Genomic DNA, 144,179 nt, shown 5'->3' with positions numbered 1-144,179 from the left:
TTAGAGGAGTATGCCCATCTCTTGGGAACACCCATTTTTGACAAGGAACCCTTTAGTGGATTGGAGGAGATTCCCAGATCTCATATTATGGTTGAAGCTCTTCATCTGAAGAAGTATGAGATTAAGGCTCATTGGGTGAAGAAATGAGGAATGATTGGGTTGACTTCTGAGTTCCTCATATGGAAAGATATTGTCTTTGCTCAAGCCGATGGTATGGATGCTTTTGAAGCCATCTTTGTGTTACTCATCTATGGTTTGGATTTGTTCCCTAACATTGACGGTTTTGTTGATGTTAACGCCATTAGAATCTTCTTGATTGGAAATCATGTTCCTACTCTGTTGGGTGATTTGCATTTATCTTTGCATTTAAGGAATTCTAAAGGTGGTAGGACTATTGTGTGTTGTATTCCTCTTTTGTATAAGTGGTTTATTTCTCACTTGCCTCAGACACCTGATTTCTTGGAGAACAAACATTGTCTACGGTGGTCCCCGAGACTTATGTCTCTCACTAATGATGATAATATTTGGTATGATTCTGCATTGAGTAGTGTGGATATTATTGATAGTTGTGGTGAATTCTCTAACGTGCCCCTCATTGGTACACAAGGAGGAATCAACTACAACCCTGCTTTGGCTCGTCGCCAACTTGGGTTCCCCTTGAGAGACAGACCTAATAACACTCAGTTAGAAGGTCTTTTCTATAAAGAGGGTAAAAATCCCCAACATTTGAAGTAGAAGATGATGCATTCTTGGCATAATATGCATAGGAAAGGAAGATCCGAGCTTGTCCCATGCAATTGTGTAACTTTAGAAGCTTACACTACTTGGGTGAAGAAGAGAGCTTTGGAGTTAAAGATGTCATATGCTTGTGAAAGACCTATGTTTATGGTTGTGGCTGAGCCATCAACTCTCCCTAAGCAAGATGTAGAAGAGTTGGAAGACGCACTCGCTAAGATGAAGCAAGAGAGAGATATGTGGGAAGAGAGGTTCCATGCTTTGAGCCAAAAGCATAAGGAGTTGCAGCTTGAGTTGAAGCACAAAGATGCGCTTATTGAACTTCTTGAAGACCGAGAAGTGAAGAGATAGAGAGAGCAAGGGGGTTCATCTTCCTCTAGTATGCCTCAACCTTTCGGTGCTTGGAGGAAGATTGTTGATCAGCTTGTCCTCGAGAAGGCTTAGATGAAGACATCTTTTGAGTCCGAGATCCGACGCATCTGAAGGAAGTACGCTCCCGCAGCTAGATCAACTGATATTGTTGCTAAGGGATCCTTAGGATGATTAGTTTCCTTTTCTCTTGTATTTGTATTTTGGTTTCTGAAATTGTACTCAATGTAATCCTTCCAAATTTTATGAATAAAAAGATATTTTTATGGTCAATAAAATTGTTATTATTTTTATCATTTAATACTTGCAAATAAAACAGTATGTTCCTTGAAATTAAAAACAATCAAAAACATTGCATTTCATGCATCATTTGCATAACACGTTTTCTTCTGCCAGATGTTTTATCAATTATTCTTCTGTACTTTAGCCAAGATGACTCATCAATACAACACTCGCTCCAATCAACCCAGAATCATGGAACATTTGGAACAAGAGAACAAAGAGCTGAAGGATGAGATTGCACGATTGACTGCCATGATGGAGTCTGTTCTTGCTACGCAAAATCAGTCTTCATCAACTCCTACAACCCCCCTAAAGGATTGTCATTTTCGAGGTTGCTACCTCGACTATTCCCATTGCTGCTAGCCAATCTGATCCATCTATTCCTGGTGGATTCCCGTGGGGAATGCCACCAAACTTTGTGCCTGAAGGGTTTGCACCTACCTTTGCTTCCATGCCGACATCTAGCTCGATCATGATTGTGCCTCCTCCCATTGTTCATACTTTGCCTCGTGTTGAGGACACCATCTACCATTCTGATCCATCTGAGGGCCCAGATGTTTATGAGAAGATGGATGAGATGAAGGATCAGTTTCTTGAGCTGTGAAAGGAATTGAAAACATTGAGAGGAAAAAACCTGTTTGGGAAGAGTGCTGTTGAGCTCTGCCTATTTCCAAATGTGTAGATCCCGATGAAGTTCAAAGTCCCTGACTTTGAAAGGTATAAGGGAAATACTTGTGCACTTAGACACCTTGTTATGTACGCCAGAGAAATGTCAACTCAGACTGATAATGATTAGTTGCTGATTCACTATTTCCAAGAGAGTTTAACTGGTGCTGCTCTGAGATGGTATATGGGGTTGGATATTGCAAGTGTCCGTACTTTCAATGATTTGGGTGAAGCTTTTGTCAAGCAGTACAAGTATAATATGGATATGGCACCGGATATAGACCAACTGAGGACTATGTCTCAGAAGGAGAAAGAGACGTTTAAAGAGTATGCTCAAAGGTGGAGGGAACTTGCTGCTTAGATTAATCCTCCATTGGAAGAGAAGGAGATGACGAAGATTTTCCTGAAGACCCTGAGTTTGTTTTATTACGAACGTATGATTGCTAGTGCCCCTAGTGATTTTATCGAGATGGTAAACATGAGGATGAGGTTAAAAGAGGGAGTTCGTGAAGGACGTCTACCTAAGGAGGAAGCATCGTCCAATAAGAAGTACAATAGTAGTTTTGCCAAGAGAAATGAGGGGGAAACCAATTCAGTATCTGCAGGGAGGCAGAGAAGGCCTCATGTCAGAAGGAGTTCTCAACCGTGTCAGCATCAACATTAAGTTTCTTCAGTAATTCCCGTGTTTTCCAATAATTCCAACAACCAATTTGTTCCGATTCAACAACAAAAACGTCAACAACAACCGCAACAGTGAACCAACTTCAACAACAACAACAATAATCAACAACAAAACTTTGAGAGGAAGAAAGTCTCTTTTAAACCTTATCCTATATCATACGCCGAATTATACCCATCCTTGGTTCTCAAGAACCTACTTCAACCCAGAAATCCCCCTCAAATTTCCGAGCCACTTCCTTGGTGGTTCAAACTCAAACTCCGTTGTGCTTTTCACCAGGGATCCCCTGGCCATGACATTGAGAATTGCTACCCATTGAAGTATGAGGTACAAAAGCTTGTGAAGAGTGGGATGGTGTCCTTTGAGGACCGTGCACCTAATGTGAAAGCTAATCATTTTCCTGCTCATGGTACTGCTTCAGTAAACATGGTAGATGGTTATCTTGGGGAGTTCAAGATTTATGATGTCCATTTTATCAGAAGATCCTTAGTAAGAATGAATAAGGATATTTGTATGGTTAGTGAATGTGAGCATGACTATGATGGTTGTGCAATCTGCAGTGTGAACCCTCGAGGATGTATTATTGTTAAGAGAGATATTCAAAGGTTAATGGATGAAGGTCTTATCCAAATTTTCCAGTCCCGTCACTCGGGAGATGATGTGAATGTAATTGTTCCTGTTTTCAAGACCCCTGAGCAGGTAGTAATTCAGTTTGATAACAGCAGCACAACAATGTTAATAAATCGGTATCACTGTTGGTAATACGGTTAGCGGGCCCTATCCCATATGCATTCGATAAAGTTGTGCCTTATCAGTATAACACCACAATGATGGAGAATGGTCAAGAGGTTCCGATACTTGTAACAAATTCTATGGTGAATATAGCTGATATTGCAAAGATGACCCGTAGTGTCGTGTCTTTGGTTCGGTCTTTTCGAGGGAAGTAGAGGATGTTTTAGCCAGTAAGAAGGTGGATGTGTTTGTGATGAATCTAGTTAGTGCTCCAGTGTGTTAGTCCAGTGAATCCAGCAAGCTGAAGCCTAATGAAGATGATGAGGTATTACGATTGATTAAGAGGAGTGAATTTAACGTGGTGGAGCAGCTGCTTCAAACCCCGTCAAAGATTTTAGTGCTGTCTCTGTTGATGAATTCTGAAGCACACAAAGAAGAGTTGTAGGAAGTACTAGAGCAAGCCTATGTCGAGCACGATGTTACAGTGGATAAGTTTAACCACATTATGGCTAACACCACTTCTTACAATAATCTGAGCTTTTGTGATGAAGAGCTTCCCGAGGAAGGCAGAAATCACAACCTAGCACTCCATATTTCGATGAATTGTAAGAAGGACGCTCTATCCAATGTGTTGGTGGATACTTGTTCTCCTTTGAATGTGCTTCCAAAATCAACTCTTTCTATACTCTCTTATCAAGGAACCCCTATGAGGTATAATGGCATGATCGTCAAGGTGTTCAACGGTTCTCGAAAAACTATCATTGGTGAAGTGGACCTTCCAGTCAAGATAGGTCCGAGTGATTTCTAGATTACTTTTCAAGTAATGGATATCCACCCGACCTATAGTTGTTTATTAGGAAGGCCATGGATTCATGAAGTAGGAGCTGTGACATCTACTATGCACTAGAAGCTTAAATTTGTGAAGAACGACAATCCTGTCGTTGTTGGTGGAGAGAAGGCATTTTTAGTGAGCCATCTGTCATCCTTTACGTATGTTGAAGCTGAGGAGGAGGTTGGAACTCCGTTCTAAGCCTTGTCTATTACTGAAGTGAAGAAAATTGGGGCATCCATGTCTTCCTTGAAGGATGCCTAGAAAGCTATTGAAACTGTCAGCGTGGATCAGTGGGGTCGTGTGATAGAGACTGCTGAGAATAAGAATAGGGCCGAATTGGGATTTCAACTAGGGTCGTTCAACGTCAAAGCTGAAGATGTGCAACCGAGTTTCCGTCGTGGAGGGTTCATTCATGGTAATGATCAACACTCAGCTGCTGTGATCGAGGATGATGAAGACAAAGATTGCGCCAACTTTGTGACGCATGACCAGACTTGCATCAATTGGGTTGCTGTTGATATTCCTATTGTTGTTCACCACTCTAAGTAATTTGTTTTCATTTTTTAAGAAAAAATCCTTCTCCTATGCCTAAGGAAGAAGTGAACATTGTTAGGCGTTTCAATCATCATTAATAAAATACAATTTTATTCATCCACATCTATGATGTTTTATTTTTACTTTTTGCTTTTTTGAAAATGGTAATCACAAAAAAACATAAATGAATAAATAATAATCATCCATCTGCATAATATTTGGTCACAATTCACTTCTCTAAAATCAAAATATCAAATCATTATGCAGGTTGGTTCCCAAACCCATTGAATACAATGATCTTACTCCCTCTCCAAACTTTGATTTCCCTGTGTTTGAGGCTGAGGAAGAAATGGATGATGAAGAAGTATCTAATGAATTATATCATCTACTTGAGCATGAGGAAAAAGTCATTCATCCATTTGAAGAGCAGATTGAATTAGTCAACTTGGGTTCCGAAGATGATGTGAAAGAAGTCAAGATCGGGTCTCAACTGTGTCCAGAGGCTAAGAAGGGGTTGATTGATCTTCTTCGAGAAAATTCAGATATGTTTGCTTGGTCCTACCAAGACATGCCTGGTTTGGACTCTGATATTGTGGAGCATAGATTGTCGTTGAATCCAGAATGCCCGCTAGTCAAGCAGAAGTTAAGGAGGACTCATCCTGATATGGTAGTGAAGATCAAAGAAGAAGTGCAGAAACAAATTAATGCTGATTTTCTTGTTACCTCCGAATATCTGCAGTGGGTGGCAAATATTGTGCTTGTCCCTAGGAAGGATGGAAAAGTCCGTATGTGTGTTGATTATAGAGATTTGGATAAAGCTAGTCCGAAAGATGATTTCCCTCTGTCACGCATTAATATGTTGGTAGATAATACAACTAAATTCAAAGTCTTTTCATTTATGGATGGATTTTCCGGTTATAATCAAATCAAGATGGCACCCGAAGATATGGAGAAGACCATATTCATTACCCCCTGGGGAACATTCTGTTATATAGTGATCTCTTCGGGTTAAAGAATGCTGGTGCAACGTACCAGAGAGCTATGACCACTTTTTTTCATGATATGATGCATAAAGAGATTGAAGTTTATATTGATGACATGATTGCCAAATCAAGTGATGAAGAAGAACATGTTGAGCATTTGTTGAAGTTATTCCAGCATTTGAGGAAATACAAACTCCGCTTGAATCCCAATAAGTGTACTTTTAGTGTTTGTTCTAGTAAGTTGTTGGGCTCTATTGTCAGTGAGAAGGGTATTGAAGTTGATCCTGCCAAGGTCAAAGTAATACAAGAAATGTTTGCACCCAAAACTGAGAAGAAAGTCAGAGGTTTTCTCGGCCGCTTGAATTATATTTCGAGATTTATATCGCATATGACTGCCACATGTGCACCTATATTCAAGCTTCTTCGAAAGATCAATCTTGTGATTGGACCGAGGATTGCCAGAAAGCTTTTGATACTATCAAAGAGTACCTGCTTAAGCCTATGATTCTGTCTCCGCTTGTTGAAGGAATACCTTTGATAATGTATTTGACTGTGCTTGAAGAGAGTATGGGATGTGAGACTCGGTATTCTATGCTAGAAAGACTTGTTGCGCATTGGCTTGGGTTGCTAAGCGTCTGCGCCGGTATATGTTGAATTATACTACTTGGTTGATATCCAAAATGGATCCAATCAAGTATATTTTTGAGAAGCCCACTTTAACTAGGAGGATCGCCCATTGGAAGATGTTGTTATCAAAGTATGATATTAAATATCGATCTCAAAAAGCGATTAAAGGTAGTGTCTTGGCTGACCATTTAGCTCACCAACCGATTGAAGATTACCAGTCACGGCAGTACGATTTTCCCGATGAAGAAATTTTGTACTTAAAAATGAAAGATTGTGATGAACCATTGCTTAAAGAAGGGCCAGAACCTGGTTCCCGTTGGGGCATGGTATTTGATGGAGCTGTTAATCAGTATGGTAATGGCATTAGGGCAGTGATTATTACTCCTCAAGGCACTCATTTTCCGTTTATAACTAGATTAACTTTCAAGTGTACAAACAACATGGTTGAGTATGAAGCTTGCATTATGAGGCTTGAAGAGGCCATTGATCTCAGAATCAAATATTTAGACGTCTATGGAGATTCAGCTTTGGTGGTGAATCAGATCAAAGGTGAATGGGAGACGAATCAACCCGGTTTGATACCATATAAAGACTATGCGAGAAGGATTTCAACATTCTTTATAAAGTTTGAATTTCATCATATCCCTCGAGATGAAAACTGGATGGCAGATGCTCTTGCAATGTTGACTTCAATGATCATGGTGAAATTTTGGAATGAAGTTCCCAATTTGACTGTGATGCGTCTTGATAGGCCTGCTCATGTGTTTGTTGTTGAAGAGGTCAAAGATGAAAAGCCGTGGTATTTTTATATTAAGTGTTTCCTCTAAAGTCAGATGTACCCATCTGGGGCATCTTTGAAAGATAAGAATACTTTGAGAAGATTAGTTGGCAATTTCTACCTGAATGGTGATGTGATTTATAAGAGAAACTTCGATATGGTTCTACTCAGATGCATGGATAAACACAAAGTAAACTTATTGATGACTGAAGTCCATGAAGGTTCCTTTGGTACTCATTCCAATGGACATGTTATGGCTAAGAAGATGTTGAGAGCAGGTTACTATTGGCTGACAATGGAATCCGACTGTTGCAAGTTTGTGAAGAAATGCCACAAGTGTCAAATTTATGCAGATAAGATTCATGTTCCTCCGACACTTTTGAATGTCATTTCCTCTCCATGGCCCTTCTCCACGTGGGGAATTGATATGATTGGCATGATTGATCCTAAAGCTTTGAATGTACATCATTTCGTTTTGGTGGCTATTGATTACTTTGCAAAGTGGGTTGAAGCAACATTGTATGCAAATGTAACCAAGAAAGTTATTGTGAGGTTTATCAAGAATCAGATTATATGCCATTATGGTGTGCCAAGTAAGATCATTACTGACAATGGATCGAACTTGAACAATAATATGGTAGAAGCTCTTTGTAAAGACTTCAATATTGCATATCATAATTCTTTTCCCTACAGACCTAAGATGAATGGGGCTGTTGAAGTTGCGAATAAGAACATCAAGAAGATCATTCAAAAGATGGTTGTAACATATAAAGATTGGCAGGAGATGCTCCCATTTGCTTTGCATGGGTACCATACATCCATCCATACTTCAACAGGGGCAACCCCTTTCTCACTTGTTTATGGTATGGAAACTGTACTCCCCATGGAGGTTGAGATCCCATCACTACGTGTTTTGATGGAAGCCAAGTTAATAGAAGCTGAATGGTGTTAAACCAGGTATGACCAATTGAATTTGATTGAAGAAAAGAGGTTGACTGCCATGTGTCATGGTTAGTTGTACTAGCAGAGAATGAAGAAAGCTTTTGACAAGAAGGTCAGGCCTCGTGTGTTCTGAGAAGGTGACCTTGTGCTCACTAAGATTTTATCTTTTAAACCTGATGCTAGAGGCAAATGGACTCCTAATTATGAAGGTCCATATGTTGTTAAGAGAGCCTTTTCAGGCAGTGCTTTGATTCTTACAACTATGGATGATGAAGAATTCACACGTCCCATGAATGCCGATACACTCAAGAAATACTTTGCCTAAAAAGAAAAGAGCAACTCGTTAGGTTGAAAACCCGAAAGGGTGGCTTAGGTAAAAATGAGCGTCTCGGTGGATTGAAAACCCGAAAGGGCGATCCAGGCAAAAATTACAGACATAAAACAAAAAATTTGTCCCGATAGATTGAGTACCCCATCTTGGGGAAATCTATGCGAAAATTAGGGATTATGGCAAGTAACTACATTTAGTTGATCTCCAGTCATGTGAGCAGTTTTTGAGCAAGTCAGTCGATTCTGATTCATCTTTCTCAACCAAAGCCAAGAGCATAGTGGATATTGAATTTGGTAGAAGGATTAGTGATCATTGTATTCAATATTGCCCTTTTCCATGTAAATTACCATTTTTCAATCTTTGTAAGGATCTATGGAGTCTTGTCATTTACAGACTACCATTCTATTAAATAAAGTTGAGCTTTTTATCCAATTGTTTTTACTCTTATTTATTTTTTAGCTAAATAGAATTGAATTTTATGATGATAATTTTGAAATTGAATTAATAAACAAAAATCATTTTTCTTAAATAATAAAAGCAATCACTTTAAAGGCAATTGATTATAGTAAGGAATATCAATAAAAATCTGAGAACAGGTAAGCCCTAAAGTGCGAAGCATTGTTGGTCTTCCCCAAGCAGTTGGTTTGATAACCTTTTCCTCCCCTACGACAAGTCAGTTTCCCCAATTGAGTTTGTAATCACATCCCCAACTGAGTTGTAGGCTCATGTTCTCATTGATTTTCACGAACCCAATAGAGTTTTATCTCCTATAACCCCAATGGAGTTCACTTCTGATCCCCGACAATGTTGATTCTCGAGCAGTATTTGATATGGTCACCTGCGATTTTGTCTCCCATTTGATGTGATGATTAACCTAAAATTCCCTGCATAGTTGAAAATTTAGGTCCTCAACAAATCTTTTCTCTTTCCCCAACCAGGGTTGAATTATTCAGAGTTGAATGACTTATGTTCATCCTCAGCATTTTCTTCTCCAATTGGCCTTTTCATCTCGTTGAGATTAGCCGAGTGTTATAGAGATGATTCGAATTAGTGAAATTTGCATCCTTTGTGATTGTTTTGTTAGCATAATCATCAATCATATACATATACATTCATACATAAGATATTTCATTATGCATTTGATTCCTTATTTTCTGATCCTCTACTATGGTGATATTTTTCCCCATGCAGATTTGGTACGTTTGTCCTCTTTCAATGGCAGAGTGTCATCCCCTTAAGCAAAAAGAATATAACTCTTCTCATTCCCCACTGAGTTATTTCCTCGTGGATGATTATTCTTTCAGTTTCCTCACCAGTTAATTATCTGGATAGAATCATCCCCCTCTGAGTTATATCCTCATCGGGTTGAGTCTTTGTTTGACTGTTTCTTTCTAGCTCTTACCTAGACAAATATTTTTGGTCCCCCGAAAGTCTATTACCCACTAACTGGTAATATTCTTTTTGATTTGTGAGTACTTTACTTTTTCCCAATACCCGATAAAAGTAATTTACCTCCTTTATTTTCCCCAGTGGATTCATTTTCACGTTTCATCAGGTAGTCTATCCTTCATATGTTCATCCTAACCAATGACCGATATTCTCCCCTTTGTGGTTTTCTACCCAGTAAAAAGGTAGTTGTAATCCCTATTTCATTCCCTAGAGAGTCAATCCTGATATGTTCATCCTAATCAATGACATATTTTCTCCTCTTTTTGGTCTTCTGCACAGTAACCAATAGTTGTAGACCCTACTTTCCCCTCTGAGTCTATCCTTGATATGTTCATCCTAACCGTTGACAGATATTCTCTCTTTGGTATTCTATCCAGTAACCGATAGATATAATTCCTATTTTTACCCAGGTGGTCTATCCTTGATATGTTCATCTTAACCGATGACAAATATTCTTCCCTTGAGTCTATCCTTGATATGTTCATCTTAACCGATGACGAATATTCTCTCTTTGGTCTTCTGCCTAGTAACCGGTAGTTATAAATCCTATTTTCCCCAATAGGCTATTCTTACCCAATAACCAATGACAAATACACCTCCTGTTTCCGTCAGCGAGCATCCTTGATATGTTTACCCTAACCAGTAACGGATGCCTCCCTGTCAGATTATGTTATACTCCTACCCAGTAACCGGTGATAAATAATATAATTCTAGTACTCCTGTGTTGAAGTTCATTCTTTCCCAATTGAATGTGAGTGCATATTTCCTTAGTGAAGTCGCCAATTCCCGGGGATTATGACCAGTACCATAAGAGACAATTTCTTTGTGTGAGATGAGGAAGCCATTGTGAAATAAAGCAAAGGTTTGAAGGTTTTGAAATACTGTGTGAGAAAGTGCAATGTAGAAATACGTCTAAGGTTTAAGAAAGAGAATACGTGAGTATGGAAGTAGAAGAATGTGTAAAGAATGAGAAGAGACTATTTATAAGCCAATGAGGTGAACAGTCAAGCAGTAGGTGATTGATAAGTGGATGGCTAGGAAGTAATCAAAAGAATTACTGGGTTTCGGTTGAGATCCCACGGCCTAGGGATAACTTCTAATGATGGTTGAGTGTCTTTGAAATCGTGCGGCCAAAAAAAGTCATCATCACATATGAAGTTGTGAGTAATCACAAGACAACTAGCCGAAATATGGAACGTCAAAAGGCTAACTTCTCGATCGACTCATTCATGTCGAAGCCAACCTTTTCAGGGGAAATTTTTTAGTTGACCAATTTCGGCTAAGGGAAAAGTCCAATTTCGACCAGGGGACCTGTCGGAGGCTCCCAGACAGGAGGGTGGACGAGTCTGCAGGTCGACCCATGCAAGCCTCGGTCGAAGTCGAAGGTTTTGAGTGGAGAATGGTAACGTGGGCACGCAAAGAAATCGTGGGTAGTTATTCGCCAAGATGGGGGAAGTGGACCGACACTTGGCACCACGAGAAGGTTTTGTAACCTCCAGACGGTTATTTTCAACTAGTATTTAAGCCAATGTTAGGTGAAATTATGGAGGTGGCAACTTGGACATTTGCAGTAGGGGTAAAGCTTGAAGTACCAAAGCGTTTACGAGAAAAAAGTCACTCTCCTCACAAAAATATTTTTTGTCTCCACTTTATAATTACAAGTTATTTAATCTCGCAAAGTTTACCTTTTCTTGCTTTATCATTTATACTTTTTTTCCAGTGCTTTATCGTTTCTATTTTCCATTCCCATTTTACCTTTATTACCTCCATAACTCATCAAGGGCTGCATTTACACCCTTTAAACCTATCAAGAACACTGTTTACTAAAACATATACACCCAAAACACTAAGTCCAGGACTTTGTAGTCGGTCCTGCAAGTAACCCTCTTATAGGAAGGCAAAAGATTATTGAGCCAACAACAGGCGGATGACGAAGACTCAGTTGGGAGTGTGCACTCTTACATTTTCTCTCCATTAAAAGCACCTCCCATAACACCACCTACCCCAATGTGGAGGAAGAAGGCTCCGACCCAGAAGACTCCGACAAAGGTTGCTCCTGTGGCTTCCCCGACCGTCCAAGAAAATTTCGAAGAGGTTCCTACCCCCTCGGATTTAGAAAGGACTCCCACTACTTTGCCTCCTGTCGATCTCCAGGTATTTACCCATACTCCTCCCCTTTTGCATGTGTTTCTTCTTACTACGTGATCTAACACTTGTATTTTTCAGGGACCAGTGGGCTCCCCGATTGAGGTCGAAGTCTAAGTCAAAGATTCGACCGAACATCCTCCTGCTGATGTTGCCTTAAGCCCCCAATAACAGGCCAAGTTTAAAAATGATTCCCCAGTGACCTTTGAACCTCCTACCTCTCCACTACCTTTTGATGTGAACGTGGTTGACGAAAATGCATCGGCCAACATTCTGACCCCGAATGACATAAGGCTAATCAAATACATGAATCCTGTAGAGGCCTTAAGAAAATTGCAACAAATTTGTCGTTTGTCGACTGACGGACCACCTCCATCAACTACTTTCGGTGATTCCTTAGAGCTTCATGTCGAGGTTATCCTTATCCTTCAGCAACTGAAAGCGTCACTCTTCGATGATGGATTTTTAAGTACTCTTGGAAAAGATGGGGAGGTTGTTCGTGATGTTTTCAAATTTCTCGACTCTCTGGCCCTCCGCGACCTTCCAGCCTCAATGGAGAAGTACTTTGTTGAGTTTGAGGATTTCTTTACCCAATACACCAAGGACTTAAACCTCCGACAAAATGCTGACTTTCAGATAAACACGAAACTCAATGAGGCGAAGATCGAATGGGATTCCAGTGAGGCTTGTGAGCGGGAACTCGATGAGTTTGAACACAAGAAGGAAGAACGTCTTCATTAGCGGGAAGTCTTAGATCAACAACTCTCTGATTACCAAGCTCAGATTGTTGAACTCCATAAAAAGATTGCTGAAGTGGAAGCGCAAAAGGCTTCTTTGGAGATAGTTGAGGGGATCCCTAAGTAGGAGGCGATCGACAGTGAGGTCATGAGGGGAATATCTCATGGGGAAAGAGCCCTCAAAATCGAGGTTGACATCAAGTATTTATGTGGGAAGAAAATCTCTCTGGATAATAGGATTAGGCATGTGATGATAGCGTTTAAGGATTTTAAATCTAGGTTCTACATTTAAATATTTCTTCATCTTATTGTAGGTTTGTTGACCATATTTGTAAATCCCTCTTGGAATAATTTTCTAAAGAATCAATGAAACTTATGTTTGGATCTGGATCTCTTGTAACATAGGTTTATATTTCTTCAAGTATTTTCCATTTACTCTCAAGACCCTTTGATCCCTACCAAGTTCTTTGATTTCATATGCATTGTTACTGTACGTTCAAGTTACTTGAAATGGTCCTTCCCACTTTGGTGACCATTTACCTAGGGTTCGATCTCGACGATCCATATGCAATATTACTTTCCAAACGTAATCATTATCATCAAAGATTTTTTCCCTTACCTTCTTATTGTATACCTTCGCTACGCGCTTCTTTTGTCGGATCAACATTTCGACAATGACCAATCTTTCTTCATCTAAATCAACCAACTCGTCGAACATCATATTCCAGTATTGCTCTGACTGAAGGTCATTCTTCTGGACTTTGACGGACTATAAGCATATCTCCATCAGCAATATGGAAGTGTGACCAAATGTTAGTCGAAAAGGCGTCGAGTTCGTCGCCTATTTGGGGGACGTTCGACATGCCCATCGAATTTTGTCCAAAGTCATGTGCCAATTCTTTGGTTTTTTAGGAACATGCTTCTTAATCAAACTTATTATTACTTTTTTGGCCGTTTCTACTTGGCCATTTGCTTGTGTATAGTAGGGTGTAGAGGTAACCAACCTAAAACCTGTCTCGCTGGAAAATTCCTGCATCTTTTGTCCTACAAACACTGACCCTTGATCCGTGGTAATGGTCTCTGGGATACCAAACCTATAAATGATATGTTTTTGAATGAATTCAATCACCTCCTCTTGATCCACCTTCACCATAGGGATAACTTTGACCCATTTAGTGAAGTAATCTATCCTGACTAGGATAAACTCTTGTTGCTTCGATGAGGCCGGTCGAATTTATCCAATGATGTCTAAAGCCTACCCCCTAAAAGGCCATGGTTTGATGATAGCATGTAACTCACTTGCCGGCATGTGTTGAATACCCGCGTGTCTTTGACATTCCTGGCATCCTTTGGCAAACTCGATGCAATCTTTCAACATGTTGGGCCAGTAAACCCCTTGTCAAAACAACAACCATTTCATCTTATGGCCTGCCTGGTGGGCACTACAGGCTTCACTGTGTACTTCGTATATGGATAAGTATGCTTCGGTATCTCCCAGGCATTTGAGTAGTAACCCTTCTAGTGTCTTCTTTAGCAATTCGTTTCCTGCCCACACGTAGCTCAAAGCCCTGTATTTGGTTTTCCTGTCAGTACTTCTGATTGGATTCTCCAAATATTCGATAGTTGGATTTCTCGAGTCTGTTGGCGATGAACTATTGATAGAAAAAACTCCATGTTCCCAGGCCTCTTCGACTCCACTGGTTTCCTGTCACTCTTTATCGAGCTCTCTATCACGACTGACATTCTCGTCGAGGATGTCTTTTGTTGGGGGCGTACTTGACACCATTTTTTCTCGAACCTCGATCATATTTTGTAACTTCGACTTAAATATCTTATATCCTTAAGCGATTTGGGCTAGCTCGTTGGCCTTTTGGTTCTCGTTTTTAGGCACATGTCTTATGTCTATAACTTCAAAATGTTTTTGTAGTAGTGTTGCAGTCACAAAATATTTCAATAGACTCCCCTTGATGCACTTATATTCGCGTGTGACTTGCTTTACTATCAGCTCCGAGTCTCCCCTCACTTTAATTTGACTGACTACCAATTCTTTCAAAAGTCGAAGACCAACTATCAAAGCCTCATATTCGGCTTCATTATTGGAACACTTTTCGCTGATCCTATACTTAAACCTCGTCGGACCACCTCGAGGGGATAATATCAAAATACCCCGACTCCTGTTCCATCTTTGTGACTCGACCCGTCGAAATATAGGTTCCATGGTTTGGTGTCGACCATGTTCAGAGGTGGTTCGACCATGGCATGATCTACTATGAAATCTGCCACGATCTGGCCTTTCATGGCCTTTAAAGGTTTGAATGTTAGCGAGAACTTCGTTAACACTAATGCCCATTTCCCAATTCTACTATGCAGAATAGGTTTAAACAACATATGTTTAATAATATCGTAATGGGACGAAACATAAACATCAACATGTTTAATATATTGCTTTAACTTCATACAGGCAAAGTACAAACATAGACATAATTTTTCTATGAGGTTGTACCTAGTTTCAGCATCTACCAACATTCTACTAAGGTAATATATGGGCCTTTCGACACCATTACAATCCTCTTGGGCCAACATACTCCATATAGTCGTATCAAATGCATCAATATATAAACTCATACTTTTATTTCTATTGGGAGGTAACAAAATATGAGGCTTGGTAAGGTACCCCTTGATTACGTCGAAAGCCTCTTGTTGTTCAGGGCCCTAGAGAAAATCACTTTCCTTCTTAATTTTAAGCAGCGGCGAGAATACCTTCGTTTTACCACTTAGATTCGAAATGAATCTTCTTAAGAAGCTTATTTCCCCAACAAAGACTGGAGTTGTTTCTTTGTAGATGGGCTTTTGAGATCTAAGATCACCTTCGTCTTGTTTTGATTCTCTATACCTCGTTTGTGTTCCAAAAATCTCAGGAAGTCACCTGCAGTGCACCCTAAAAGCACACTTTAATGGATTCATTTCCAATCCATATTTCCTCATTCTATCAAACGAGCGTCGAAGATGATCCAGGTGCCCTTCTTGAGATGACGACTTCACAGGGATGTCGTTGATATATACCTGTATGAAATTCTCAATGAAGTCATGAAAGATGGCATTCATGGCCCTTTAGTAAGTTGCTTCTGCGTTTTTTAAACCAAATGGCATGACGAACCACTTGTATGTCCCCAATGCACCAGGGCATCGAAACACTGTTTTGGGGACATCTTCTTCGACAATGAGAATTTGATTGTAGCAAGAGTATCCATCAAGTAGGCTCAGATACTCAAAACCTGCGGCCGAATCGACCAACATTTCCGCCACGGGCATCGAATACTCGTCCTTTGGCGTGGTGTTGTTTAGATCTCTGAAATCTATATAAATCCTAAGAGTTCCATTTTTCTTGATGACAGGCACTATGTTGGCCATCCATTCGACGTACCTTGTCGTTCTTATGAACGACTTTTTAGGAGTCTTTCGACTTCTTGATTGATCTTCAAAGTAATGTTTGGAGCAAACCGTCGAGGGTGTTGCTTCACTGGCTTCTTCCCATATTGGATAGGAAGTCGATGCTCTACGACGCTTTGATTTAAACCTGGCATTTTTCGTCATAATCCCAGGCAAAGTAGTCCTTGTATTCGGTCAATACCTCGACTAGTTTCGCCTTCATTTCTGACCCCACCTTAATACTTATGTAGGTTGGTCTTTTTGTGGTTCCATATCCCAGATCGATCTCTTCGAGGGAATCTTACGCTCGCATCTTCTGGGACTCGTTTTGTGGGTTCTTCTCGAACCCCAAAGGCTCATTGTCATAGATACAATCAGGCCTTCGGCTTTCTAAAGCTATTTTCTGGTCTAGTCGACCATCTTCTAGACCTTCGGCCTCAAAGGCCAAATTCTGAAGTCTCTTCCTTTCCAAAATTGACTTCCTCTTGTTTTCAGCCAAATAGGCCGAAATTTGAGTCAGGCTTTCTGACTCAGCAGTCATCCTCGTCGACTGTTGGCCACCCCGTAGGTGGAATTCCCGTCCCTGATGTTGTATCTTCCTCATTACCCTAAATGAAACCATGATCAAGGTCTAAGTTTAGAACTCGACCAATATTAACAGAAGTGTAGGATCCCGATTCGTCATCACATGCCGCCATGTTCGCCAAGTGTTTGTCAAAATACCCCTTGGAACCTCTATCATCGACCCGATAATAACTTTGGTCGGCCTCAATATTCTCTATGATGCCATCCTTTCACCAGATTATAAGCCTTTGGTGGACCGTTGAGGGAACAACCCCTATCCCCTGGATCCATTCTCGACCCAGAAGTAAGTTAAAATTGGCCTTTGAGTCTATTACCATGAATAGTGTTGAACGTGTTACCGTGCCCACCGCGAGGTCGACCTGAACAACCCCGAGTGTATTGCTGGTTTTCCCTTCATAATTTGAAAGGACCATATTATGTTATCGGAGATCTTCGTCACCCTTTCCCATTTTCTTGAATAGAGTATAGGGTATCAGACTGATTGCAGCACCCCCGTTGACGAACACCTTATTCACTGCCATTCCATCAACCTTAGCTCTGATGAACAATGGTTTTAAATGGTATATCATCCCAGGACTAGGCCTTTCAAACAAAGATTTCTGTTCTTCCACCATGCCGCTATTCATGACATAGTAGCATAAAGGTTTTCCCCCATTTATTTTGTCTGGTATAAAGTCTCCCTCTATTTTAGAAACTTCAGATACCATGTCGTATTCAGTTGGTAGCACCAACGCAATGCCATAGTTTACGATGAAATCATCACCATAGATATCATCGTTATTTTTGTCGTACATGTCCTCGTCAAATTCCTCATCATATTGAGGGGAATATTCAAGTTCTTCCTCATCTAGTTGGGGATAATACTCTGGTACCTCCTCCTTCGACTTGCCCTCTCTTTGTGATTGTCTCTCGATCTATGACAAACATTCCATATTTTGGGTAGCTATCACTGCCTTTTTTCCCGTCGAGTCGACGGTCATGGCCACTATCTGATTGACCACCATTTTCCTTGTCCTTTGACCTTTGACATCTGTTCCTTTTGTCCAGCTGCTTCCGAAGTCTTCGACTATGGAGTGGTAACGGCTTTCCCAACTTTTTTGTTTCGCTGGTGGCGTCTCCATTGTGTCCTAGTCATTGGATTCTTTCCCTTGTAGTTAGGGGAGATTGTGTAGCCTCTTTTCTTCACTGGATATGTTGTCTCTTTCTCCAACACCCTCCATTTTGGAATTTTGCCCCCTTTCTGATTGACGGATTCTATCCATTTCTCTTGTGGAACATCAGTTGGAGGAATGAAAGTCTTTGGTCGGGAATGCTGAAACTATCTTCTATAATCTTCGTTCCGTTGAGGTGCTCCATGTCTGTCAAACACGAATCGTGGGACAACAGGCTTTTCCTCTTTCACGACCTTATTATTGGCTTCTAGTCTTTCGGCAGTTTTCTCGTCGAGCACCGCGCTGCACTTCAAGCACAAGAAAGCTTTTGATCAATTTTCCTTGAACTTCTCCTGGAAGTATGATAAGCTTTCTCCAGGCTGGGGATAGGCCAACTCGGGCCTCCTTTCGTCTTTATTTATGAAACCTTCAGTAATTTCGACCATCATCACTTCAAATGATTCAGCTAACGAGGTTGCTTTGAAAACCTCAATGAGACCATCAATAGTCTCTACCATCATGCATTATAGAGGCTCTACATAGAAAGCTTCTTCCACATTCAGAGGGTCAGAATCCACCTGTATTTTTGGCCTTTCGCCAAACTGGAGCCTTCCTTCTTTCAAAGCTTTTTGCACCAAATCTCTAAAAAGAACACATTGGTGAGTTTTGCGACCAAGGAAGTTATGAAATTTATAGAATCGTCTTTTCTTCTTTTGTTCTAGGGGAGAGTCTTTTAAACCATGAGGGACGATAATCTGACCAACTTTTACTAATAGATCAAATATTTCGTGGCACTTAGACACGTCGAACATATATGTCCTAGCTACGTATTTGCCTGTTCTCTCTAGTTCGACAGGGTTTTTTCCATTCGATGGCTTCAAAACCTTGCACGCATATGCAGGTCCGGAATTAAGTTCTGCCATATTAACCTCACTCATGTTGACTATATCTTCATCGTCGAAAGAGACTCCTTTGACTGCAATATAGGACACCTTTTCTTTCTTATGATATCGACCGACCTTAGAATTCTCGGCTTTCAAGCATTCGATACGTCAAACCCTATCGGCCAATTGGGCCATACCCCTAAGATACTGAGTATCCGGCTTTTTCCTTATAGAATAATCTAGACCCCTAGCAACCATCTCGATTAGTTCATGTTCAGGGACTTGATTAAAGCATCAAGCCTTCAGTAATCTAAACCTATTCAGGTACTGATCAATTGACTCAACAACCTTTTGCTTAACGCTAACTAGTTCTTTAAGGCCGATCTTTGATTGTCCGATGTAGATTTGTTCATGGAACAACCTCCCCAATAATGTCCATGTTTGAATCGACCGTGGAGGTAGCATCGTGAACCATGTGAAAGCATTTTTTGTCAAAGAACTTGGGAAGTATTTTAACTTTAAATCCTCATTGTTTGCTATGTCACCAGCCTCGATCTGGTACCTGGCCACGTGCTCGACGGTGGATTCTTCAGTATCCTCAGCGAACTTAGTAAATTTAGGGACTTTCCATCCCCTTGGAAATTTTGTCTGTAAGACAAAATCTATAGAGGCGAGGAGTACGTCGGCCGCTGGAGGCAAGGACTTACTCTATTTTGCACTATGATCCGTTTGATGATAGCCTCTAGGTTTTGTTCCCCTATGGCTGCATCACGTTGAACTTGTCGAACCACCTAGTCTGGATCCTGGTTACGGTTAACCAGTACCATGGGGGGCCTTCGTGCCACCCTTGGGATGTGTTCGAATTCCTGATATTCTTGTTAGAAAGTATCATGTGTCATCTCCTCTTGTCAAACCAATGTTTCTGGTCGAGGAGGAGGCGTGGGATTTCGACGAACTTGAGCCCTTATCAGTTAGGTTGCCAACTGCTGATAGCTCTGCACCGAATCCTGGATCAATGGCCTTAAAATAGTAACCATTTGCTGAGTTAGCATGTGTACCATTTCATGGTTACTTTCGTCCATCAGTTGTCGCATAACGACAACAAAGCTTAACATAAAAGTTAGGAATGATTGAGACGTCAATCTGAAACCTGGGGGTCGACCAAATGGGGTTGCCAAAGGTCAAATCCCCTGGTAATGAGATAATGAAGATGATAAGGTATCGTTGTAAGTTGAACCGAGGTTATGCATATTTGCCATAAACTCTGCCAGCATTCCCAACGTTCTGTGCATGGGAGCCGTGTAGTTGGGCATATGTTGCCCCATGGTTCCCATGGTTGTCAGTGTCGGTGTTTGTGGCTGACACGATGTCAGAATTGGTTCTACAAACGCATTTGAAACCGTCATTGCCATACTAGAGCCGGTGTCGTTGGTCTGGGGTGTCGTTGTGTCTCCCGCCGAAGACGTTTCTTCGTGGGGTCTAGGAGACGTTATTTTTCCATTGCACAATCGCATATAACTTACAATGTTGGGGTCCCACTAGGTGTGCCAATTTGTTGTTTACTCAACAATCTCTAGCCTTCCTATAAGAGGGTTACTTGCAGGACTGACTACAAAGTCCTGGACTTAGTGTTATTGGTGTATGATTTTTTAGTAAACAATGTTCTTGACAGGTTTAAAAGGTGTAAATGCAACTCTTGATGAGTTAGGGAGGTAATAAAGGTAAAGTGGGAATGGAAAATAGAAATGATAAAGTACTGAAACAAAAGTATAAACAATAAAGCAAGAAAAGGTAAACTTTGCGAGATTAAATGACTTGTAATTATAAAGTGGAGGCAAAATACGTTTTTGTGAGGAGAATGACTTTTTTCTCGTAAACGCTTTGGTACTTCAAGTTTTACCCCTACTACAAATATTCAAGTTGTCACCTCCATAATTTCACCTAAAATTGTCTTAAATACTAGTTGAAAATAATCGCCTGGAGGTTACAAAACCTTCTCATGGTGCCACGTGTCGGTCCACTCCCCCACCTTGGCGAATAACTACCCATGATCTCTTTACGTGCCCACGTTACCATTCTCCGCTCAAAACCTTCGACTTCGACCGAGGCTTGCATGGGTCGACCTGAAGACTCGTCCACCGTCCTGTCGAGGAGCCTCCGACAGGTCCCCTGGTCGAAATTGGCCTTTTCCTTTAGCCTAGATTGGTCAGCTAACACTTGCATGCTCACGGTGGAGACTTAAGCGCTAGTTTGTATATGCATTAGAAAGTAGTTTTGTTATCGATCGCACGGAGGTGAGAAATTAGGTTTAATATGTTTGGTATTTTGAAGAAGAACGACAAAATATTAAGCAATATGGTGCACACCAATCGTTCAATTATTCGAGGAATAACAAGGCGAACGCCTCCTATTTCCTTTTTCATTGAAATTATATTAAAACTTATTTGCAGAAATCGAATATGCGCGGTAGTGAGGCGAACACCTCCTACTTGCTTACTCGAGGATTAATGAGGCGTGCACCACCTATTCTTTTATCCAAGTTTACTTAGAGTGTTTTAATCGGAAGATGGAAGTTTGAGCAATATGGCGAGCGTCAATCATTCAAATATTCGAGAGATAGTGAAGCGAACGCCTTCCATTCTCCTTTTCATCTGAAGTTTTAAGTTATAAAAGAAATTTCTTCAAAGTTATATTAATTTGAAAAATAATTTGAATTATAGTTGTGAATTAATCAGATTGGAAAATAATACTTGGCTTTGAACCAAAGTTTTTTGTTTATGAATGAGATTGAAATAGTTTAGTTTAAAAATGATTAGGAATTCGCTATAAATCTATCCATATGCAATTAACAAGAATTTATTGATTAAAATTTAATTAAACCATTTGATTAATATAATCAAAATGAATTATCAAGATTATCTGATAAAATCAAACACTCGATATAATTATAATTAATTATCAAAATTAACTAATTTAAATAAATTTTTAATTAATAAATTAGTTTAATTAGAAAAAGATTGAAGTGAATAAATCACAATGTGCTCCAAACCAGTTTGTTCATAACGACAATGGAATCGAAGTGTTGTATGTAAGGATCGAAACATGGAGAAATATCATATTGATGTATTGTAATTTTAGTGGCATATCAACATAAAATCAATGTTGAAACCGCTAATTTAATCTGACACAACGCAATGCAAATATACGATATCAACTCGATATTATATACAAAGACTAATTTATTACAAAGTTCATTACAGTATACAAGGTATAATGGCTAATTGGCCAAAGTTCAATCAGTAATATGATATTAATAGCTCAATCAAAGCCCATCTTCAAAATATTAAAAATGAAATTTAAAGTCAATAAAGAGTAACTATTAAAGAAAATAGAAATTGAAGTAGATTGATTTATCCAATAGCCAAAAATGTGAAATGAGTAAAGTAACATATCCTTGACTTTTCGAACATAAAATTTTAGAATAAAAAAATGGGTACTTGGCCATCTCTATCTGGAACGGTAATAATAACCCAAAGATTAAGATCAAAAGAAGAAAAAAGAACAACTTGACATGCCAAAACAACATTCATCACTTATTCCTTACTGAAATTCTGGCGTAGTCAGATTTGAGATGTTCTACTCCAAGTCATGACATCTGATCCAACATTGTAACTAATACAGCAAGACAGTTATACAAATTAAACCCTGTACTAATATGCACACGTTCACAGATGTCACGACATCTGCTTCTATATCACCCTAGAATGGAAGAACACCTAGTTCTGTGCATCTGGTAGAAAGACTCAACAGAGATCAACCATAACACTAACTTCTGTTATTTTCCTACACAGTCATCAGCAAGATGTCTCAATAGTGATTTGAACATCATCTGTTACATTATTCCAGTTTGCTGGCCTTGTACTTGTATTTCCTAAAATAAAGGTTGAACAAGTTAATCTAATTTCCACTTATTAGGGTGCTAACAAATAGGCTATTTGTTAGGTTCATTAAATGTAGTTCAGTTGTTAGTTTCCTGGATTTTAGCTCAGCTGTTGGATTCCTGAAGAATAGCCTGAAAAAATTACTGAAACAGAAAAACTAATCACCCTACAATTCAACACATGATGTCAGGAATGAATGTCACAACATTCAGTTTGACAGCCAGAACATATACCTCATGCTGATTCAGTTATGTTCCTGAAAACAGACTGTGCTAAATTTGATGTACTGTAAAAGAACACCAGTCTCTACTTCAGTATCAGCATACATGACTAACTGTCAAGGCATCCAGTTTGACAGTTTCACAATGATCCTTTGGCCAGGTCTGTTATCCTCTTGAAGACCAGACTGGAATAAATAATGAACTGAAGCAGAAAAACCAACCTGCCTATTATTCAGTATATGCTGTTAATGATGAATGTCAAAACATTCTGATTGACATTCAAACAGAAGGCTATGTACCAGGTCTGTTATTATCTTGATAAGCAGACTGAAATCCAAGCTAAGTTATGGCAGACAGGACTATAACATGCAGAAGGAAAACAAACACAGGAAATTGTTAACCCAGTTCGGTGCAACATCACCTACTCTGGGGTCATACCAAGCCAGGAAGAAGATCCACTATCAGCAGTATTAATTCAGAGTTAAACTCCCCCTTTTACAACTCTTCACTTAATCCCTACCCAATGCAATCTATACCTAGGAACTCCTAGATAGAAACCTCCAGTTTCCATTCCTATCACTACAAAAACAATGTAATGTTAAACAACTTGAACTTGCTTCACAGCTTCGTTCAAGACCATAACAACTCTTACCTACAGGCTTAGAGATACAAATACTCTCAGCTTTGAGCACTGAGAAACACATGGTAACCTTCCCACAGGTTGGGAGGTTTACCTCACACACACCCCTAATTTTTCATTCTATGAGGCTTACAAAAACTAGGTTACAATATGCTATTTATAACCTAATCACCCAACTGGATTTGGGCCTTCAGAAATCGCAGCAAACTTCTTCTTTGCTGTTACAAAGTCAGCAGAAAATTTCTGCTACAAATAAGGTCTTCAATCTTTTAGTTCCTAAAATCTCTCCATATATATCTCCATATTTAGAGCCTATATATTCTGATTGAGTCTTTAAGACCTCCACAAGGAAGTTAGAATATTCACCAAATATCCTCACTAATCCCAGAATATATACTGAATTAATTAATTCAGTTTTCTACACATGTGCGATGTCACAGGAATGATGTCGTGACATCGTACATGACATGTTGGTCCAGATGTTGAACTTCTTCAACCCAACATATTAAAACAACAGAGATGATTACATTATTTGTTAGCTAAAATTAATGCCAATCATAAGGTATTAACAATCTCCCCCTTTGGCAAATTTTAGCTAAAACAAATAAGCCTCTGTCATTATCTCCACCACCACAAACACCAAAGTTGGTGTACATGAGGAAGTAGAGGTACAAGACGCAGTTGCATCACAACCCTTCCCCTCAACAGGAGGGCTTCCTGAAGAATATGTAATGCTGAGTACATAGATAATGTTACTCAGATCACAAGACACAACTGTCCTCTTAACTCAGATCACAAGACACAAGTGATATACACAGTTAGTGACTTTGGTGCCTGAAGCCAGCTTCTGCTTGCTACCACATTTTGCTTGCTTCTGGTACATTCTCAGGACAATATTTCTCTCCCCCTTTTTAGCTAAACATTTGTAAATGAACCCTTCATAAAACCAGATCCAGGCACATTTTGCCCAAACCTTAACAAACCCCATGGTTTAGAGGAAATGGAATGTTTCTCTTGTGAGCAGAGGAGTGCTGTAACATCCTTTAAATAGTCCAACCCGTGCTTAGGAATTAACGGAAGGAATAAATGCTTGGTCAAGATTCATTAATGTTTGTTGAGAAACAGTCAGAGAATCACTAACAAAATCTCAGACTATCTTTGAATACCTTTTATAGCTCTTGACTGTTTCTTTTCCAAAACAACTGTTCCAGTGCATGGAGACTATTCCATATATGCAGTCAGACACGTTGCACGCGATGTCTGAACATTCAACGCGGCTTTTGCCTGCATTCTTCATGTATTCTTCCTATCAACATTTCCTAAGACCACTTTCGTACCTCCAGTAGAAACTTGACATCTGGCGTCACTAAAGCCAAAATCACAAACATCAGTAGGTGGTTACTCCCCCTGTACCACACAACTGTAACACTTTGGCTTATCATAATTAGACACATCACATCCATATTCCCTCAAGACTGTAATATTTAGAAGGAAATAACAGTATTGTCGAAGGCAATGTCATGACATCCGGTCAGACATTCTTCTGCTCACTCAGCCTTGACACACACCACATCATCTCAGCAACTAACAAGGTGCCATACCCAGGTATCTGAGAACACACAAACCACAAGCTTGATGATTACTTGCAGCGCAAAGACAGAACTCCCCCTGTCATGAACAACCAACTCTCCTCCTGAAACATGGAGATCACATATGAACATATCCAACACCCCAAAGTTGGACCTTTACAAACTTCCTGATTCAAGGAGAACCCAAACCACTTGATGAATGGAAAACATAAGACGCATCTTCATGTCTTCAAGAGCACACCCTCTGTTCAACCCTCTTGGCTGAACACATCCATACTCTGTGTCAATCTCTCTTCTAGCCATAACAGAAAACCACATTACAAAATGTTCTAACATGAGTTAGGACACCCTTCACAACATAACTCCATCTGATAATCTTCAGATATCACTGAGTTATTGGCTTGATCCACAAGAGCCCAGACAGAACTTGGGACATATACATTCTCATCCCATTACAAGAGATAATCTTCCATAGATAGCTCAGAACTCCTACCACAAGCTCCAAGAGATGAATAGAAAACACCTCCTTTTGTCTTCAACTTACTACTTTTCTGCTCAAAAGTAATTTGTCTCAGACTTTCCTCAAGAATAATCAGTTGCCATATGTTGATCATCTTGATTCTTCGAACTCACTTCTGAGATAGACCAAATGCCACTGGTTGATTACCTCCTTCATGAATCCTCATATGAAAAAGTCAAATGTCACTTATTGACCTCTCCACGTTTATCAGACTTCTCCCAAAGATATTCTGACCTTCCAAGTGAGACTTGAACTTCAAGCTACATGTTAAACAAAACATGTAACATCTTCTCCATCCAGCAACTCCAAAAAACTGCAATGAGAACGATCTTTTTGAAGTACCCAATCTACGACTCTGTAGACCCTTCTATCTTAAGTTGATGTGCCACTTCACCAACTAAGATTCTGATGTTGAACCAAATGTCACAACATTGTGTTTTAACATCTAGCTGTTGAATTCAGCTCCTTCTTCTGCCACTTGAAAGAACTTCCTCCCTACACAGAACAAGAGTTCAACGCTCTCATAGACTTAATTGTGGAACCAAGTTTGAGTAAACAACCTCCATCATGCAGGTTTGTAGTTAAGTCATCCAAGCTCACACCTTGATGAATTCCTGCTTCTTCTCCAAAGACATCAGACACTCTGATGCATGAGTCTTCAGAAGGACCAGTTAGAGACCAACCCTTCAGCTATACCAAGGATTCCACTTCCTAAGGCAAGGCTGTTTCCATGATGTCAAGAATGTTGCCACTTGTTCTTAACTTCCTTACCTAGATCAGAAATAAACTTATCCAAGTAACCACCATCAAGACTATGATGTCTTCTTCTTCTTGTACTCACCAAGGCTGAACATGTTTCTTGCCAGGAAACCTTTTCAGAGATCATATGCTCTTGCTGCCACCAAAGAGATAGATCATAAACCAATGTACTATCCTTCCTGTGATTCTGCACAGGATCTTGAAGATGAGATGTTCCAACATCTTTAAGAACATCAGTTATCTAGAGCTCCAAGGATAATCAATTAAATACTTGTACTTGGCACAAGTAGACATTGATCTTAAATCCTTTCCCAATTATCCTTTCAGATACTTCCACCATAAGAATAGTTTGAAAATACTCTTCTTGTGTCAACATCTTCTGCTTGCAAGCACCTCAATAGTTTTGAGAATCTTTCCAGATTAGATTCACCCTTAGGAATGAGAGAGATGAATCCTTCCTTGCAAATGTGTCACACAACAACCAGAACCCATGTGACACAGGTCAACAACCAACCAGACCCTAGGCTGACCAAACGTGAGGAGGTTAACCAAAACTCCCCCTCAAATTAACAATCATGGACACTCCACACCAATATCCATGCATTGTACACAAATGTCTCAACATGACATACACCATCCCTAACAGTGGCAACTAACTCTATGAGTTATACCTATACATACTTCAATCACACCAATCAGACTCCAGCTGACCATAAGTACTAGTGACAACAAAACAACACCAGTTAATAGTAGATATGCATTGCCAGAGCATAGTACCTCAACCAACCACTGAATCTTCATATTCTCACTCCTTGAAAGAACTGACACTTCTGAGCGTGGTGTTTGAATAACAAGATTCATGGTTCCAATCCTCTTAAATGAAATAGCAGTCAGGTTACCCCATTATTGACTTCTAACCTCCAGGGGACTTGTCTTCCAACACAACATAGTACTTCAGGGAACAACTATCTAACCCTGATCAATCTACAGGAATAAGGCACACAACAGGGATAACACAATGTCACATCTCAACTAGCTCCACTTCTAGAGATCAGACTCCTAAAAGTGACCTTCTTGAGCATACACACAGTTGACCCTACCCTTGTCAACTTAGCACACACATATGTCTCCTCTTCCAGGTCAGGAGTAGGTTCCAAACAAAAGTATCTCTTTGTTTGACGCCTAAAAACATCTGCTCTTCAACCAGTAGGTGCATACTTGTTGAACAACATGTTCTAACATCACATAGAACATTAGTTCCACCTGCTTGGAACAAACCCTCCTTGAAAGTCTTCAAGGTCTTCATATGCACTACCCAAGAGAGTAAAAGAATCAGTGATCAGGTGATTCTTACCATGATGAGTGGACTTGAGGAGACTCAAGTATCTTTGACATCTTTAGTAGATTATGATGAAATCTTGAATACAGCAGCCTTTCATCCACATGAGGGGAAACTAAATCAGAGTTTGAGTTTTGCCAGGTATTATGCAGCGGAAATCATAATACAACTCAACCTACAAACACACACTTCACCAGATCAGCCTTCAAGAACACACAAGGTTTAATATGATTCAATACTAGCACAACTGTCCCACACACGGGCCAATTGCCAACTTCCAGAGACAGGTACACACAGTTCTTGTCATGAATAGTCCATCCACCTACTTCAGGGGACCATTCAGGGAACTCACAGAGCCTTCACAAATTCCAACATCAGTACTAACATACCTCCTTGCAAGATACCAGAAAGTATCACCCATGGATCTCATCCAGAAACAGAACAGGATGCCTGCTCTGATACCATTTGAAATTCTGGCGTAGTCAGATTTGAGATGTTCTACTCCAAGTCATGACATCTGATCCAACATTGTAACTAATACAACAAGACAGTTATAGAAATTAAACCCTGTACTAATATGCACACGTTCACAGGTGTCACGACATCTGCTTCTATATCACCCTAGAATGGAAGAACACCTAGTTCTGTGCATCTTGTAGAAAGACTCAGCAGAGATCAACCATAGCACTAACTTCTGTTATTTTCCTACACAGTCATCAACAAGATGTCTCAATAGTGATTTGAACATCATCTGTTACATTATTCCAGTTTGCTGGCCTTGTACTTGTATTTCCTAAATCAAAGGTTGAACAAGTTAATCTAATTTCCACTTATTAGGGTGCTAACAAATAGGCTATTTGTTAGGTTCATTAAATGTAGTTCAGTTGTTAGTTTCCTGGATTTTAGCTCAGCTGTTGGATTCCTGAAGAATAGCCTGAGAAAATTACTGAAACAGAAAAACTAATCACCCTACAATTCAGCACATGCTGTCAGGAATGAATGTCACAACATTCAGTTTGACATCCAGAACATATACCTCATGTTCCTGAAAACAGACTGTGCTAAATTTTCTGTACTGTAAAAGACTAACCAGTCTCTACTTCAGTATCAGCATACATGACTAATTGTCAAGGCATCCAGTTTGACAGTTTCACAATGATCCTTTGGCCAGGTCTGTTATCCTCTTGAAGACCAGACTGAAATAAATACTGAACTGAAGCAGAAAAACTAACCTGCCTATTATTCAGTATATGCTGTTAATGATGAATGTCAAAACATTCTGATTGACATTCAAACAGAAGGCTATGTACCAGGTCTGTTATTATCTTGACAAGCAGACTGAAATACAAGCTAAGTTATGGCAGACAGGACTATAACATGCAGAAGGAAAACAAACACAGGAAATTGTTAACCCAGTTCAGTGCAACATCACCTATTCTGGGGGCATACCAAGCCAGGAAGAAGATCCACTATCAGCAGTATTAATTCAGAGTTAAACTCCCCCGTTTACAACTCTTCACTTAATCCCTACCCAATGCAATCTATACCTAGGAACTCCTAGATAGAAACCTCCGGTTTCCATTCCTATCACTACAAAAACAATGTAATGTTAAACAACTCGAACTTGCTTCACAACTTCGTTCAAGACCATAACAACTCTTACCTACAGGCTTAGAGATACAAATACTCTCAGCTTTGAACATTGAGAAACACATGGTAACCTTCCCACAGGTTGGGAGGTTTACCTCACACACACCCCTAATTTTTCATTCTATGAGGCTTACAAAAACTAGGTTACAATATGCTATTTATAACCTAATCACCCAACTGGATTTGGGCCTTCAGAAATCGCAGCAAACTTCTTCTTTGCTGTTACAAAGTCAGCAGAAAATTTCTGCTACAAATAAGGTCTTCAATCTTTTAGTTCCTAAAATCTCTCCATATATATCTCCATATTTAGAGCCTATATATTCTGATTGAGTCTTTAAGACCTCCACAAGGAAGTTAGGATATTCACCAAATATCCTCACTAATCCCAGAATATATACTGAATTAATTAATTCAGTTTTCTACACATGTGCGATGTCACAGGAATGATGTCGTGACATCGTACATGACATGTTGGTCAATATGTTGAACTTCTTCAACCCAACATATTAAAACAACAGAGATGATTACATTATTTGTTAGCTAAAATTAATGCCAATCCTAAGGTATTAACACTTACTTTCTTCTAAATTCTGACATTCATTCCACAAATTCATGTATGAATAAATTCCAAACTCAGACTAACTCAAAAAACTACCATTAACTTTAAGCTCAACTCAATGTAAAATGAACAAAAAAACATGAAGTGAAGCAGTTACCCATTCGCGGAGGACAGATAGATGATATGGATCCCAACTATATTATTGTTGAGGTTCAACTTTACAGTTGAAGTGTTGTTGCATATCACTTTGTGGTCGTCCGAATAATGTAGTGAAGGCTTGAATGATGAGGGATCAATGCCGAAGTCGATGAAAAGAGGTCGTACATCGGTTGCAAGTGCGGATTAACGAATCCAGCGATGTCGTAATCATATCTTAAGCTAAAATTAGATGTTTAACCTGTACATAAACAGACTGTGACCCAAACAGAACAAAAAAAGCAAGTATCACATATCTGAAATCAAAAAAATAGAATTAGGTGGGAGATTGAGATTCCAAATGCTTCTGGGTGAATCCGTGTTCTTTGATCTTTCCGCAAATGCACGCACGATGATGATGAATTCTGAAACAAGAGAGAAGCTTCAAAGGCGGTGCATGAGGGTGTTCTGCCTTCGATGAAGGATGATGAAGATGACTCACGGTGGGAGAGTTTGCTGGATGTGTGAGGGAGTATGGTGATTTGGAAAGGGTGAATTGCGGCGGATGGTGTGGTGCGTTATTGTGGTTGCGGGTGGTTTGGTTGAGAGATTCACGGCGAGGATGAGGATGGCGGAAAGGTCTGGCAACGACTGAAGGAAGAAGAAGGGTTTATTGGCTTTTCAGTGGGTTTTTTTTCCAAAAAACTTCAAGAGAGAGGAGAGAATTTTTTCTGTCACGCAGAGAGAGTATTTGTTTTCGTCCCCGATCCAGTTTGGATCCTCCTCCGAAGAAAAACATTTTTTTCCTTTTCACCTCTCTCTTGTTGCCATCCATTGCCAACTATATTAGGACACGTGGTTCCCCACTAATGGAGGGAAAACATTATTTTATTTTTTTCATAGTTATATATTTAATTGATTATTCAAATTTTAATTTTGATTGGATAAATGTAATTAACAAGGATAACTAAATGAGGACCATTGATTAATCTTGATCTAACGATCATGATTAACTCAAAGAAACACACAAAGAAACGCAAATTGTTAGATAGTTTAAAATGCCTAGAATGCCCCTTCTAGATGATTTAATTGATTTAAACAATTTAAATCAATTAAATTAAATAAAATCCATAACTTTTGAAATAAATGTGATAAAATAAAATAAGAGCATGGAAATTTCTATTTAGTTACCCTGATTAATTTGACAAAAGAATAAAAATAAAACTACTAAAAATGAATAAAAGTCGGACGGAAAAGTGCTCGAAAAATTAAACTGAATGCATTAAAATGACCAATAAGAAATAAGTCTCAAAAAATATAGCGTCTGATTTAATTTTGAAATAAATTTTGATCGGTTAAAAGGCTCAAACGGATCAAAATGCGACTGAGAAAGTCGTCGACAAAATAAAACGAGCACACCAGATTAAACTACAAGAATTATAGATCAATAATACTGATGTCTGTAACCTTGATTTTGAAACTTTTTACACGCTGATTTTGCATGTACTTGAGGAATGATTTAACCAATTTGTCTGTATATTCAAGAATTTATTCCGACTGATATTTTAGGTATTATTCATGATGAAATGCATGACATGCTATACATATGATGCAAACTGAAAATTATGAAAATTTTAAAATGGCCGGACAAAATTGGGGTATGACACAAAGCTCGACTACGAATATTTTAAGAATAATGACCTTATGTTTAATGGGATCTCATGATTAAGTCACACTTGACACATTAAACGGACTAGCTATTCTAGGGACTTTATTAAACAACCATAATAAAGAAAAAAGTGTTTTTATTATTAATAAATAATTCAATACAAGTACCAAAAGTATTTGCCTATAGGGCTTACACCAACAATCTCCTACTAGCACTAGAGCCAATCATGCAAACCCATAATACCAATTGATCTAGTATGAGCGTCATGCTTCTGCTGCGTAAGAGGCTTTGTCAGTGGGTTAACAATATTGTCAAGTGTAGGTACTCTGCATATTTTCACATCTCCTCTATCTATTATATCTCAAATGAGGTGATAACGCCTAAGTATATGTTTGGATTATTGGTGATATCTAGGCTCCTTATCTTGTGCGATAGCACCATTGTTATCACAATAGAGATTAATGAGATCCATAATGCTAGGAATTATGCCAAGTTCACTAATGAACTTTTTGATCAAAACAACTTCCTTTAATGCACTCGAGGCAACAATATACTCAACCTCAGTTGTAGAATCAACAACTGTATCTTGCTTTAAACTTTTCTAGCTTACAGCACCACCGTTTAAGCATAACATATAACCAGAATGCGATCTAAAGTCATCCTTATCTGTTTACGAGCTAGCATCGGTGTATCCAATTACAGCAAGCTCTTCCCGACCTCCATATATCAAGAATGAGACCTTAGTATTTCTCAAATACTTAAGGATATTCTTGATAACTATGAGCATCACCAGGATTAGATTGGTACCAACTCATTGCACTTAAAGCATACGAGACATTTGGTCGAGTATATAACATGGCATACATGATAGATCCTATTGCATATGCATATGGAATCTTATTCATGCGATCCCTTTCTTCCTTAGTTGAAGGGGATTATGTTTTTTATATACGCATGCCATGTTGCATAGGTATGAATCCTTTCTTGGAATCATGCATATTAAAGCATCTTAACACTTTGTCTATATATGTACTCTGACTTAGGTCAGACAGTTTTTATGATCTATCTCTATAGATCCTGATTCCTAATATATAGGCTGTTTCACCTAGGTCCTTCATAGAAAAGCATTTCCCCAACCAAGTCTTTACTTGTTGCAGGGTAGGTACATCGTTTCCAATAAGTAATATGTCATCTACATATAATACCAGGAAGACTATCATGCTCCCACTTGTAAGAACAAAATTTGTTCTACAATATAATTCCAGGATTTTGATGATAACAAAAGATGAAACCAAAAATGGCACCCTAACAAAAATTCTCTAAGTGTGCAAGACTCTAAACAGCAATAAAGGAATCTAATCCTTTTGTCAGATACAAACTCTGATCAGATACAAAGTAGTAGAAGATCAGAAGCATCTGAAGAAGAAGTGCGCTCTAGAAGTTCTGATTCTGAACAAAACAAGACAGTAGAAAGAACCAAAAGCTCTAAACATCCACTGGACTTAGTTCTGATGATCTAGAAGACCAGTACTCTTAGAAGCTCTGATGTAACCTCAACGCAATCTCCTTCTGACACAGAAACTCCGAGATAACAAAGACTCTGATGAAGATTCTCCAAATCCAGATATAGTAACGTAAAGAATTTCTTCAAATGGAAAGAAATTATTTTTAGAAAGAAGTTATTCAGGGAGACAAATTGTTTATGGCAAGAAACACAGAAGTGATGACATTGAATGCTCATCAAAGGCCAATATTCTATCATCACTCCAACGGTCCTTTCACCACTATATAAAGGACAACCTACTTCAGTGAGAGATACAACAATGCACAGAAAATTCTTTACATTCTCTCTCAGTTTTTCACGAGCTGCTGCTCATACGTGAAAACACTTGCTTGATTATTCTGCTGTAATATTTGCTTACTCTTAGAAGCACTCTCCATTACAAAGTTATTTTTCTGAATCACTTTTGTTCCTCAAGTGACTCTGCGTAGTCTGTATACTTGGGAAGACTAAGAGATCACTCTCTTAGACGTTTGGTTGTATTAATCTTTCAAGATTAGTGAATTAAGTCCTTTTTGAAGGCGAAATCACCTTGGCAGGGTGGACTGGAGTAGCTTTGTGTTATAAGCGAACCAGTATAAAATTTTGTGTGTTCTTACTTTTGAAAAAGCATTTATTTTCCAAAAACAATTCAAACCCCCCTTTCTTGTTTTTCTCACCTTCAGTTGGTATCAGAGCTTCGACTCTGTTATTGATTTTCTAATCAAACACTTAACAGTGTAGAGAGATCCAGAACGAGAAAAACTATGGCCAACACCAATGAAAGAGACAACTACAACACTAAGCCTCTAGTCTTTGATGGAGAGAAATTCGATTACTGGAAAGATAGAATTGAAAGTTTCTTTCTGGGCTATGATGCTGATCTCTGGGACATTGTCACAGTTGGATACAAACCTCCTGTAACAGATGCTGGAGTTGCCGTCCCCAGAAGTAAAATGACAGATGATCAGAAGCGCGAATTCAAAAATCATCACAAAGCCAGAACGATACTTCTCAATGCCATATCCTATAATGAGTATGAAAAAATCACCAACAGGGAAACAACTAAAGATATACTCGACTCCCTAAGGATGACTCAGGAAGGAAACTCTCAGGTCAAAGAAACAAAGGCTCTGGCTCTAATCCAGAAATATGAAGCCTTCAAAATGGAGGATGATGAAGCTGTAGAGGTAATGTTTTCTAGATTCCAAACTCTTATTGCAGGTCTCAAAGTGCTAGACAAAGGATACACAACTGCAGACCATGTCAAAAAGATAGTCAGAAGCTTGCCAAAGAAGTGGAGACCCACGGTCACAGCCTTAAAGCTGTCAAAGGATCTGAACAACATCAGCCTTGAAGAGCTTGTCAGTTCGCTCAGAAGTCATGAGATAGAACTGAAGGAAGATGAGCCTCAGAAGAAGATCAAGTCTGTAGCATTAAAGTCCAGATCTGAAAGGCGCAAGTCTGATAGAAACAAAGCCTTCCAGGCCGAAACAGAAGATGCTGATGACTATGAACAAGAAGATTCTGACGATGAGGAAGAATTATCCCTTATGACCAGAAGAGTAAAACAACTCTGGAGAAAGAGGAATAATAACTTCAGGAGACCAAGACCCAGAGGGGACCGATCAAAATCAACCTCAAAAGGTAATTCTAACAAAGATTTTACGTGTTATGAATGTAAAGAAACAGGTCACTACAGAAACGAATGTCCCAAGTTAAAGAAAGACAGTTCCAGAAAAGAGAACTTCAAGAAAATTTCCCTCATAACCAAAAAGGGACTGATGGCTACCTGGGATGACAGCGAATCCGACTCATCAAAATTAGACTCTAATGAACAGGCTAATGTGGCACTCATGGCTACCACATCCAAGAACACTTCAGATGAAGAATCTGAATCAGAAGAGGTATTTTCTGAACTCTCTCGATCTGACCTAGAATCATGTCTGTCTGAAACTCTCAGCTCATATCAGAAACTCAAACAAAAATTTAAAGCTATAAAAGGCGTTCTTGTAGAAACATTAGAAGAATGTGGCAAACTTGAGATAACAATTTTAGAACTAAAAGATGAAAACAGAATTTTGACATTAGAAAGAGACGCAACAAAGAAAAATTGCTCAAAACTTGAAGAAGCGTTATCTCAAGCTCCACAAACTTCAAAGACAATAATTTATAAATATGAAAAATCCTTTCAAAAGTTTCTGAAAAATGGGATAGGGAGGAGCATAATGGCATCCATGATTTATGGAGTCAGTCAGAACAATAGAAGAGGAATTGGGTGTGATCCTAGTGAAGATAAAACTTCTACTAATGACCAACCTAAATCTCCATTTTCATATCACTATACACATACACAAGAGCAACAATTTAATAATGCTAGAAAACCTAAAGTGTTAAGAAACTCTGGGAAAACTAATCACAAAGGACCCAAAAGACTCTGGGTACCAAAGGATAAGATTGTTTATGTTCCAGATATCTTATGCAGCAGAGTTAAAACACCAGTCATGGTACCTGGACTCTGGATGCTCGCGACACATGACGGGAAGAAAGTCTATGTTCCAAAGCCTGGAACTTAAAGATGCTGGATTCGTAGGCTTCGGAGGAGATCAGAAAGGAAGGATCAGAGGCTCCGGAACTATTGGTAATGGTACTCTTCCCTCTATATCTGATGTGTTATATGTAGAAGGATTAATGCATAATCTGTTATCAATAAGTCAATTAAGTGATAACAGATATGATGTAATCTTTAATCAAAAAACATGTAAAGCCATAGATCAAAACAATGGTTCTGTCCTATTCACTGGCAAGAGGAAAAACAATATCTATAAACTAAATCTTTCTGATTTAAAAGAAAAAAATGTGAAATGTTTGATGTCTGTTCACGAAGAGCAATGGGTATGGCATAGACGCTTGGGTCACATTAGCATGAGAAAATTATCTCAGCTAAATAAACTCGAGTTAGTCAGAGGTCTACCTAAGCTGAAGTTTTCTTCAGATGCTCTGTATGAAGCATGTCAGAAAGGAAAATTTTCAAAAACATCTTTCAAAAAGAATAATATTGTTTCTACCTCTAAGCCTCTGGAACTTCTTCACATTGATTTATTTGGTCCTGTGAAAACAGCATCAGTCAATGGATAGAAGTATAGACTAGTCATTGTTGATGATTTCAGTTGCTGGACATGGGTAAAATTCTTAAAGCACAAAAGTGAGTCTCACTCTGTATTCACTAGCTTCTATTCCAAAGTGCAAAACGAATTTGACTCTAAAATCACCAGAGTCAGAAGTGATCATGGTGGGGAATTTGAAAATAAATTTTTTGAGGAATTATTTGACTCTAATGGAATATCCCATGATTTCTCCTGCCCTAGAACTCCACAACAAAATTGAATTATAGAGAGGAAGAATAGGACTCTCCAAGAGATGGCTAGAACCATGATCAATGAAACGAATGTGGCTAAGCACTTTTGGGTCGAAGCTGTAAATACAGCGTGTTACATTTAGAATAAAATCTCCATAAGACCTATTCTAGAGAAGACTCCCTATGAACTGTGTAAAGGAAGAAAACCCAACATTTCTTATTTTCACCCTTTTGGATGTTCCTGTTTTATCTTAAATACTAAAGAACATCTGAACAAGTTTGATTCCAAAGCACAAAAAGGTATTATGTTAGGATACTCAGAACGCTCTAAAGGCTACAGAGTATACAATACAAAAACCAAAATTGTGGAAGAATCTATTCATGTCAGATTTGATGATAAGCTTGACCCTGAGAAGTCAAAGCTAGTTGAGAAACTTGCAGATCTGGAGATCACTCTTGCAGGTTCTAACGAGAAGATTAAAGCTCCAGAAGCAACTGCCATTCAAACTTCAGAAGGATCTAAATCCCCAGAAATCCCAAACAAAGCTAAAAGTCTCCTCAACGTATCTGAAGAGTTGATTCTGGGAAATAAGGACGAACCTATCCGAACTAGGTATACCTTCAAGACTCCTGAAGAAACTCCTCTAGGACTAGTATCTCTGATCGAGCCTACTTCCTATGATGAGGCACTTCAAGATAGTGACTGGGTTCTAGCCATGCAAGAAGAGCTAGATCAATTCACAAAGAACGACGTCTGGGATCTTGTTCCTAAGCCCAGAGGCACTCACATTATCGGAACCAGATGGGTGTTCAGAAATAAGCTGAATGAGAAAAGAGAAGTTGTCAGAAACAAAGCTCGACTGGTGGCTCAAGGTTACAGTCAACAAGAAGGCATTGACTACAATGAAACCTTTGCTCCAGTCGCCAGGTTAGAATCTATTCGCTTACTTGTATCATTTGCTATAAATCATTCTATCAAATTGTATCAAATGGATGTCAAGAGCGCATTCCTTAATGGTTATATATCAGAAGAAGTGTATGTCAACCAACCTCCAGGTTTTGAAAACTCAAATTATCCAGAACATGTTTTTAAACTTAAGAAATCTTTGTATGGACTTAAACAAGCTCCCAGAGCTTGGTATGAAAGATTAAGTAATTTTCTTTTGGAACGTGATTTTATCAGAGGGAAAGTTGACTCCACACTCTTCTGTAAAAACATTAATAATGATCTCATGATATGCCAGATATATGTTGATGATATCATTTTTGGTTCAGCTAACGCCTCTGTATGTCAAGAATTCTCTGAGCTAATGCAGGCAGAATTTGAAATGAGCTTAATGCAAGAACTAAAGTTCTTCCTAGGAATTCAAATCAATCAAACTTCAGAAGTCACGTACGTTCATCAAAGTAAATACATAAAAGACATTCTGAAGAAATTCGAAATGGCTGAATGCAAACCTGCAAAGACACCCATGCATCCAACCTGCATTCTTGAAAAAGAAGAAGCCAGTCAAAAGGTTTGTCAGAAGCTCTATCGTGGTATGATAGGCTCCCTTCTCTATCTGACTGCTACTCGTCCTGATATTCTATTTAGTGTTTGTCTCTATGCCAGATTTCAATCAGACCCTAGAGAATCTCACTTAACATCAATTAAGAGAATTCTCAGATATCTGAAAGGAACTCCTAACCTGGGCCTGATGTATGAGAAAACATCAGAGTATAGACTATCTGGTTTTTGTGATGCAGATTACGCAGGAGACAGAATGGAACGAAAAAGTACATCTGGAAATTGTCAGCTCTTGGGAAAGAATCTGATATCCTGGGCCAGCAAAAGACAATCAACCATAGCCTTGTCTACTGCAGAAGCGGAATACATCTCAACATCTCTGTGCACTACTCAGATGCTCTGGATTAAGAATCAATTAGAGGATCTACAAATCTTTGAGAGTAACATCCCTATCTTCTGTGATAATACTACTTCCATTTATTTAAGCAAGAATCCTATTTTACAATCCAGAGCTAAGCACATAGAAATAAAACATCATTTTATCAGAGACTATGTTCAGAAAGGGGTAGTAACATTGAAATTCATTGATACAGATCATCAATGGGCTGACATCTTTACTAAACCCTTAGCTGAAGATAGATTTCTCTTCATCTTAAAGAATCTGAACATTCAAAATTGCCCTGAGTAAAATGTGCCTCTGAGTTTGTAAAATGAGATTCTGATGTAAACACAATGGATTCTGCCCCTGACTCTGATACTCCTACCAAGTTAGAAGTTATCTGAGTTAGAAATCTCTAGGAACCAATCCCTTGGTATTCCTGAAGATCAGATAAAGCAAACACGTGGAGTACCTTGCGTCTGACCTTGGAACTTCTAGACAGCTTTCTAGTAGTAATCAAGGAACAGTCTATTGAGATCTCCTCGAGCAGTGTACTGACTGTTGGGATTAGACATCATTAATGAGCTATAATCATTTTCCCTCTAAACGTGTTGACTTGGTTTTTGTGCTAAACTCTGTTTTGTGTGTCGTTTTGCATGCGCCCTAATTTGGGTATTTAAACACCTCAATTCACACATTGCACACTTTTCACTCTCACGCACTCATAAACCTCTACAAGTTCAGCTCTCTCAAGGCATTCCTGCAACATTCTTCAATCTTCATCTCAGCTATCAACAACATTCATGGATGCTCAACAACAATCTGTCTACAACTTCTCTCAACAAATGGATTCAAACGAACAAGCTCCAAGTTCAAGTAACCCAAACCCAACGGTTACCGGTGTAGTCACAACTCCCATCTACAAAGAGCCTCACATTCTTGATCGTGAGCCTCACATCAATCTTGCAACGCCATTTGAGAAACTGGAAGTGTCATGTGAATCCTTGGTGGATTTTGACAACATGCGAAGAAATGGCATTGACCTCACTGAAGAACTTAGAAATCAAGGTTGGGGAAATTACTTCAAGCGTTTGTATGGTCCAGTCTACATAAATTTAGTGAAGGAATTCTGGAGATTCGCTGATGCTGATGATCACTACATTGTCTCCTATGTTCTGGGAGTGAAAATGGTGATAACTGAGAAGTCCATTGCTGCTCTTCTGAGCATGGAGAAAGATGGAGGCAGAAGGATCTACAACATTAATCCTAGGGTAAAATATCTGTCCCATGAGATTAATCCAACCATCTTCAAACAGAACGCTAAAGGCAACCAATCCAAGAACAAGGAACTACATCAGAACCTTCGGGTCTGGCTGAAGATCATCTTGGGCACCATCCATCATCGTCCAGCTTCAAACTCTTCAGACTACATCAACACAGACCAGAAGTGCATTCTGTACTGCATCCAAAAGGGCCTGAAGCTCTGCCTTCCAGCACTTCTTTTCAAATACCTCAGAGATTCTGTACGAGATACAAGAAAAAATATGAAGCACAGAAACTACATTCCTCTGGGAAGGCTAATCTCTGATGTTCTGATTGAAAGCCGTCTCGTGGACCACCTGATAACACTTAGACTCATGGATGACGTGATGATCGACACTGGAAAAGCTCTAAACGCCAAAAATCTGAAGAGCATGGGGATTCTGGATAAAGTCAAATTCAAACCCACTCTGGACACCTCTTGGGAAGCTCTCAAAGATCAGAGGAAGATTCCAAATGGACTCTATCTGTTCTCAAAGGTTGACCCTCGAGAAGTAATCCTTTACTACTTAGATGATCTAAGGAAAAAAGGAGTGGATATCTCAGACTTCAACATCAGCCAGCTGCCAGATGAGCCTCCAAACTTCATGAAGCATCCACGAGGACCATCTGAGAAGGCGAAGCAAGCTAAGAAGGTAAGACTGGGAGAATCCTCCGGATCAAGACCTCCAGCACCTCTGCCTGAACCTTCTGGTAAGTCCGTTTCTCTTGCTCCCTCTGTACAAACACATACTATTGCTTCCTCCATCCCTCAACACACACATATCTATACAAACTCAGAAACCTCTCCCTCAACCACCAGAACATCTCATCAACCATCCCAGAAATTTAACCTTGCCACCACCACCTTACCTCTTTCTGACGCAGAAATGTTGAATGAAACCACCTCACCATCTTCATCTTCTTCTCTAGAATCACCCCCTACTACAACATTTCATCAGACACAGAACACTCTGACCCCTCTTCTCCCACTCTGGCCCAACTTCAAGCTCAGACTCTGGCCTCACAACAGCCAACACAAACCACACCTGAACCAGAAGTCACTTCACCACCCACAGAACAACCAAACCCAACACCATCTGACCCTCAACCGTCTGAACCAAACAACTCTAACACACACCCACCAAATACATCCGCTGAACCACAAACTCCCACTCTCAACCTAAGCCCTCCCACTTCTCCTCCTCCACCCTCTGAACCAGAAAACACCCTGCCAACCCTAGAGGAAGCAATAATGTTGTTTGCAGGAGCTTCAGTTGATAAGGTCAAGTCTCTGACCATCAACTCTGGCATCATTGATGATCCTTCAGCTGTTAGGACACACTGGAACATAGTTATTGGCTGGATGACCGTTGAAGCCTTCAAGCTGAAGAGCCTCTCTGAGCAAGTCCGAAACGACTTCATCAGAGACGCTGAGCTAAGACTCCAAGAGCATCTTGCCAGAGAAGCTGATGAGAGAGCCCACAAGGAAGCAGAAGAGAAAGCCACACAAGAGGAAATACAAAGACTTAAGGAAGCTGAAGCCAAAGCTCTAGCTAAGGCTACTGCTACTGAAGCCGAAGCAAAAGCTGTTGCTGAAGCTGAAGCTAAAGCCACTGCTGAAGCTGAAGCTCGTCGTGCTGAAGAATCTGCCAACAGGGTAGAACCAGATGCTCTGACTCAAGGGGAGTCTTCCACCTTTGTCCCTCTGGTTCTCAAGACACTTGAGGATCTTCAGAAGGAGCAGAAAGAAGTCCGATCCAAATTGGATCAACAGGATTTAGTAAATGTCAACATTCAGAATCTGCTGACCCAGCTGCTTCAGAGGATGCCTCCACCTCCAAACCCTTAGGCACCTAGGATTCCTTTTGATTGTTGATTTGCTTGTTGCCTTCTGTTGTGTTTGTTCTCGATTTCTGCTGTTTGTGTTTTCTATCTGAATATATATATATATATATATATATATATATATATATATATATATATATATATATATATATATATATATATATATATATATATATATATATATATGTCTTTCCTTCATTTATCATGGAAGCTCCGGTAAGAACTTCTGAACTCCCAGACTTATCTTAGGGGGAGCTCACGTCTATCTGATATAAATATTCTTATCTCTAAATGTTTCATCTCTTAATTAAGATTGTTTTGTCATCATAAAAAAGGGGGAGATTGTAAGAACAAAATTTGTTCTACAATATAATTCCAGGATTTTGATGATAACAAAAGATGAAACCAAAAATGGCACCCTAACGCAAATTCTCTAAGTGTGCAGGACTCTGAACAGCAACAAAGGAATCTGTTCTTTTTGTCAAATACAAACTCTGATCAGATACAAAGTACTAGAAGATCAGAAGCATCTAAAGAAGAAGTGCACTCTAGAAGTTCTGATTCTGAGCAAAACAAGACAGTAGAAAGAACGAGAAGCTCTAAACATCCACTGGACTTAGTTCTGATGATCTAGAAGACCAGTACTCTTAGAAGCTCTGATGTAGCCTCAACGGAATCTCCTTCTGAAACAGAAACTCCGAGTTAACAAAGACTCTGATGAAGATTCTCCAAATCCAGATATAGTAACGGAAATAATTTCTTCAAATGGAAAGAAAGTATTTTTAGAAAGAAGTTATTCAGGGAGACAAATTGGTTATGGAAAGAAACACAGAAGTAATGACATTGAATGCTCATCAAAGGCCAATATTCTGTCATCACTCCAACGGTCCTTTCACCACTATATAAAGGACAACCTACTTCAGTGAGAGATACAATAACGCACAGAAAATTCTTTACATTCTCTCTCAGTTTTTCACGAGCTGCTGCTCATACGTGAAAACACTTGCTTGATTATTCTGCTGTAATATTTACTTACTCTTAGAAGCACTCTCCATTACAAAGTTATTTTTCTGAATCGCTTTTGTTCCTCAAGTGACTCTGTGTAGTCTGTATACTTGGGAGGACTAAGAGATCACTCTCTTAGACGTTTGGTTGTATTAATCTTTCAAGATTAGTGAATTAAGTCCTTTTTGAAGGCGAAATCACCTTGGCAGGGTGGACTGGAGTAGCTTTGTGTTATAAGCGAACCAGTATAAAATTCTGTGTGTTCTTACTTTTGAAAAAGCATTTATTTTCCAAAAACAATTCAAACCCCCCTTTCTTGTTTTTCTCACCTTGACCACTAACCTTCTTATAGACACAAGGGTCATCTTCATTCTTGATGAATCCATATTGGTTTACTATTTCATCAAAACAAAGATTCAAGCTTCTGAAAGCTTGCTTCAATCCATAGATTGCTCTAGGTAAATTACATATCTTTTGGGCTTCTTCTAGTATGTCAAATCCTTTAGGCTGTGTCATGTACACATCCTCAAGAAGATTCCCATTAAGGAAAGAAGTTTTGACATCCATCTGCCATATTTCATAATCATGATATGCAGCAATAGCAAGTAAAATCCGAACAGACTTAAGTCTTGCAAATAGTGAAAAGGTTTCATTATAGTCAACCCCTTGAATTTGTTTATATCCTTTTGCAACCAGACTTGCCTTATAGGTATGTACCTTACCATCCATGTCAGTCTTATTTTTGAAGACCCACTTGCATCCTATAGGGTTAACTTCTACATGAGGCTCTACCAAGGTCCAATTCTGGTTTGTGTACATGGAATCCATTTCAGATTTCATGGCTTCTAGCCACAGTAGCGGTAAATTTATGACCATCAAGCTATGGGCGAACCAGATGTCAATAAAACCAGAGTCGCCACCGCGCTTTTATTGTTCCCAAAGGAAAAGGGAAAAGTACGAACAAAACCCAAAGATAAGAAGTTTTCAAATTAAAACTAATAAAATGTCATAGATTATAGGTAAGGGGGTTGGTTACACAGAGGGAAGGTGTTAGCACCCAAAGTGTCCTAGGTACTCCTAGGGAGCCCTTTCTTGTGTGTATATGTGTTTTTGTACAAATGATGTTTGCAATAAATAGAGTGGAAGGATGAGAAAAGAATTCATTAATTAAATTTTTGTGTTTGACAAGACCTTCGGACTTGTGCCTATGTACCAACATAAAAATGAGGGATCAAAACCTCGTAGTTCGTGATAACAATTTCAAAGTGAGTAAGTTGCTTTTAACAAAATTTTAACTTTAACAAAGGCACAAAAGGCCTAAAAAAGGTTTGAGTGACTATTAGTTCTTTTTGGCTTTTGAAATTTTAAGTCAAGTATAGTTAAATTCATTTACAAGTTTGATTAAGAAAAGAGGTTTGAAAATGCATTGGCATAAGGCCAAAGTTTCTAATTTGCAATATGGTCTAAGTTTAGAAAACACAAGAAAAGAAGATTTTTAAAGGAGGGAGAGATTTTTGAAATTAAAGAAATGGGGAGGAGATGAAGAGACTATCCTAAGCACAAATTTAAAAGTTAAGAGTGTCGCATCCGTGAAAAACAACCGGCGGGAAAAACAAAACAAACAGAGCCGCCACCGTGCGTTATTTATCCCAAAGAGGGAAAGGAAACGCTCGAAGTAAACCTGAAAAAGACATGGTCTCGCGACCAAAGAGAGATGGGATCGGGAGTCGGTTATGCGAAGGGAAGGTATTAGCACCCCTACGCATCCGTCGTACTCGACGGGATCCACGCTCAGAAAGATAGGATAAGGTTGCTAAAACTGCTCAAAAGAATGCACACACACACACTGGAATAAGACAAATGGAAGAGGGGAACGGGCTCGCTAGGATATCGCATCCTATGCCTACGTATCTCATCTGGAATGAGAATCAGAGCTACCGTAGTTCGGCTCACGCACGCCAAAACAAAACACACACACACAAGAAACCGACTGCCAATCGCTGGGCTTACGTCAGACTCCACACAAACAGGCAAACATGGAAACCGAATGCCAATTGCTGGACTTACATCAGACTCCGAACCAACAAACACACACTGGAAACCAACTGCCAATCGCTGGACTTACGTCAGACTCCCCACAAACAGACACCAATAGGATACGGAATGCCAATCGCTGGTCTTACATCCATCTCCTAACACACACAAGAAGGTTAACAAACAGACAAGTTAATAGGGAGTCTGGAACTCGAGCCTAATAACTGTCAAGCAAACACACACAAAAAGGAAAAAAAAAAGGTGCCCGGAGAGATCTCGTACGATCTCCTGCCTACGTACCTCATCTGGTATGAGGATCAGGGCAACGTAGTTCCCCTTAACAGGGGAGAAACTTTCTCCTAACCAGAGACTGGGAAATGACAAACTAAAAGGGAGACTGACTCGAGCCTAATAGTTATCATGCAATCCACAATGGTCCTAGGTTAAGGTTTCTATCTAACTTGCACAGGCAGCAAGCTATCCTAAACAACACAAGCAAACACATACAAGCACAAAAGGCAAGCACACACACTATATGCACACAATTGGGCTCATACAAGGTTAGGCTGTGAAACACAAGCCAACTGGAATCAGGTGTAGTTAGCTCTTAACCCTAACATTGAGAGTTAGGGTGAAGCAGATGAAATGGGAAGTGAGGATAAGACCTCACAGCTCTTATCCCTGGCCTGGGAGAGCTTCAGACAAATGAAAGTGGGAGTTCAGAAAGTTGGAACTCTTCTCCACATATGACTGACATAACAAAGATCTTGGGTTAATATCCACAATGCATCAACACAAGGTGTGAGCAAAGTGGATGACACACTGAATAGCAGGAGATGGATTACACATCTATTTTATCTGCCAATTGCCTCTAAGGAGGTCTTTTCCTGCTTGGCACAAAGATAAACAAACACAAGCATTGCCTCTTAAGGAGGGCTTCAGACAGGTGCCTGCCCACATAATAGGACAGGTCTTCCAGACTACATGAAGTCAAAGGAGTTATACCTCAGTGGTTAATAAACCAAGCAAAGCAAAGTTCAAAGTGAACTTAAAGCAACTAATGTACCTGTGAAAACATCAAACAAATCAGTACAAAGTTCAGACCACCAAACAACAGTCAATCACACAATCAGACAGATAAGGCATTAAGCAACAATGTGCAAGCCATAAGCCAATAGGCACAACACAAATAACTTGGCATCAACCTACAAAACAACATAAGGTTAGCCAACATCCATCAACTAATCAATCCAAATGAGTGAACCACTTTCACCATAGTAATGCTTCTTAACCTGAAATCCACAATCCAAACAGTGAGTCCAAACCACTAGGTCAAAGCCTAGGGTCAAAAGAGGGTCAAACATTCAAAACAGAAAATGAAATTTAACATGGATCAATTTCATTCAATCAAGAACACAATCCAAAAGGTCCCATATCAATATCCTTAACCTAAAGCATTTCATGAACCAAACATGGCAAGGTATGCAAATTGTGACCACATTGTGACATTAGAAGAAACAAATGCACATTAAATAAAAAATGATTCAAATAATCTTGGCAAAATTCATGAGTAAACAGGACATACAACATGACCATCACACAAAAAATTAGAGGCATTGGACATCATTAGGCATGGCAATCACATAACATAAGTCAAGGCAAGCACAACAAGCACATGTGTGACACAAATTGTCACACCAAGTTAGCATAGGCATAAAACAGAAATGGTAATTGGTAAAAACCTCAAACCAAAGCCAAAACAACACTCAACATGTCTAGAAATAGTGTGCCAAGTTTCACATTCATTGGATAAAGAACAAGCATTTCACAATCAAATGAAGTTCAAGGCAATTTAGAAGCTCAAATGTGACCATCCAGAATGAAAAATCTCAATTAAATCAGAAATGATCCCAAAAATTCCAACAAAAATCATGAGCATTCACATCATCCATAATATGCATCATACAAAAAATCAAGGCAAATGGATATCATTTGGCATGGAAAACTCATCAATCAAGTTGAACATCACAAGGTGTGACACAAATTGTCACACCTAACTTAGCACATTCATAAAACAGTCATGGTAAATGATAAAAATACCAAATTAACACCATAATTTCAAGCAATGAGTCTAGTTTCATCATGTAAAATTTCAGAAGCATTGGATTAAAAATGAGCATTTCACAAATGATATAGCCAAGCAAGGTCAAGAATGCATACATGTTAAAACTCCTTAGACAAAATAATTTTCAGGCCAGGCACAACTTATGAAAATATGATGATAAAAAACTAGAAAGAATCAGGATCATAATGCAAAAAATCTCATCATTTTTGGATCAATTTTCAAATTGATGTGAATTTTGGAAGAGGAAGAAAAAATAAAAAAATGATGAAGCAAGCATGTGGAAATGAATGGAGGGAAATAGAAAAACATAGCATGGCATTTGAATTATCACACTGGCTGGGAATCGAATGGGGAATGCATTTGAAATAAATTGGCGCCAGCAGCTAAACGCTGCCGTTTCATTTAAACGCTGGCAAGTCAAAGCGCAGGTCAAAGCAACTGGCCAATGAAACGCGTGCATGGAAAATGAATCAACCAATCAGAACGCTAGCCCTAACAGCACATGCAACAACGCTTTTTTGTGGCGAAATGAATCAAAACCGTGGCCTTAGACCTGCATTTCATCTTCTTCATCGTGTTCATCATATGAACAGTGGATGTTTATCAACATCAAGAACATTTTCTCCAGATTTTAAAATTGGACATAGCAACATGTAAATCCTTCATCATACAACAATAATCCACAACTAATTCATCCAGAATCATCAAGACATGCATGAATCGAATCAATCAAGTTTCATCATCACAACTTAAATCACCTATATCTAACTCAAAACAGCATGGAATTGCATGATTTAAAGCTCAGCATCATCAGTGTACTTAGATCTACAACCTTATAGCAAGAAAAATCAAAATTATGAGATGCGATTCATGACCTCTTGAAGACCAGATCTGGAATTGGAGAGATTCAGGCTATGTAATGGCTTTAATGTTCCTCTATAATGCTTGTGCAAGTAATTGGAAGAGAGATTGCACCTCAATTGTACACGAATCTACCAGAACTTTGCATCACCATTGTTGCTTCCAAGCTGCTAGCATGAACAGAACAAGCACGATTTTGCTCCTTTCCACGTCCAAACTTGCTCCATGATGCTTCCAGATGATGATTCAACCAAAGGAAATGCAACTTGTTTGAAGAAATTTGAAGAAAAATTGAGAGAGAATTTTGTGAATATTTTTCTAGATCTGAAATTATGAAGGTTGTTATGCTGAAAACAGTTAGAGATTAGGCTTATATATGCTCCACTAATCATGCCTTAATCAAGTTTTAAGCCAATGCAAATGGAATTAACAAATATGAGGTGTTTTGGCAAATTGAGTTTTTCACCCTATGCATGAAATGCATGGTGAATAGTGCACGAATTTTGATTCAAATTCACTCAAAAATCTGTTTTGGAGCCAATGGAAATGGTGTAATGTTCAAATAATGCACAAATTTTAAATTCCATATTTTCCCTCCAAAAATCAAGTGAATTTCCAAATATTCATGTGATGATAATTGATGTAATGTGATGCAAGATTTTGAAATTAGAGGTCATGATGAGAATGTAGCAAAAAGAGCCATCCAATTTGGAGTTATGGTTGAGAAGTTATGCCCATTTGAAGTTCAATGCACCCTTTGTCAAGTTTTGATCATATCTCCTTAACCACACATGAGAAACCCATGATCTTGGACTTTTTGGAAATGGGAGAAAAAGATCTACAACTTTCATGTTCAACAAAATTTCATTTGAAGCTTTATTGATGATGTAATCTTGAGTTGAAAACCTTTCCATTTTTGGCAAATTCAAATTACAGGTCACTTTCTATTTTTGGAAAGTTTTGACCTGACTTTAAATTCTTCAATGTTGATGTTTGAAATGTCAAATGAGACTTGTTTGAACATGAATGAAGTATTTCTACTCACTTCCCACCTCCAAATCCAATAGTTGACTTGGCAGTTGACTTTTGCAGTTGATAGATGACTTGGTCATGCACAGATGATTTTGAGCCTAAACCAGTTGATGAAATAACTCCAAAATGAAACCCTAGCTTATACAAGCTCAATAAAATCATATGATGATCCCCATCTTAATAAAGACCTCATCTCCCTGAAAATCCCTGATTGGCATAATGCAACTGATTAGGGTTGACCAGAGGTCAAAACCCTAATCCCAAGGAGCTTGATCAGAAATAATGACTCATGATGATGATGATATACCATTTCAACCAAGATAATACCCAACCTTCTTGAGGAACCAATAAACCCTAATTGAAGCACAAACCTCAGATGATTAGTGATCAATTCATGAGACCCTCAAGCTTGAATCTTTTAACCTCTCTATCCTCTGATAAAGACCTAGGAGGATGACTTGCTTATTTCACATGATATGCAAAGATGTAATGCCTAATGTCCTAAAAATGAGATGCAATATCCTAAGCTAGTCCCAAGAGAGGAGGGCAAATTTTAAGGTGTTACAAAGAGTTGAAAAGATTTGACCAATGAGCTACAATCCAATAGACAAGTATGTCATATAGAAACCCAAATTTCCCTTGGACTTTAGAATCAAGAAGTATCAATACACAAATAGAAAGATGAAAAGCAAGACATCAAATAAAGATAGCCACATCCAATCTTAGAAACTCCATGATCTTCTTCATAATTCCCCATGTATCAAATGACTTCAAAGATGAGCATTAGACATAGGTTCAAAATAACAACTTCAATAGGATAATGTTGCAAATGAATTCAAATGGATCTTCAATACTTGTATCAGATGAAAGTATACTTCATAAGCACTTGGTTTCATGAAAGTTGGCATTGGCCAAGTCCTTTTGCATAGGGAGTGTTGCCTAATTCTAAGTCTAATAGTCTCAGATCAAATCCAACAGTCCACACAAAATGTCTTTTAGGGTTTTTGTTCTTATTATGTACATTAAGGTCAAAAGACCACAAACACAAACAAATATATACAAACAAAATATATTCACAAAGTATGGCTCAAGTGAGCAAAGTAAAAATGACATTAAAGTAAATAAATTGAATGGTATGAATAATGGCAAATAAAATAAGACTTGAAATTAAAGTGCATAAAAGTAAATGGCTTGAAATTAAATGTTAGTTGTTAATTGATTAGAAGTTAGTATTGCGTTTGCTTTGGTTTTGTTTAAGTCATTCTTTGGAGCACACTCAACCCACTATTCACAAGCATGGATCCTTGAACCAAGACATCTTCCGAAGGAAGAAAAAAAGGCCAAGTTTCCACACAATACCACGAAAGAGGAGAGACTTACAATCTCACTTACTAGAATGCTATTGTAGCGGTAAATTCATGATCATCAAGCTATTGATAAGCTAGAGATCAATAAAACCAGAGTCGCCACCACGCTTTTATTATTTCCAAGGGAAAAGGAAAAAGTACGAACAAAACACAAGAGGGAAGGTGTTAGCATCCAAAGTGTCCTAGGTACTCCTAGGGAGCCCTTTATTTTATGCATATGTATTTTGTACAAAGTGATGTTTATAAACAAATAGAATGGGGGGATGAGAAAAGAATTCATTAATTATATTTTTGTGTTTGACAAGGCCTTCGGACTTGTGCCTACGTACCAACATAAAAATAAGGGATCAAAATCTCGTAGTTCGTGATACAAATTTCAAAGGGGATGCATTGCTTTTAACAAAATTAAGTTTGAAAGGCACAAAGGCCTAAAATGGTTTGAACGAGTTAGTTCTTTTTGGATTTTTGAAGGTTTAAGTCAAGTATAATTAAGTTCATTTACAAGTTTGATTAAGAAAAGGAGTTGGAAAATGCAATGGCATAAGGCCAAAGTTACTAGTTGCAAAGTGGTCAAAGTTTAGAACAAACTAAGTTCAATCAAAGAAGATTTTAAAAGGGAGGGAGAGATTTTGAAATTAAATAAATAAGGAGGAGATGAAGAGACTAATCCTATGCACAGAATTAAAAGTTATGGGTTGAAAGATCTGACTAATGGTAGCAATCCAATAGACGAGAATGTCAATAGAAACCCAAATTCCCTTGGACATTTAGAATCAAGCAACACACAAATGCACAATTATATCAATCTTGAAGAGCAAGGCATCAAATAAAGATAGCCACATACAAGCTTAACCACTCCATGATCTTCTTCAAATTAGCCTATGTAACAAATGAATTCCACAAGTCACAGGTTCAAAATAACAACTTCACAATGATCATGTTGCAGATGAACTCAAAGGGATCTTGAATGATGTATCAGATGAAGTTTCAAATTGCAAGCACTTGGTTTCTGTAAGACCCCAATTTTGACCCTAAGATCCCTCATTCAATTTCATCATAAGCATAAGCATTGGGATCATATCTTGGCATCCTCCTTACCCCTTTTCATTTGGTTTGTTTTAGGAGAGATCACCAAGCAATTTGTGATTGTATAATACTTGTATTATATCATTTCACTAACCAAAATACCAAAAATATGTCTTTGTATTTGTCTAACTCTTTTGTAGGTAGGGCATGATCTCATTAATTCATTGATCACATCTAGGGGTTGAGACCCTCATGAACAAAGGGCACAACCAAGAATTGATTCAAATAATGGTGATGAACATCATATATGAGTCCCAATGATCTCAACATATTATATTGATCAAGTTTACTTCAAGAGTTTGAGGGTGATTTGCCTTGGAAACCCTAGTTTGACTGGGTATCTTGAGTAACTTCTCCAACAAGCTATCTCACCAATTGATCAAATTTCTCAAGGGACACTTCAAATTTAATTATATTATGTATATATGATATACCATGAGCCAAGAAAGTCAGTATAATTGGAAATTAGCAAGTTGGTTGATAGTGGTTGGCCAGATGAATTCATCTCATCAAAACTCGGCCTCCTTAGACCCTATCTCCTATAATTTTCACCATACAAAAATGATTCCAAGAGAAAACTTACTATAAATGACATTATAAACAACTTTCATGTTGATACCTAGAGCTAGTTTTTCTTGGAAAATCATTTTATATGTTAAAACATTATAGGTCATTTTGTCTAAACCCTAATTTGAAAGTCAACTTCCCAAGGCCATAACTTGCTCAATGTTTATGATATGAAAGATTTCCAAGTTTCAAAATCAAATTCAATGTGTCTCCTTCAACTTTCGTGTTTGGAGTGGGAGCTAATTCAACGTTTTTGAGCATGTGATATGAGGCTACATTATAGGTCACTTTTCACCTATACCATTGATCAAGTGATTTTTCCAAACTTCAATAATGCATAACTCTATCATTTCAGATCCAAATGAAATGAAATTGGTGACCATTTTGAATTTCTTTGAGATAGCTACAATGTTGGTGAAGACATGTTTCTCATTTGAAGCTCCCATAAAAAGTTACGCAAGGTTGAATATTGAGACATATGGCTTAACACTTAGAAAAATTTTGATATGTCAAAATTTTCCAAACTTCCACCTCAAATTTCTCCAAGTTACAAGCTCCAAATGAAAAAGTCTTCAACATCAAACTTGTTCCTCTTGATCTTACCTTTCCAAAGAGCTCAAATTCATTCATTTTGGACTTGAAATGCATAGGCTGCGCATGGCTTAAACAGACTGATATCATATGGCATGAATCCAACTTCAAGTAATAATGCACAAGTGTCTTGCAATCCAATCCATCTTCAAAGCATCTGAACTTCAAATTTGGACTTTCAACTATCATTCCATGGGCCTATGCATGCCCATGCACCATTCCATCATCATTTTTCCAAGTGTGGAAAGTGGAAAGAGTGTGCAAATATCACATGGATTTGGCTATAAATACAATTGCATTTGCTCAGAATTAACACACATTGCGCCAACTTTGAATCTCCATTGAAAACCCTTCACTCTCATAGATAACCCTGATAAATTAATTTGAATTTGAGCTTGAATCTCCACTATTTTGGAATTCAATTCTCCAGTGATGATGTGGCTTGTATCTGAACCACTTAATTCAAGTCTCATGTTCTAATCTAGATCGTTCCTAGTGATTACTCCTTTTGCCACGCGGTTGACTCCGGTGTATGTGGAACACACGTTCTGGATCATCAAATTTGTCACCTCAGTTAATGAGGGAGATCTGATGGTCCACGTAATTTAGCATTTTGAATTTTGTTTTAATTGCATTTTCTTGAATAATTCATATTAAATTCAATATTGATCCAAAAAATATGGGACTTTCCCCAAAAATTTCCAAATACTTTTCTCTTTCATATTTTGAATTAAAATTATTTTTTGGATCATTATTAATATTTTTCATGAATTAATTGATTTTTCATTTGTTTTTAATTTAAAAATATTTTTAAGTGTCCAAAAATTATGAAATTTTTTCTCCATGGTCCTTGACCTATGATAAATCTCATGACCATTTATTTGGTGTTTTGATGAGATTTTAGGATTTGGACAAAACATATTTGAATTTAATGTATTATTTTATTATTTTTAATTGAATAAATGTCATTTTAATTGTGTTGACCATTTGTATTGACTTAATTGAGTTTGATTGTTTATTGTTGTGCCTTGGTCAAGGTTGATTTGACTTTGTCAAATTAATATCATTGGATTTAGGGGATTGATGGAATATACATTCCATCTTCCAAAATGAACGAATGATATTAATTTGGTAAAAGTCCTCCTTTGACCAATTTGTGATCTCATTCATCCCCTTCCCTTTCATCTAATTCCCCTTCTTCATTCATCCATTTCTATTTGGCAATGACATCTCAAAGTCCTAATGCTAGTTGATTGAAAGATTAACATGAGTATAGATGAGATTAGGCCACACCTTTTGCATATTTTTTGTGTGTGGTATGTGTAATGAGCATAGTTCATAATACTATGTCTCCAACATGCATTAACACCAAAAGTCTATTGCTCGGCCTCAAATAGTTGTGACTTCTACATAAGTCCAATTACGATTGCTTAACATAGCGCTAAATTTGTGACATAAAAGGCATAAGCATTCTAGTTAGTGAGATTTTAAGTCTCCCCTCTTCCATGGTATTGTATGGAAACTTGACCTTCTTTCCTTCTTTTGGAAGATGTTTTGGTTCAAGGATCCATGCTTGTGGCAAGTGGGTTGAGTGTTCTCTAAAGAATGTCTTCAAATCAAAAGCAAAACAAAACTAACCTCTAACTTACTAACTATTGACTTTTAATTTTAGGCTTTTACTTTTAATGCAATTTACTTTTAGCATTTTATATCATTTGCCATTATACAGATCATTCTAACTGTTTATGTTAATGTAATTTTCACTTTGTCCATTTGGATCATATTGTGTGATATTATTTTGTTTGTGTATACTTTACTTGTTTGTGTGGTCTTTGACCATTAATGCACATGATAAAAACAAAAACCCTAAAAGACTTTTGAGTGGATTGTTGGTTTGATCTTACTAAAATGGACTTAGAACTTAGGCAATATTCATTTGCTAATGGACTTGGCCAATGCCAACTTGTTGAAGAACCAAGTGCTTACAATTTGAATTTCATCTGATACATTATTCAAGATCTCTCCAGTTCATCTGCAACATGACCATTGTGAAGCTGTTTTTTTGAACCTATGACTTGTGGAATTCATCTGTTGCATGAGCTATTTTGAAGAAGATCATGAAGTGGATAAGCTTGGATGAGGCCATCTTTATTTGATACCTTTGTTCTTCAAGATTGATATAATTATGCATTTGTGTGTTGCTTGATTCTTAAAGTCCAAGGGAATTCTAGGGTTTCTATTGACATACTTGTCAATTGGATTGCTACCCATTTGGTCAGATATTTTCAACTTTAAACTTTTAAATTTTATGCATAGGGTAGTCTCTTCATCTTCTCCCCATTTCTTTAATTTCAAAATCTCTCCCTCCATTTTCAAAACCTTCTTTGTGTGAACTACTTTTGTTCTAAACTTTGACCACTTTCAAAAAGATAGAAACTTTGCCTTATGCCATTGCATTTTCAAACTTATTTTCTTAAATCAAACTTGTGAATAAACTTAACTATACTTGACTTAAACTTTCAAAAAGACAAAAATAACTAACTCATTCAAATAATTTTAGGCCTTTGTGCCTTTCAAACTTAAATTTTGTTAAAATAAATGCATCAATTTTGAATTTTATAGCACGAACTACGAAGGTCTTGTCAAACACAAAAATATAATTAATAAATTCTTTTCTCATCCCCCCATTCTATTTGTTTGTAAACATCACTTTATACCAAGTACATATTGTTAGATGCCCAAAAGTGCTTATTTGAGCTATCATATGTGGGCATCTTTCACTCTTTTTCCTTGCTAAATTGTCAAAACCACCTTTGTTTTAGATGAAATGCATTACATTGATAAACGATCTTGGTACCTTTGATTTGTGTGTTATTGTGCAGGAAGAAGGCATGAAACAATAGAAAGTGAAGACACAAGAAAGTTGGCAAAGGAACCAAAGAAAACAAGCATTCATCAGCCTACTCGCTAGGCGAGGGCTGTGGCGAAGCACTCGCTAGGCGAGCGCCCAGCGAAAAGCTCCAGTAAATTGTCAATAAATTCGCCAGGCGAGCTGCTGGCGAAGGTGGTAGCGAGTTCGTTCAGTTTTGGTGAAAAGCGCAGCCAGCACTCACTCGCTAGGCGAGGCTCTAGCGAGTTCCCAGCGAGCATTCCAGTAGCCAAACCTCTCAACCTCGCTGGGGCGAAGGTTGAAGCGTGTCCTTCGCTAGGCGAAGGTTTTGTTCGCTACGCGAACATGACAGTTTGAGATACCCTGTTTCTCTGGGCGCAGGTGCCTTATGTACCACATTTAGACCCTCGCTAGGCGAGCCATTCTGCTCGCCTAGCGAACATGACAGCCCAGAAACAGCTCTATAAGTAGCAAGTGCCACTTTTGAGAGCCAGACCTTAGTTTTACTTTATTTTTCCAGCTTTTGCTCTAGAGATATTTTTGACCTAGATTTCATTTCTCTTCATCTTGTAACCATCTTCTACAAAAAGAAGGTGGATTCCCATCCAATCTCGATTATCCGACTTGGATGTTGATCAACCTTCTTCCGAAACTTGCCGACCAAGCTACCATGAAAATGAGTAGCTAAGTCATCCATTTGTCAAGGTTAGATGTAGGTGATTACTAGCTTTGTGTGTAAATGTAAGGATCTTCATGTGTAAACTCTTTAATGGTGAATATATGATGAAAACTTTGTTTCTATTTAAAACTCTTTGTGTTGGTTTATGATCGAGAGATGTTTACCAACTTTTGACCTAGGTTTTCATCCAATCTTGTTTGTTAGCTAGAGATAGTAATGAATGATTTTGTTCACCATAAGGTTGAACCAAAAAGTTGTCATTTTGATAGATTGTGTTCGAGAGAAACAATGGATCAAAATGGCAAAACTCACAATGGGTGTTCGAGAGAAACACATTGGGAGGACCTTGTGAAATAATTTATCATCTAAAGGAGTTTATAAGATTGTTGACCGAACAAATACATGCAAAGTGATCATTGAACCCTAACTTTGGCAATATTTCTCATTTATTCAAACCAAAACTTTTACCGCAATTTATTACCTTTTTATGCAAGATAACGTGACAATCAAACCAAAACCCTATTGTTACATTGAGCTAGAATTAATACAACCATCGAACGACGGTGATATCTTACAATCCCTGTGGATACGATAACAAAAACCCGACACGTAAATTTACAACTAACAAAATGGCGCCGTTGCCGGGGATTGTAAATTGATATTGCGAGCATCACAATGGTTGTTTAAGTTTTAGCTTGTGAATTTTTGACTTGTGCTTGTAATTTGTTTGGTTTAGTGTGCAGCTTACGTTTTATGCGAGGGCAAATCCCTGTGGACGAACTTCTTTTTGATCCTGAGATCGAGAGAACCGCAAGGAGGCTCAATAGCAAAACGAGACGTAGGAGGCAACAGGCTAGACAACGCCAAGAGCAAGGAGAAAGTTCTTCAACCACAAATCCACCACCATTCATACCAAACATGGAGCCATAACCACCACCACCTATTTCTACTCCATGCATAAATAGTCCACGGAACACCGCTCAGTTTGCCAACCATACAGGAAGGCAAGCTGAGATGAAAACGGGAACTCTAAATTTATTATATGGAAGTCCATTCACCGGAATGGACCATGAAGACCCATTTGCTTTTCTCACAAAATTTTATGAGATAGCATTGGCTGCCGGAGTGGATCAGGCTCAGGAGCTTCCGTTGTTCAGACGATTATTTCCCCACGCTTTGCTCGGTAAAGCAAAGTATTGGTACTTAGATCAAACACCAGCCGTAATGACAGACTGGAACGTGTTAGAAGAGAAATTCATCGAAAGATTTTTCTCCCATAACCGATTCATGGAATCCAAGACGGCCATCTCGGTGTTTTCACAAGGAACCAGTGAATCATTAAATGAAGCGTGGGAAAGATTCAAGTCCATGCTTCGGAAATGTAAAGGGCATGGATTTGATGAATTGACTCAAATCCATATCTTCAAAAATGGACTTCAACCAAACTGCAAAACGTTGTTGGATGCTACCTCGGGTGGCTCTTTATTGTCAAAAAGTGCCGAAGAAGCTACAGACATTATAAATCGAATGGCTCTAAATGATCTTCAGAGTCAAAGTCGAGGCAACTCTTTGAAGAAGCCGGGAGTGCTTGAGCTAGGGACGAACGATGCCATCCTTGCCCAAAACAAGCTCATCTCACAACAAGTGGAACTCTTAACGCAACAAATCAAAGAGTTGAGAGAACCGTCTAAAGCTAAACAAATAGCTTGTTGTGAGCTTTGTAAAGGTGAGCATGACACCGGATTCTGTCCACCTCCGGGGTTTGAAGAAGTAAACTACATGGCAAACCAAAGGGACTACCAACCGAGACCACAACAACAACAACAACCTTATCAACCAAAACCTCAAAATCAACAACAACATTTCCAAGGGAACCAAGGGTTCCAACCTAGAAGTAACTATTACCAAAACCAAGGTTATGGAGGTGGTTCTTCTAGCCGTCAAAACCCTCCTCAAAATCCTTATATACCTCAACCACCGCCGGTCGTAAGTTCGAAGTTGGAAGAGACATTGACGCAATTCATGCAAATGTCAATGGCAAATCAAAAAAGCAACGACGCGGCTATAAAAAATCTCGAGACTCAAGTTGGGCAACTTGCTAAGCAACTCGCGGAACAACAAACCGGTCCTTCCTTTTCGGCAAACACGCAAACAAATCCTAAGGAGTATTGTAAGGCGGTCACAACGAGAAGTGGGAGGGAGTTGATGAGGGAGAATAAAAAAAGAGTTGAGAGAGAAAATGAGGAGGAAATAGTTGAGGAAAATATTGATGGTGAAGTGGGGGAGTGGAGTGAAAAGGAAGAAGTTAAAAAGAATAAAAATAATGGTGAAGTTGAAAAAGAAAAAGGTGTGGAGATGGGGAAAAATACAAGTGAGGAGGTAATAAGGGAGGTAGTGAAAAAACCTAGATGGAAGAGTGCTAGAGTTGCAAAGGGAAAGGAGGTAGTGAGCGCTACCCCTATCCAAAACCTTCCTTATCCTCATGCTCCTTCCAAAAGGGAGAATGAACGGCATTACGCCCGGTTCATGGATATTTTTAAACAATTGCAAATCAACATTCCGTTTGCCGAAGCCTTGGAGCAAATGCCCAAGTATGCCAAATTCATGAAGGACATACTAACAAAAAAGAGGAGGTATACGGAACCGGAGACCATCGTCCTTGACGCAAGCTGTAGTGCCATTATTCAAAGGACGCTTCCTAAGAAAGAGGTTGATCCGGGAAGAGTTACATTGCCGGTTAAAATTGGTGACGTTTATGTCGGAAAAGGACTTATTGACTTGGGGTCAAGCATTAATCTTATACCTTTGTCAATTATCAAGAGACTTGGCAACACTGAGATTAAGTCCATCCGAATGACGTTGCAATTGGCGGATAAGTTGACGACCCATCCTCATGGCGTAGCCCAAGATGTTTTGGTGAAGGTCGACAAATTCTTTTTCCCGGTCGATTTTATTGTTATTGATATGGAGGAAGATGATGATGCTCCGCTCATCTTGGGCCGACCGTTCATGAAGACCGCGCGAATGATGATAGATGTTGATGACGGTTTAATGAAGGTGAGAGTTCAAAATGAGGAAGTCACATTCGATCTATTCGAGGCAATGAAGCATTCAAAAGATAGAAATGATAGCTTTCGCATCGATGTGATCGAAGACGCTATTATGGAGGTTTCAAAGCATATTCATGAGATATCTCCTATGGAGTTAGCTCTTGACGACTCATTGGAGGTTTTCACTATTGAAGAAGAGCTAGATCTTGAGGAATGCTTAAAAGAACTTGATAGTTTAGACGACCTACAACCATGGGAAGTAGAGGAGGAAAACTTGAAGAAGGAGGTTATTGACGAAAAAGCGCCAATTGAATTGAAAGTGCTACCCCCTACTTTGAAGTATGTATTCCTAGATGAGACCGAGGCAAAGCCGGTCATCATAAGCAACCTTTTGACAAAAGAAGAAGAAGCCCGTCTAATCATTGTGCTAAAAACAAATCAAGAAGCAATGGGTTGGACTCTTTCCGATCTAAAAGGAATTAGTCCATCCTATTGTATGCACAAGATTTTGATGGAGGAGGATTTTAAGCCGGTGGCTCAACCACAACGCCGCTTAAATCCTACGATGAAGGAGGTTGTTCGAAAGGAAGTTGTGAAACTATTGGATGCGGGAATGATTTACCCGATCTCGGATAGTCCATGGGTTAGTCCCGTGCACGTGGTTCCGAAGAAGGGGGGGATTACCGTGATCCGGAATGACAAGGATGAATTGATCCCAACTAAAGTTGCAACGGATTGGAGAATGTATATTGATTATAGGCGGTTGAATACCGCGACTCGAAAGGACCATTTTCCACTCCCATTTATGGATCAAATGCTCGAAAGACTCTCGGGCCAATAATACTATTGTTTTTTGGACGGCTACTCCGGGTATAACCAAATTGCGGTTGACCTGGTTGATCATGAGAAGACGGCTTTCACGTGTCCGTTTGGAGTGTTCGCATACCGAAAAATGCCCTTTGGGCTGTGCAATGCACCGACGACCTTCCAACGATGTGTCCAAGCCATTTTTGCCGATCTGATAGAGAAAACAATGGAAGTCTTCATGGATGACTTCTCGGTATTTGGTGGGACCTTTAGTCTATGCTTGGCAAACTTGAAAACGGTGTTGGAAAGATGTGTGAAGACCAATTTGGTGCTTAATTGGGAGAAGTGTCACTTCATGGTGACCGAGGGGATCGTGCTAGGCCACAAAGTCTCTAGAAGGGGGCTTGAAGTGGATAGAGCTAAGGTTGAAGTGATAGAAAAATTACCTCCTCCGGTGAATGTGAAGGGCATCCGAAGCTTTTTGGGGCACGCCGGGTTCTACCGGCGCTTTATCAAGGACTTCTCAAAGGTGGCTAAGCCTTTGAGCAATTTGCTTGCTAAGGACCAGGTATTTCTCCTAACCAAAGATTGTTTGCAAGCTTTTGAGGCTTTAAAAGAAAAATTGGTTACCGCTCCAATAATAGTCGCTCCCGATTGGAATGAAAATTTTGAACTAATGTGTGATGCGAGTGACTATGCTGTTGGAGCGGTACTTGGCCAAAGAAAAGACAAAACTTTTCATGCGATACATTATGCAAGTAAGGTTCTTAACGAGGCTCAAATAAATTATGCCACAACGGAAAAAGAACTACTTGCAATAGTGTATGCGCTAGAAAAGTTTAGGTCTTATCTTATAGGGTCTAAAGTCGTTGTGTATACCGACCACGCGGCGATTAAATATCTGCTAACCAAACCGGATTCGAAGCAAAGGCTCATCCGTTGGATCCTCTTGTTACAAGAATTCGATGTGGAAATCAAAGACAAGAAGGGGTCGGAAAACTTGGTAGCGGATCATTTATCCCGCTTAGTGAATGTGGAGGTTACCGCGTCTGAAAAAGAAATCCGGGAAGAATTTCCTGATGAAAAACTGTTTAAAGTTCAAGTTAGGCCGTGGTTTGCAGACTTTGCAAACCACAAGGCTAGTGGTTTTGTGCCTTCCGACCTAACTTCGAACCAAAAAAGGAAGTTCCTTTCTGATGCGAAGTATTATGTTTGGGATGACCCATACTTGTTTAAGTTGGGTAGTGATAACCTATTAAGGAGATGCGTGACTGGCGATGAAGCGCAGAGCATCCTTTGGCATTGTCACAACTCGCCTTACGGTGGACATTATAATGGGGTTAGAACGGCTACTAAAATTCTTCAATCGGGATTTTATTGGCCCACTATTTTCAAAGACGCACATTCCCATGCACAAAGTTGTGACAGTTGCCAAAGAAGCGGTGGGATAGGTAAGAGAGATGAGATGCCTCTCCAAAATATCCAAGAAGTGGAAGTATTTGATTGTTGGGGCATAGATTTTGTAGGACCTTTCCCACCCTCTTATGGTAACGAGTACATGCTTGTCGCAATCGATTATGTCTCTAAATGGGTTGAGGCGATTGCCTCACCTCGGGCGGATGCCAAAACGGTGATAAATTTTTTGAAGAAAAACATATTTTCCCGTTTCGGAACCCCCCGAGTGTTGATAAGTGACGGAGGGTCACACTTTTGTAATGCACCTTTGGAAACTATTTTAGAACATTACGGTGTATCGCATAGGGTGACAACTCCGTATCACCCACAGGCTAATGGGCAAGCTGAGGTCTCTAATCGTGAGATTAAGAGAATCCTCGAAAAAACCGTGTCTAATTCAAAAAAGGAGTGGTCCCAAAAATTGGACGAAGCATTATGGGCCTACCGTACGGCCTTTAAAGCTCCAATTGGCCTAACTCCCTTTCAATTGGTATTTGGTAAAACTTGCCATTTGCCGGTTGAATTGGAGCACAAAGCCTTGTGGGCCCTAAATTTTTTAAATTTTGAGAATGAGTTGGCCGGTGACAAAAGGAAGGTACAACTACTTGAGTTGGAAGAGATGCGCAATGCCGCATACCACTCAAGTTGGTTGTACAAGGAAAAGGGAAAAAAGTATCACGACAAGAAGCTCCGTAACAAAGAATTTGTGCCCGGACAATTGGTCCTATTGTTCAACTCCAGGTTGAAATTGTTTCCCGGGAAGTTGAAATCAAAATGGCCCAGGCCATTTCGGGTGAAAGAGGTGAAGGAGTACGGGGCTATTGTCATTGAAGACATAGACAAGAAAGATAGTTGGACAGTGAATGGCCAACGATTGAAAGTTTATCTCGGCGGTCATGTGGATCACGAGAGCTGTGCTTTGCCGCTTGATGCTCCTCTGTGAGCATCGCACCGTCGAGCTTAGCCGACGTTAAACAAGCGCTAGTTGGGAGGCACCCCAACATTGTAAGTATTTACTGTTTTTTGTGTTGTGTGTGTTGGGTTTCCTAGTGCAAACCATGTTGTATGAACATGAACTGCTGCCTTTGAAAAGGCATTTGCTGTCATGCTCGCCAGATGCTCGCTAGGCGAGGCAGTAGCGGGCAAACTCGCTAGCTGCTCGCTAGGCGAAGCAGCAGCGAGCGCTGCATGACAGCACTTATTTAAATCTCAGCAGGGCACTCATTTTTGCCCTAACACAAATTTGCTGTTTTGCAACCCTGCTGCGAAATTTTTTACAGAGCTCTCCACACTCTCTCATTTGCATCACTCTCACTAACACTCCATCTCTATTCGGTCCATTGCAAACCCTGCTCAGTTCATTTCAATCAAATCACTGTAACTAAGGTTGCCCTACTACATTCTCTTTTTGTTTGAACTATATATTTCCAATTTGAATGTCAATTAGGATGAGTTGTGGTGTGGGAAACCTTGGGTTTGCATGTGGGATTTTCGGTTTTGCAAATTGGGATTTTAGGTTTTGGAATTGGGGATTTTAGGTTTTGCATGTAAATATGTAATCCCCAATAGCATAGAACAGTTATTTACTTGATTAATCATTAGGTTCTGATGTTGGAACCATTAGAGTATGGGTTTTGGGAAGTATTCTTTGAACATGCTGAAAACCCCAAAAACCCGTAAGGTTCGCTAGCACTCGCTAGGCGAACCTGGGGCGAGCGTTCGCTGCCACTTCGCTAGGCGAAGCAGCAGCGAGCTTGACAGTCTTTTGAAAAATGGCTTTGCTGTCTAATCTGTTTGTTTGGTGTGTGTTGTTTCCTCTCATATTTTGCAGATGGAATCAAGGTCTGGAGCATCTAAGAAAAGAAAGGGAGCTGAAGAGAGGGACACATACCACACTGATTTGTGGCTTCACCGGGATGTTGAAGCCATTTCTGCCGCCCTGCTATTACCAGGGAAATCTGTTGAGCGGAACCCATCTGGGGTTCCAATGAGGTATCATAGGGAGGACATGACTCCCTTGGCTCAACTGATACTGCTGTTGGTGCTGACGAACATCCAGCCTAAGTCCCACACCTCTACAGTGCCGATCCCAGTGGCACATTTGGTCCATTCTATCCTCGCCAACGTCCAGATAGATGTGGCGAGGATCATCGCTAATGAGCTTAAGTCCGTGATCGAGAGCGGGCTAAAGTCGGGGGCTCATGTGAATTGTCCCCTAGCTTTCCCGTGCTTGATCATGAGTTTGTGCATTCAGGCAAGGGTGAGACTTCCATCTCGGGGTCAGGTAAGGATCCCGCCACCTATCGATGACCGGTATGTGGCCAAATATTGTAGAGCCAAGAATGCCAGAGGCAGTGCAGCTACAGAGAGTACCCGGACTTCTGATGGTCCTGGTACTTCTACTCCTGGACTTGATCCCTACCTGCGAGTTGTGTGCGACTACAGTTTTGAATGGATGGCGGCATCCCAGAGAGCCATGATAGATATGCACGACTCTATGCAGCAGTTACAGCTGCAGGGAAGTGGTGCTCATGCTTTGATGACGCGTGAGCAGTTTCTGCTTAACGCCAACTGGCCTGTGGACAGGCCTGTGTATGGTGAGGGGGCGGATGCAGCTGTTGATGATGAGGATGATGAGGCTACCGGTTCTGAGGCCGGTAGCGAGGAGGATTCTGAGCCCTTAGAGGGTTAAGTTATTGTATTTTTCAGTTTTTATGTTTATTTCTATTTGTATTTTCGGATTATGTATTTTGACTTTGGTTTTGTACTGTTGGGGTGTTTTGTCCCCCATGAACAAATTTTTCAGTAATGTTATTTATTTACGTTTTTAATTTTGTTTGTTTAATAAATTTTTGGTTGATTGAGTGGCAAACCTTCTAGATTGGTTGCTCCTCAAAGAAGTACTCAATGAAGGTGCATCCGAGCTTGGATGGCAATGATAAGAATAAACAAGTGAATGAGGCTAAGGTACATGGTTACCTCCGGCTAGAATTTTAGAATGCATTAAGAACTTTACTCTTTTTGGTAAATTGAATATTGTCTTTTTGCAACATAATTGAATGAATGTTTCATCTAGGACTTAAAACCACAAATTGTGAGGAAACCTCCATTGTGCACTTAAATGCTGGATTCTAATAAGTTTTGTTGATTCATTTGATTCATGCTTTGTCTTTTATTATTGTGAAATTGTGGAAGCAATTAGAAATGATCAAGGCACTTGTTTTCTTTCAAGCACAACTACATCCAAAAACAACTTATCTGTGAGCAGAGAGAGTATTCGTTAACCCCTTTGAGCTTAAACAGTTGAATCTCGGCTTGAAATAAAGCGAGATCTCAAAAATCTTTTTTTTTACAACCCGGAAAATTTTGATTATTGTTCTTTTGCCGTAAAAAGTTAAGAGCATTCACTTAGGGTAAGTAAGAATAAGTTGGGGAGAATCGGTAAGTACCACAACTCTTGAAAAAAAAAAAAAAAGAAAAACCGAGCAAGCATTGAAAATAAAAATATAGAAAAGAAACATCTGTTTTGTAAATATGATGTGAAAGAAAAGAACAAAAATAGAAAGAATGAAAATGAATGCTTGCTTGGAAGAAAAATAGTGAAAAATAAAAATTGAGTTGTGGAATATGAGTTGTGAAGGTTTCAAACGAGAAACAAATGAAACAAAGTCGAGATGTGTGAATAATATACTGTGAATGTCTCTTTTGCATCGGCACTTTCGTTTCAATGGCCTTAGAAATGTCCCTTGTTTGTTAACCTAGCCAAGCTTCAACCAAAAAGCCCTTAGTGATCTTTATGCTTCCACAGTACCATTTATAATTGTTAGACATTGTATGAATCTATTTGATTTCTTCATTGTTTGTTAGAGAGTGAGATTATTCCCGCGGTTGCAAACGCGTAAATTCTTCATTCCTTATTCGAAGAGGAGAGATAGGGTGATTCATTCAGAAGAATATTGTTGTAGATAGATAAATATTTCGCATAGCTATTAAGTTTTAGTTCTTGTGTATTATTTTATTCGAACCGTTGGAAACTTGTATATGCTGACTCACTTGTGTTTGAGCCGTTTATCCAACTTCGGAGAAACCATTTTCTTAAAGCAAATCCTCTTGTCCTTCAAGAGGCATACTTTGCTTGAGGACAAGCAAGAATCTAGTTGGGGAGAGTTGTTAGATGCCCAAAAGTGCTTATTTGAGCTATCATATGTGGGCATCTTTCACTCTTTTTCCTTGCTAAATTGTCAAAACCACCTTTGTTTTAGATGAAATGCATTACATTGATAAACGATCTTGGTACCTTTGATTTGTGTGTTATTGTGCAGGAAGAAGGCATGAAACAATAGAAAGTGAAGACACAAGAAAGTTGGCAAAGGAACCAAAGAAAACAAGCATTCATCAGCCTGCTCGCTAGGCGAGGGCTGTGGCGAAGCACTCGCTATGCGAGCGCCCAGCGAAAAGCTCCAGTAAATTGTCAATAAATTCGCCAGGCGAGCTGCTGGCGAAGGTGGTAGCGAGTTCGTTCAGTTTTGGTGAAAAGCGCAGCCAGCACTCACTCGCTAGGCGAGGCTCTAGCGAGTTCCCAACGAGCATTCCAGTAGCCAAACCTCTCAACCTCGCTGGGGCGAAGGTTGAAGCGTGTCCTTCGCTAGGCGAAGGTTTTGTTCGCTAGGCGAACATGACAGTTTGAGATACCCTGTTTCTCTGGGCGCAGGTGCCTTATGTACCACATTTAGACCCTCGCTAGGCGAGCCATTCTGCTCGCCTAGCGAACATGACAGCCCAGAAACAGCTCTATAAGTAGCAAGTGCCACTTTTGAGAGCCAGACCTTAGTTTTACTTTATTTTTCCAGCTTTTGCTCTAGAGATATTTTTGACCTAGATTTCATTTCTCTTCATCTTGTAACCATCTTCTACAAAAAGAAGGTGGATTCCCATCCAATCTCGATTATCCGACTTGGATGCTGATCAACCTTCTTCCGAAACTTGCCGACCAAGCTACCATGAAAATGAGTAGCTAAGTCATCCATTTGTCAATGTTAGATGTAGGTGATTACTAGCTTTGTGTGTAAATGTAAGGATCTTCATGTGTAAACTCTTTAATGGTGAATATATGATGAAAACTTTGTTTCTATTTAAAACTCTTTGTGTTGGTTTATGATCGAGAGATGTTTACCAACTCTTGACCTAGGTTTTCATCCAATCTTGTTTGTTAGCTAGAGATAGTAATGAATGATTTTGTTCACCATAAGGTTGAACCAAAAAGTTGTCATTTTGATAGATTGTGTTCGAGAGAAACAATGGATCAAAATGGCAAAACTCACAATGGGTGTTCGAGAGAAACACATTGGGAGGACCTTGTGAAATAATTTATCATCTAAAGGAGTTTATAAGATTGTTGACCGAACAAATACATGCAAAGTGATCATTGAACCCTAACTTTGGCAATATTTCTCATTTATTCAAACCAAAACTTTTACCGCAATTTATTACCTTTTTATGCAAGATAACGTGACAATCAAACCAAAACCCTATTGTTACATTGAGCTAGAATTAATACAACCATCGAACGGCGGTGATATCTTACAATCCCTGTGGATACGATAACAAAAACCCGACACGTAAATTTACAATTAACACATATGCACACACAAAGGGCTCCCTAGGAGTACCTAGGACACTCTGGGTGCTAACACCTTCCCTCTGTGTAACCTACCCCCTTACCTGTGATCTCTGATTTTTATTAGTTTTTATTTGAAAACTTCTTACTATTTGGGTTTTGTTCGTACTTTTTTCCTTTTCTCTTGGAAACAATAAAAGCGCAGTGGCGACTCTTGTTAATTGATCTCTAGCTTGTCAATAGCTTGACGATCACGAATTTCCCGCTAAACAAATTAAGTGGCGACTCTGCTGGGGAGTAGTCTCCAGTTGGTTTAGCCTACTTTTTGTGTGAATACATTTGTATATATGTGATGTTTATATATATATATATATATATATATATATATATATATATATATATATATATATATATATATATGTGTGTGTGTGTGTGTGTGTGTGTGTGTGTGTGTATGTGTGATATAATCTGCTTGGTGTGCTTGGTGATCTCTGAGTGGTGAGCTAAGTTCTAAACCCGAACTTGAGTGAAATTAAGATAGGAGGATGGCATAGTCCCGTTCGACTTGTGTGAAGTAGTCCTTAACAAGTTGGCTTGAGATCTATCTGCTCAGGGGAGACTCTTTTGGATTTGGAAATGTCACACAAGTATTTGTTGTTAGGCATTACTATTTCTAATTGGGTCTGAGAAGCTGGGGACCTTAAAACATTTAACCCATCTTGGCCTATTTAGGATGTAGTGCGGAAACTGTTCAGGTGTAGACTTGATAATAGTTGTTACGCGATACTACACTCAGACGAGCTTCTCTTGAGAATATTATGGGTCGATGAGTCAGTCATCTTAACCTGTAATATCTGATAGATGGAATTAAGACTCTGGGAACTTTTTAGAACATGAGCTACAAGTTTTTATCCATAGTTCACTCCTTTGGGATGGTTCTTACCTAGACTCCATGCTCGTGACTTGCAACAAACCCTTGATTCTTGGTTGATCCAATCAAGTCTTGTCAATATCAATGGAACTTGGGTGTTGATAAGGTGAAAACCATAATCCACTAAAATGGATGATTGATATTGACAAAGACTTGATTCATCCCTTAACCTTTGTTTGCCTTGTGTAAGATCCCTTATTTGTGATTGTTGCATTCATTCATTCATGCGCATCATAACATTCATCACATAAAATTTCAAGGAACTAAGGTATCATTTGCAAATATTTCAGACCATGGATTGTGGACGAAGGAACACTAAGAAGTACAGTTTCAGATGTCCCGACTTGAAAGAGTTAAGGAAGCTAGCATCTTTTGTATTAGATCCCTTGGACTTCAAACAATGTCATGGGAAGCTTCTGCCCATCTTTTCTGCTGATGTGGTTGAAGGATTCTTGAGTGTGTTGGTGTAGTTCTATGATCCTCTCTACCATTGTTTCACTTTCCCAGATTTTCAGCTCGTGCCTACCTTGGAGGAGTATTCTCATCTTTTGGGGATACCTGTTTCTAGTAGAGTGCCTTTTAGTGGATTTGAGGAGATTCTCCGGTCTAGTATTATTGTTGAAGCTCTTCACTTGAAGAAGTCTGAGATAGAGGCTCATTGGGTGAAGAAAGGAGGATTATTTGGGTTGCCATCTGTTTTCCTCATCAAGGAAGCTACCCCTTTTTTTCAAGCTCGTAGTGTGGATGCTTTTGAAGCTATCTTTGTGTTGCTCATCTAGGATTAGCTTTGTTCCCTAACATTGACGGTTTTGTTGATGTTAACGCCATTAGACTTTTCTTGATTGGGAATCTTGTGCCTACTTTGTTGGGTGATATGTATTTCTCTTTGCATCTAAAGAATTCTAAAGGTGGTGGAACTATTGTCTGTTTCATTCCTCTTTTGTACAAGTAGTTTATTTCGCACTTGCCTCAGACGCCTGCTTTTGTGGAGAACAAACAATGTCTAAGGTGGTCTCAGAGACTCATGTCTTTCACTAATGATGATATAGTTTGGTATGATCCTTCTTTAAGCAACTTGGAGATTATTGATTGTTGTGGTGAATTCTCTAATGTGCCCCTTATTGGTACACAAGGAGAAATTAACTACAACCCTGCTTTGGCTCGTCGTCAACTTGGGTTCCCCTTGAGAGACAAACCTAATAACATGTTGTTAGAAGGTCTTTTCTTTCAAGAGGGTAAAGATCCCCAACATTTGAAGCAGAAGATTGTGCATGCTTGGCATAATGTACATAGGAAAGGAAGATCCGAGCTTGGTCCGTGCAATTGTGTAGCTTTGGAAGCTCACACTCTTTGGGTGAAGAAGAGAGCTTTGGAGTTGAAGATGCCTTATCCTTGTGAAAGACCTATGTCTATGGTTGTGGTTGAGCCATTAACTCTCCCTAACCAAGATGTAGAGGAGTTGGAAGACGCGCTCGCCAAGATGAAGCAAGAAAAGGACATGTGGGAAGAGCGTTTCGATGCTTTGAGCAAGAAGCATGAAGAGTTGCTATTGGAGTCTAAGGACAAAGATGCACTGATTGAGCTACTTGAAAACCGAGTAACGAAGAGACAGAGAGAGCCAGAGATTTCATCTTCTAGCATGCCTCAACCTTCCGTTGGTTGGAAGATGATTGTTGAGCAACTTGTCCTCGAGAAGACTCAGATGAAGGCTTCTTTTGAGACCGATATCCGTCGCATTCGAAGGAAGTACGTGCCTTCATCCAGATCTTCTGACTTTGTTGTTAGGGATCCTTAGGATGACTAGTCTCTTTTTCTCTTGTATCTTTTTATTTTGCTTTCTAAAATTGTACTCGGTGTAATCCTTCCAATTTATATAAATAAAAAGAGATTTTTGGTCATATCAAATTGTTGCAATTGCCATTTAAATATTATATATTTGCAAATGATATAGTAAGTTCCTTGAAAATAAAAATAATCAAGCATTGCATTTCATGCATCATTTGCATAAGCAGGTTTTCGCCAGGTGTCTGATTGGTGTTCTTCTGTGCTTTAGCCAAGTTAACTCACCGGTACAACACCAGAGATAATCATCCAAGAATCGTGGAGCACCTTGAGCAAGAGAACCGAGATTTGAAAGAGGAGATTGCCTGGCTGATTGCCATGATGGAGTCAGTTCTTGCTGCCCAAAGCCAAGCTTCTCCAAAGCTTGCAACTCCTCCCGCGAGGACGGTTATTTCTGAAGTGGTCACCTCTACTGTGCCTGCTGCCACCGCCCATTTCGCGCCAAACCTACCTGCCGGATTCCCGTGGGGAATGCCGCCCAATTTTGTGCCAGAAGGCTTTGCGCCTACCTTTGCTTTCATGCCGACATCTAGTCCGGTCATGTCCGTGCCACCTCTAGTTGTGCATACTTTGCCTCGTGTAAAGGACACCATCTATCATTCTGAGCCATCTGAGGGCCCGGATGTTTATGAGAAGATGGATGAAATGAAGGATCAATTTCTTGAGCTGCGCAAGGAATTGAAAACATTGAGAGGCAAAGACATGTTTGAGAAGAGTGCTGCTGAACCGTGCTTGGTACCCAATGTCAAGATACCAGTGAAATTCAAAGTGCCTGACTTTGAGAAGTATAAGGGGAATTCTTGTCCACTCAGTCATCTTGTGATGTATGCCCGCAAGATGTCAACCTAGACAGATAATGACCAATTGCTGATTCACTACTTCTGGGATAGCCTAACAGGTGTTGCACTCCATTGGTATATGGGGTTAGATAGTGCAAGCATTCGCACTTTCAATGATCTAGGTGAGGCTTTTGTGAAACAATATAAATACAATGTAGATATGGCGCCGGGTAGGGACCAGCTGAGGTCCATGTCTCAGAAAGATAAGGAGACGTTCAAGGAGTATGCCCAACGATGGAGGGAGTTGGCTGCCCAGATCACTCCTTCTTTGGAGGTTAAAGAGATGACAAAAATCTTTCTGAAAACCCTGAATTCATTCTATTATGAACGCATGGTCACCAATGCCCCCAGTGATTTTACCGAAATGGTAAACATGGGGATGAGGCTGGAAGAAGGGGTCCGTGAAGGACGATGTCAAAAGATGAGGCGTCGACGAGCAAGAAGTATGGTAGTAGTTTCTGCAAGAGGAAGGATAATGAGACCAACGCCATTTCCAGTGGGAGGCAGAAGAGGCCTCAAACCAGAAGAAATCCACCACCCCGTCAACATCATCATCATCAAGTATCTTCTATTATTCCAGTATTTTCCAATAAGCAAACAATACCAATTCAACAACAACAACATCAACAACAAAATCAACGTCAACAACAACAACTGCAACAAAGAACAAACACCTACAACAACAACAATTCCAACAACAATCATCACCAACAACAAAATTTTGAGAGGAAGAAGGTCTCTTTCGACCCGATTCCTATGTCATATGCAGAACGGTACCCATCATTAGTCCTCAAAAACTTGATTCAACCATGGAACCCACCGCAGATCCCATAACCACTTCCTTGGTGGTACAAACCCGAGCTTCACTGTGCTTTTCATCAGGGTGCACATGGGCATGATATTGAAAACTGTTACCCGTTGAAGTACGAGGTGCAAAAGCTTATGAAGAGTGGAATGGTGTCTTTTGAAGACCACGCACCTAATGCGAAAGCTAACCCTTTGCCCGCTCATGGGAATTCTTCAGTTAATATGGTGGATAGTTGTCTTGGTGAGTACAAAGTTTTTGATGTACATTTTATCCGTGGATCCTTGGTGCAGATACACAAGGACATCTGTATGGTGAGTGACTGTGAGCGTGATCACGATGGTTGTGATATTTGTAGCGTGAACCCAAGAAGGTGTATTGTGGTGAAAAGGGACATCCAGCATCTGATGGATGAAGGCATGATTCAGATTTGTCAATCTCGTCATGAAGATGACGATGTCAATGTCATAGTGCCTAATTTCAAGCAACCTGAGCGGCTAGTAATCTAGTATGATAGCAATAGTAACGAGAACATCAACAATAGATCAGTTTCGCCATTGGTAATACGGTTAGCGGGCCCAGTCCCGTATGCATCTGATAAGGCTGTACCGTACCAATACAATGCTACAATGATAGAGAATGGTCAAGACGTACCTTTACCTATAACCAGTTCAGTAGTGAGCATTGTAGATGTTACGAAGGCGACCCGCAGTGGTCAAGTTTTTGGACCGGTGTTCCCGGAAAATAAAGAAGAAATAATTGTTGGTAAGAAGGTGGAGGTGCCCAATGTAGATCCTGTTGGTTGTTCAAAGGATAAGTCTGGTGAATCCAACAACTTGAAAGCCAGTGATGATGATGAGGTACTCCGACTGATTAATAGGAGTGAATTTAATATGGTTGAGCAGTTGCTCCAAACTCCCTCAAAGATTACCGTGCTGTCTCTGCTTTTGAATTCTGAAGCACATAGAGAAGCACTGCAGAAAGTTCATGAACAGGCATATGTGGAGCAGGATGTTACTGTGGATCAATTTGATCACATTGTAGCTAACATCACTTCATGCAATAATTTGAGCTTTTGCGATGAAGAACTCCATGAGGAGGGAAGAAATCACAATCTGGCTTTGCATATTTCGATGAATTGCAAGGAAGATGCTTTGTCAAATGTGCTCGTTGACACCGGTTCGTCACTCAATGTGCTTCCGAAGTCAACATTGTTAAAGTTATCTTACCAAGGAGCTCCCATGAGATACAGTGGAGTAATTGTCAAAGCCTTTGATGGCTCGCGCAAAACAGTCATTGGAGAAGTGGACCTTCCAGTCAAGATAGGTCCGAGTTATTTTCAGATTACTTTCCAGGTAATGGATATTCACCCGGCCTACAATTGTTTATTGGGAAGGCCATGGATTCATGAGGCAGGGGCTGTTACTTCCACTCTGCATCAGAAGCTCAAATTTGTCAAGAATGGAAAGCTGGTAATTGTGGGAGGAGAGAAGGCGCTGTTGGTCAGCCATCTGCCATCTTTCACGTATGTTGAAGCTGAGGATGAGGTTGGAACTTCGTTCCAAGCCTTATCTATTACTGTTAAGAAGAGAGTTGGGGCACCTATGTCCTCTCTGAAAGATGCTCAGAAGATTGTTGAAGAAGGTCCTGTTGATTAGTGGGGGCACGTGGTAGAGGTCTCTGACAACAAAGGAAGAACTGGTTTGGGGTTCCAGAAGGGCTCGTCAGCTATTAGATCTGAAGAGATGCAACTTAGCTTTCATAGAGGAGGGTTCATTCATGAGAATGAACAACACTTAGCTGTTGTGCTAGAGGATAGTGAAGAGGAAGACTGCACCAACTTTGTGACGCATGGAAAGACATGCAACAATTGGACTGCTGTTGATATTCTTGTTATTTTGCATCGATCTAAGTAATTGCTTTTATATTTTAAAATCCTTCTCCTATGCCTAAGGGAGAAGTGAACATTGTTTGGGCATTTTAAATTGATCATCAATAAAATTAATTATATTCATCCACATCTTTGATGTTTGTTTTTACTTTTTGCTTTATTCTGAAAATGGTAATCACAAAAAACATAAATAAACAATATAATTTTCCATCTGCATAATATTTGGTCACAAATCCATTTCTCTAAAATCAAAATATCAAATCATTATGCAGGTTGGTTCCTAACCCCATTGAATACAATGATCCTTCTCCTTCTCCAAATTTTGAATTCCCTGTGTTTAAGGCCGAGGAGGAAAGTGATGTAGAGGTGAGTGAGGAATTGTCTCGTCTTCTTGAGCAAGATGAAAAGATTATTCAGCCGTTTGAAGAGCAGATTGAGGTAGTTAACTTGTGTCCAGATGCTAAGAAGGGGTTGATTGATCTTTTTCGAGAATATTCAGATGTGTTTGCTTGGTCCTATCAAGACATGCCTGGGTTGGATTCTGAGATTGTGGAGCATAGATTGCCATTGAAGCCAGAATGCCCGCCAATCAAGCAGAAGATAAGAAGAACGCATCCTGACATGGCTGTGAAGATCAAAGAGGAAGTTCAGAAGCAGATTGATGTCGACTTCCTTGTGACTGCTGAGTATCCGTAATGAGTGGCCAATATTGTGCCTGTGCCGAAGAAAGATGGAAAAGTCCGCATGTGTGTTGACTATAGAGATTTGAATAAAGCCAGTCCGAAAGATGATTTCCCTTTGCCACACATTGATATGTTGGTGGATAATACTGCTAAATTCAAAGTCTTTTCGTTTATGGATGGATTTTCCGGATATAATCAGATTAAGATGGCACCCGAGGATATGGAGAAGACCACATTCATTACACCCTGGGGAAAATTCTGTTATAGAGTGATGCCTTTCGGTCTAAAGAATGCTGGTGCGACTTACTAGAGAGCAATGACTACTCTTTCTCATGATATGATGCATAAAGAGATTGAAGTTAATGTCAATGACATGATTGCTAAATCAATTGATGAAGAAGAATATGTTGAGCATTTATTGAAGTTATTCCAGCGTTTGAGGAAGTATAAATGCCGCTTGAATCCAAATAAGTGCACTTTTGGTGTTCGTTCTGGTAAGTTGTTGGGCTTTATTGTCAGCAAGAAGGGTATTGAAGTTGATCCTGCCAAGGTCGAAGTAATACAAGAGATGCCTGCGCCCAAAAATGAGAAGCAAGTCAGTGGTTTTATCGGCTACTTGAATTATATTTCCAGATTTATTTCCCATATGACTGCCACGTGTGCGCCTATATTCAAGCTTCTTCGGAAAGATCAATCTTGTGATTGGACCAAAGACTGCCAAAAAGCTTTTGACAGTATCGAGGAATATCTGCTTGAGCCTTCAATTTTGTCTCCACCTGTGGAAGGAAGACCGTTGATCATGTATTTGATTGTGCTAGAAGATAGTATGGGTTGTGTTCTTGGTCAGCAAGATGAGACTAGAAAGAAAAAATTTGCAATTTACTACCTCAGTAAGAAGTTGACCGACTGTGAGACTCGGTATTCTATGCTTGAAAAGACTTGTTGCACATTGGCGTGGGCTGCTAAGCATCAGCGTCATTATATGTTGAATCATACCACTTGGTTGATATCCAAAATGATTCCAATCAAGTATATATTTGAGAAGCCTGCTTTAACTGGGAGAATAGCCCGTTGGCAGATGTTGTTATCAAAGTATGATATAGAAAACCGATATCAAAAAGCGATCAAAGGTAGTATCTTGGCTGACCAATTGGCTCACCAACCAATTGAAGATTACCAGTCAGTACAATATGATTTTCCAGATGAAGAGATTTTGTACTTAAAAATGAAAGATTGTGATGAACCATTGCCAGAAGAAGGGCCAGAACTTGGTTCCCGTTGGGGCATGGTATTTGATGGAGCTGTTAATCAATATGGAAATGGCATTGGGGCAGTGATTATTACTCCTCAAGGCACGCATCTACCATTTACAGATAGATTGACTTTCAAATGTACAAACAACATGGCAGAATATGAAGCTTGCATTATGGGGCTTGAAGAGGCCATGAATCTCAAAATCAAGTATTTGGATGTCTTCGGTGATTCGGCTTTGGTTGTGAATCGAATCAAAGGAGAATGGGAGACAAATCAACCCAGTTTAGTACCATATAGAGATTATGCGAGGAGGATTTCAACTTTCTTTACAAAGGTTGAATTTCATCATATCCCTTGAGATGAAAACCGGATGGCAGATGCTCTTGCAACGTTGGTGTCAATGATTGTAGTGAAGTATTGGAATGAAGTTCCCAATTTATCTGTGATGCGTCTTGATAGGCCAACTCATGTGTTTGCTGTTGAAGAGATGAAAGATGAGAAGTCGTGGTATTACGACATCAAATGTTTCCTTAAAGTCATATTTACCCGCCCGGGGCATCTTTGAAAGATAAGAAGACTTTAAGAAGATTAGCCGATAATTTGTACTTGAATGGTGATATACTGTACAAGAGAAGCTTCGACATGGTTTTTCTCAGATGCGTGGATAGACACGAAGCAGACTTGTTGATGACCGAAGTGCATGAAGGTTCCTTTGGTACTCATTCCAATGGACATGCAATGGCGAAGAAGATATTGCGAGCAGGTTACTATTGGCTGACAATGGAATCTGACTGTTGCAAATTTGTGAAGAAATACCACAAGTGTCAAATTTATGCTGATAAGATTCATATTCCTCTAACACTTTTGAATGTTATATCTTCCCCATGGCCCTTCTCCATGTGGAGAATTGATATGATTGGGATGATTGAGACCAAAGCTTCAAATGAACATCGTTTCATTTTAGTGGCAATTGATTACTTCACAAAATGGGTTGAAGTGGCATGGTATGCAATTGTAACCAAGCAATTTGTTGTAAGGTTTATTAAGAATCAAATCATATGCCGTTATGGTGTGCCAAGTAAGATCATCACTGACAACGGATCGAACTTGAATAACAATATGGTGGAAGCTCTTTGCAAGGACTTCAAGATTGCACATCATAATTCTTCTCCCTATAGTCCCAAGATAAATGGGGCTGTTAAAGCTGCGAACAAGAACATCAAGAAGATTATCCAGAAGATGATTGTCACGTATAAGAATCGGCATGAGATGCTCCCATTTGCTTTACATGGGTATCATACATCCATCCGCACTTCAACAGGGGTAACCCATTTCTCTCTTGTGTATGGTATGGAAGTAGTACTCCCCGTAAAGGTTGAGACTCCTTCGTTGCGTGTGCTCATGGAAGCCAAGTTGACTGAAGCTGAATGGTGTCAGACCAGGTTTGACCAGTTGAATTTGATTGAAAAGAAGAGATTAACTGCCATGTGTCATGGTCAGTTATATCAGCAGAGAATGAAGAAAGCTTTTGATAAGAAGGTCAAACCTCGAGTGTTCAGAGAAGGTGACCTTGTGCTCAAGAAGATTTTATCGTTCAAGCCAGATTCTAGAGGAAAATTGACTCCCAATTATGAAGGCTTATATGTTGTCAAGAGAGCCTTTTCAGACGGTGCATTGATTCTTACAACTATGGATGGTGAATAGTTCATTAGTCCTGTGAACGCAGATGCAGTCAAGAAATACTTCACCTAAAAAAAAGGAAAAGAACAGCTCGCTAAGTTGAAAACTCGAAAGGGCGGCTTAGGAAAAAATGAGCATCTCGGTGGATTGAAAACCCGAAAGGGCGATCCAGGAAAAAATTAGAGACATAAAAACAGAAAGAATTTCCCGATAAGTTGAGTACCCCACCTTGGGGAAACTTATGCAAAAATTAGAGATTATGGAAAGTAAATGCATCCTGCTGATCTTCAGTGATTTCGAAGACCTGTTTGAGCACAAGGGTTGACATCTGTTCATCATCCCAACAACGGTCAAGAGTATAGTGGATATCCAGAGTTGGTAGAAGGATTAAGGATCATTTGTATTCAATGTAACCTTTTCCATGTAAATTACCATTTTCAACTTTGTAAACCCTATGGAGTCTTGTCATTTACAGACTACCATCCTATTAAATAAAGTTGAGCTTTTATCCAATTGGTTCTACTCTTATTTACTTCAGCCAATAGTTTTAAATTTTATTATGATCATTTTGAAATTAAATTTTAACAAAAATAAATCAAAATCAAGCAAGAACTTTTCCAAAGCAAGTAACAGTAATATCAACATCATTTCAGTGAATAACAAGTTTTTAAGTGTGAAGCATCTGTGGTTCCCCCAAGCAGTAACTCTTCGGGTATCCCTAGATATCAATGGTGATTCATTTTCTCAATGGAATGTTGTTGTCCCCAGCTAACGGATTCAGAATGTTTGATCCCCCAGTGGAGCTTCTTTCTTCTCCCCCACCTGGATTGACTAATTCAGATACTCTGTGGCGTATTGTTTTCCCTAGTGAAGTCGCCAGAATGTTAGTACATCCCAGTGGAGTTTCTTTCTCCATCCCCAACAGAGTTTTGGCCTCCCCCAGCGAATTTCTTGTTTCCTCAGCAGGTGGATCTTCATCAAAGATATTTGATATTTCCATAGTAGATCGCTTTGGTGTCCCCACCAATCGCTGTATCTTTGCTCCCAGTCTGAGTTTCCTCCTGGTTTTTGAGCGGCTTTTGTTATTAATATTTTCTCTGTAGGGTTGTCTCCCATTTTTATGGCGTTGACCTAAAATTCTCCACATAGTTGGTTGTTCTTTCCTCAGCAGATCTCCTCTTTCCCCATCTAGAGTTGAGCCCTTGGGATGTTGATCTCTCTGTTCTCCAACAGTAGTCTCCATATTTTGTGGATTGACCGAGGATTATACCGGTGATTCAATTTCTTTGCGACACCTCTGTATCCTTTGTGATCGTTTTGTCAACATAATCATCATATACACATATGCATATACAATCATACAATTTCATGATTTGCATATCCTGCATCTCCATATTTGATTTGTTAAAGATTCTCATTCTCTGTTATGGTGGTACTTTATCCCCATACCAAATCTGGTGTCTGTCCTCTTTCAATTGTAGAAGTGTCAACCCCTTAAGCAAAAAGACTTTAACCTTTCTCTGTTTCCCCACTGAGTTTGTTTCCTCGTGGATGGTTGTTATTTCAGTTTCCTCTCCAGTAAATTTTCTGGATGGAATTACTCCCCTTGAGTTATGTCCTCAATGGGTTGAATATTGTTTGATTGTTTCTTTCTAGCTCTTGCCTAGATAGATGCTTTGGTCCCCTAAGAGTCTATTACCCAGTAACTGGTAATATTCTTCTTAGTTTGCCGTTTGTTATTTCTTGCCCAATACCCGACAAAAGTACCCTTTGCTCTCCTCAGTAGAGTCCTCTGAAAGTATATCCTTGATATGTTCATCTTAACCAGCGACGAATATCTTCCCCCCCCCCCCCCCCGCGTGAGTCTATCCTTGATATGTTCATTTTAACCAGTGACGGATGTTCTCATTCGTTGGTATTCTACCCAGTAAAAAGGCAGCTGTAGTTCCTATTTTGTTCCTCAGAGAGTTAATCCTTGATATGTTCATCTTAACCGATGATAGGTTTCCTTCTCCTTGTGGTATTCTACCCAGTAAAAAGGTAGTTGTAATTTCTATTTTGTTCCTCAGAGAGTTAATCCTTGATATGTTCATCTTAACCGATGACGGTTTTTCTTCTCCTTGTGGTCTTCTACCCATTAACCGGTAGTTATATATCCTGCTTTTTCCCTGTGTAGAGTTAATCCTTGATATGTTCACTTTAACCAGTGACGTATTTTCTCTTCTTTGGTATTCTATCCAGTAACAGATAGATGTAATTCCTATTTTTCCCCTTTCAGAGTCAATCCTTGATATATTTACTTTATCCGGTGATAGATTTTCTCTTTGATTTGGTCTTCTACCCAGTAACCGGTAGTTGTAAATCCTACTTTGTCCCGTCGCATAATTAATCCTTGATATGTTCATCCTAACCGGTGACAGATTTTCTCTTCGACGTTTTACTATCCAGATTTTGATAGATGTATTTCTTCCCTTTTCGTTCAGTTGATATATCCTTGATATGTTCATCTTAATCGATGACGGATATCCTCCTGAACATCCCCAGGAAAGTCTATCCTTGATATGTTCATCCTAACCGATGACGGATTTTCTTCCCTATTGAGTTTATCCTTGATATGTTCGCCCTAACCGGTGACAGATATTCCCATCTTTGGTCTTCTGCCCAGTAACTGATAGTTGTAAATCCTATTTTCTGCAGTTTTCCCCAACAAGGCTATTCTTACCCAATAACCGGTAATGAATACTCCCTCCTGGAGGTTCTCAACGAGTCATCCTTGATATGTTCATCTTAATCGATGATGGATGGCCTCTTAGTCAGACTTTTATTATCTCCTTACCCATTAACCGGTAGTAGATAATAGATTTCTGCTCCTCCTGTGTCGAAGTTTATTTCTTCCCCAGTTGAGTTGAGTGCGCATTTCCTTAGCGAAATCGCTTCCCCCTGCACGAGTCGAGTACCTCAATTTTATCCTGACTTATTCATATCCCCTGTAGATGTTATTGTTTCCCCGGCTAAGTCTTCCATTTTGCGTGGAATTCCTTTAGTCTCCAAGTAGTTTTAAGTCCTAGCCTTGCCTACACATAACTCCTTCTTATCCCCCAGAGTCTCTGTCTCCCCAGTGAGTTTTCCTTATGGAATGCATCATACTCCTGCGGACTTTCGGTCTCTCTGATTTCTTATTCCTTTGTGGCAATATTTCCCCACAAAGCATTTACTTTTGCATTCATATCATATGACTCATGAGGTATCTTAGGGACCAAAATTTGTTTCTCTACATTATTATTTAAGCCCATTCTTCTGAGTCGAGCCGAAGATTTTAACCTTCACCTCCTCAGTTAGAATGTCCTTAAATAGGGGCAACTGTAAGACCCCAATTTTGACCCTAAGATCCCTCATGCAATTTCATCATAAGCATAAGCATTTGGATCATATCTTGGCATCCTCCTTACCCCTTTTAATTGGGTTTATTTTAGGAGAGATCACCAAGCATTTTGTGATTGTATCATCCTTGTATTATATCATTTCACTAACCAAAATACCAAAAATATGTCTTTGTATTTGTCTAACTCTTTTGTAGGTAGGGCATGATCTCATTAATTCATTGATCACATCTAGGGTTTGAGACCCTCATGAACAAAGGGCATAACCAAAAATTGATTCAAATAATGGTTATTAACATCATATATGAGTCCCAATGATCTCAACATATTATATTGATCAAGTTTACTTCAAGAGTTTGAGGGTGATTTGCCTTGGAAACCCTAGTTTGACTGGGTATCTTGAGTAACTTCTCCAACAAGCTATCTCACCAATTGATCAAATTTCTCAAGGGACATTTCAAATTTCATTATCTTATGCATATATGATCCACCATGAGCCACGAAAGTCAGGAGAATTCGAAATTAGCAAGTTGGTTGATGGTGGTTGGCCAGATGAATTCATCTGATCAAAACTAGGCCTCCCTAGACCTTATCTCCTAAAATTTTCATCATATGAAAATGGTTCCAAGAGAAACCTTACTCTAAATGACCTTATAAACAACTTTCATGTTGATACATAGAGCTATTTTGGCTTGTAAAATCATTTTCTATGTTGGAGCAGTATACGTCATTTTGTCTAAACCCTAATTTGAAAGTCAACTTCCCAAGGCCATAACTTGCTCAATTTTTATGAGATGAAATATTTACAAGTTTCATAATCAAATTCAATGCTTCTACTTCAACTTTTATGTGATATGGGGCTACATTATAGGTCACTTTTGACCTATACCATTGATCAAGTGATTTTTCCAAACTTCAAAAATGTATAACTCTATCATTTCAAATCCAAATGACATGAAATTTGTGACCATTTTTAAGGTCTTTGATATAGATATAACTTTGATGAAGACACGTTTCTCATTTGAAACTCCCATATTGAGACATATGGCTTGACACTTAGAAATTTTTTGATATGTCGAATTTTTTCAAACTTCCACCTCAAATTTATTCAAGTTAGAAGCTCCAAATGAAAACGTGTTCAGCATCAAACTTGTTCCTATTTATCTCACCTTTCCAAAGAGCTCAAATTCATTCATTTTGGACTTGAAATGCATAGGTTGCGCATGGCTTAAATAGCCTGATATCATGTGGCATGGATCCAACTTCAAGTAACAATGCACAAGTGCCTTGCAATCCAATCCATCTTCAAAGCACCTGGAATTCAATTCTCCAGGAGTCCATTGCTTCTAAACCTTCCCATTCCTCTCTTGCAAGCAATTGAAGTGAAGCCAAGCATAATTCAGATCAAGATCCATCGTGTTCAGACCTCCATTGAAGGTAATTTGCAGAAATTTTAAACTCTTTGTTTCTCTTAAATTGTTGCTCAATTCCGTTGGTTCTTTGGTTGTTTGAAGTCCTACCAATGTAGGCAAGAAGATTGAGTTTCTTTGAGGCCAAATCGAAGCAACTCAGATCTTGTACCTCATTTTTCAATTCCACACATCTCTTAATATATTTGGAATTGGAGTAATTGGAGGTCAGATTCGAGCTCAGTGATGTTTTTTTAAAGATCATGTCCCTGTTTCGTTTTTTGGTGATGGTTCATGATGACCAGTCCGGTGAAGCTCATCGGAGAAGACAACCGGAGCTCTGGCTCCGGTGATGATGTGGCTTGTATCTGAACCACTTGATTCAAGTCTCATGTTCTAATCTGGATCGTTCCTTATGATTACTCCTTTTGCTACGCGGTTGACTCAGGTGTATGTGGAACTAGCGTTCTGGATCGTCATATCTGCCACCTCAATTAATTAGGGAGATCTGATGGTCCACGTAATTTAGCATTTTCTGAATTTTGTTTTAATTGCATTTTCTTCAATAATTCATGTTAAATTCAATATTGATCCAAAAAATATGGGACTTTCACCAAAAATTTTCAAATATTTTTCTCTTTCATATTCTGAATTAAAATTATTTTTTGGATCATTATTAATATTTTTCATGAATTAATTGATTTTTCATTTGTTTAAAAATATTTTTAAGTGTCCAAAAATTATGAAATTTTTTCTCCAAGATCCTTTGACCTTGTTTGACCTATGATAAATCTCATGGCCATTTATTTGGTGTTTTGATGAGATTTTAGGATTTGGAGAAAACATATTTGAATTTAATGCATTATTTTATTATTTTTAATTGAATAAATGTCATTTTAATTGTGTTGACCATTTGTATTGACTTAATTGAGTTTGATTGTTTGTTGTTGGGCCTTGGTCAAGGTTGATTTGACTTTGTCAAATTAATATAGTTGGATTTAGGGGATTGATGGAATGTACATTCCATCTCCCAAAATGAATGAATGATATTAATTTGGTAAAAGTCCTCCTTTGACCAATTTGTGATCTCATTGATCCCCTTCCCTTTCATCTAATTCCCCTTCTTCATTCATCCATTTCCATTTGGCCAATGATATCTCAAAATCCTAATGCTAGTTGATTGAAAGATTAACATGAGTATGGATGAGATTATGCCACACCTTTTGCATATTTTTTGTGTGTGGTATGTTTAATGAGCATAGTTCATAATACTATGTCTCCAACAGGCATTAACACCAAAAGTCTATTGCTCGACCTCAAATAGTTGTGACTTCTACATAAGTCCAATTACGATTGCTTAATAAAGCTCTAAATTTGTGACATAAAAGGCATAAGCATTCTAGTTAGTGAGATGGTAAGTCTCACCTCTTCCATGGTATTGTATGGAAACTTGGCCTTCTTTTCTTCCTTTGGAAGATGTTTTGGTTCAAGGATCCATGCTTGTGGCAAGTGGGTTGAGTGTTCTCCAAAGAATGTTTTAAAATTAAAAGCAAAACAAAACTAACCTCTAACTTACTAACTATTGACTTTTAATTTCAGGCTTTTACTTTTAATACAATTTACTTTTAGCACTTTATATCATTTGCCATTATACATATCATTCTAACTGTTTATGTTAATGTAATTTTCACTTTGTCCATTTGGACCATATTGTGTGATATTATTTTGTTTGTGTATACTTTACTTGTTTGTGTGGTCTTTGACCATTAATGCACATAATAAAAACAAAAACCCTAAAAGACTTTTGAGTGGACTGTTGGTTTGATCTTGCTCAAATGGACTTAGAACTTAGGCAACATTCCTTTGCTAATGGACTTGGCCAATTCCAACTTGTTGAAGAACCAAGTGCTTACAATATGAATTTCATATGATACATCATTCAAGATCTCTCCAGTTCATCTGCAACATGACCATTGTGAAGCTGTTATTTTGAACCTGTGACTTGTGGAATTCATCTGTTGCATGGGCTATTTTGGAGAAGATCATGAAGTGGATAAGCTTGGATGAGGCCACCTTTATTTGATGCCTTTGCTCTTCAAGATTGATATAATTATGCATTTGTGTGTTGCTTTATTCTAAAAGTTCAAGGGAATTCTGGGGTTTCTATTAACATACTTGTCTATTGGTTTGCTACCCCTTTGGTCAGATCTTTTCAACTTTAAACTTTTAAATTTTGTGCATAGGGTAGTCTCTTCATCTTATCCCCATTTCTTTAATTTCAAAATCTCTCCCTTCATTTTCAAAACCTTCTTTGTGTGAACTACTTTTATTCTAAATTTTGACCACTTTCAAAAAGATAGAAACTTTGACCTTATGCCATTGCATTTTCAAACTTATTTTCTTAAATCAAACTTGTGAATAAACTTAACTATACTTGACTTAAACTTTCAAAAAGACAAAAAGAACTAACTCATTCAAATCATTTTCGGCCTTTGTGCCTTTCAAACTTAAATTTTGTTAAAATCAATGCATCCATTTTGAAATTCATAGCACGAACTACGAGGTTTTGATCCCTCATTTTTATGTTGGTACGTAGGCACAAGACCAAAGGTCTTGTCAAACACAAAAATATAATTAATGAATTCTTTTCTCATCCCCCCATTCTATTTGTTTGTAAACATCACTTTATACCAAGTACATATGCACACAAAAAGGGCTCCCTAGGAGTACCTATGACACTTTGGATGCTAACACCTTCCCTCTGTGTAACCAACCCCCTTACCTGTGATCTCTGATTTTTATTAGTTTTTATTTGAAAACTTCTTACTATTTGGGTTTTGTTCGTACTTTTTCCCTTTTCCCTTGGAAACAATAAAAGCGCGGTGGTGACTCTTGTTAATTGATCTCTAGCTTGTTAATAGCTTGACGCTCATGAATTTCCCGCGGCAGTTTCTCAAAAGTTGGCATTGGCCAAGTCATTTAGCATAGGAAGGTTTCCTAGATTCTAAGTCCAATTTGTCCAAGATCAAGGCAACAATCCACACAAAAGTTTTTTTTACGATTTTTGTTGTTATTATGTACATTAGTGGTCAAAGACCACACAAACAAAAAAAATATAACCAAAATATGGTCCAAGTGGACAAAGTAAAAATTGCATTAACATAAACAATTAGAATGGTATGAATAATGACAAATGAATAAAGGCTAAAATTTAATTTCATTGAAGTAAATGGCTTGAAATTAAATGTTAGTTGTTGGTGAGTTAGAAATTAGTACTTTTTTTTGCTTTTGCTTTTTATTTGAAGTCATTCTTTGAAGAACACTCAACCCACTTATCACAAGCATGAATCTTTGAACCAAGATATCTTCCAAAGGAAGTAAAAAAGTCCAAGTTTCCATACAATACCATGAAAGAGGGGAGACTTACAATCTCACTAACTAGAATGCTATGCCTTTTTGTGTCACAAATTTAGCGCTATGTTAAGCAATCGTAATTGGACTTATGTAGAAGTCACAACTATTTGAGGCCGGACAATAGAATTTTGGTGTTAATGCATGTTAGAGACATATTATAATGGACTATGCTCATGAAACATACCACACACAAAAAGAATATGCAAAAGAGGTGGCCTAATCTCATCCATGCTTATATTGATTTTGCAATCAACTAGCCTTAAGACTTAGAGATATCATAGGCCAAATGAGATGAATGCATAAAGAATGGGAATAAGATGAAAAGGGAGGGGAATGGATCAAAACTCAAATTAGTCAAAGGAGGACTTTTCTCAAATTAATATCATCCTTTTATTTTGGGAGATGGAATGTACATTCCATCAATTCCCTAAATCCAATGATATTAATTTGACAAAGTCAAATCAACCTTGACCAAGGCCCAACAACAAGAGTCAAACTTATACAAGTTATCACAATAGGTCAACACAATTAATTGGAATTTATTCAAATTAAAAATACCAACATAATACATTTAAATTAAATATGGTTTGTCAAATTCCTAAAACCTCATCAAAACACCAAAGAAATAGTCATGAGATTTATCATAGGTCAAACAAGGTCAAAGTACGTTGGAGAAAAAATTTCAGAATTTTTAAAGACTTAAAAGTATTTTTAAACAATTAAAAACAATCACAAAATCAATTAAATCATGAAAAATATTAATAATGATCGAAAAAGTAATTTTAATTCAAAATATGTAAGAGGAAATTATTTGAATTTTTTTGGTGAAACTCTCATATTTTTTGGATCAATATTAAAATGCATATGAATTAATGAAAATAAGATAATTAAAATGAAAATAAGAAAATAGCAAAATAACGTGGACCACTTGATCTCCCTCATTAATTGAGGTGGCAGATCAAGTGGATCAGCGTGCGTGTTTTGTGGTGCCTTGTAGTCAATGCGGCATACTTGGTATTTAAAAGCAACGCACGAGATTAAAACAATTCAAACTCATCTAATGGCTCTGAACACTTCCAGCTCATCGCCGGATCCAAAGGCCGGTCATCTTCTCTGGTGACCCTGGTCGGACTGGTTCAGTCATCACCACATCATAAATGACAAAAGAGGACATGATCTGAAAGATAAAATGGTGTAGATCACGAATATCACCTCAATTTTAACTAACTCTAAATATATAGAGAGATATATGGAGTTGAATTTTGAGGTGTGTCAACTGAGTTGCTTCGATTTGACCTCTAAGCAACTTAATCTTCTTGCCTACATTGGTAGGACTTCAGACAACCAAGTATCCAAGAGAATTGATGAGAATTGATGAGAATTGAGTGAGAGTCAAAGAGATAAAGTTTTCTGAAAATGACCTTCAATGTTGTGCAGAACTTGATGTTGCTTACTTCAAACACGATCTGATCACACTTAAGAAGCTTGCAGGAAATGATTAGCAAGGGTGAAAGGCTTTGGATCCTGGAGTTTTTGAATTTCCAACAGTTGAGATTCAAATTCAATTTTTAAATTTAAAATTCTCAGGTTTTCCTTTAGAATGAGAGGGTTTGAATTGGGGGGCAAAGCTGGCGCGTAAGGTGTGTTTGAATGGAGCTCATAGGTCATGTATTTATAGCATTTGGGATTGATAATTGCACACTTGAAAATTTGCTAAATTTGGCAATGTGATGCACAAGATTGCATGGGCGTGAATAAGCCCATGAAGCAATCCATTTAGGTCCAAATGCATCTGAAATGAAGTTGAAATGAAGCTTGATTGGCAAGGCAATGTGAAATGGTCATTTGCACTTTTGATTTTCTCCAATGGTGCAACTCTGTTAAAGCCATACGCAGCCCTAGCAAACCTCATCCAAAATGCATAAGCTTGGGTTCTTTGGAAAGCTTGGATCGAGGGGAACAAGTTTTATGTTCAATACTTTTTCATTTGGAGCTTAGGTCATGGTGAATTTTGAGGTGGAAGTTTGGAAATTTCAACATGTTGAAATTTTTTCTAAGTGTCAAGCCATATACCTCAATATTCCATCTTACTTAACTTTTTATGTGAGCTTCAAATGAGAAACGTGTATTCATAAAAGTTATATATCTTTCAAATACATTCAAAATGGTCACCAATTTCATGTCATTTGGATTTAGAATGATAAAGTTATGCATTTTTGAAGTTTGGAAAAATCACTTGTTCAATGGTATAAGTTAAAAATGACCTATAATGTATCCTCATATCACATGGTCATAAAATTTGAACTTGCCTCCACCCCAAACATAAAAGTTGAAGTATACATCTTGAATTTGATGGTGCAACTTGTAAATCTTTCATCTTATAAAAAATGAGCCAGTTATGGCCTTGGGAAGTTGACTTTCAAATTAGGGTTTAGACAAAATGACCTATAATGTTTCAACATAGAAAATGATTTTCCAAGCAAAAAGCAGCTCTAGGTCTCAAAATTAAATTTGTTTGTAATGTCATTTAGAGTAACTTTGCTCTTGGAATCATTTTCATATGGTGAAAATTGTAGGAGATAGGGTCTAGGGAGACCCAGTTTTGATTAGATGAATTCATCTGGCGAACCACCATCAACCAACTTGCTAACTTTCAATTCTCTTGACTTTCTTGGCTAATGGTAAATCATATATGCATAATATTATTAAATTTGAAGTGTCCCTTGAGAAATTTGATCAATTGGTGAGATAGCTTGTTGGAGAAGTTACTCAAGATACCCAATCAAACTAGGGTTTCCAAGGCAAATCACGCTCAAACTCTGGAAGAAAACTTGATCAATATGACATGTAGAGATCATTGAGACTCATATATGATGCTTATAACCATTCTTCTATCAATTAATGGTAGTGTTCCTTGTCATGAGGGTCTCAAATCCTAGGTATGAACTTGATAGATCAATGGTGATCATGCCTTACCTACAAAAGAGTTAGGCAAATACAAAGACATATTTTTGGTTAGTAAAATGATAATATATAAGTATGATACAATCACATGGTGCTTGGTGATCTCTCCCAAAATAAACCCAATGAAAGAGGGATAAGGAGGATGCCAAGGTATGATCCCAATGCTAATGCATATGATGAAATTGCATGAGGGGTCTTTGGGGTAAAAATTGAGGTCTTACAGCTATGCCTTTTTGTGTCACAAATTTAGTGCTATGTTAAGCAATCGTAATTGGACTTATGTAGAAGTCATAACTATTTGAGGTAGGGCAATAGAAATTTTGGTGTTAATGCATGTTAGAGACATGATATGATGAACTATGCTCCTAAAACATACCACACACAAAAAGAATATGCAAAAAGGGTGGACCTAATCTCATCCATACTTATGTTGATTTTGCAATCAACTAGCCTTAGGATATAGAGATATCATAGATCCATGACATGAATGAATGGAGAAGGGGATTGAGATAAAGAGGGATGGGAAATGGAATCAACACAAATTGGTCAAAGGAGGACTTTTACCAAATTAAAATCATTCATTCATTTTGGGAGATGAAATGTACATTTCATTAATCCCCTAAATCCAATGATTTTAACTCAACAAAGTTAAATCAACCTTGACCAAGGCCCAACAACACAAGTCAAACTCAACAAGCCAAAATTAGAAGCTCAACACAATTTATTTTGCAATTAAATAATTAAAATCAATTAAAATATGCATTAAATTAAATTATGGTTTATCAAAATCCTAAAACCTCATCAAAACACCAAAGAAATGGCCATGAGATTTATCATAGGTCAAACAAGGTCAAAGGACCTTGGAGAAAAATTTCATGATTTTTGGAAACTTAAAACTATTTTTAAACAATTAAAAATATTCACAAAATCAATTAAATCATGAAAAATATTAACAATGATCCGAAAAATAATTTTTAATTCAGAAAATGAAAGAGGAATTTATTTAAAATATTTGGTGAAACTCTCATATTTTTTGGATCAATATTAAAATTAATATGAATTAATGAAAATTAAACAAATAAAATGAAAAATAGAAAATAAGAAAAAACGTAGACCACTTGATCTCCCTCATTAATTGAGGTGGCAGATCAAGTGGCTGCTAGCGCGCATTCCACAATTGTCATGAGTTAACGCGCAATAGGAAAGGTATGCAAAACCAAGGCACGAGATTAAAACGTTTGAAATGGATTTTGTGGTTCAGATGAGTGCCAGCGCGCCACCGGAGCCAAATCTCTGGTCTTCTTCTCCGATGAGCTTCATCGGGTTGGTTCACTCACAACCATCACCAAAATGGAAAAAGAGGAGATGAATTTAAAGTAAAAACACTTAGGAGCTCAAATCTGACATCAATTTATCCTAACTCCAAGTATATTGAAAGATACAAGGAACTGGAATTTGAGGTGCACGATCTGAGTTGCTTCGATTTGACCTCTAAGCAACTCAATCTTGTTGCCTACCTTGGTAGGACTTCAGACAACCAAAGATCCAAGAGAATTATGGAGAATTGAGTGAGAATCGAAGAGATGCAAATATCTGGAAAAATACCTTCAATGCAGGTCTGTGTTTGATTGATCTTGCTCTTGCCTACTCTTGATCTTGCTCTTGCTTGCTCTTGATCTTGCTCAAGACACTTGATGGAGTAGAATTGGATGATCAAAAGGTTCAGGTTCCTTGGATATTTGAATCTCAAAATAGTGAGATTCAAACTCAATTTCCAATGGAAATTATCAAGATTATCCTTTCAAATGAGAGGGTTTGAAGGTTTAGAATCAAAGATGGCGCGCAGGGTCCTTGATTCTGAGCATGGAGGGCTATATTTATTGCCAAATGGATTGATATTTGCACACTTGAAGTGAGAATCCAAAAATAGCAATGTATATTGCCTGGGTGCATGGGCGTGTTACAGGCCCATGTAATCACTTCTTTTGGTCCATAATTGAGTAGAAGCATTGTTGAGATCATGTTGGAATGTCATGCATTAGTGTATGGAAGGTTCAAGTTCAGTTTCTGCCAAACAATCACTCATGTTCAATCCATGTGCAACTCACTCAAACCTTGTCCAAATGGGATGAAATTAGACTTTATAGAAAGGTTAGATCAAGAGGAACAACTTTCATGTTGAACATTTTTTTATTTGAAGCTTGGATCATGATTAATTTTGAGGTGGAAGTTGGGAAAATCAAACATGTCAAAAAAAATTCTTAGTGTCAAGCCATATGTTCACTTATTCCACCTTAGCTAACTTTTTATGTGAGCTTCAAATGAGAAAATTTCCTTCATCAAAGTTGTATCTCTCTCAAAGTCCTTAAAATTGGTCATAAATTTGACCCCAATTGTATTTAATATGAAGGATTTATGCATTTTTGAAGTTGAGGAAAATCACTTATTCAATGGCATTGGTCCAAAATGACCTATAATGTCTCCTCATATCACATGCACATAAAAGTTGAATTTACTCTCCCTAGAAACATAAAAGTTGAAGTAGACATCTTGAATTTGATTTTTAAACTTAAAAATATTTAATCTCATAAAAATGAGCAAGTTATGGCCTTGGGAAGTTGACTTCCAAGTTAGGGTTTAGACAAAATGACCTATAATCTTTCACCATGAAAACTGACTTTCCAAGAAAAACTAGCTCTATACCTCAACATTAAAGTTGTTTGGAATGTCATTTAGAGTAACTTTGATCTTGGAATCATTTTCATATGACAAAATATTGTAGGAGATAGGGTCTAGGGAACCCCAATTTTGATCAGATGAATTCCTGTGGTCAACCACCATGAACCAACTTGCTAGCTTGCAATTCTCTTGACTTTTGGGACTCATGGGAGATAATATATGCATAAGATGATGAAACTTGAAGTATCCATTGAAATATTTGATCAAATGTTGAATAAGCTTGTTGAATAAGTTATATAAGATACCTAGATGAATTAGGGTTTCCAAGGCAAACCAATTCCAAACTCTTGATGAATTCTTGATCAAAACGACATGTGAAGCTCGTGGGGATCCATATATGATTTTTAGAGACATATTAGATTAAATCTTGATTGAGCTCATTGCAATGAGGGTCTTAAACCCTAGGTGTGAGCTTGACATGTCAAAGGTGAGCATGTGCACTACCTACAAAAGAGTTAGACAAATACAAAGACATATTTTTGGTTTTTTGGTTAGTAAATGATAAAAATACCAAGTATGATACAATAAAATGGTTCTTGGTGATCTCTCCCAATGCAAACCCAATGAATGAAGGGTAAGGGCGATGCAAAGGTGTGATCCCAATGCCAATGCTTATGATGAGATAGCATGAGGAATCTTAGGGTAAAAATTAGGGTCTTACAGCTTCCCCTATTTAAGGACATTCTTGTAAGACCCCAATTTTGACCCTAAGATCCCTCATGCAATTTCATCATATGCATTAGCATTGGGATCACACCTTGGCATCCTCCTTACCCCTTTTTCATTGGTTTGTTTTGGGAGAGATCACCAAGCACCATGAGATTGTATCATACTTGTTAACCAAAATACCAAAAATATGTCTTTGCATTTGCCTAACTCTTTTGTAGGTAGGGCATGATCCCCATTGATCTATCAAGTTCATATCTAGGGTGTAAGACCCTTATGGCTAAGAGCGCAACCAAGGATTGATCCACAATGTATCAAAGAATCATATATGAGTCCCAATGATATTTACATGTTATTTTGATCAAGAATTCTTCAAAAGTTTGGAATTGGTTTGCCTTGGAAACCCTAGTTTATCTGGGTATCTTGAGTAACTTCTTCAACAAGCTACCTCACCAATTGATCAAATTTCTCAAGGGACACTTTAAAATTCATAATGTTATGCATATATGATCTACCATGAGCCTAAAAAGTCAAAATAATTGCAATCTAGCAAGTTGGTTGATGGTGGTTGGCCAGATGAATTCATCTAATCAAAACAGGGTCTCCCTAGACCCTATCTCCTACAATTTGCATCATATGAAAATTATAACAAGAACAAAGCTACTCTAAATGAAATTACAAACAACTTTCATGTTGAAGTCTAGATCTAATTTTGCTTTGAAAGTCATTTTCTATGTTGAAACATTATAGGTCATTTTGTCTAAACCCTAATTTGAAAGTCAACTTCCCAAGGCCATAACTTGCTCAATTTTCATGAGATGAAATATTTCCAAGTTGAACAATCAAATTCACGATGTCTAATTCAACATTTATGTTTATAGTGAAAGCTAAATCAACTTTTATGAGCATGTGATATGAGGATACATTATAGGTTATTTTTTACTTATACCATTGAACAAGTGATTTTCCTCAACTTCAAGAATGCATAACTTTATCCTTCTAAATCCAAATGACATGAAATTTCTGACCATTTTGAATGTATTTGAAATAGCTACAACTTTGATGAAGAAATGTTTCTAATTTGGAGCTCACATGAAAAGTTAAGTAAGATGGAATATTGAGGTATATGACTTAACACTTAGAAAATTTTTCAACATGTTGAAATTTCCAAACTTCCACCTCAAAATTCGCCATGATCCAAGTTCCAAATGGAAAAGTGTCTAACATGATTGTTGTTCCCTTTGATCCAAGCTTTCCAAATAGTCCTATTTCATCCATTTTGGACAAGGTTTGCTAGGGCTGTGCATGGTCTTAACAAGTCTGCATCAAGTGGAAAGATCAAATTTTTAAAACATCACATTGCATTGCCTTGCCATTCAAGCTTCATTTCAACTTCATTTCAGATACATTTAAACCTAAATGGATTGCTTCATGGGTCTGTACACTCCCATGCAAGCTTATGCATGCCATTTCCAAATTTGGAAGCAAATTTAAGTGTGCAAATATCACTCCCTATTCCTATAAATACAAGCCCTCTAAGCTCATTTGAAAGGACTTTTGCACGCTGATCGCTGTGATTCGCAAGTGCATGAATAACATCAAAGTAATATAAAAGAATATCGACCCCACAGAGACCAATCGTCAATCTATCGAATACTATCATTACGGTGTTTTTCTAAGGTGGTATAAAAGAGATATTGGGTTTGCAAAATAACAGTAAATAATAAATGCAGGTAAAGATAGGTTGAATGTAATTCACGTCAGTTAAGTGATGTTTCGATTGTATAAATAGAACTACTTATGAGCCAATATTTTCTACTCTTGAAAAGAATCCATTTAACGGGAACTGTCGCTTTCGCGTATTCAGAACCGAGTTTACCCTTAAATTAAGGCCTTTCATTGTCACTTATAAAAGGTGCGCAGAATGCTAAAGTAGTAAACCTATTTTTAAGAAATGAGACTCGTAAACTTAGTTGAAAAGTGATTTTACCGCTACACAAATTAAGTGGCGACTCTGCTGAGGAATAGTCTCCTGTGGGTTTAGCCTACTTTTATGTGTGTATATAATTGTATATTTGATGTATGTATACTTGTTTGTATGATATAATTTGCTTGTTGTGCTTGGTGATCTCTGAGTGGTGAGATAAGTTTTAACCCGAACTTGAGTGCAATTAAGATAGGAGGATGGTATAGTCATGTTCGACTTGTGTGGAGCAGTCCTTAACAAGTTGGCTTGAGATCCATCTGCTCAGTGGAGACCCTTTGGGATTTGGAAATGTCACACAAGTATTTGTGGTTAGGCATTACTATCTCTAATTTGGGGCCGAGAAGCTGAGGACCGTAGAACATTTACCCCATCTTGGCCTATTTAGGACGTAGTGCGGAGACTGTTCAAGTGTATACTTGATAACAGTTGTTACGCGATACTACACTCATACGAGTTTCTCTTGAGAATATTATGGGTCAATGAGTCAGTCATCTTAACCTGTAATATCCGATAGATGGAATTAAGTCTCTGGGAACTTTTTAGAACATGATCTACAACTTTTTATCCTTAGTTCACTCCTTTGAGATGGTTCTTACCCAGACTTCATGCTCTTGATTCACAACAAACCCTTGATTCTTGGTTGATCCAATCAAGTCTTGTCAATATCAATGGAACTTGGGTGTTGATAAGGTGAAAACCATAATCCACCAAAATGGATGATTGATCTTGACAATGACTTGATTCATCCCTTGACCTTTGTTTGTTTGCCTTGTGTGTGATCATTTCTTTGTGATTGTTGCATTCATGCGCATCATAACATTCATCACACGAAAATTTCAAGGAACTGAGATGTTATTTGCAAATATTTTCAGACCATGGATTGTGGATGAAGGAAAACTAAGAAGTACAATTTTAGATGTCCTGACTTGTAAGAGTTAAGGAAGCTAGCATCTTTTGTATTAGATCCCTTAGACTTTAAACAATGTTTTAGGAAGCTTCTATGTATCTTGTATGCTGATGTGGTTGAAGGACTTTTGAGTGTGTTAGTGTAGTTCTATAATCCTCTCTACCGTTGCTTCACTTTTCCTGATTATCAGCTTGTGCCTATGTTGGAGGAGTATGCCCATCTCTTGGGGATACCTATTTCTAGTAGAGTACCATTTACTGGATTGGAAGAGATTCCCAGATCTCATCTTATAGCTAAAGCTCTTCACCTGAAGAAGTCTGAGATAAAGGCTCATTGGGCGAAGAAAGGAGGATTGTTTGGGTTGCCATCTGATTTCCTCATCAAGGAAGCTACTACCTTTGCTCAAGCCATTAGTGTGGACGCTTTTAAAGCTATCTTTGTGTTGCTAATCTATGGATTAAGTTTGTTCCCTAACATTGACGGTTTTGTTGATGTTAACACCATTAGAACATTCTTGATTGGCAATCTTGTACCTACTTTGTTGGGTGGTATGTACTTCTCTTTGCATTTAAGGAATTCTAAGGGTGGTGGAATGATTGTCTGTTGCATTCCTCTTATGTACAAGTGGTTTATTTCGCACTTGCCTCAGACACCTGATTTTATGGAGAACAAACAATGTCTACGGTGGTCTGAGAGACTTATGTCTCTCACTAATGATGATATAGTTTGGTATGATCCTTCTTCGAGCGGTTTGGAGATTATTGATTGTTGTGGTGAATTCTCTAATGTGCCTCTCATTGGTACACAAGGAGGAATTAACTATAACCCTGCTTTGGCTCGTCGTCAACTTGGGTTCCCCTTGAGAGACAAACCTAATAACACTTTGTTAAAAGCTATTTTCTATCAAGAGGGTAAAGATCCCCAACATTTGAAGTAAAAGATTGTGCATGCTTGGCCTAATGTGCATCAGAAAGGAAGATCCAAGCTCGGTCTGCGCAATTGTGTAGCTTTGGAGGCTTACACTTTTTGGGTGAAGAAGAGAGCTTTGGAATTGAAGATGCATATGGTTGTGGTTGAGCCCGAAGGTTGAGAAAAACAAGAAAGGGGGTTTGAATTGTTTTTGGAAATAATTTTTTTTCCAGAAATAAAAAACACACAGAGTTTTATACTGGTTCTCTTGAAATTCAAAGCTACTCCAGTCCACCCGGCCAAGGTGATTTCGCCTTCAAAAAGGACTTAATCCACTAATCTTGAAAGATTACACAACCAAACGTCTAAGAGAATGATCTCTTAGCCCTCTCAAGTGTTCAGGCTGTGGAGAGTCACTTGAGGAAGTAGTTTAAGCAAGAGTAAATTGTAATGTAAAGTACTTCTAACAAAAAGCAAATATTACAGAATTATAAGAACAAAAGCTTTTCATGTAAGAGCAGCAACTCGTGAAAATGAGAGAGGATGAATGAGATTTCTGTGTGTCTCAGGTGTATTCTCTTGTGAGGTATTCCATCCTTTATATAGTCGTTGAGAAGGACCGTTGGATTGATTACAAAATCTTGGTCATTGAAGAATAATTAATGTCATTACTCTCATTGTTTCTTTATACAACCATTTTGTCCGCCTCATTATTCCCTTCTTTAAATACTTTCTTTCCATATAAGATTCTTTTCGGTTACACGTTCTGGACTGGCGAGTCTACATCAAAGTCTTGATATGTCAGAGTTTGTCTTCAGAGGATGATTATGTATGACTTCATCAGAGCTTCTCAGTGCTATAGACTTCTTAAGTATCAGAGTCTGGATTCAGTAGTCTTTTAACGAACTTCTAAATTATACGCTGGTATCTGTGTTGGTCAGAGTCAGAACCTTCTGGACGTATCCTTTATGAGTGGCATCTAATCATCGAATATCTGACATGATTTTATATCTGATGGATTGTCAGAATCCTGCGAAGTGTTCAGAGTCCTGCACACTAAGAAAAAAATCACGTTAGAGTACCGTTTTTTGTTTCATCCTTTGTTATCATCAAAATCTTAGAGATATATTGTAGAACCAACTTTGTTCTTACAATCTCCCCCTTTTTGATAATGACAAAACATTTTAGATTAATGATGAAACATTTACATAAACTCTTAGATCAGATATTACAGTGGGCTCTCCCTGAGTTAGATCTTTGGATAACTCAGAAGTTCTACCGAACCTTCCATGGTTTGGTGCTTTTAGCTACTTTCCTGCATATCTTAAGTCATTGATTTTGTAATAGTATATTGAACATGTTTGCAGTGCTTGAGAGGAATTAGTTATGTTTTCATCAGAGCTGTTTTAGTTCTCCCCCTTTTTGTCAGAATCAAAAAGACATAGTAGTAAAAAAATGATATTGATATAGAAGCATTTACAGATACACACATATGTCAGAGAGCAGAAAGCAAGAAACAGACATCAAAACATAGAAAGCAAAAAGCAAAAATAGCCTATGTGCCTAAGGGTTTGGAGGCGGAGGCATCCTCTGGAGCAGCTGGGACATCATGTTCTGGATGTTAACATTGACAGAGTCCTGTTGATCCAGTCTGGCTCGAACTATCTGTTGTTCTTTCTACAGTTCTTCGAGAGTCTTCAAGACCAGAGGGACGAACCCAGAGTTGAAGTGCTCCCCCTGAGTCAGTTCATCAGCTTTGGCTTTGGCAACAACTTCTTCAGCAATTCCAACTGCTTTTTCAGCGTCGGCTTTAGCTTTTGTCTCAGCCTCAGTAGCATCATCAACAATAGTCTTTACTTCAGCTTCTCTGATTCTCTGAAGTTCTTCTAGACGCGCTTTCTCTTCAGCTTCCTTCCTTACCCGTTCCTCAGCTTCTCTGGTTAGGCGCTCTTGAAGTCTGATCCCAGCGTCTCTAATGAAGTCGTTACGGACTTGTTCAGAGAGGCCTTTCAGCTTGAAGGCTTCAGAGGTCATCCAACTTATCACTATGTTCTAGTGAATCCTTACAATAGAGGGATCATCACTGATACTAGAGTTGATGGTCAGAGACTTGACCTTTTCAACTGAAGACTCTGCAAAAACCTTGATTGCTTCTTCAAGGGTAGGAAGGGTAGTTTCTGGTTCATTGGCAGAGGCTTGGGAGGGTGAGATGGGGGCACTTAGATTGAGTGTGGGAGTTGTTGGGTCAGCGGAAGTGATGGGTGGTGGTATGTCAGAGTGGGTTGGTTCAGATGGTTCTGACTCAGAGTGGGTTGGTTCTGATGGTTGTGGTTCATCTGTGGTTGGATTTAGATGTTCTGGAGGTGGGGAAGTGACTTTAGGTTCAGGGTCAGGATGTGATGGCTTTTGAGAGGCCAAAGCACGGGCTTGGAGTTGAGCCAAAGTAGGGGATTGAGGGTCAGATGGTTCAGTATCAGATGAGAGTTCGTAGTAAGGTGGGGATAAAGGAGATGGTGATGATGATGGTGAGGTGGTTTCATTCAGCATTTTTGCTTCTGAAACAGGTAAAGTTGTGGTGGCGAGGTTGAATTTCAGAGATGGTGGGTTAGAAGATCTGGTGGTTGAGGGAGGAGTTTCAGCAGAGGGGTATATTGGGGAAGAGAAGAAGAAATAGGTTTATTTTTGATAGAGGGAGGGAGAGATACAGACTTACCCGGAGAGCCAACCAGAGGAACTTGGGGTCTTGATCTAGATGATTCTCCCAGCTTAGCTTGCTTCTCCTTCTTGGACTTCTCAAAGGGCTCTCGCATCCTCTTCATGAATTTTGGTGGATGCTCAGGTAGCCAGTCCACTGAGAATTCAATGATATCCACCCCTTGCTTGTATAGATCCTCTAGATAGTTGGCTATTACCTCTAGAGGGTCGATCTTGGAGAAAAAGTAGAGTCCGTTGGGAATCTCCCTCTGATCTTTGAGTGTTTCCCAGGAGGTATCAAGTGTTGGTTTGGCTCTGACTTGATCAATGATTCCCATGCTCTTCAGATTCCGAGCATTTAGAGGTCTTCCAGTGTCAATGGTGACATCTTCCATGAGTCTGAGTTGAATCAGATGGTCCACGAGGCCACTCTCGATCAATACATCAGATATCAGTCTCCCTAGAGGGATGTAGTTCCTTGTCTTCATGTTGTTTCTGGTGTCTTTAACTGAATCTCTGAGGTACTTGAAGAGGAGTGCAGGTAGACAGAGTTTCAGACCCTTGTGAATGCAGTACAGGATACACTTCTGATCTGTGTTGATGTAGCCAGAAGAGTTTGAAGTAGGACGATGATGGATGGTGCCTAAGATGATCTTCAGCCAGACCCGGAGGTTCTGGTGAAGTTCATTGTTCTTGGAATGCTTGCCTTCAGCGCTCTGTTCGAAGATGGTAGGGTTTATTTCCTGGGACAAGTACTTTGCCCTAGGGTTTATGTTGTAGATGCGTCTTCCTCCTATCTTCTCCATGTTCAGAAGAGAAGCAATTGATTTCTCAGTGATGACTATCTTGACTCCCAGAACGTATGAGACAATGTAGTGATCATTTGAGTCTACAAAACGCTAGAACTCCTTCACCAGATTTGAGTATATAGGGCCATAGAGGCGTTGAAAGTAATTTTCCCGCCCTTGCTTTTTCAGTTCTTCAATGAGGTCGACGCCATTGCGCTTCATGTTCTCGAAATCAACCAACATTTCACAAAGAACTTCAAGCTTATCAAATGGAGTTGCTAGATGAATGTGGGGCTCACGATCAAGAATGTGGGGTTCCCTGTAGATTGGAGTTGAGACGACGTCGGTGGTTGCAGTGGTTTGTTGACTTGAACTAGGTGCTTGCTCTGTTGAGTTCATCTGTTGGGAGAAATTGTAGACTGATTGTTGCTGAGAGTCCAAGAAGAACGGTTGAAGATGATGATGAACGTTTGAAGAACTTGATGAAGAAAACTGCAAAAATCCTTTGAAGGAGGTGAAGAACTGAGAGAGATGGTTTTGTGAGTTCGTGAGTGTGAAAGTGTGCAAGTGTAGATTGTGAAATGAATATATACACATTTAGGGTGCATGCAAAACGACAATGGAATGTTGAGTTTAACAGATAGGAAATTGAATGCAGCATGTTAACCAAGTAAGCACGTTTATAGGAGAATGATTGCAGCCCATGATGACGTCTAATCCCCAAATCAGCATACTGCTCGAGGAGATATCAAGAGTTTGTTTCTTGATTACTGCTAGATAGTTGTCTAGAAGTTCCAAGGTCAGATGCAAGATGTACCACATGTTACTTTATCTGATCTTCAGGAATACCAAAAGGTTGGATCCTGTAGATTTCTAACTCAAATGACTTCTAACTGGTAGTAGCATCAGAGTCAGATACAGAGTCCAGGTGTTTACTTCAGAGTCTTATTTTGCTATCTTAGAGGCACATTTCATTCTGGACAATTTTGAATGTTTAGATTGTTTAAGATAAAAGAGAATCTATCTTCAACAAGGGGTTTGGTAAAAATATCAGCCCATTGATGGTCTGTATCAATAAATTTTAATGTTATTACCCCTTTCTGAACATAGTCTCTAATGAAATGATGTTTTATTTCTATGTGCTTAGCTCTGGAATGCAAAATAGGAATTTTACTTAAACAGATGGCGGCCGTATTGTCACAAAAGATAGGAATGTTACTCTCAAGGATTTGAAGATCTTCTAGTTGATTCTTCATCCAGAGCATCTAAGTAGTGCATAGTGATGTTGAAATATATTCTACTTCTCTAGTGGACAAAGCTATGGTTGATTGCCTTTTGCTAGCTCATGATATCAGATTCTTTCCCAAGAATTGACAGTTCCCAGATGTACTTTTACATTCCATTCTGTCCCCTGCGTAATCTGCATCACAGTAACCAGAAAGTCTGTACTCTGATGTTTTCTCATACATCTGGCCCATGTTAGGGGTTCCTTTCAGATACATGAGTATTCTTTTAACAACTGTTAAATGAGATTCTCTAGGATCTGATTGGATCTGGAACAAAGACATACACTAAATAGAATATCAGGACGTGTCTTAGTCAAATAGAGAATAGAGCCTATCATACCACGATAGAGCTTCTGATAAACGTTCTGGCTAACTTCTTCTTTTTCCAGAATGCAAGTTGGATGCATATGTGTCTTAGCAGGTTTGCATTCCGCCATTTCGAATTTATTCAGAATGTCTTTAATGTATTTACTTTGATGAACGTAGGTAGCTTCTGAAGCTTGATTGATTTGAATTCCTAGAAAGAACTTTAGTTCTTGCATTAAGCTCATTTCAAATTCTGCCTGCATTAGCTCAGAGAATTCTTGACATACAGAAGGATTAGTTGAACCAAAAATAATGTCATCAACATATATCTGGCATATCATGAGGTCATTACTAATGTTTTTACAGAAGAGTGTAGAGTCAACTTTTCCTCTAATAGTCATGTTCCAGAAGAAAATTGCTTAGCCTTTCATACCAAGCTCTAGGAGCTTATTTTAAACCGTATAATGATTTCTTAAGTTTAAAAACATATTTTGGACAACTGGAGTTTTCAAAACCTGGGGGTTGATTGACATACACTTCTTCTGATATATAACCATTAAGAAGTGCGCTCTTGACATCCATTTGATATAGTTTGATTGAGTGATTTACAACAAATGAAACAAGTAAGCGAATAGATTCTAACCTGGCGACTGGGGCAAAGGTTTCGTTGTAGTCAATGCCTTCTTGTTGACTGTACCCTTGTGCCACCAGTCTAGCTTTATTTCTAACAACTTCGCCTTTTTCGTTCAGTTTGTTTCTGAACACCCATCCGGTTCCAATAATGGGAGTACCTTTAGGCTTTGAACAAGATCCTAGACTTCATTCTTTGAGAATTGATCTAGCTCTTCTTTCATAGCTAGAACCCAGTCGTCGTCTTTAAGTGCCTCATCCCAGGAAGTAGGCTCAATCAGAGATACTAGTCCTAGAGGGATTTCTTCAGGTACCTTGAATGTTGACCTAGTTCGGACAGGTTCATTCTTGTTTCCCAGAATCAAATCTTTAAAGATGTTGGGGCGGCTTATTGATTTCTTCTGGATAGCTAAGGCTTTAGTTGCATCTGTATTTTGTTTATCAGATACTTCTGGTGCTTTGGTCTTTTCGTCAGAACCTGCAAGAGTAATCTCCAGATCTGTAAGTTTCTCAACTAGCTTTGACTTTTCAGGGTCAAGCTTATCATCAAATCTAACATGAATTGATTCTTCCATAATTTTGGTTTCTGTGTTATATACTTTGTAGCCTTTAGAGCGTTCTGAGTATCCTAACATAATACCATTTTGTGCTTTTGAATCAAACTTGTTCAGATGTTCTTTAGTATTCAAAATAAAGCAAGAGCATCCAAAAGAATGAAGATAAGAAATGTTGGGTTTTCTTCCCTTACACAGTTCATAGGGAGTCCTCTCCAGAATAGGTCTTATAGAGATTCTATTTTGAATATAACACGTTGTATTTACTGCTTCAGCCCAAAAGTGCTTAGCCATATTTGTTTCATTGATCATGGTTCTGGCCATCTCTTGGAGTGTCCTATTCTTCCTTTCTACAACTCCATTTTGTTGTGGAGTTCTAGGATAGGAGAAATCATGGGATATTCCATTAGAATCGAATATTTCTTCAAAAAAATTATTTTCAAATTCTCCACCATGATCACTTCTGACTCTGATGATTTTGGAGTCAAATTCGTTTTGCACTTTGGAACAGAAGCTAGTGAATACAGAGTGAGACTCACTCTTGTGCTTTAGGAATTTTACCCATGTCCAGCGAGTAAAATCATCAACAATAACTAGTCCATATTTCTTTCCATTGACTGATGATGTTTTAACAGGTCCAAACAGGTCAATGTGAAGAAGTTCCAGAGGCTTAGAGGTGGAAACAATATTTTTCTTTTTAAAAGATGTTTTGGAAAATTTCCCTTTCTGACATGCCTCACATAGAGCATCTGAAGAAAAATTTAGATTGGGTAGACCTCTGACTAACTCGAGTTTATTTAGCTGAGATAGTTTTCTCATGCTAATATGGTCCAAGCGTCTATGCCATGCCCATTGCTCTTCATGAACAGACATCAGACATTTTACATTTTGTTCTTTTAAGTCTGAAAGATTTATTTTATAAATATTGTTTTTCCTTTTTCCAGTGAATAGGATTGTTCCATTGTTTTGATTAATTGTTTTACAGGTTTTTTGATTGAAGATTACATCATAGCCGTTATCACTTAATTGACTTATTGATAACATGTTATGCATTAATCCTTCTACATAGATAACATCAGATATAGAGGGAAGAGTTCCATTACCAATAGTTCTGGAGCCTCTGATCCTTCCTTTCTGATTTCCTCTGAAACCTACGAAGCTAACATCTTTAAGTTCCAGGCTTTGGAACATATACTTTCTTCCCGTCATGTGTCGCGAGCATCCAGAGTCCAGGTACCATGACTGGTATCTTAACTCTACTGCAGAAGATATCTGCAACATAAACAATCTTATCCTTTGGTACCCAGAATCTTTTGGGTCCTTTATGATTAGTTTTCCCAGAGTTTCTTAGAACTTTGGGTTTTCTAGCATTATCAAAATGTTGTGCTTGTATATGTGTGTAGTGATAAGAAAATAGAGATTTAGGTTTGTCATTTGTGAATATTTATCTTCACTAGGGTCATGCCCAATTCCTCTTTTATTATTCTGACTAACTCCATAAATCATGGATGCCATTCTGCTTCTCTCTATCCCATTTTTCAGAAACTTTTGAAAAGATTTTTCATATTCATAAGTTACTGTGTTCGAAGTTTGTGGAGCTTGAGATAACGCTTCTTCAAGTTTTAAACATTGTTTATTTGTGGAGTCTCTTTCTAATATCAAAGTTCGATTTTCATCTTTTAGTTCTGAAACTGTCATCTCAAGTTTACCACATTCTTCGATGGTTTCTTCAAGAACCTCTTTTACAACTTTAAATTTTTGTTTAAGTTTCTGGTATGAGTTTAGAGTTTCAGAAAGGCATGATTCAAGGTCAGAACGAGAAAGATCAGAAAATACCTCTTCAGATTTAGATTCTCCATTTGATGTATTTCTGGAGGTGGTAGCCATGAGTGCAACATTTCCCTGTTCTTCAGAGTCTGATTCTGAGGAATCAGATCCACTGTCGTCCCAGGTGGCCATCAGTCCCTTTTTGGTTCTGAATGAACTTTTCTTGAAATTTTCTCTTCTAGAGCTTTCTTTCTTCAACTTGGGACATTCATTTTTGTAATGACATGTTTCCTTACATTCATAGCATGTTATATCTTTGTTAGACTTACCTATGGAAGTTGATTCTGATCGATCCCCCTTGGGTCTTGGTCTTCTGAAGTTATTATTCCTTTTTCTCCAGAGTTGTTTTACTCTTCTGGTTAAAAGGGATAATTCTTCTTCGTTGTCAGAGTCTTCCTTCTCAGAGTCATCATTGTCTTCTTCTTCAGCCTGGAAGGCTTTATCTAGTTTGCGTCTTTCGGATCTGGATTTTAGTGCCACAGACTTGATCTTCTTTTGGGGTTCATCTTCCTCCAGTTGTATCTCGTGGCTTCTGAGTGAACTGACGAGTTCCTCAAGGATGATATTGTTCAGATCTTTTGATAGCTTTAAGGCTGTGACCATGGGTCTCTATTTCTTTGGCAAGCTTCTAACAATCTTTTTGACATGATCCACAGTTGTATATCCTTTATCCAACACTTTGAGTCCTGCAATTAAAGTTTGAAATCTATAAAACATTACCTCTACAACTTCATCGTCCTCCATTTTGAAGGCTTTATATTTCTGGATTAGAGCCAGAGCCTTTGTTTCTTTGACTTGATAGTTTCCATCAAATATTGTTCTGGCTTTATGATGATTTTTGAATTCACGCTTCTGATCATCTGATATTCTGCTTCTGGGAATAGCAACTCCAGCATCTGTCACAGGCGGTGTGTAGCCAATTGTGACAATATCCCAGAGATCAGCGTCGTAGCCCAGAAAGAAACTTTCAATTATGTCTTTCCAATAATCAAATTTTTCTCCATCAAATATTGGAGGTTTAGCGTTGTCACTATCTCTTTCATTGGTGTTGGCCATAGTTTTTGTCACGCTGGATCTCTCTACACTGTTAAGTATTTGATTAGAAAATCAATAATAGAGCCGTAGCTCTGATACCAATTTAAGGTTGAGAAAAACAAGAAAGGGGGTTTGAATTGTTTTTGGAAATAAAAAAACATTTTCAGAAATCAAAAACACACATAATTTTATACTGGTTCGCTTGAAATTCAAAGCTACTCCAGTCCACCCGACCAAGGTGATTTCGCCTTCAAAAAGGACTTAATCCACTAATATTGAAAGATTACACAACCAAACGTCTAAGAGAATGATCTCTTAGCCCTCTCAAGTATTCAGACTGCGCAGAGTCACTTGAGGAAGTAGTTTAAGCAAGAGTAAATTGTAATGTAAAGTGCTTCTAACAAAAAGCAAATATTACAGAAATATAAGAACAAAAGCTTTTCACGTAAGAGCAGCAGCTCGTGAAAATGAGAGAGGATGAATGAGATTTCTGTGTGTCTCAAGTGTATTCTCTTGTGAGGTATTTCGTCCTTTATATAGTCGTCGCTACGCGAAAAATACAGAGTCGGCATCGGTTTTTATTTATTCCAAAGGAATGGGAAAATATCGAGAAAACCCCAAAGAATTGTCATCGCAACCACGAACAGGTTCGGAAGTTGGTTATGCAAGGGGAAGGTATTAACACCCCTCACATTTATGGTATTCCATGGGAATCATCAAGGATGTTTGCGCTTACGTGTGTATTGTTTATCGAATGTTTTCTTGCCAAAGGTTTGCGGAGTGGAGGTAGATTTTAAATTAGTGTGCTCGCCAAGGATTGGGATCCTCGTGCCTACGTATGCCCACTTGGTGAAGTGAGAAATCAGAGGCTTCGTAGTTCGTGGGTTTAAAATTGTTTGTTTGTTTTGTTGATTTTATTACTTGAAGAAAGGTTTTCGATCATGTCACCCGAAGGCTCAAACAAAAGGTTTGAATGTGTTGAGTTGTTTTTAAGTTTTGAAGAAAGTGTTATTGATTTCGGATTGCACTAAAGACTATAGATAAAGGTGAACACCTCAAACTACCAAGCCAAACGTCTTGTGTTCGAAGCATTCAGAATGAGTGTAGGAAAGCTCCAGTCTCATCCCTTCTTTATCGCTTAAGGCTCGTGACATACGATCCTAATCGCCATTTATTGTGTTTTTGGATTTGATTTGGAAAAGTCCACTTGACGTTGGATCAAGGGTTTTTTTATTGAGTTTGACTTGAAAAAAGAGACCGCTTGACGTTGGATCAAGGGTTTGATTATCAGTTTTGAATGGGTGAATGTTCCTAATGCCTAAGGAGTAACTAATCAAGTAATAAAAGAAAGCGAGTAAATGCGTACATCGGAAAGGGGAGGGGGATACATGTAAAGTACAAGGGATTGCATGAAATAAAATTAAATCAAACGGAAATTAATTCTAAAATATAAACAAGTCCTAAAACTAGGGAAGCATGCAAGATTAGCCTATATCTAAGTGTAGGGGTACAATCGTCATTTCACAATTATGGTTAATATTGAATTTAAACTTCTATTTGTGAAATCCCTAATTATAAAACAATTATATCTAAAGTCCGGGTAATATTCTAAATCTACCTAAATTTAATATTTCAAATTATATTTCTAAGAATATTTCTACTTCTAAAGTTATTTCTAATTCTAGTTAAAATTCTAAAATTGTTATTTAATTCTAATTCTAGATTAAAGAATCTAATAATATTTCTAATAACCTCTCATTAATTCTAATGACTAAAAAATCTATCAAGTCCTAATTATCATTAACTATTATCATAACTCCTAATTGTTAAATCAATCTACCTAATCCTATGGATTAACTACCCAACAAAAACACAATGTGGCTCCCAAAACACTGAATGGGCCCCAGGCCGACGTTCCACGCCCAAGCCAGGGGGCTACAACCATGATAATGGAGTGCAATCATCATAAAATTAGGCCAAACGTTCAAACAGTATGCAACAAGGGTGAGTACAGGAAGTGTCGTTATCAATGGCCATGAATTGCTCGGGCCAAAGGCCTAAGTCTCACCAACATGATTTGGATTCCCAAAAGAGTTTTAGAGTATACCTTCAGACTTCCTTGGAATGAACGGCGGTGAGGTTCACAGACTACTTGAAGTCATTCGCGTCAACCTCGCATCATCGCCAACGCATCGTCGACGAGGGAGGAGGATCTTTAATCAGTAACGCGCGGTCGACGGAAAGCAAGAATCGATCTCGAATTGGAAATGCATTGTTGAATAAGGGAGAGAATTAGCTGCAATCGGAACCACGTCGTAGACGAAGAGTGAGAATCAACTTCAACCGGAAACGCGCCGTAGACGAAGAGTGAACATTGACGATGATTGGAGCGGAGCGATTCGTCACTGCTGCTTGAAGTAGAACGATACGTTGCCGCTCGAAGTGGAGCACAACACGACGCAAAACGACGGACGACGAGCGGAAGCGATTCGAATCCAAGAAGCTACTGTCACGTTCTCCTTCCGCTTCTCTTTTTTGTTCTGCTTTCTCCTTTTTCTGTTACGATCCGTTCTTCTTTTCATCTCCTTCAATTCATTCTGTTATGGAGCTTTTTGATTCCGTTAGGATTGTGACGTTGGAGGTGGTTGTTGAGGGCAATTGGTGAAGGTTTTGCAGGTTGTGTTATGTGAAAGAATTGAAGGTGATGGAAGATGGAACCCTAGTGAAGGTTGGATGAACGAGGTTGAGATGAATAAGGGAAATTCATGATCATTAAGCTATTGACAAGCTAAAGATCAATTAACAAGAGTCGCCACCGCGATTTTATTGTTTCCAAAGGAAAAGGGAAAAAATGAGAACAAAATCCAAATAGTAAGAAGTTTTCAAACAAAAACTAATAAAAATCAGAGATCGCAGGTAAGGGGGTTGGTTACACAGAGGGAAGGTGTTATCACCCAAAGTGTCCTAGGTACTCCTTGGGAGCCCTTTTTGTGTGCATATGTATTTTTGTCCAAAAGTTATGTTTACAAACAAATAGAATGGGGGGATGAGAAAATAATTGATTAATTATATTTTTGTATTTGACAAGACCTTCGGTCTTGTGCCTACGTACCAACATATAAATGAGGGATCAAAACCTCGTAGTTCGTGCTATAAATTTCAAAGTGAGTATGTTGGTTTTAATAAAAAATAAGTTTGAAAGGCACAAGGGCCTAAAATGGTTTGAATGAGTTAGTTCTTTTTGGCTTTTTGAAAGTTTAAGTCAAATATAGTTAAGTTTATTTAGAAGTTTTATTTAAGAAAACCAGTTTGAAAATGCAATGGCATAAGGCCAAAGTTCTTACCTTTTGCAAAAGTGGTCAAAGTTTGGAACAAAATAGTCCACACAAAGAAGGTTTTGAAAATGGAGGGAGAGATTTTGAAATTAAAGAAATTGGGAGAAGATGAAGAGGCTACCCTAGATACAAGAAATTTAAAAGTTTAAAGTTGAAAAGATCTGACCAAAATGGGAGCAATCCAATAGACAAGTATGTCAATAGAAACCCTGAATTCCCTTGGACTTTTCAGAATCAAGCAACACACAAATGCACAATTATATCAATCTTGAAGAGAAAAGACATCAAATTAAGATGGCCTTATCCAAGCTTATCCACTTCAATGATCTTCTTCAAAACAACCTATGTAGCAGATGAAATCCACAAGTCACAGGTTCAACATAACAGCTTAACAAGGATCAATGTTGCAGATGAGTCTAAAGAGATCTAGAATGATGTATCAGATGAATTCAATCTTGCAAGTTCTTGGTTCTTCAACAAATTGGCATTGGCCAAGTCAAAGCTGACGCATTGTGTGTGTTGATTATGAGCAAATGAGCTTCAATTTATAGAGGATTCAAGTGTTAATTGCACACACCATTCAAGTTTCTAAAATTGGCAAAGTAAGGTCATTTGATGCATGGGCGCGCATAGGCCCATCAAATGATTTCTAAAGGTCCAAATTTGAAGTTCAGATGTGATGAAGCAAGCTTGGGATGCAAGGCAATTGAGAATTTGAAATTGAAGTTTGATTCATGACACATGATGCCAGTCTGTTTAAGCCATGCGCAACCTATGCATTTCTCATCCAAAATGCATGAACTTTAGCTCATTGGAAAGGTAAGATCAAGAGGAACAAGTTTGATGTTGAAAAATTTTTCATTTGTATCTTGTAACTTGGAGATATTTGTGGTGGAAGTTTGGAAAAATTTGACATATGTCTCAATATTCCACCTTGCTTAACTTTTTATGGGAGCTTCAAATAAGATACATTCAAAATGGTCACTAATTTAATGTCATTTGGATTTTAAATGATAGAGTTATGCATTTTTGAAATTTGGCAAAATCACTTGATCAATGGTATAGGTCAAAAGTGACCTATAATGTAACCTCATATCACATGTGCAAAGAAGTTGAATTAGACAAAATGACCTATAATGTTTCAACATAGAAAATGATTTTACAAGCAAAACGAGCTCTAGGTCTCAACATGAAAGTTGTTTATAATGTCATTTAGAGTAAGTTTTCTCTTGGAATCATTTTCATATGGTGAAAATTGTAGGAGATAAGGTGTAGGGAGACCCAGTTTTGATTAGATGAATTCATCTGGCCAACCACCACCAACCAACTTGCTAATTTCCAATTCTCTTGACTTTATTGGCTCATCGTAGATCATATATGAATAAGATGATGAAATTTGAAGTGTCCCTTGAGAAATTTGATCAATTTGTGAGATAGCTTGTTGGAGAAGTTACTCAAGATACCCAGTCAAACTAGGGTTTCCAAGGAAATCACCCTCAAACTCTTGAAGAAAACTTGATCAATATGACATGTAGAAATAATTGGGACTCATACATGATGATTAAAACCATTCTTGAATCAACTCTTGATGGTTCTCTTTGTTCATGAGGGTCTTAAACCCTAAATATGATCAATGAATCAAGGAAATCATGCCCCTTACCTACAAAAGAGTTAGACAACTACAAAGACATATTTTTGGTATTTTTGTTAGTAAAAATGATAAAATACAAGTATGATATAATCACCAAGTGCTTGGTGATCTCTCTCAAAACAAACCCAATGCAAAAAGGGGTAAGGAGGATGCCAAGATATGATCCCAATGCCAATGCTTATGATGAAATGCATGAGGGATCTTAGGGTCAAAATTGGTTCTGGGATATATGGTGGATTCCTCGGTTGGATCAAATTCTTGAGGACTAAAGATGGGTACAACTCGGCATACGACATAGGAATCGGGTCAAAAGAGACCTTCTTCCTCTCAAAGTTCTGTTGTAGGTGTTTGTTCTTTGTTGCAGTTGTTGTTGTTGACGTTGATTTTGATACTGATGTTGTTGTTGTTGAATTGGTATTGTTTGCTGTTTTGAAAACACTAGAATAATAGAAGATACTTGATGATGATGATGTTGACGGGATGGTAAATTCCTTCTTGCTCGAGGCCTCCTCCGCCTCCCACTACTTACTGCATTTGTTTCATTTTCCTTCCTCTTGCTAAAATTACTCCCATACTTCTTGCTAGTTGACACCTCTTCTTTCGACAATCGTCCTTCACGGACCCCCTCTTCAAGTCTCATCCCCATGTTTACCATTTCGGTAAAATCCCTGGGGGCATTGGTAATCATACGTTCATAATAAAATGAACTCAGGGTTTTGAGAAAGATCTTCGTCATCTCCTTCTCCTCTAAAGGAGGAGTAATTTGGGCAGCCAACTCCCTCCAACGCTGGGCATATTCTTTGAATGTCTCCTTGTCTTTCTGAGACATGGACCTCAGTTGGTCCCTATCTGGTGCCATATCCACGTTGTACTTGTACAGTTCATCATCACTCTTCCCAAACAGATCTTTGCCTTTCAGCGTCTTCAGTTTCTTGTGCAACTCAAGGAATTGATCCTTCATCTCATCCATCTTCTCATAGACGTCCGAGCCCTCAGATGGCTCAGAGTGATAGATGGTGTCTTCTAAACGTGGCAAAGTGTGCACAACGGGAGGTGGCACAGACATGACCAGGTTAGATGTCGGCATAGAAGCAACAATAGGAGTGAAACCTTCTGGCCAAAAATTCGGAGGCATTCCCCAAGGGAATCCAGCAGGCAGATTCAGAGCAAAGTTGGCGGTGGCAGTAGGCACTATAGAGGTAGCCACTTCTGAGATAACAGTCCTCATGGGAGGAGTTGGAGAAGCTTGGCTCTAGGCAGCAAGAAATGACTCCATCATGGCAGTCAGTCGGGCAATCTCCTCTTTCAAGTCTCGATTTTCTTGCTCAAGGTGTTCCATGATCTTTGGACGATTGGCGTGAGTGTTGTACCGGTGAGTTAGATTGGCTAGAGCACAGAAGAACACTGATCAGACACCTGGCAAAAACCTGCTTATGCAAATGATGCATGAAATGCAATTCTTGATTATTTTTATTTCCAAGGAACTTACTATATCATTTGCAAATATATAAAAATTGACATTGCAATAATTTTGATATGACCAAAAAATCTCTTTTCATTTATATAAATTGGAAGGATTATACTGAGTACAATTTCAGAAACCAAAAGTAAAAGATACAAGAGAAAAGGAGACTAGTCATCCTAAGGATCCCTAACGACAGTGTCAGCAGATCTGGATGAAGGTGCATTCTACCTTCGAATGTGACGAATCTTGGTCTCAAAAGAAGCCTTCATCTGAGTCTTCTCGAGGACAAGCTGGTCAACAATCTTCTTCCAAGCAACGAAAGGCTGAGGCATGATAGAAGATGAAACCTCTGGCTCTCTCTGTCTCTTCGTCACTCGGTCTTCAAGTAGCTCAATCAGTGCATCTTTGTCCTTAGACTCCAATAACAACTCTTCATGCTTTTTGCTCAAAGCATGGAAACGCTCTTCCCACATATCCTTCTCTTGCTTCATCTTGATGAGCGCGTCTTCCAACTCCTCTATATCTTGGTTAGGGAGAGTTAATGGCTCAGCCACAACCGTAGACATAGGTCTTTCACAAGGATAAGGCATCTTCAATTCCATAGCTCTCTTTTTCACCCAAAGAGTGTAAGCTTCCAAAGCTACACAATTGCGCGGACCAAGCTTGAATCTTCCTTTCCTATGCACATTATGCCAAGCATGCACAATCTTCTGCTTCAAATGTTGGGGATCTTTACCACTTGATAGAAAAGACCTTCTAACAAAGTGTTATTAGGTTTGTCTCTCAAGGGGAACCCAAGTTGGCGACGAGCCAAAGCAGGGTTGTAATTAATTCCTCCTTGTGTACTAATGAGGGGCACATTAGAGAATTCACCACAACTATCAATAATCTCCAAACTGTTTAAGGATGGATTATACCAAACTATATCATCATTAGTGAGAGACATAAGTCTCTGAGACCACCTTAGACATTGTTTGTTCTCCATAAAAGCAGGCGTCTGAGTCAAGTGCGACATAAACCACTTGTACAAAAGAGGAATGCAACAGACAATCGTTCCACCACCCTTAGAATTTCTTAGATGCAAAGAGAAATACATATCACCCAACAAAGTAGGCACAGGATTCCCAATCAAGAAAAGTCTAATGGTGTTAACATCAACAAAATTGTCAATGTTAGGGAACAAAGCTAATCTCTAGATGAGCAACACAAAGATAGCTTCGAAAGCATCCACGTTACCAGCTTGAGCAAAAGTAGTAGCTTCCTTGATGAGGAAATCAGATGGCAATCCAAATAACCTTCCTTTCTTCACCCAATGAGCCTCTATCTTAGACTTCTTCAAGTGAAGAGCTTCAACAATAATACTAGATCGGGGAATCTCCTCCAATCCACTAAAAGGCACTCTACTAGAAACATGTATTCCCAAAAGATGAGAATACTCCTCCAAGGTAGGCACAAGATGAAAATCTGGGAAAGTGAAACAACGGTAGAGAGGATCATAGAACTGCACCAATACACTCAACAATCCTTCAACAACATTAGCAGATAAGATGGATAGAAGCTTCCCATGACGTTGTTTGAAGTCCAAGGGATCTAATACAAAAGATGCTAGCTTCCTTAACTCTTTCAAATTAGGACATCTGAAACTGTAGTTCTTAGTGTTCCTTCGTCCATAATCCATGGTCTAGAAATATTTACAAATGACACCTTAGTTCCTTGAAATTTTGTGTGATGAATGTTATGATGCGCATGAAATGCATGATTGAAACAATCACAAGTAAGGGATCACACACAAGGAAAACAAAGGTCAGCGGATGAATCAAGTCATTGTCAAGATCAATCATCCATTTTGGTGGATTATGGTTTACACCTTATTAACACCCAAGTTCCATTGATATTGACAAGACTTGATTGAATCAACCAAGAATCAAGGGTTTGTTGCAAGTCACGAGCATGGAGTCTGGGTAAGAACCATCCCAAAGGAGTGAATTAAGGATAAAACCTATAGATCATGTTCTAAAAGGTTCCTAGAGTCTTAATTCCATCTATCAGATATTACAGGTTAAGATGACTGACTCATCGACCCATAATATTCTCAAGAGAAACTCGTCTGAGTGTAGTATCACGTAACAACTATTATCAAGTCTACACTTGAACAATTTCCGTACTACGTCCTAAATAGGCGAAGATGGGTTAGGTGTTCTAAAGTCCTCATCTTCTCATACCCAATTAGAAATAGTCATGCCTAACCACAAATACTTGTGTGACATTCCCAAATCCAAAGGAATCTCCACTGAGCAGATGGATCTCAAGCAACCTTGTTAAGGACTACTCCACACAAGTCGAACATGACTATATAATCCTCCTATCTTAATTGTACTCAAGTTCGGGTTAGAACTTATCTCACCACTCAGAAATCACCAAGCACAACAAGAAGATTATATCACACATACATATATACAAACATCACATATATACAAATATATTCACACAAAAAGTAAGCTAAACCCACTGGAGACTACTCCCCAGCAGAGTCGCCACTTAATTTCTGTAGCGGGAAATTCATGATCATTAAGCTATTGACAAGCTAAAGATCAGTTAACAAGAGTCGCCACCGTGATTTTAATGTTTCCAAAGGAAAAGGGAAAAAATACGAACAAAACCCAAATAGTAAGAAGTTTTCAAATAAAAACTAATAAAAATCAGAGATCACAGGTAAGGGGGTTGGTTACACAGAGGGAAGGTGTTAGCACCCAAAGTGTCCAAGATACTCCTAGGGAGCCCTTTTTGTGTGCATATGTATTTTTGTACAAAAGTGATGTTTACAAACAAATAGAATGGGGGGATGAGAAAATAATTGATTAATTATATTTTTGTGTTTGACAAGACCTTAGGTCTTGTGCCTACGTACCAACATATAAATGAGGGATCAAAACCTCGTAGTTCGTGCTGTAAATTTCAAAGTGAGTATGTTGGTTTTAACAAAAATTAAGTTTGAAAGGCACAAGGGCCTAAAATGGTTTGAATGAGTTAGTTCTTTTTGGCTTTTTGAAATTTTAAGTCAAATATAGTTAAGTTTATTTACAAGTTTGATTTAAGAAAACCAGTTTGAAAATGCAATGGCATAAGGCCAAAATTTTTACCTTTTGCAAAAGTGGTCAAAGTTTAGAACAAAATAGTTCACACAAAAAAGGTTTTGAAAATGGAGGGAGAGATTTTGAAATTAAATAAATTGGGAAAAGATGAAGAGACTACCCTAGATACAAGAAATTTAAAAGTTTAAAGTTGAAAAGATCTGACCAAAATGGGAGCAATCCAATAGACACGTATGTCAATAGAAACTCGGAATTCCCTTGGACTTTTTAGAATCAAGCAACACACAAATGCAGAATTATATCAATCTTGAAGAGCAAATGCATTAAATAAAGATGACGTCATCCAAGCTTATCCACTTCAATGATCTTCTTCAAAACAACCTATGTAGCAGATGAAATCCACAAGTCACAGGTTCAACATAACAGCTTAACAAGGATCGATGTTGTAGATGAGTCTAGAGAGATCTAGAATGATGTATCAGATGAATTCAATCTTGCAAGTTCTTGGTTCTTCAACAAATTGGCATTGACCAAATCCATTAACAAAGGAATATTGCCTAAATTCTAAGTCCAATTGGGGAGATCAAAACAACAATCCACTCAAGAAGTCTTTTAGGGTTCTTATTATTATTATGTGCATTAATGGTCAAAGACCAAACAAACAAGCAAAGTAATCAAGTATATCACACAAAATGGTCTAAGTGGACAAAGTGAAAATTGCATAAACATAAACAATTAGAATGTTTATGCATGTTGGAGATATAATATTAAGAACTATGCTCATTAAACATACCACCCACAAAAAATATGCAAAGGTGTGGCCTAATCTCATCCATAATCATGTTAATCTTTCAATCAATTAGCATTAGGACTTTGAGATGTCATTGGCCAATTGAAAATGAATGGATGAATAAGGGGAATTAGATGAAGAGGGAAAGGGATGAATGAAATCACAAATTGGTCAAAGGAGGACTTTTACCATTAAAATTATTCATTCATTTTAGGAGATGGAATGTACATTCCATCAATCCCCTAAATCCAATAATATTAACTTAACAAAGTCAAATCAACCTTGACCAAGGCCCAACAACAAATAAGAAACTCAAATAAGTCAATCCAAATGGTCAACACAATTAAAATGGCATTTATTCAATTAAAAATATTAAACTAATGCATTAAATTCAAATATGTTTTGTCCAAATCCTAAAACCACATCAAAATACCAAATAAACGGTTATGTGATTTATCATAGGTCAAACAAGGTCAAAGGACCTTGGATAAAAAAATTCATAATTTTTGGACACTTAAAAATATTTTTAAATAATTAAAAACAAGTGAAAAATCAATTAATTCATGAAAAATATTAATAATGATCCAAAAAATAATTTTAATTCAGAATATGAAAGAGAAAAATAATTGAGAATTTTCAGTGAAAGTCCCATATTTTTTGGATCAATATTAAATTTATTATGAATTATTGAAAATAATGGAATTAAATGGAGAATCAGAAATTACAAAAAAACGTGGACCATCGGATATCCCTCATTAATTAAGGTGGCAGATTTGATGATCCAAAACACGCGTTTCATGTATTCCTTAGTCAACAGCGTGGCAAAATGAGTAAATAAAACAAGCGGTCCAGATTATAACGTGGGACTTGGATCAAGTGGCCCAGAGGTGAGACACCTCATCGCCGGAGCCAGAGCTCCGGTCATCTTCCCCGGTGAGCTCCACCGGTTTGGTTAAGATGAACCATCACCAAAATGCAAACTAGGGACATAATTTTAAAGAGAAAACATCACTGAGCAAGAATATCAACTCCATTTCTTCTAATTCCAACTATATTGAGAGATATGTGGAATTGAAAAATGAGTTTCATGATCTGAGTTGCTTCGATTCATCATCAAAATAACTCAAACACCTTGCCTACATTGGTAGGACTTCAGCCAACATAATAATCAAGAGAACTGAGCAAGAAACAAGGAGAATCGAAGAGATCAAATTTTCTGAAATTTACCTTCAATGGAGGTCTGAACTTGCTAGATCTCGATCTGAATTGTGCTTTGCTTCACTCTAATAGCTTGCAGAAGAGGAATGGAATGGCTTAGAATCAATGGACTCCTGGATAATTGAATTCCAAAACAGTTGAGATTCAAGCTCAAATTTTCAATTGAAATTTTCAGGTTTATCCTCTCAATGTGAAGGGTTTTCTATGGGGAATCAAAGCTGGCGCATTGTGTGTGTTGATTGTGAGAAAATGAGCTTCAATTTATAGAGGATTCAAGTGTTAATTGCACACTCCATTCAAGTTTCTAAAATTGGCAAAGTGAGGTCAGCTGATGCATGGGCGCGCATAGGCCCATCAAATGATTGCTAGAAGTCCAAATTTGAAGTTCAGCTGTGATGAAGCAAGCTTGGGATGCAAGGCAATTGAGAATTTGAAATTGAAGTTTGATTTATGACACATGATGCCAGTCTGTTTAAGCCATGCACAACCTATGCATTTCTCATCCAAAATGCATGAATTTTAGCTCTTTGGAAAGGTGAGATCAAGAGGAACAAGTTTGATGTTGAAAACTTTTTCATTTGGATCTTGTAACTTGGACATATTTGAGGTGGAAGTTTGGAAAATTTTGACATATTGAAAATTTTCTAAGTGTCAAGCCATATGTCTCAATATTCCACCTTGCTTAACTTTTTATGGGAGCTTTAAATGAGAAAAGTGTATTTCTCAAAGTTGTAGCTATCTCAAATACATTCAAAATGGTCACCAATTTCATGTCATTTGGATTTGAAATGATAGAGTTATGCATTTTTGAAATTTGGCTAAATCACTTGATCAATGGTATAGGTCAAAAGTAACCTATAATGTAACCTCATATTACATGTGCAAAGAAGTTCAATTAGCTCACACTACAAACATCAAAGTTGAATTAGACACATTTAATTTAATTTTTCAACTTGGAAATATTCCATATCATAAAAATTGAGCAAGTTATGGCCTTGGGAAGTTGACTTTCAAATTAGGGTTTAGACAAAATGACCTATAATGTTTCAACATAGAAAATGATTTTCCAAGCAAAACTATCTCTAGGTATCAACATGAAAGTTGTTTATAATGTCATTTATAGTAAGTTTTCTCTTGGAAGCATTTTCAGATGGTGAAAATTGTAGGAGATAGGGTCTAGGGAGACCCAGTTTTGATCAGATGAATTCATCTGGCCAACCACCATCAACCAACTTGCTAGTTTCCAATTCTCTTGACTTTATTGGCTCATGGTAGATCATATATGAATAATATGATGAAATTTTAAGTGTCCCTTGATAAATTTGATCAATTTGTGAGATAGCTTATTGGAGAAGTTACTCAAGATACCCAATCAAACTAGGGTTTCCAAGGCAAATCCCCCTCAAACTCTTGAAGAAAACTTGATCAATATGACATGTAGAAACAATTGGGACTCATACATGATGCTTACAACCATTATTGAATCAACTCTTGATGGTTCTCTTTGTTCATGAGGGTCTTAAACCCTATATGTGATCAATGAATCAAGGAAATCATGTCCCTTACCTACAAAAGAGTTAGACAACTACAAAGACATATTTTTGGTATTTTGGTTAGTAAAAATGATAAAATACAAGTATGATATAATCACAAAGTGATTGGTGATCTCTCTCAAAACAAACCCAATGCAAAAAAGGGCAAGGAGGATACCAAGATATGATTCAAATGCCAATGCTTATGATCAAATGCATGAGGGATCTTAGGGTCAAAATTGGGGTCTTACAGGCTCGTCGTTAACTTGGGTTCCCCTTGAGAGATAAACCTAATAACACTTTGTTAGAAGGTCTCTTCTATCAAGAGGGTAAATATTCCTAACATTTGAAGCAGAAGATTGTGCATGCCTGGCATAATGTGCATAGAAAAGGAAGATCCGAGCTTGGTCCGTGCAATTGTGTAGCTTTGGAAGCTTACACTCTTTGGGTGAAGAAGAGAGCTATGGAGTTGAAGATGCCTTATCCTTGCGAAAGACCTATGTCTATGGTTGCGGTTGAGTCATTAACTCTCCCTAACCAAGATGTAGATGAGTTGGAAGACGCGTTCGCCAAGATGAAGCAAGAGAAGGACATGTGGGAAGAGTGTTTCCATGCTTTAAGCGAGAAGCATGAAGAGTTGTAGTTGGAGTATAAGGACAAAGATTCCCTTATTGAGCTACTTGAAGATCGAGTGACAAAGAAACAGAGAGAGCCAAAGGTTTCATCTTCTAGCATGCCTCAACCTTCCGTTGCTTGGAAGAAGATTGTTGATCAACTTGTCCTCAAGCATGAAGAGTTGTAGTTGGAGTATAAGGACAAAGATTCCCTTATTGAGCTACTTGAAGATTGAGTGACAAAGAAACAGAGAGAGCCAAAGGTTTCATCTTCTAGCATGCCTCAACCTTCTGTTGCTTGGAAGAAGATTGTTGATCAACTAGTCCTCGAGAAGATTCAGATGAAGGCTTCTTTTAAGACCGAGATTCGTCGAATTCGAAGGAAGTACGCGCCTACAGCCAGATCTTCTAACGTTGTTAGGGATCCTTAGGATGAATAGTCTCCTTTCCTCTTGTATTTTTTATTTTGGTTTCTGAAATTGTACTCAGTTTAATCCTTCCAATTTATATAAATAAAAAGAGATTTGTGGTCATATCAAATTATTACAATTGCCATTTAAATATATATATTTGCAAATTATATAGTAAGTTCCTTGAAATATAAAAATAATCAAACATTATATTTCATGCATCATTTGCACAAGTAGGTTTTCTCTAGATGTCTGATTGGTGTTTCTTCTGTGCTTTAGCCAAACTGACTCACTGGTACAATACCCGAGCCAATCATCTAAGAATCATGGAACATTTGGAGCAAGAGAACAGAGAGCTGAAGGACGAGATCGCCCGCCTGGCTGCCATGATGGAGTCAGTTCTTGCTGCTCAGAATCAAGCTTCTCCAACGCCTGCAACTCCTCCCGCGAGGACTGTTACTTCAAAGGTGACTACCTCTACCATGCCTGCTGCTACCGCTCATTTTGAGCCGAATATTCCTGCCATATTTCCGTGGGGAATGCCGCCCAACTTTGTGCCCGAAGGCTTTACGCCTACATTTTCTTCCATGCTGATATCTAGCCCGGTCATGTCCGTGCCACCTCCCATTGTGCACACTTTGCCTCGCGTAGAGGATACCATCTATCATTCCGAACAGTCTGAGAGTCGGGATGTGTATAAGAAAATGGACGAGATGAAAAATCAGTTTCTTGAGTTGCGCAAGGAATTGAAGACGCTGAGAGGTAAAGATTTGTTTGGAAAGAGTGCTGTTGAGTTGTGCTTAGTGCCCAACGTCAAGATCCTAGTGAAGTTCATAGTGCATGACTTTGAAAAGTATAAGGGGAACTCTTGTTCGCTCAGTCATCTTGTGATGTATGCCCGCAAGATGTCTACTCAGACCGACAATGATCAATTGCTTATTCACTACTTCCAGAATAGTCTGATCGGTGTTGCGCTTCGTTGGTACATGGGGTTGGATAGTGCAAGCATTCACACTTTCAATGACTTGGGAGAGGCTTTTGTGAAGCAATACAAGTATAATGTGGACATGGCGCCGGGTAGAGACCAACTGAGGTCTATGTCTTAGAAAGACAAAGAGACATTTAAAGAATACGCGCAAAGATGGAGGGAGTTGGCTGCCCAGATCACTCCTCCTTTGGAGGAAAAAGAGATGACAAAAATCTTCTTGAAAACTCTGAGTTCATTTTATTATCAATGCATGATCGCTAGTTCCCCCAGTGATTTTACCGAAATGGTAAACATGGGGATGAGACTTGAGGAAGGAGTCTGTGAGGGACGGTTGTCAAAAGATGAGGCGTTAACAAGCAACAAATATGGTAGCAACTTTGGTAAGAAGAAAGACAGTGAGACCAACGCAGTAATTAGTGGGAGGAAGAGGAGGCCTCAGATCAGAAGGAATCCAACATCCCGTCAACATCATCATCATCATCATCAGTAATTCCGGTATTTTCTAATCTACAAGCAACACCAATTCAACAACAACAACAACATCAACGTCAACAACAACAACCGCAACAAAGAACAAACACCTACAACAACAACAATACCAACAACAATCATCATCAGCAGAACTTTGAGAGGAAGAAGGTCTCCTTCGACCCAATTCTTATGTCAAATGCAGAGCTGTATCCCTCGCTAGTTCTCAAGAACTTAGTTCAACCAAGGAACCCACCGCATATCCCAGAACCACTTCCCTGGTGGTATAAACCTGAGCTTCGTTGTGCTTTTCATCAAGGAGAACCCGGACACGATATTGAAAACTACTATCCATTGAAGTATGAGGTTCAAAAGCTTATGAAGAGTGGTATGGTGTCCTTTGAGGACCGTGCGCCAAATGTGAAAGCAAACCCTTTTCCCGCTCATGGGAACTCCTTAGTGAGTATGGTGGGTTGTCTTGGAGAATTAAAGGTTTATGACGTCCGGTTTACCCGAAGATCCTTGGTGCATATGCACAAGGATATCTGTTTGGTGAGTGATTGTGAACATGATCATGATGGTTGTGTTGTTTGTAGCGTGAACCCTAGAGGGTGTGTTGTAGTGAAAAGGGACATCCAACGTCTGATGGATGAAGGCTTGATCCAAATTTTTCAATACCATCATGTAGATGACGACATTAATGTCATAGTACCCGTTTTCAAACAACGAGAGCGATTGGTAATTCAATATGACAACAACAACAATAATAATGTTAGTCAAAGATCAGTATCGCCGTTGGTAATACGGTTAGCGGGCCCAATCTCGTATTCATATGATAAGGCTGTATCGTACCAGTACAATGCTACAACGATGAAGAATGGTCAAGAGGTCCCGTTACCTACGACTAGTTCAGTAGTGAGCATTGCTGATGTAACGAAGGTGACCCGTAGTGGTCGAGTGTTTGGGCGGGTGTTCCTAGAAAACAAAGAGGAAACGATTGTTGGTAAGAAGGTGGAGGTGCCTAATGTAGATCCGATTAGCGTTTCAAAAGATAAGTCTGGTGAATCCAGCAACTTGAAAGTCAATGATGATGATGATGAGGTACTCTGATTGATAAAGAGGAGCGAGTTTTATGTGGTGGAGCAGCTGCTCTAAACCCCCTCAAAAATCTCAGTGTTGTCTTTACTGATGAATTCCAAAGCACACAAAGAATCAGTATAGAGTTCTTGAACAAGCATATGTAAAGCATGATGTTACTGTGGATTAGTTTGATCACATTATGGCTAACATCACTTCTTACAACAATCTGAGCTTCTGCGATGAAGAACTCCCTAAGGAGGGAAGGAATCATAATCTGGCTTTGCACATTTCTATGAGCTGCAAGGAAGATGCTTTGTCAAATGTGCTCGTTGACACCGGTTCGTCACTGAATGTGCTTCCAAAGTCAACTTTGTCAAAGTTATCTTAATAAGGAGCGCCCATAAGGTACAATGGTGTAATCGCCAAGGCCTTTGATGGTTCATGCAAGACGGTAATTAGTGAAGTGGATCTTCCAGTTAAGGTAGGTCCGAGTGATTTTCATATTACTTTTCAAGTAATGGATATCCACCCGGCCTACAGCTGTTTATTGGGAAGGCCATGGATTCATGAGGGGGGAGTTGTTACTTCCACTTTGCACCAGAAGCTCAAATTTCTCAAGAATGGCAAGCTTGTGATTATTGGAGGAGAGAAGGCGCTGTTGATTAGCCACCTGTCATCTTTCTCTTATGTTGAAGCTGAGGATGAGATTGGAACTCCGTTCCAAGCCTTATCTATTGCTGCTGAGAAGAGAGTTAGGGCACCTATGTCCTCATTAAAAGATGCTCAGAAGATTGTTGAGGAAGGTCATATTGATCAGTGGGGGCGCATGGTAGAGGTCTCCGACAACAAAGGCAGAACCGGTTTGGGGTTCCAGGAAGGCTAATCAATTGCAAGGTCTGAAGATATGTAACTCAGCTTCCGCATTAGAGGGTTCATTCATGGCAATGAACAACACTTAGCTGCTGTGCTAGAAGATGACGAAGAGGAAGACTGCACCAATTTTGTGACGCATGGAAAGGCTTACAACAATTGGACTATTGTTGATATTCCTGTTATTTTGCATAGATCTAAGTAATTGATTTTATATTTTAAAATCCTTCTCCTATGCCTAAGGGAGAAGTAAACATTGTTTGGGCATTTTAATTTGATCATCAATAAAATTAATTCTATTCATCCACAACTATGATGTTTGTTTTTACTTTTTGCTTTATTCTGAAAATGGTAATCACAAAAAACATAAATAAACAATATAATTGTCCATCTGCATAATATTTGTCCATAAATTCACTTCTATAAAATCAAAATATTAAATCATTATGCAGGTTGGTTTCTAACCCCATTGAATACAATGATCCTTCTCCTTCTCCAAATTTTGAATTCCCTGTGTTTGAGGCAGAGGAGGAAAGTAATGTAAAAGTGAGTGATGAATTGACTCGTCTTCTTGAGCAAGATGAAAAGATTATTGAGTCGTTTGAAGAGCAGATCGAGCTAGTCAACTTGGGTTCCGAGGATGATGTGAAGGAAATCAAGATTGGGTCTCGACTGTGTCTAGATGTCAAGAATGGATTAATTGATCTTCTTTGAGAGTATTCAGATGTGTTTGCTTAGTCCTATCAAGACACGCCTGGTTTGGATTCTGAGATTGTGGAGCATAGCTTGTCGTTGAAGCCAGAATTCCCGCCAGTCAAGCGGAAATTGAGAAGAACGCGTCCTGATATGGCTGTAAAGATCAAGGAAGAAGTGCAAAAGCAGATTGATGCTAGTTTCCTTGTAACCGCTGAGTATCCGTAATGGGTGGCCAATATTGTGCTTATGCCAAAGAAAGATGGAAAAGTCTGCATGTGTGTTGATTATAGATATTTGAATAAAGCCAGTCCGAAAGATGATTTCCCTCTGCCACACATTGATATGTTGGTAGACAATACTACTAAATTCAAAGTATTTTCATTTATGGATGGATTTTCCGGATATAATTAGATCAAAATGGCACCCGAAGATATGGAGAAGACCATATTCATTACACCTTGGGGAACATTCTGTTATAGAGTGATGCCTTTCGGTTTAAAGAATGCTGGTGAAAGTTACCAGAGAGCAATGACTACTCTTTTTCATGATATGATGCATAAAGAGATTGAACTTTATGTCGATGACATGATTGCTAAATCAATTGATGAAAAGGAACATGTTGAGCATTTGTTGAAGCTATTTCAGCGTTTGAGGAAATATACACTCCGCTTCTATCCCAATAAGTGTACTTTCGGTGTTCGTTTTGGTAAGTTGTTAGGCTTTATTATCAGCGAGAGTATTGAAGTTGATCCTGCCAAGGTCAAAGCAATACAAGAGATGCCTGCGCCCAAAACTGAGAAGCAAGTCAGAGGTTTTCTCGGCCGCTTGAATTATATTTCCAGATTCATTTCCCACATGACTTTCACATGTGCGCCTATATTCAAGCTTCTTCGGAAAGATCAGTCTTGTGATTGGACCGAACACATCCAGAAAGCTTTTGACAGTATTAAGGAGTATTTAGTTGAACCTTCGATTTTGTATCCACCTATTGAAGGAAGACCGTTGATCATGTATTTGACTGTGCTCGAAGATAGTATGGGTTGTGTTCTTGGTCAGCAAGATGAGACTGGAAAGAAAGAATTTGCAATTTACTACCATAGTAAGAAGTTCACCGACTGTGAGACTCGGTATTGTATGCTTGAGAAGACTTGTTGCGCATTGGCTTGGGCTGCTAAGCGTCTGCGTCAGTATATGTTGAATCATACCACTTGGATGATATCCAAAATGGATCCAATCAAGTATATATATGAGAAGCCTGCCTTAGCTGGGAGGATTTCCCGTTGGCAGATGTTGTATTCAGAGTATGATATCGAATACCGATCTCAGAAAGCGATCAAAGGTAGTATCTTGGCTGACCATTTGGCACACCAACCAATTGAAGATTACCAGTCAGTGCAATATGATTTCCCTGATAAAGAGATTTTGTACTTAAAAATGAAGGATTGTGATGAACCATTGCTTGAAGAAGGGCCAAAACCCGGTTCCCGTTGGGGCATGGTATTTAATGGAGCTGTTAATCAATATGGAAATGAAATTGGGGCAGTGATTATTACTCCTCAAGTCACTCATCTACCATTTACAGCTAGATTGACTTTCAAGTGTGCAAACAACATGGCAGAGTATGAAGCTTGCATTATGGGGCTTGAAGAGGCCATGAATCTCAGAATAAAGTATTTAGATGTCTTCGGTGATTCGGCTTTGGTTGTGAATCAAATAAAAGGGGAATGAGAGACAAATCAACCCGGTTTGATACCTTATAGAGATTATGCGAGGAGGATTTCAACTTTCTTTACAAAGGTTGAATTTCATCATATCCCTCGAGATGAGAACCGAATGGAAGATGCTCTTGCAACATTGGCGTCAATGATTGTGGTGAAGTATTGGAATGAAGTTCCCATTTATCTATGATGCATCTTGATTGGCCAGCTCATTCGTTTGCTGTTAAAGAAATCAAAGACGAGAAACTGTGGTATTACGACATCAAATGTTTCCTCCAAAGTCAGATTTACCCGCCCGAGGCATCTTTGAAAGATAAGAAGACTTTGAGAAGATTAGCCGGCAACTTCTACTTAAATGGTGATATACTATACAAGAGAAACTTCGACATGGTTTTGCTCAGATGCATTGATAGACACGAAGCAGACTTGTTGATGACTGAAGTGCATGAAGGTTCCTTTGGTACTCATTCTAATGGACATGCAATGGCGAAGAAAATGTTGCGAGCATGTTACTAGTGGCTGATAATGGAATCTGACTGTTGCAAATTTGTGAAGAAGTGCCACAAGTGTCAAATCCATGCTAATAAGATTCATGTTCCTCCGACACTATTAAATGTTATATCTTCCCCATGGACTTTCTCCATGTGGGGAATTGATATGATTGGGATGATTGAGCCCAAAGCTTCGAATGGACATCGTTTCATTTTAGTGGCAATTGACTACTTCATAAAATGGGTTGAAGCGGCATCGTATGCAAATGTGACCAAGCAAGTTGTTGTAAGGTTTATCAAGAATCAGATCATATTCGGTTATGGTGTGCCAAGTAAGATCATTACTGACAATGGATCAAACTTGAATAACAATATGGTGAAAGCTCTTTGGAAGGACTTCAAGATTGCACATCATAATTCTTCTCCCTATAGATCCAAGATTAATGAGGCTATTGAAGCTACGAACAAGAACTTCAAGAAGATTATTCAGAAGATGGTTGTCACATATAAGGATTGGCATGAGATGTTTCCATTTGCTTTGATGGGTATCGTACATTCATCCACACTTCAACATGGGCAACCTTTTTCTCTCTTGTATTTGGTATGGAAGCAGTGCTCCCCGTAGAGGTTGAGATTCCTTCATTACGTGTGCTCATGAAAGCCAAGTTGACTGAGGCTGAATGGTGTCAGACCAGGTTTGATCAGTTGAATTTGACTGAAGAGAATAGATTGACTGCCATGTGTCATGGTCAGTCGTATCAACAGATAATGAAGAAAGCTTTTGATAAGAAGGTCAGACCTTGAGTGTTCAGAGAGGTGACCTTGTGCTCAAGAAGATTTTGACGTTCAAGCCAGATTCCAGAGGAAAATGGACTCCTAATTATGAAGGCCCATTTGTTGTTAAGAGAGCCTTTTCAGGCGGCGCATTGATTCTTACAACTATGGATGGTGAAGAGGTTACTCGTCCTGTGAATACAGATACAGTCAAGAAATACTTCGCCTAAAAAACAAAAGAACAACTTGCTAAGTTGAAAACCCGAAAGGGCGGCTTAGGAAAAAATGAGCGTCTCGGTGGATTGAAAACCCGAAAGGGCGATCCAAGCAAAAATTAGAGACATAAAACAGAAAGAATTTCCCGATAAGTTGAGTACCCCGATAAGCTGGTCTTCAGATTTTGAAGACTTGTTTGAGCACAAGGGTTGACATCAATTCATCCCCAGTAGCGGTCAAGAGTTGGTAGAAGGATTAAGGATCATTTGTATTCAATGTAACCCTTTTCCATGAAAATTACCATTTTCAACTTTGTAAAATCTATGGAGTTTTGTCATTTACAGACTACCATTCTATCAAATAAAGTTGAGCTTTTATCCAATTGTTTCTACTCTTATTTACTTTAGGCAATAGTTTTAAATTTTATTATGATCATTTTGAAAATTAATTTTTTAATCAAAATTAGTTTTTCGTAAATAAAAGCAAGGATTTTTCAAAGCAATTAAAAGGAATATCAAGAGTATTTTGATGAACAACAAGTCCCTAAGTGCGCAACATCAAAGGTTCCCCAAGCCATTAATCCTTCGAGTATCCGTAGAAGTTTGTGTTGATTCAGTTCCTCGGTGGAGTGTTTGATCCCCAATGGAATTTCTTTCCTTGTCCCCAACTGAGTTGGTTGATTCAGATACCCTGCGGCGTGTTGTTTTCCCCGACAGAGTTTCTTCCATCCCCAGCAAAGTTCGTATTTCCTCAGCAGGGTTGATCTTCAGAGATGGTTGATCTTCCCTAGTAGATTGCATTAGTTTCCCCACCAATCTCCATTCAACTTGCAATTTGAAAAATCATCTGATACATCATTCAATATCCTTTTAAGTTCATCTGCAATATGATCATTATGAAGCTGTTATTTTGAACCTGTGACTTGTGGAATTCATCTGTTACATGGACTATTTTGAAGAAAATCATGGAATGGATAAACTTGGATGTGGTTATCTTTATTTGATGCCAAGGGAATTCTGGGTTTCTATTGACATTCTTGTCTATTGGATTGCTACCCATTTAGTCAGATCTTTTCAACTCTCAACTTTTAATTTTGTGTATAGGGTAGTCTCTTCATCTTCTCCCCATTTCTTTAATTTCAAAATCTCTCACTCCATTTTTCTAAATCTTCTTTGTGTGAACTATTTTTTTTTGTTCTAAAACTTTCACTACTTTGCAAAAAGATAGAAACTTTGGCCTTATGCCATTGCATTTTCAAACTTCTTTTCTTAAATCAAAATTGTAAATAAACTTAACTATACTTGACCTAAACTTTCAAAAAGCCAAAAAGAACTAACTCATTCCAACCATTTTTAGGCCTTTGTGCCTTTCAAACTTAAATTTTGTTAAAAGGTAATGCATCCACTTTGAAATTTGTATCACGAACTACGAGGTTTTGATCCCTCATTTTTATGTTGGTACGTAGGCACAAGACCAAAGGTCTTGTCAAACACAAAAATATAATCAATGAATTCTTTTCTCATCCCCCCCCATTCTATTTGTTTGTAAACATCACTTTGTACCAAATACATATGCACACAAAAAGGGCTCCCTAGGAGTACCTAGGATACTTTGGGTGCTAACACCTTGCCTCCGTGTAACCAACCCCATTACCTGTAATCTCTGCCTTTTTATTAGTTTTGATTTGAAAACTTCTTACTCTTTGGGTTTTGTTCGTACTTTTTCCCTTTTCCTTTGGAAACAATAAAAGTGCGGTGGCGACTCTTGTTATTTGATCTCTAGCTTGTCAATAGCTTGATGATCATGAATTTACCACTACAAAGCCATTCATCCATTTGAAGAGCAGAATGAGTTAGTCAACTTGGGTTCTGAAGATGATGTGAAGGAAGTCAAGATTGTGTCTCGATTATGCCTAGATGTTAAGAAGGGGTTGATTAATCTTCTTCAAGAGTATTCAGATGTGTTTGCTTGGTCCTATCAAGACATGCCTGGTATGGATTCTGAGATTGTGGAGCATAGATTATCATTAAAGCCAGAATGCCCGCCATTCAAGCAAATGTTGAGAAGAACGCATTCTGATATGGCAGTGAAGATCAAAGAAGAAGTGCAAAAGTAGATTGATGTCGTTTTCCTTGTGACTGTTGAGTATCCGCAATCACTACAACAAACAAGACCTTAGACAGCGCTTTTTTTAGCCTTAGACAGCGCTTTAAAGCGCTGTCTAAACCTCCGCTGCTAAAGGTTTAGACAGCGCTTTTTTAAATCTTAAAAGCGATGTCTAAGCCCCCCACCCCCCCCTTAGACAGCGCTTTGGCCAAAAGCGCTTTATAAGACCCTCTTATTTTAAATTTTTTAGGTATACCTTAGACAGCGCTTTTGAAAAGCGCTGTCTAAGCCCCACCCCCTTAGACAGCGCTTTCTAAGACCCTCCTATTTTAATTTTTTTAGGTATACCTTAGACAGCGCTTTTCAAAAAGCGCTGTCTAAGCCCCCCCTTAGACAGCGCTTTTGCCTAAAGCGCTTTCTAATCCCCCCTTAGACAGCGCTTTTTACAAAAGCGCTGTCTAAGGTATACGAAAATTTTTGAAGCTTTTGTTTTAAACCACATTTTTTCCAGGTTTATAAACCAGAATTTCTACCTGTTTTCAACCAGATTTTGACAGACAATTATCACATTTTATATATGCCATTTTGGCCTTTTTTCTACCAATTTTGGCTAACAAAATATATATATATACCAATTCAAACCAATTTTGCCTTAAATGTATCAAAATATATACAAATTTATGTACACATTTACAAGTCATTACATATACTACAAATGTACACATTAATTACACAAATTTATGAACAAACATTGAGCTCTATCATGAATTGACACCACTCCTCTTTGATTTCGTCCACTTGATCCTTTGTATAAAATGCACACTTGAATTCCTCAAAGTACTACATAATAATATAACATATTTTGAATTAATTCCAACTATTTAATTATATGAGATATGTGTAAATATAAAAATAACTCATAAGTTAGAAATACATACATCGGTGGGAATCTTTAATCGGCCAAAAGCAAGAGTATCTCGCATAAACCTCAACATGAAATACCCGCAATCTATTTGATTACGTTGTTGAGGACACTACATATGAAAAAAAAATATGGATTATAAATCCTAAGTTTTATCAAGTGTCATCACTAATATAATAAAAAATGTGGTAATTAAAAATATACCGGAGGCGTTGCTAACCTCCTTTTTTTGTTGTGCGGAGGCATTGCTAACCTCCAACATCCAAATATAGATTTGTATGAAATATCGTTCTTCCAGACAATTTCAGCCTAATAGTTTTGAGCACAAGAAACAAACTCAAATATAGTTGGGAAAAAGAAAATGGTCAAAGGGAAGAAAAACATAAAAAGACAACAAACTATTAATTACAATAAGCAGCAATACGACAACAATAAACAGCAGTAGATAAGATATGAATTTAATGGGTATACACTGCCAATGTAAATCATAATAATGATAAATGTTAATTTTTATATTGACAATATTAAAAGGAAAATGAATATATGGAGTAATCTCATCTTTTAAATTGATTCAATTCATAGGCATGTTTTAACCTGAATGTAGGGGAAATATATGTCCTTGAGGCGGCACTGGAGTTTGTTAATATCAACACCTTTTACGTGTTTTGTTTTGGACGAAACACGAGTACGCCTGTAATGTGAGAATAGAAAGAATAAGAGAGGGAATGATAAAGAGATGATTTTGAGATGTACTTGAACAGAAGAAAGACAGAAAGATATTTATCTTAGAAACAATCATACCTCCCCAAGTGCATGGATGCTACAAGCCCTCCATATCCAAACATCCCAAAGTAAGGCTGCACAGCACAATCAATACAACAAACCAAACAATAATTTGAAATGTGCAAAAGAGTAATCAATCTCAATCCCGATGATTAACATTTGGATGTTTCTTTGTGCATAAGCATCACAGACAACATATTTGACCAGAAGTGTAGATAAAGGAAATGCTTTTGGTCACCCATATATTATTTATGCAGGTATGCTCTTCTAGCTTTAAAATGTTTGTCCTATCTGAACATTGTCAGCAAAAAATAAGAAATAGTGTTCAATGAAGGTATGTGATCCTAGCATAATGATAATTTTTCGTCCAAATGTTGTCCTATTAGAGCATGTTACAACAAAGATTAAAGGGTGAAAGAGGACAAAAATGAAGATTACCCTTAAGTATGGGGGCTTTCCCCCAATAGCCATTGATTTTGATAATCTGTGAACCGAAGCACCCATCTTTCCCCTGTTCAAGAGATAAGAAGTCCATAATCAAGAGAAACGGTGGAACAGGTAAGTGTATTTTAACTCAAATAACAGAATATCACAATGTACTTTGCAACTTCGAAAAGTTCATGAAATAATCTAAAAACAGATAGCTACCATTTTACTAGTGAATTCTCATCGGAGTCATCCATTCCAGAACCATTGTCAAAAATTGAAATCTTATCGTCAGTAACATTTACTCTGCAAAACATAAAAAGTCACATGAACAAGTGATAATTGATTGCACCAGTCTAAGAAACCAACAAACAAACACTAGAGATTATAAAAATCAACTATGTATTCCAATACATTTATTACGATCAGAAATAGTGGAAGATAGTTTATGTCAAAAATGGTGGCACCTATTAATCATTAGAAACTCAACAACTTAACTTCCATAGAAATGGGACACATGCGATGCTATATTTTAAGCTTATTTTTATGCTTTATAGTCTATAAATTCTTATGTTTAAAAAAGATATGTTGAATAAACTACTAAGAAATGCAAATAAAAACTAACCATGGTGTTATATAAACTACTACGCAATGCAAATAAAAACTAACCATGTGTTGAATAAGCTATATAAACTACTATAAAAACTAACTTACCACCGAACCATTACTTTTATGCAAAACAGCCATTGTGTTCCCAAGAAGCTATGGACTTCTTGAAGATTTTGTTATAACCAGTGCTTTAGAGCAGATAAAATCAATTTCTACAGGGCTACTTTGACAACGCTATATAACAATGATTACAAAAATGTGTACATGATTTTAGAAAGAAAATTACTTCACTATCCCTAAACTCCTAACTCTTTCTACTGACATAAGAATGATGTCAAATAGCTGATTCTTTTTATCCTAAACTCTTTTGTCAAATAAAGGACAAGAAAAACAAACAGGTTGAGTCTAATTGAAAGGGCTAGAGTTTTATAATATGACAAACTAAAATGTAAAGTAAGATTAATAGAAATATTCATATTTAGTATCGGACACTCCTCCAGTAGCTCAGACATAAAAGAAATATCATTTTATCACATTCATATCATATGCAACTATACCTGACTAGCTTCTGACTATTTTTCCCGTTGAACCACACAGCTTGCAAAGCATTATCCTGATAATATATGAATAACAGTGTTAGTATTGATATGTGCAAAACCATCATAAAAAAAATTGAGTTTATAGTCTGTTTTGTTAATGAGCTCACAATCAAGTCAGCAATAGCAGCTTCGAAATTATATTCTTTAGGAAGCTCCAGTAGCAAATCTGTATCCGGTGTTAAGTCCCACATATTCTGCATTTCAGACAGATGGCAAAATAATAAGAAATACTACAACAGTATCCTATTGTTTAACAATATAGCTGACAGGGGCAGAGAAACAAGAGAGATTCCAACCTCAAAGGTCTGAGCAACATCGCTACTCCCATCCTGATTGAAAAGAAACACAGACAATGAAAACAAATACCAAAGTTGCAGCAACAAAGCAAAGGAATAATAATACCAAACTCAAAACCAGAGAAAAGAAACACCAACACACAATAAGACAAACAGAAGGAGGCATAATAGTGTGATATACTTACATTAAGGCGCAAAATATGGCACTTCCGAGGCATGAAATTTTTTAACTCGATAACATTTTTTATCTTATTATCACCAGCATCCTCAAGATACAAACCACTTCCCTTCCAATTTATATCCCTTTTCTTCTTCATCCATTCATATTTTTTCCGAAGTTCCAAATACTTTTCTCGAACTAATCCAACAAAATCCTCAAAATGCATCTCAGTTTCTACACTCCACACTGTCAATTCCACACTAGTTCCATTCGGCAACAAAACTTTGAACCTGAACTCTCTTCTTCGTATTCCAAAATCATCGTCATCGTCATCACTAATCATGAGTTTCCTCTTTTTAGGGTTGGCAACAACCAATGCCCTTTCCATGCCTCCACTCTGTAAAAACAGAAACAACAACAACACAACTTCAATACTATTTCTATTTCAAAGTTCAAACAAAGCAAATAAACAAACAAAAAAAGTAAAAAAAATATATACAAATACGAAAACAGAAATTAAAAGCGCTTCTGCGGTTAGAGGTATGGAAGAAAATGAGAGGGTTCTGAAAGGGTTTTGAAGAGTGGAAGATAAACGGTTTTGAAGCTTAGTGGGTTTGCTTGTGTTGTGTGTGGGAAGAGAAATTAAAGAGAAAGAGTGAAAATAGTGTGATCTTTGAGAAGATAATAAGACAAATAATGAAATGGAAAAAGGAATTAAAGAAAAAGCTGTTTAATACTAAAAAAATAGCTGCAACCTGCGCTTTATCAAAGAAAATAGCGTTTTTGGTTTTAATTTTTTTTTTAATTTAAAGACTTTAGACAGCGCTTTATCAAAAGCGCTGACTAAGGTCTATATTTAAAAGCGCTTTCTAAAAGCGCTGTCTAAGGTGGGGTCTTAGACAGCGCTTTTAGAAAGCGTTGTCTAAGACCCCCCCTTAGACAGCGCTTTCATTATTTTTTTGGAACATTTTCCGTGTTTTATTTTAATTTTAACCTTAGACAGCGTTTTCTTCTAAAAGCGTTGTCTAAGATGCGCTGTTAAAAGTCATGTTTGGCGTAGTGAATGGGTGGCCAATATCGTGCCTGTGCCGAAGAAAGATGGAAATGTCCGCATGTGTGTTGATTATAAAGATTTGAATAAAGCTAGTCCGAAAGATGATTTCCCTCTGCCACGCATTGATATGTTGGTAGACAATACTGCTTAGTTCAAAGTCTTTTCGTTTATGGACGGATTTTCCGGATATAATCAGATCAAGATGGCACCCGAAGATATAGAGAAGACCATATTTATTAAACCTTGGGGAACATTCTGTTATAGAGTGATGCCTTTCGGTTTGAAGAATGCTGGTGCAACTTACCAAAGAGCAATGACTACTCTTTTTCATGATATTGTAGCGGGGTATTCGTTACCTTATGGTTTATTGACTAAACCAAAAGTAAGCATACAATTCGAGTCACCACCGCACTTTTATTTGTCCAAAGGAAAGGCTAAAAAGCGAACAAAAGCCAAGTAAGAAGTTTTATCAAATAAAAAAACTAATAAAAATGTCAGAGATCTGGGTAAGGGGGTTGGTTATGAGATGGGAAGGTTTTATGCATCCAAAACATCCTTAGTACTCTATGGAAACCTCTTTTTGCAAATGTGTGTTGTAGGTCGGTATTTGTGAAAATATGTGCAAAAGATGGGGGGATAAGAAAAGAATGGATTATATTTACAATTTTGTTGTTTGAATGGATGAACCCATTGCCTACGTACCATCACAAAGGTAGGATCAAAACCTTGTAGTTCGGGGTAAAAATCTCGAAAAAAGATTGGTGAATTGATTGATCAAAAGCCTTAAGGTCTTTTGTTATCAAAGGGAGAAAACTCAACCTGAACCAACAATCCACCATGTGAGGAGAGCTTCAACATACTAGTGAGGGGTTAATCCTATAATAAGTATGGAAGACTTATAACCCAATCACTAAGGATAAGGTGAGGTTTACATCAACCACTATGATAACTCAAACCTATGGCTAATGTTTATGAAAATGTTTAACAAAGGTGGCCATTGGAACCACAAAATCAACTTGAAGTGAGTTGTATTTACAAGTTAGATTTATTTACAAAGGAGAGTCAAAGTTGGATTAAGATTGATTCACAATGAGTATCAATGAAAATATTTTGAAAAGTCAAAGGCATAAGGCCTAGGTTTCTAGTTTGAAAACAATGTCAAAGTTTGCACAAAAAGAGTTTGGCTTGGGTTAGAGTGGAGAGAATAAGAGAAGGGCTAGTCCTAAAGCATACAAAGATAAGAGAAGAGATAAAACCCTTGGAGTTCCTTTTCTTAAGATCATAGAGATAATTCAAAATGCTCCTTTCCTTTGGACTTAGCAGACAACAAGAAATCACACAATATTTAGATTCAAGCTCCTAGGATCTCCATTTTGCTTGTCTCTCTTAACTTGGCTACTCATGACAATGGTCCTCCTTACTATCTAAAGATGGAATCCATATCACACAAGAGCAAACATCAAAAAGTTCACAACACAATAAGGGAAATGGACAAAGAATGAGTTTGGAAAGGAAGTCCTTTGAAGTCAACTTTCAAATTTAGCATTCTAAAGGCATGAGGCCTAGTTGCTCTTCAACCAATTTAGCATTCTAAAGGCATGACGCCTAGTTTCTCTTGAACTCCTTTAAGCATAGGTATTGTCCTAATTCTAAGTCCTTTCTCCTTTATGCATTGGGTTCACACAAACAAAGACAAAACAATCACAAAGCAACAATATATTTATATATAATAATGAGCTCAAATGAGCAAAAGGAAAATGACATGAACATAAAATATGTGCTCAAGTGAGCAAAGGGAAAAGAAATATGAATAAATGAGCAAGAAAGTAAATTGCATTAAAGTAAATTGCAAGAAATTAAATGCTTGAATTAAAGTTAGTAGTTAGTAGTTATGTTAGTTGGTCATAAGACGATTTAACGCTATTTAAGCAATCGTAAGTGGACTAACATAGTAGTCACACCTATCTGAGTCCGGTCAATAAAACTATAGGCAAATAAGCACAAGTTAGAGATCATGACTAGTAAGCCAAGCTCCTAAAACTTGCCATGCCAAAAGAAAAGAGGAAAGACCTAGTATGGACTTTAGGTTTTTTTGCTTGACCAAGAAGCAACCTATCTTGGACACAAAGCAACTCACTTGATCTTGGATCAAGTTGAGTTTGATTTGGATCAAAGAAGGTTAAACCTCTCATATGTCAAGACCAACCATAAGACATTAACTCATTGGCCAAAATAAAAAAATAAGTGAGATGAAGATGAAATGAATAAAGGAGAAATAAAGTGTCAAACACAATTGGTCAAAAGTTAATCAAATCATCATCAACCAATGCTAAATAGAAGAGAAATGAAGATTATATTTTTTTTTTGTATTTTTTGAATTAAAATAAAATGTAAAATAAAATGGACAAAATATGGTCAAACCTCAAATTCAATTCAAATCAACTTGAACAAGTCCAATTAAACTCTCATAGGTCTAACATGGTCAAACAAGGTTTGTCAAATTTTTTCAACAATTTTTGAAATCAGAAACTATTTTAAAATAATTAAAAACAATGAAAAATAACACAAATGAATTAAAATCTCAAATAAATCTCAAATCGAATAAGAAATTGATGAGACTATTTCTCATTGACTTATCATGACCCATATGTGTTAAGAAAATATTTTTGGATTTTTCAAATATCAAAAAGTATTTAAAAATGAATTAAAACTAATAAAAACCAAAAAATTCACAAAAAATATCAAATGAAGTCACAAAAATAATAAAAAATCAAAATATAAAACTAGATTTTTCAAGATTTTTTTGGCATTGGTCTCATATTTTTGTAACTTCAAATAAAATATTTATGAATTTTTGAAAATAAAAGGAATTAAATGAAATTAATCAGAAAATAGAAAAATAGCAAAAATGCGCTGCCATTGGATTTGTCTCATTAATTGACGTGGCATCATCACACGACTCAGAGGCGCGGATACACAATGGACCAAAGTCAAGCGCACAGTACCTTGAATTAAAATAAGTCAACATAACACAAGGCCACGATTAAAACGTTTTGGCAAGATCTGAGGGCTCTGGTGTTCCCACGTGGGGATGGTGGTGGAAACCACCATCTTCTCCGACCAACTAACTATTTCCGGCCACCACGCGCAGGGATTCAAAAGTTAATGAAAATGAAAAAGTAGGTTATCAAAATGAAACTGGTGCGATGTACATCACCCCTGTAACCTTGGATCTTCCTTAATGTTTCTATTTAGAGAGAAACAAGAGCTTGAAGATCATGGTGTTTGATCTGAAATGTCACAATTCATGAAATTAAGACCACCACTGGCCTGCCTCTTGCTTGAGGACTTCAGAAAACAGTTCAAACCAAAGCAATTCACATTGTATAGCAAGATCCAGATCAAAATAGTTTGGTGATACACTGAAATGCAGCTTTGAAAAACACGATCTCTCCAAGCTTTTGATCCAAATTTGATCTGGAGATGTAATGATGATGCAAGGCTAAGGAATTAAAACTTGAAGATCAACTAAGGATGTTGAAATTCAAGCTTGAAATTGAAAATGAAAACTGAAATTCTTTTGAGTGGGGGTTTGGTTTTGAATTCTGGAGCGTTTTAGATCTCCTTCAGGTTGAATTTTGAATGAGCAAGCACTTCTATTTATAGCTGAACTTGATGCAATGAGGTGCAATGCTCGTGTGCATAAATTTTGGATCCTCCATGCATGGGCCTGTACAGGCGCATGTGAGGCCCAAAAGTGAATGGAAATGCAAGCTGAGATCAAACGCAAGTGATTTGGACGTATAATTGGAGCTGCATTGGCTTGCACATGAAATTATGAGGTGAATTGCAAAATTGAACATAAACAATGAGCTCTTCGAAACTCCCAAATGGAAAATCCCAAAAGGGTCATGTGAGTAATGGTTGGAAAGCTATTTGAATAAGGAACAAAAGTTAAGTTGGGCAAAAATTCATTTGGATTTTGGAAATTTATGAAAAATGGATGTGAAGTTTGAGGTACAAAACATGTCTAGGTTCCCTTTGAAAAATCTTGCCAAAAGTAAGCAATTTCAAGCCCTTCTGTTTCAATGATGCAAGCCTCAAATGAAAAAACCTCCAACATAAAAGTTGTATATATTTTCAAGGTGATAAATTTAGACTTAAAGTTTTCATCATTTGGATTTTTTATGAGAAAGTTATAGGCACTTGAAGTTGGATATTTTTCAAATTCAATGGTTTAGGTCCAAAGTGACCTATAATGTTTTGTATTATCACATGTGATTATTTTAGGATTATGAAATTTTTTCCAACATAAAAATTGAATTAGACATTTTAGTATTTCTAATGCATTTGGTATCACCTAAAAATCATAAAAAATAAGGAAGTTAAGTCCTTGGGAAGTTGACCCAAAATTAGGGTTTCAGTCAAAATGACCTATAATGTTTTGAAATGAATGATGACCTTACAAGTTTCAAATGGATTTTTGATGAACATGAAAGTTTTTCATATGGTTCTTAAGAATATGTTTTCTCTTTGGGTCATCTTCATTTGACAAATACATCAAAAGTTGTATCTCAGTGATCCTCAGTTTAGTTAGATGACTTGACTGGTCAACTTCTCAAGGCCAAACTTCAAATCTTGATGAATGAATGATTGAGGATACTCACATAGGCTCATATATGCATAAAATAATGAATGAAAGAACTTCCATTGATTAAATTTGATCATAGTTAAAGGTGGCTTCATGAGCAAGGCACAGTCAAAGCACAGTTGAATTAGGGTTTCCTTGGGAAACAATCCTCAAGCCCTTTGGATTATCTTGATCAAATTGTAAAATTGAGACACTTGGGAGACACATATGATGATTAAGAGATTTGTGGATCATTGTCATGCTTGTTCTCATTTTCATCTAGCCACATCATTGAGTTTAGGCGCCTCCTAGGAGCAAGGGCACACATGATCACTTGAGCTTCAAAACAAAAAGAGTTAGTGAAATATTTTTGTGCTTTTGGTTAGTAACAAAAATAAGAAAAGTAATAATATACAGTTCAAGCATGCTTGGTGGTCTCAAACCAACTCACACAAGTCCTAACCCTAGGGTTAAGGCGCCAAACATGCTATGATCCTTGAGGCAATGTATTGAGCAAATGATATGATGCCATGAGGGATCTTAGGGTCAAAATTAGGGTCTTACAGATATGATGCATAAAGAGATTTAAGTTTATGTTGATGATATGATTGCCAAATAAATTGTTTAAGAGGAACATGTTGAGCATTTGTTGAACCTATTCCAGCGTTTGAGGAAGTATAAACTCCGCTTGAATCCTAATAAGTGTACTTTTGTTGTTCGTTCTGGTAAGTCGTTATGATTTATTATCAGTGAGAATGGTATTGAAGTTGATCTCGCCAAGGTCAAAGTAATACAAGAGATGTTTGTGCCCAAAACTGAGAAGCAAGTTAGAGGTTTTCTCGGTCGCTTGAGTTATATCTCAAGATTCATTTCACACATGACTGCCACATATGCACCTATATTCAAGCTTCTTCGGAAAGATCAGTCTTTGATTGGATCGAAGATTTCCAGAAAGCTTTTGATAGTATCAAGGAATATCTGCTTGAACCTCCAATTTTGTCTCTGCCTATTGAAGGAAGACCTTTGATCATGTATTTGACTGTGCTTGAAGACAGTATGGATTGTGTTCTTGGTCAGCAAGATGAGACTGGAAAGAAAGAATTTGCTATTTACTACCTCAGTAAAAAGTTCACCGACTGCGAGACCCAGTATTCTATGCTAGAGAAGAATTGTTGCGCATTGGCTTGGGCTGCTAAGCGTTTGCGTCAATATATGTTGAATCATACCACTTGGTTGATATCTAAAATGGATCCAATCAAGTATATATTTGAGAACCCTGCTTTAACTGGGAGAATTTCCCGTTGGCAGATGTTGTTGTCAGAGTATGATATTGAATACCGATCTCAGAAAGCAATCAAAGGTAGTATCTTGGCTGACCATTTGGCTCACCAACCAATCGAAGATTACCAGTAAGTGCAATATGATTTTCCTGATGAAGAGATCTTGTACCTGAAAATGAAATATTGTGATGAACCATTGCTTGGAGAAGGGCCAGAGCCTGGTTCCCGTTGGGGCATGGTATTTGATGGAGCTGTTAATCAGTATGGTAATGGTATTGGGGAAGTGATCATTACTCCTCAAGGCATGCACTTTCCATTTACAGCTAGATTGACTTTCAAGTGTACAAACACTATGGTAGAGTATGAAGCTTGCATGATGGGGCTTAAAGAGGCCATTGATCTCAGAATCAAGCATTTAGATGTCTTTGGAGATTCAGCTTTGGTGGTGAATCAAATCAAAGGTGAATGGGAGACGAATCAACCTGGTTTGATACCATATAGAGATTATGCAAGGAGGATTTTGACTTTCTTTACGAAGGTTGAATTTCATCATATCCCTCGAGATGAAAACCGGATGGCAAATGCTCTTGCAACGTTGGCGTCAATGATTGTAGTAAAATATTGGAATAAGGTTCCCAATTTGACAATGATGTGTCTTGATAGGCCAGCTCATGTGTTCGCTGTTGAAGAAATCAGAGATGAGAAGCCATAGTATTATGACATTAAGTGTTTCCTCTAAAGTCAGATTTACCCATCTGGGCATCTTTGAAAGATAAGAAGACTTTGAGAAGATTAGCTGGTAACTTCTACCTGAATGGTGACGTGTTGTATAAGAGAAACTTCGATATGGTTTTGCTCAGATGCGTGGATAGACACGAAGCAAACTTGTTGATGATTGAAGTCCATGAAGGGTCCTTTGGTACTCACTCCAATGGACATGCAATGGCGAAGAAGATGTTGTGAGTAGGTTACTATTGGCTGACAATGGAATCTGACTATTGCAAGTTTGTGAAGAAATGCCATAAGTGTCAAATATATGCAGATAAGATTCATGTTCCTCCGACATTGTTGAATAACATTTCCTCCCCATGGCCCTTCTCCATGTGGGGAATTGATATGATTGGCATGATTGAGCCCAAAGCTTCGAACGAATATTGTTTCATTTTGGTGGCAATTGATTACTTCACAAAATGGGTTGAAGCGGCATCGTATGAAAATGTAACCAAGCAAGTTATTGTAAGGTTTATCAAGAATCAGATCATATGCCGTTATGGTGTGCCAAGTAAGATCATTATTGATAATGGATCGAACTTGAATAACAATATGGTGGAAGCTCTTTATAAAGAATTCAAGATTGCACATCATAATTCTTCTCCCTGCAGACCCAAGATGAATAGGGATGTTGAAGCTGCAAATAAGAACATCAAGAAAATCATTCAGAAGATGGTTGTGACGTATAAGGATTGGCATGAGATGCTTCCATTTTCTTTGCACGGGTATCGTACATCCGTCCGCACTTCAATAGGGGCAACTCCCTTTTCACTGGTATATGGCATGGAATATGTGCTCTTCGTAGATGTTGAGATTCCTTCATTGCATGCGCTCATGGAAGCCAAGTTGACTGAGGCTGAATGGTGTCAGAACAAATTTGATTAACTGAATTTGATTGAAGAGAAGAGATTGACTGCTATGTGTCATGGTCAGTTATATCAGCAGAGAATGAAGAAAGCTTTTGATAAGAAGGTCAGACCTCGTGTGTTCAGAGAAGGTGACCTTGTGCTCAAGAAAATTCTATCGTTCAAACCAGATTCTAGGGGCAAATGGACTCCTAATTATGAATGCCCATATGTTGTTAAGAGAGCCTTTTTAGGCGGTGCTTTGATTCTTACAACTATGGATGGTGAAGAGTTCACTCGTCCTGTGAATGCAGATGCAGTCAAGAAATACTTCGCCTAAAAAGAAAAGAACAACTCGCTAAGTTGAAAACCCGAAAGGGAGGCTTAGGCAAAAATGAGCGTCTCGGTGGACTGAAAACCCGAAAGGGTGATCCAAGAAAAAATTAGAGACTTAAAACAGAAAGACTCATCCCGATAAATTGAGTACCCCATCTTGGGGGAATTTATGCAAAAGTTAGGGATTATAGCAGGTAACTGCATCCTGCTGATCTTTAGTTTGGAAGACTTTGTTGAGCACAAGGGTTGACGGTGATTCATCATCCCCAGTAGCGGCCAAAAGCACAGTAGACATCAAGAGTTGGTGGAAGGATTAGTGGTCATTTGTATTCAATGTAACCCTTTTCCATGTAAATTACCATTTTCAACTTTGTAAAAGATCTCTGGAGTCTTGTCATTTACAGACTACCATTCTATTAAATAAAGTTGAGCTTTTACCCAATTGTTTTTACTCTTGCTTATTCTAGCCAAATAGTTTAAATTTTATTGTGATCATTTTCAAAATTTAAAATTTGAAAATTATTTTTCTTAAACATATAAAAGCATGAATTTTAAAGCAATTAAAAGGAATGTCAATAGCAGTTCGAAAGCAGTAAGCCCTAAGTGTGGAGCACTATTGGTCCTCCCGAGTAGTAGGTGCAATTTCTCTTCCATCCCCGACGGCATTCTTCAGCACTCGGTTTTCGTTCGCCATTCCCCGATATAATAGTAGGCTAAGTTGGTTGATTCAGTTCCCTTGTGGAGTGTTTATTCCCTTATTGGATCTTGTGGTTATTCCCCAGCGAAGTTTACGGTTATTACCTGACCATTTTTTTTATCTCCAGCAAAGTAAGGATGGTGCCCTCAGCAGTTTGTGTGGTTGCGGTAGATTTTGATTTCCTCACCAATCATCATCAGATTCGCTCCCAGTCAGAGTTTCCTCCTGGTTTCTGAGCAGCTTTTCGCGCTTGTTCCTCTACAAGGTTATCTCCCATTTGATATGGTGTTGACCTAAAATTCCTCGCAGACTCAATAACGTTTTTCTCAGCAGATCTCCTCTTTCCCCAGATAGGGTTAAGCCTTTGGGATGCTAATCTCTCTTTTCTCTAGCAGTTGTCTCCCTCTTTTGTGGATTGACCGAGGATTGTATCGATGATTCAAATTTATGACACCTATGTATCCTTTGCGATAGTTTTGTCAGCATAATCATCACATATACGTATACATACACACACACACACACACACATATATATATATATATATATATATATATATATATATTCATTATTGCATCATCGTTATTGTTGATTCATTCCTATGAATCTTAAATTCTCTGTTATGGCGGTACTTTATCCCCGTGCAAATTTGGTGTCTGTCCTCCCCCAATTGTAGAGTGTCAGCCCCTTAAGCAGAAATACTTTAACCTTTATCCTTCCCCCGCTGAGTCTTGATTAACTGTTTCTTTCTAGATCTTACCTAGATAGATGCTTTGGGTCTCCTACGAGTTTATTACCCACTAACTGGTAATATTCTTATTAGTTTGCAGTTTGTTCCTTTTTGCCTAATACCCAGCAAAGGTACCTCTGTTTTCTCCGTAGTGGAGTCCCCAATGGATTCATTTTTTATGTTTCTTAAGAAGTATATCCTTGATATGTTCATCCTAACCGATGATAGATATTTTATTCCCTTGTTTTTATTTTATCCTTAATATCTTCATCCTAACCAATGACAGATACTCTCACCTGTGGTATTCTACCTAGTAAAAAGGTAATTGTAATCCCTATTTTGTTTCCCAGGGAGTTAATCCTTGATATGTTCATCCTAACCGATGATGAATTTCCTTGTTTTTACGATCTTCTGCCCAGTAACCAGTAGTTATAAATCCTGCTTTTCTCCCCTTTGCAGAGTTTATCCTTGATATGTTCATCTTAACCGGTGACGGATTTTCTCTCTGATGATATTCTATCCAGCATTCGATAGATGTAATTCCTACTTTTTATTCAGTTGGTTTATCCTTGATATGTTCATTTTAACTGGTGACGGGTACTCTCTCTGTTGGTATTCTATCCAGTAACTCATATATGTAATTCATATTTCTCTCCTCGCAAAGTCTATCCTTGATATGTTCATCTTAACCGGTGACAAATTTTCTCTCTGATGGTATTCTATCCAGCATTCGATAGATGTAATTCCTACCTTTTATTCAGTTGGTTCATCCTTGATATGTTCATCTTAACCGATTACGGATACCCTCCTTAACATCCCTAGGTAATTCTATCCTTGATATGTTCATCTTAACCGATGATGAATTTTCTTTCCTTTTGAGTCTATCCTTGATATGTTCACCTTAATCGATGACAGATATTCTCATCTTTAGTCTTTTGCCCAGTAACTGGTAGTTGTAAATCCTATTCCCGCAGTTCTCCCCAACAGGGCTAGTCTTACCCAGTAACCGGTAATGAATATTCCCTCCCGGTGGTTCCCAACGAGTCATCCTTGATATGTTCATCCTAACCGATGATGGGTGTCCTCTCTGTCATATCTTTATTATCTCCTTACCCAGTAATAGGTCATGGATAATAGATTTCTGCTCCTCCTGTGTTGAAGTTTATTTGTTCCCTAGTTGAGTTGAGTGCGCATTTCCTTAGTGAAATCGCTTTTCCTGCATGATTTAAGTATGTCAGTTTTATCCTAATCTACTCGCTTCCCCTGCAAATGTTTTTGTTTCCCCGACTGAGCCTTTCCATGTTTATGGAATTCCTCTAGTCACCCAACAGTTTTTAAGTCGTAGTCTGGCCTACGCATAACCCTTTTTATCCCCTCAGAGTCTCGGTCTCCCCAGTGAGCTTTCCTTACGGAATGCATTGCACTCTTGTGGACTTTCGGTCGCTCTGATTTCTTTTCCTTTATGGCAATGTTTCCCCATAGAGAATTTATTTTCACATTCATATCATATGCATCATGAGGTCTCTTAGGGACCAAAATTTGTTTCTATATGTTGTTATTTATGCCCATTCTACTGAGTCGATACGAAGATTTTAACCTTCACCTCCTCAGTTAGAATTTCCTTAAATAGGGGCAACTATAAGACCCCAATTTTGACCCTAAGATCCCTCATGCAATTTCATCATATGCATTAGCCTTGAGATCACACCTTGGCATCCTCCTTACCCTTTTTTCATTGGGTTGTTTTGGGAGAGATCACCAAGCACCATGAGATTGTATCATACTTGTATATTATCATTTTACTAACCAAAATACCAAAAATATGTCTTTGCATTTGCCTAACTCTTTTGTAGGTAGGGCATGATCCCCATTGATCTATCAAGTTCATATCTAGGGTTTAAGACCCTAATGGCTAAGAGCACAACCAAGGATTGATCCACAATGTCTCAAAGCATCATATATGAGTCCCAATGATCTTTACATGTTATTTTAATCAAGCATTCTTCAAAAGTTTGGAATTGGTTTGCCTTGGAAACCCTAGTTTATCTTGGTATCTTGAGTAACTTCTTCAACAAGCTACCTCACCATATGATCAAATTTCTCAAGGTACACTTCAAG

At 38.2% G+C, this 144,179-nt stretch overlaps 1 protein-coding gene across 1 annotated transcript; it reads right to left on the bottom strand.

Annotated features, from left to right (window-relative positions):
- Positions 1–128,590: 128,590 nt before the first annotated feature.
- LOC127129016 (structural maintenance of chromosomes flexible hinge domain-containing protein GMI1) lies at positions 128,591–132,423 on the bottom strand. The gene is made up of 12 exons (XM_051058347.1): positions 132,218–132,423; positions 131,744–132,115; positions 131,559–131,591; positions 131,370–131,456; positions 131,221–131,276; positions 130,277–130,360; positions 130,067–130,139; positions 129,647–129,702; positions 129,440–129,536; positions 129,050–129,154; positions 128,862–128,957; positions 128,591–128,763 (listed from the first exon to the last, which is right to left on the bottom strand). Exons 2-12 carry the CDS (start codon positions 132,104–132,106, stop codon positions 128,662–128,664), a joined length of 1,152 nt encoding a protein of 383 aa, XP_050914304.1. The 5' UTR covers positions 132,107–132,115; positions 132,218–132,423; the 3' UTR covers positions 128,591–128,661.
- Positions 132,424–144,179: the final 11,756 nt, after the last annotated feature.

Source organism: Lathyrus oleraceus, chromosome 3, assembly GCF_024323335.1.
Source record: "Lathyrus oleraceus cultivar Zhongwan6 chromosome 3, CAAS_Psat_ZW6_1.0, whole genome shotgun sequence".
Lineage (NCBI taxonomy): Eukaryota > Viridiplantae > Streptophyta > Magnoliopsida > Fabales > Fabaceae > Lathyrus > Lathyrus oleraceus.
The sequence above is the reverse complement of the archived record's forward strand: the minus strand, read 5'-3'. Positions and strand labels throughout refer to the sequence as shown.

Coding starts and splice junctions, on each gene's coding strand:
- LOC127129016 (XM_051058347.1), bottom strand. CDS start 132,106: ATGGAAAGGGCATTGGTTGTTGCCAACCCTAAAAAGAGGAAACTCATG. Junction 130,361..131,220: donor AATAGTCAGAAGCTAGTCAG/GTATAGTTGCAT, acceptor TATGTTTTGCAG/AGTAAATGTTACTGACGATA. Junction 129,703..130,066: donor GAAAGCCCCCATACTTAAGG/GTAATCTTCATT, acceptor TGTGCTGTGCAG/CCTTACTTTGGGATGTTTGG.